Below are 144,179 nucleotides of genomic sequence, written 5' to 3'. Positions count from 1 at the left end.
TTGAAACAGGAGAGGAATTGTATTTGCTCTCTCTACTTTTGATTAATGGAAAAAGCTTTCCCAGAAAGTTGTGTTTTTGCCAATTTTAAAAAAATAAATTTGCATTCCTATAAGATAATAGCTGACAGACAATGCAATAAAACATTGAGGCACTTGTCTACAGCAATGCCCATTCTAACTCTTTCAAGCTTTTTTCAGGCACCATTTTCAGCTGTAGAAAAAATTAACTAAACATATGTATCTAAAGAATATGTACATTTGGATAAAAACAAAGATTCTTTCTAAAGAGCAAATATTTCTTTCTAGTCTGCTTTTTTTTAAAAAAAAGTGCAGATCTGGAAGTAATTTAGTAAATCTACTACATGTAAATTATAATTAACTTTGGACAGAAATCACTTGTTTTCTTGAAAAGAGGTAGATAAACTCAAGGACAAGGAGATCAGGTTCAAATCTTAATCCCAGAGTTAAGTGAGGCGGAAACAGACCCTCTAAGTGGTGCCAACTACAACTATGTGCTAAGTTGTTTAAATCGTTGTTAAATGTAGTCCACAGTGCTACACTGCTATTGTACAGTAACAAAATGTTGCACATTTATGGCTCTGACTACACAGAGATTTTCTGAATATGATCATTATAATTCAATCTATCCACCATGCAGAATTTAGGTGAATTAGAATTTATACACCACAAGCAACAAGCCTGGAAAAGCAATATCAAATTCAACTAAAGTTTGTTAATATGAGTGTTAAATTTCTTACATAAAAATAACATCCTTTATGGAGTGAAATGGGTGAATTGGGGCAGAAATAAAAATTCTGCTTCAAAAGCAAATGACAGAGTTTTGGAATGCCTACCCTAGTCATACTCCCTCCCGGGGATCTTCTGTCGCTCACGGCTTTAGCTGAGTGAACAATGGACCCCATGCTTCCACCTGTCTAGCCTACAGATGAGTGGAAGAAAGAGGTCAACAATTTTGGACCACGAGTAAGATAAGCAACCAAAGGAAAATTTTGAGAGGGAAGGAAAGAGAGAGAGAGAGAACAGAAGTATAGTGAAAAGCTTTGATGATTGAGCAGTATCTAAAATAGAGTAGTTGCACCTCTCTGCCCATCAAGTAGTCTGAGATCATTGACTTTTTCCTGAATATGTCCCTCAAGGATGGGGTTTTGACAATTATGCCTGTGTAGAAGCAGACCTCTGCTGGCCAGTGGATCACATTCAAGGCATTTGTCTCCACTGGGATGCAATGGCCACATCAGACTGGATGTCAATGCTGCAGCGAGGAAGCCACAGCTATCTGTCGGGCCATCATCCTGGCCAAGCTTTCCTTTATTCTCTTTTCTATCATATTTTCATAATCGTCAGCCTCAAGAATGGAACCTAGTCAGGAGGAGGGATTATGTCCAAAGTAACTCTTTTCTCCTGTTCTGGACCTCACTCCCCTTTGTCCCCTCAGACATCGCCTCATCAGACGTCCATCTCCTCTCACTCTTTTCACTCAACCTAAATATGTCATTAAATCCTCACCTTAACTCCCTCAGCACTGCATCTATCTGCAACTGAGACCTTGTCCTTTTCTTTGCCTTCTCAGTTAAGGATTTTGAAAGTCTACCAACTCATCTATACTTTCCCACTCTCATTTGCCCACCAGCCTAATGCCAGCTGCTTCTACTCTTGTTCCATGATGAATATTCTTATTCTTATTCTTATTCTTCTCACTACACCCTTGATCACCAAATTGCCAAGTACAGCAATGTTTTTTAAAACCTGAGCAGAATATTCCTCTTTTTTAAAAAAATTGACACATTGTTTTGTACATATTCATGGCATACACTCTGATGTTTCCAGAATATTCTCCACTTACTCTACCAGATCTAATCTCAACCCTTTCCCACTCTGCTCCTTGCTCAGAGAAGCTGACCTATATGAACTACATCCTTTTTCCTGTGGCATCCAGTTGGGTTATGTCACCATAGAAGACCAGAGTATGGAAGGCATTCCTCCTTCCTTTCCTGCCACGCCACGGTAACTGTATTTTTCTTCTCATGACCACATTATATGTCAAGAGGCCCTCTTCTACACCTTCCACATGCCTCTCTCTCTCTCTCTCTCTCTCTCTCTCTCTCTCTCTCTCTCTCATTCTCTTCTTGATTACCCCACTTGAGGGGCAGCTGTTTCCTGGCAGAACCCTCACTGACTCGAGTCCTTATCTTAATTGTCTTACAATGGGATTTGATATTGTTAAACATCTCCTCCTTCTTGACATTTTCTAATTTCTTAGATTCTAACTTTTTGACTGACCATTCTCAATCTACTTTGTCAGTTTCTCTTTCTCTGTTACTTTTTTATGTTAATGTTTTCCAGAGCTCGTGCTATATTTTTTTCATGTTTTCACTAGGATACCTCAATACAGTCCCCTAGCTTTAATTTAATGTCCACCAAAAGCACAGTGATTGTTATCTAAGAAGTACTCAATAAATGTTTGCTGTATAGGTAAGTTAATACGTATGCTGATGACTAGCAAATCTTAATCTCTATCCAATGTCTCTCCTGTGATCTACTCATAGTCTCTGCTAAACAACTCCACCTGGATGCCTAACAAGCATCTCACACTCAACATATTCAAAACTGTGTGAATTATCTTTATCCTCAAATCTTGATTCTTTTATCCCCATCTTATTTAATATCAACACTATCTACCTTATCACTCAACTCAGAAATCTAGGAGTCATTCTAAACAATACCCGATTCCACATATTGCTCACTAAATGTTGTCGACTTTACCATATTAACTTCTCCCTTTTCCATACCTTGTTCTTATCTGAAACTGTCTTCATTAAGGCCCTCATGGCTCTCTCATCTGGCTAGTGCAATGTTTTTGTTACCTGGATCTCCTTGGCTCCTGCTTTATTCCTTCCCAAGCTATCCTTGAAACAGCTTTCAGGGTGATCCTTATATGTCTTTTCTCTACTTAAAATAATTTAATGGTTCTCATTTGTATGAACTTCTTGATAGGTTCCTATCTAACTTTCAAGCTTTTCTTCTTTTACTTCCAACCTGCACTTCACACTGATAAACCTGACATTACTCAAAATAAATCTTACTTATTTCATGTTAGAACTTGCTTTCCAACTTTATTTTCCAAGCTTCATCACATCATCCTAAACTTAACCTAAAATTGATCGCCTCACTGATGACTTTCCTCATTTTTTACCTTTCTCTCCTTTCTTGTCTTAGATTAGTACGTTGTAAATATTTATAACTCTAAATACATTTTGTTGTAATTAGATGCTTATTCATCTGTCTCACCCAAGAGAGTGTAAGACCCTTGAAGATTAATCCTTACTTAGTTTGGTATCTTCAACACCTAGCACCATGTCTGGTGTGTAAGTGGAATTCAATAAGTAATTGTTAAATGAATTGATCTTTCAATTCCTGCTATTCTTATCCAGGATTACCATTATGTTACAGGTTGAATTGTGTCCCTACCTCCAAATTCATATATTGGAGTTCTGTTCTCCAGTACCTCAAAATGTGACCTTATTTGGAGATTGAGTCTTTATAGACATAATCAAGTTAAAATGAGGTAATTGGTGTAGGCCTTAATCCAATGTAACTGTTGTCTTCCTAAAAAAGGGAAACAGAAACAGGCATAGAGGGAAGACGATGTGAAAAAATGCAGATAAAACATCCATCTACAAGCTAAAGAGAGAGGCCTGAAATGAATCCTTCCCTCACAGACCTTGGAAAGAACAAAGCCCATTAACATCTTGACTTGGGACTTCTAGTGTCCAGAACTATGAGACAATAAATTTCTACTGTTTAAGCCACTCAGTCTGTGTAATTTGTTACGGCAGCCCTAGCAAACTAATACACATTGCAATTCAGCGATCTTTTTTCATGTTTTTTTTTTTAACTTTCCATATCCATTGAATCTTTACTTAAATCCCTCACCTGGACTCTAGGCAACTTGCAATGAAACTGGTGTTGGCAATCGCTCATCATTAAATCACTTTCTCCTAATAAATTGTATTTTCAATCTATTCAAATTTCTTTACAATCTAGTGAGTTAAAACACAACTACCAATGTACTGTTGTTATATTTCCCTTTAATACTTTCAGTGGATCTTGGAAGACCCTCATTAAATTTAAATTCACAATTATGCTATTTTAGGCCTATTTTGCACTTTCTCTGTCTCTACTAAATTTTTTTTTTTTTTACCATATATTACTTTCCTCTTAGATATTTTCTCTCCAGTCAAGTTAACCAATCAACGTACCCTATAATCTTCTCGCTGAACTTTCAAACCTTATCTTTCACTCGCTTCTTTAACACTCATTGAGAACCTATAGAGTTCAACAAATTGTCCCAAGAACTGAAGGTCGCAGAAGGAGGAGGCCATCAAATACAGTTCCTGGTTACAAGAAGTATGTAATCTAGTATAAGGGACAAAATGAGACTAGTGGATCTTGAAATTATGATCCATATGTCCAAATATGTTTGCAATCCCCAAATACTGGTATATAATTCCATCAGTGACCTCATAGCTAAAATGAGTGTAAGCATCATAGGATATCATGACAATTAATTAAAATAACATATAAGGGATTGTAGCACTGAGGTGTGTGGCTGTGTGTGTTTGTCTAGATTTTCCTTCCTGCTATATGACTCACTCCCACACACCAGCCTTGAAGTAGTCACAATTCAAAATGATACCTCAGCAAAATATTACATGCCATCATTCCTTCAGAATCCTTGGATGCCAGGGTTTACCATTATACAAATGGATACCATGTGAGCAGGAATCAGAGGAAGGGGAAATCACATCTGCTTGAGTTAGAAGTCCCTGGGTTAAAGGAAATTAAATAGCTTATTTACACAGGAATTTCAGAACTTTAAATATGCTAATGTGAATTGTGAATCTTTAAGAAGGGATATAGTAATACGGCATTTTCCTGATTTATATGATGGCAGAGACCTTTTTTCACAGAAGATAACTGATGGGATACTACTGCTCATAGAACTCAGCCTCGGAAATTCTGGCTTACAAAATAAATTCTAAAGTCCTCAGCACAAAAAACTTCACAGCATCTCTCAATTCTAGCTTTTTCTTATTCTATCTTATTACGCTCTCTTTTAATCATCCTCAGCCTAGGTTGTAACCTGCCCTGCAGTTTGCATAACCTCAGACTCTTGCTCATGATGAGCAACTGCTGGGCATAGCTTTCCTCCTCTCCCGGCCCCTCGGCCCCTCCCCTCATGCAATAACCCGTATCTCATCACTCAAAACACTGAAAAACCATCACCCCCCCCCCTTTTTTCCCTCTGAAGACCTCCTCTAATCTCCAGGCAGAATTATTTCTTGTTCTTTCCTCTGAAACTGAACTTTGAACTTATCTACATTCTAGCACAATTCACAGGTAGAAAATTATTTGTTTGTGGCACTTTTCCTTACTAGATTTGACCTCCTCAGAAGCAGGAACTGAATCTCATTCCTCCTTTGACATCTAGCACTCAGCACACTTGCTGGCACATATTCTGTCTTCTCAATCCATGCTAACCGAATAGAAGGATAGCAGAATTGAACTTAATGCAAATATGTAGAATTAATGTCTGGTTTTCACTACCTGTGATTGACATCTGCAGCATAGAAACTGAAAGAAGGAAAAAGTCTCTGGTGATCAAGTGGGCAAGGGATTTCAGAGAAGATAGTGTCTCACTGACATAGCTGGCCATGGGAAGCAGGCTGAAAAGAAGCAATTAAAGACATGAAGAAATGGGAGAATTAAGCAAAGTTAAAGGATCAGTGGATCAATGAATACTCAAAGCAGGTTCAGTAGGCCCCAAAATTAGAAAGATAAGATACTTTGGGTCAGAACCATTATTTTTAGAGTTTAAGATTTAGAAGTGAAGGTAAGAATACAACAGACCTGTGTAAAGATTTGCAGCAGCCACAGAGTTAGGACTAATCAGTGAGAATTACAGAAATTGCAAATTCCAGCCCAGACCAAAGAATTACTCATATTGTACGCAGCTGGATAGGAAAAATGGGTGGAACATGCTAAGTCCTTGGAGTTGGTAAGACTCCAGAGTAAGGAAAGACACATTTATGTTGCAGGGAATGGAGAAGAGAGGTAGATTGTGACCAGGTGCTTAAATCACTGTAGAAGAAAGAGGTGGTCTTAGAAATTAATAGATGGCGTTGCTGCTGATAACAGAAAGACAATAATAAAAGAAAGCTGTGTAAGTATAAAAAAGGAGAAGCGGTTTGATGGTGGCTGTTTTCTTCTTCAGGCCTGATGTATTAGATGGAAGAGAAAATGACTCAGTTTGGGGATTTTCCTAGTCAAGGGGGGAAAAAGGAAAGTGTGGTTTCTTTGAGGAGGCTGGAAGAGAAGCAGCAGAAAGAACACGTGCAGAGACACATTGAAACATCAGCAGGTTTGTGTGAGAGACAACAAAAGATTTACTTAGATGCAGTCGAGAGGGCTTCATCATTGCATATCAGAAGAAAGAACTCAGGGGTTCATTTTTTTGCCTGTAAGAGTAGAGTGCAGAGTATTGGAAAGAGTATTTGCTAGTTAATAATTTTTGTTTTTTAGTTATTTTAATTTTTATGTCATTTTAAAATGGAAGTACTTGGACCCCTTGAAATACCTGAGCTCATAAAAATAATCAGTTATGAAAACCATTTTTCATCAATTTAGGAGGAACATTGACAAATTAGGAAACGTTCATAAGTAAATGTGACTAAGATAGTGAGGGTCCAGGAATCCATGTTACATGACAAATGGTTTCAAAGTGCGTATGTAGAAGAGAAAAGTCTTAAGAGGGGGCATAATATATACCTTCATATATCTAAAGGACTTTTCTGAGAGAGAGACTAGACTTCTGCAGATTCCGAGAAGGTTGAACAACAATTGATCTGTGGAATCACTGACCTGTAGGCAGAATGTAGCTTAATATAAAGAAAACTTTTAATAAGTAGCACAGGATAACACATTGGTTTTCTTATGAGGTAGCTGGCTTCCTAAAGGGAGAGTTTTCTAACAAAAATGCCAAAATATGAAAGATTACACTATTATGTATGATTCTTACATTGGAAGATGGTTAGATTAGATGACTGCTAAAGTCTTTTCAATCTCAAGTTCTAGGTTTAGTAGTGTATTTTTAGAAATCTGTTTTATATTTTTGACAAAATTAACAAATCACGTTAAGAAGTTTAAAGAGTAAACTGCATATTTTATAAACTTCATTTTATTTTAGCGGTATGTTTAATCAGGTTGAAGTATAGATAAGTTTTTTTTAACAGATGCCTGGTTTTTAAAAGAATGTTTTTTTTTTTTCTTTCCAACCATTCCTGATTCTAAAAGAATGAAAAAAAAATAATGACAGATATTTGTTAAGTAGATTTGGAGGAAATTGACTCATGATTCATTTAAATGAATTTGGAGGTGGTTGACTAATATTTTCATACCTTCTGTCTAGACTAGAAGCTTAAAAAGCACACCTGACTCCCCAAGCCCCTGATAAATCATGTCTGGGGAGACAATCTTGAATGAAGAATAAAAAACTCATTAAACCCACAATATCCACAACTTTGAATGTGTAGACTGGGGAGGCTGAGTTGTCATTGTGTTAGGAGTCCAAACGCTATTTATGTACGATTCCAGCAGGTCTTCCAAAGAGCTTTTCTCCTTTGTGCTAGTACAGATATGTGTTCTAAGAGTAGCTCAAGGAGGGGTAATTGTGGGAATGAAAAAAAGTGTGGACCATCTGTTAGTTTCCACTCCATAAAATCTCACCACCCGTCTTCATAAATCAATTCCAGGGACCCTGATTCTTTTCTTCCTCCGCTGCCGCTCCCACCAATCTTTAAGGTTCTCTCACTCTCCCAGCTTAACACTTGAGAAACACTTAACACTTTAACTTAGTGTTAAAGACCAGTGAACAGTTTATTCACTGTGTTTTAAGCTAAAATACAATATAGCTTTTTAAAATTATCTCCCCTAGTAGATGTATCTATTTATTGGAAAACTCTTCATTCCAAGTTTGCTGCAATATAGAAATTCATAAAATAATCCTTCGAGTAATTAAAAATTGTGATAGTCATCTCTAAACTTTGGATTTTAGCCATTAAAAGACTTTATCAAAGAAATTGTAATCGTTCTCCCCAAAATATGACATAAAAACTGAGTGTTTTTGGTTAAAATAGCAATCAGGAGACAACCCCACCCACTCCACCTCCCCAGAGCGCTCCTTTTGAATCACCCATTAGTTCCATAGGCAGCTCTGTGACTTAATAGATGAAAGAGACATGTAAATAACTAATACGACACAAGGCAGAAGCTGGGAATATACACAAAGGAAAGATTCGATTCTTTTAGGCATAGTTGGATAGCCATCACAGAAGAATTGGCATTTGCATTGTACATTGAAAAATAAGCAAGGTTTTAACAGAAAATATGGGAGGAAAAAGAGGGCAGATTGTAAGAGAAAGAAAAGTTGGAGCAAAATTCACAGAAGCCTGAAAGCAGAAGTGTGTTTTCAGAACAAGTCACAAAAGGTGAACTCTTCATCCTTGTTTCCTAAAAAGCTTTTATTTCCCCCCCACTCTAGAATCATGGTTTGTCTGGGAATGATGTAGCACTGCACAGAGTAGGTCCACAGGTTGCAGAGAAGGCTTTATCGCTGCTCTACCTAAGCTGGCCATCCAAAGAGGAAGACGAGGCGGGTATATATGACATAGGCAATGTTTGTGTAAATATAAAGCCTTTACTACTGAATTGCAAGTCATTCAGAGGTAAAAGTTATACACCCCCCCCCCATTTGCTTTGATCATTTCTTCTTTTACCAGTTTTACTCTCAGTCACTGAAATATTCCCAAATTGATTAATCCAAGAGAATAAAAGATATAACAAAATCACAAACCACTTTGGAGCTTTTTGCTTTTACTACAAAATGAAGAGGTTTGATTAGAAGGTCATGCATATCCTTTTGAGTTCTAACATTGATTCTGTATGGATAGAATGTAGTCAGCACATGGTGTCTCTCTCTCTCTCTCTCTCTCTCTCATCCTCTCTCCTTTCCTCTTCTCGCTCTCTCTCTCTCTCTTATTCATACAAAATAAAAATGACATATGCATTTTTAACAAGAAGAAATTACTTAATCCTCAGGCTAGTCTGACATTTTTATCCAGAGGTATGTTGTCCCTAATCAACTATTCTTATAGTATATTTACATATATATATATATCTAATCTACTAACGAATGCAAAAATATATGTCACGTATATATATGTATGTGTATGGTTGTACATATGTGATGTGGTTATGAAGGGTTTATAATATTAATGGTTAATGGGGGTCAGCATCACTATCCAACCTGGAAGGAATATGAGATTGCCCAGAGAGAGTAAGATCTCATAGGTTATTAATTTCAGGAGCCTTTCTGAGGTTCATCAGGACTCTCTGCCTTCAGGGGTCAGTCTCAAAGCATGGTTAGATCAAATATAGGACTAAATTCTACTGGACATTGACCACCCCACAACATTTCCTTAGTCCTCACAGAAAAATGAGATAAATTCTCACCTCCTTTGAAGTTCATCTGTGGTGATCCTGAACCCACAGTCCTTGAGGGCCCTATGAGACGTCTAGGACTGGTTTCAGGGAGACTGGGGCCTTTTGGGAATAGTATTAATCCAAGCCCCAGACAGACCCTAAAGACTTCCACCTAGAGCTATATCATTTTTAACACTCTTTCTCCTGGTAGACTGGACCCCACACACTCACAAAAAGTTCTGTTACATGTTGTTTTTTAATGCTGAATACTTGAAAGCAAGGTGGGAGTTGAACTGTGCAGAAGTAAGTGGAAATGCTGACCTAGCCCAGAAATCAGAATATGGAAAGTCCTGGAAGGTTGGCAAAGCACAGTGAATAATCAGCTAAACAATTCATACAAATTGAATCTCAAATAATTTTGTATTTTATGCACGTGAGGACATTTATCTTCTTTCAAACGTGTTGAATGTTATTAATTCATTAAAACGATTTGAATAATATCATAATAGGAATAATAAATAAATAACTTGGTCTAAATTAATAGCCGTTGACTAGGCTATCATACAGAGAGTCCTTACAAAAAGACACAGGACAATCTGCAGAAAATTTCATAAACTTCAGAAAAGCCTTATTTTAACATCTGTAGCACTTCAGAAAAGAAGAACTTGTGTGGAAATCTTCACTCAGTAAATCTTAGTTGTTAAAGTACTTGCAGATATCTTAAATTTTCTGGCTCTCTGAGGGTTTTAATAAACTTTGCCTTATGTTCCGACATCTAGTACATTGGTAATAATATATATTCCCAGAGAGATATTTAAATTGCACTACAGCAAAGCAAAAAGAATCTTTCTAATCAAACAAACCACACTATAAACATACTCTTAAAATTAAGCTAAGTAAATTTAATAAAATTATTACATTAAACTAGCCTTTAATTATACCAGAACTGTTAGTTCTGAGATGATTATATTACGGGTTGTCAACATTTCCTTTTAACTCCTTACATTTAGTAATTAATAACTTGATCAGGAAATTTTACTTTCAGCTAAAGCTTGATATGGAATGGCTATAATTTAATCATAAAAGTAGCAATAACAACCTCAACTAAGAAATAGAGAGCCAAATAGAATTTTCCAGGAATTCAGCTTTTATAAAAGGTATACCTTTTTCAATGATATCTATTTCAGGATTTGTGTTCATTTATTTTAGGTTGTTAGTACATAATATAGGTTGTGCTTATGTGTTGTTCCTATAAAATAAAGTTTAAAATAACTTCAGAAGTAAGATTTTTATGTTTCCTTTAACGGTTTGCATGTAAAACTCATAGGCAACTCACAGAGGGAAAATGTATTACATGTACAGTGATTACAAAGAAAAACAGATTATCAATTTGTATTTCAAAGTCACAACTGGAGAACTATTGGATTTAACAAATTGGCTTTGAAGCTTTTGTTTAAAAAAACACTATCATTTAAAAAAGTCAACATGATATTTGGAAGAGATTACTATAATTTTTAAGACAGAACAAATTTAAACTTTAAGTTACAGAATTCTTTAAAAGTTTTGTGGCTTTCTAGAAAATATATATTTTTAAATTGCTTATGAATATGTGAATAAATTACATATTCTCCCAGAGAACAGCTACAGTGAAATATTAACCACATGTTTTAAACTGGCTTTAATAAGAATTTAGTTTAAATATTGAATAATGGGAGAATGGAACTATGCCCAAAGGCAAGGAAAATTATTTTTCAGATTCTCTCCTTTAATGCTATTGTGATAGAGAATCTCTTACAGTACTACTAAGTACAGCCTTACAGGAATATTAACTGTCTTATAGCAATATTTATACTGTCCTGCACTATCATTAAGATAGTGACTTAAGTATGTAAATTTTGTGCCTAAGTTTAAAACCTGGCAGTCCTAAGTTCTGAAACTATAGAGTTAATTCAGACAACTGAGTGAACTGCCCCAAATCATTCAGCATTGCTCCTTATAGATGGCAATGAGTTTGTGCTCTCTTCCCAAGTTTTCTCCAATGTTCCTTGATCGAGTAGTTCAAGTACTTAGCAATTTGGGGGATTAATTAAAGATGGTAACGAGAAAGCCCCAGGAAGATATTGTAAAATATCCCATACTAAAAAGATTATGTGGTTTTAAGCTTGACAAATGTGAAGTGACATCTACTGGGCCCTTTTGTAGAAATGGATAAAGGAATTGGTTCATCAAGGAAAAAGAAAAAAGAGAATCCTTACCAGGAACCAATGAGAGGAACACTACATCACCCAAAAAGGAGCAGGGCTAAGCAAATGATTCACAGGGCTAAGCTCACAGGAGATGAAAGGGAATGATTTTTAATTCATTTTATGTAGACCACAGATAAGGCATCCCCTAGATCAAAGCCTAGCAACATAATGGGAACTAGTAGAATACAACTAGATCTAAAAATGTCTGTCAAGGGTTTAATGTGAAAAAATGAAATACTTTGGCTATACTGGATGATCTTTAAAGATGTTTTCAGGTCTATTGTTGTATAGTATATTATGAAATAAGAACTAAAAAGACCTGTATACCTTCAAGTTGGGATTTTAGAATGGGGGGAAAAAAAGATTATGCCGCCTAGCAATGAAAAACTGAGCAATGGCAAATGACTAGAATGTAAGTACTTTAATTAATATGCGAATTTCCAATGCTATATCATTTTCAGGAAAGGTTCCATAAGTTTTATTTTATTTTATTTTTTTATTTTTTGGGCAGCTGGCTGGTACAGGGACTGAACCTGGACCTTGGTGTTATCAGCACCACACTCGAATCAACCGAGCTAACCAGCCAGCCCTATTTTCTCAATGTTTTCTGCCTTTTTCCCCCCCATAAATTTTAAGGCTTAAAGGTGATAGATTATTGAAGAAAATGTTCAATATTTTAATACTAATTGGGTCAATGAGTCCATTAAAGTTTATTAAGCAAATTTTAAATGCTAGGCTCATATCTTCTAATATTTTCCTCATTGAGTTGCAATTGTCTTTTTACTTTTGTAGCAAGGAATTAGTAGCATTACCCAGAAGAGAAAAGAGTTTGAATTTTGTTTTATAAAGACTCATTTGAGTGGTCTCCCATTAGGATGAAAGTGTAGGGCCCAAGGACCTTATTATTCTAGGCAAAGGATAAATAATCTTAAAGAGATAGGTCTTCCTTATTCTGTGGAGAATTGCTTATATCACCACCCTTAGGTATGTAAATGTTCAACTGGTAATGCCATTGTCTTGTCAGAAAGATATAATAAAAGACTTTTTTTTCTTTTTGGTTTTGAGGGATTTTTTGAATAACTGTCTCATTATAGAACAAGTCGGTTACCTGGAAAGATCTGGCTTTCAAGGAAGCCCCCTGAACAATTTTAAAACTAGAGGACCACTGTATGATACTAGGGAGGGACTAGAGCCTTGGAGATGAATAGAATGGACCTTCAGACTTCCTACATAAAAGGACTATTCTGGCTACCTAGGTAGTCCATGCTTACAAGTCTGGACATCAAGTGTTACTTGACCAGCTGGCCCACAATTAGGTAGAGAAAGAGAGGAAGGAAATGCCTGGCCAATATCTGCATGGAGTCTGTGAACATTCTCACTCACAAGCTGTCAAGCTTGCACAAGCCATGATTAGGAATCTTTTGTTTTCTGGCTCCCTGAGAATGGACACCATTGCTCAATATATAAGACTATTAATCAAATTCTCAAATACATTTTCCTGTTTAATAAGAAAGTAAGAATGTCTGTAAAGACCACTGCTCATTAAAAAAAATTGGTTGCACTGAGAGTTTCCTGTTAGAATAGGATATATTAAAACAAAAAGAAGAAATCCATTAACTTGAGGTATAATGACATCTTTTATTATCTCAGAAGTCTTTCCTTGGCCTGTTTGTTTTAACTACCACACTATGCATTCTCCCTAAGTAAAATTCTTCACTCCTCTTTTTCACTTTATTTTAATTAATTTATTTTTATTGTAACGTAGTTGATAGCACCTATTTGTGGGATAATTATTCTTCACTTCTATGGCTTCAATTACTATCTACATGCTCATGACAATCAAATATTTTAGCCTCTGTCTCACAGACCAAACCACCTGCTCAATCACTCCTGATCCATCACCTACAAACATGACTCATGTTTATTCATTCTTCAGATTGCAATTTAGTAGCACTTTCACTGAGCAGCCTTCCCTAACTTTCTAAGACCAGTTCTGATATCTTTCTTGTGTACTTCTGTTTTTCCCTTTTTTGTACTACCACAGAACTTATCCCATCCTGTGTTCAATCAATCGATAATTATTGAATGCTAGGTGCTTGGAACAGAAAGGTAAGTAAGTACAAGTAAATTCTGTTGTAAGAGACAATGTAGCATAGAAGAAAAACCACTAATATGCACCCCAAAATGTTAAATTACAACAGTGATAACCAGTACGAAAGAGAGACACATGGGGTGTTATAAGAGAATAACATATGGGACTTGAAACTAGTCAAGGAAATCAGAAAAGGGAGGATGATGAATAGGAGTTAACTGGGGGAAAAAAGAAAGAAACAGAAATTTTAGCAGGTGTATTCTAAGTGCCTGTTTACTTATTAGTCTCTCCTATTACATTGGAAACTACTTAGGTGCAGGGATTTCCTGCACATTTGTAAAAGGGCCTGGCATATAGTGGACGCTCAATAAATATTTGTTAATTTCAAGCCAACTTCAATATCCAAGTGGGCGCTGGATGATGAGTGAGTTCCACCATTAAATTCTTCCCCCCCCCCCACCAACATAATTCTATACTACTACTCTAGGCCATTGTTTATGGAAGTGCAATCTACAGACCACCTTCTAAGCTCCACCCCAGATCTACTGAATCAGAATTTCTGTGAGTGAAGTATGAAGATATGTATTTTTAGAAGCTCCTCCAAATGATGTTTAAGTACCATGATTTTTGAAAATTATTGGTCTAAGCCAAGAAAATATCAATGCCAGACATTTGATCTGAATTAGGACCTTAACCAGTCGCTGAGAATCCAGACAACAATTTCAGTTACCTCACAAAGGTTGGGAAGGATGTCAACAGAGTCCCAACTATGTGTGCTGTAGATTCATGGCAGAATTCAATATCAAGCAATGAAATGACAATCTGTGACTACATTCATTAATAGTGAATATGAATTGAGGACATACAATGTCCCAGGCTCTAGGGTGAATGAACTGTATGAGCTATATGCACTTAAACTTCACAACAACCCTATGACATAGCACTTCTATTATCCCCAAATAACAGATAAGTAAACTGGGGCACAGAATTATTCACTAAGTTGCCCAAGATCACACAATCAGTAAGGTAAAGTTTTATATAAAGCAAGGCAATATGCTACCAACTGTAGTTAGGGAGAACCATTCACCTATAGACACAGCTCTGCTTGGCAAAGTAGGAAACAACAAAATAGGAGACTACCCTGGATCAGTAGAATCTCCTGGTAATACTTGTATCACTACACAGGCACCCATTCTAGCTCAGCTTTCAAAACCAAGGAAGGCAAAGGAGCATGAAAAGTACCTGGCTTGTTGAAAACTTACATGACTGTGCATGGCACCCCCTCTTTGGAGATGTCACTCTTTCACTGCCCAACACTGACTGTCAATGACCTCAGTGTGTTAGGTCATTGACCAATGCTGGCTCCTCCAGGGTCTTTACCACTGAACAGTTTCCAGAAATAGGAAATTGGCTCTACCTTGTCCTCCTGTACTCCGCAGCCCTCACGAAAGGAAGACTGTGGTTGCATGTATGGATCTTGGCCTCAGCATAATGCTGCAACTCCCTATACCGTTTCTGCTCTCTCTTCTGACCCAGCATTAGATGTTCTTCTGGTTTTTCTCTCATCCATGTTCTTCTGGTTTTTCCACCAGTAAGTAATCCTCTAATGTATTTGATACATCTACATAATACCTTATTTTAAAAATCACACAAATAATATCATTAAAAAACCAGATTATGGAAATTGTACAGCATGCTATCATTAAAAAATCTAGTTGCTCCATTTTCCATAATTGTTTTTGAGTTTGTTTATATGTAAACCAAATATTTTTCAGAGCCTAAAACCAACTTTTAAAATTGCCATCTAATTTATAGTCTGAAATATTTTCTTAAATAATACGTTCTCAGAAATTTAAGCAAGAGAACCCATGAAACCTGTGAACTTTTTTAACTGGTCTCGACCCAGGTAGAGATAGACCCCAGGAACCCATGTGAGATATTTATTAGGGAATACTCTTGGGATCAACGCTGAGGAAGGGATGTGATGACAGCTTGGATTGGGCAGAGGGAGAAGTTGAATCATGATATGATCCCAAAAGTCTCAGCCAACTCTCGAGGAGCTTTGGATCTGGGATGGTCTTTCAAATTATCCTGAGTTACAGCCAGGGAGCTGAATGGATTAATTATTGGGACTGTGTGCAGCCTTTTGCTGCCAAGGTTCTTTATCCAGAGGAGATATCAGCAGCATGGGCCAAGAGCAGCTCTCCTCTGTGAGAAACTCATATGTGCTTGCTAGTCCAAAAACTGAGAGAGGGAGAGTCTCACACCTCCGTAAGCCTCAAATCTCTGTTTAATTATCCCTTCTCCGGCTCAGATAGTCCGAGTAAAATCAACAAAGCTGTTTATTAGCTGACTTCTAACTGGGGAACATGATTCTGGTCTCCCTTTCTTGCTACATCCTCAGTCTTTTTCAAGTGATGGTCTTAAAGGGCACCTCCCTGATACTGAGGACTGGAAACAGCCCTCTCTCTTCAGCTTCTCTTCATGGACACCACACCATCCCCAAAAGTCTGATGACTCTTGTCCTCTCTTGGATGTATTTTTATTTTGGCTTGAGGGAGGGAGAGTGAAGGAGGTTGTTGGTGATAGCGTTAGCTGTGTAATTAATTAATTAAGACCTACAGAAAGGTGGCTAGGCTGACTTCTGGAAGCTCCTTCTGTGTAAAATCTGGGGATTTTAGGAAATTTTCTTCTGAGCTTTTGACCTCAGCAGAAATTTCAAGAAAACTGGAAAAATATCACTTGACATTCTGTTACAAGGATTTATCTTGTGAAAAGCACCTCTTCATCTTATTCCATTCTTTATCGATCCATGGGAGTCTGGAGTTTCTTGGTGATAAAGTAAACTGTAGAAATCAACATTTTCTTCCTGTCTTTATTTTCCCTTATTTCCAGCTTTGATGATAGACATGTGTCGTATTGGAGGAGAGTTGCACCAAATCTGTTATTGCCAGAAAGTAGCTCCAATTCCAAGGTGCAGTGAGCTGAAGCAATAGGCCACTTGCTTGGATTATCTTCATTCACATTAAACTTCAGGGTGAAAAGAAGCTCAAATGAAATCAAGTTAGTCGTGTTTCCTTCCAAAGTCACGACTTTGGGGGAGGCAATTTTCTTTAGCCAAGACACTCCCCCTAAAAAGGGCTGATATTAAGGGTAGTTTTCAGGCCACTTTCCACTGGCTGGGGGAATAAACCCTTCCTCACTGAAGAGGGAGGTAAACATCCACAACAATCCATTTTTCTCATGAATAATATAAGACATTAATAATCCTTGAATGGTCTTCTGTACAGAGTTGTTCTGAAGATCAAATGAGATAGTATGTATGAAACTGAAATGTTAATCATTATAATCCTAATTTTTCGGATGAGGAGACTAAAGGCAAACAGTTGAATATAAACCGTTCAAAGTCCTATGACCAGCAAGCAGCAGAGTCAGAATTTGAAACCAAACCTTCAGTTCCTGAACCCAAGACTCATTTCATTGTATCACACAGCTGCTTCTCAAAGATTTTAAGAATTTCCTTTGTACAGGCCAGGATTAGTCCTAGAGCCTGGGACAGGATTAAGCCAAAAACAGAAGTGAAAGAACCTCAGCTGCTGGGGTGAAAAGTCACAGGAGTATAGAATTAGGGCAGCTAACATACCAGCAGTTCTGTTTCTAATAATAGGCCTCCCTGTCTACTGAATTCGATGTCCTGTAGTCAATCTTTGACTTTCCCTTCATCATCCATGGTTGTTATTTCAAATCCCACTGTTTCTTCCTTTAAAATGTTTCCATTATCCACATTTTGCTCCTCATTTCCACTGCTACCACTCCAGCATAGCCTTTATTGCTCTATGCCTGCTTACAGGTATCTCCTTATCTTCTGTCAAGTTATCCTCAGCAATACACGTATTACTAGATGATTCTTCCGAAGGTATCACTACTAATATTTATGAAGGCTGGAATTATCCACTGAGCCAGCTCACACCAGCTGGAGAAAGTGGACTGTATTCATCTCTTCTCAAACACAGCCTGCAGTGATATCATGTTGATAGCCTGAAATTGACCATTGTGGGTGTATTTATACCACAGAAATCAGCAAATACTATGAATCAGGGCTTATTTTTCCCCACGGAGCCAGTTGTTAAACATTTGTCGGTGGAGATTACATCTGACACAGTCACTCCCTGTAGGTACTACACACAGTGTCTGACACATAATAGTACTCTGTATACATTTGCTCAATAAATTACACTCACTGTCTGCCTCAACAATCTACACATCTCATTCACCACAATTTATAGCCCATTTCTGCTTCCTGGCTTTCTAGACCTCCCTAACTTGGCCCTTCCCAATGAAGTCAATATTGTTTTTATTCTTCTGTGAAACCGAGTTCCACTTAGCTGGTAGCAGCACCACTGGCACTGGGGTGGCCCGTGATTAGTCCCCTGCTCTGTGCTTCAGCTCCTATTCTTCCTTCCAGCTGGAAAGCTTCTCTCTCCTTCTACTTTTCCAAATCCTACTAGTTTTTTATGGCCCAGATCAAATTTCCCATCTTCCCTGAAGCTTCCTATCATTCTAAGAAAGTCTGGAGGCCTTCTGATTGCTATATGGTTAATCCATGTATTTAGCATTTAATTACTCTGTATTGTTTTATTCCTGTTAGTTTTATTTCTGTAGTTATACTACACACTCCTTAAAAGCAACATCTGCATTTTTTTTCTTATTTGTATTTTTATGAATCAGGCAATATACATTAGGACTGAACCAGTTCATCTAGCCCAGTGGTTTCCAAACACTTTCCCACTTTTCCAAAACATTCTTCTCAGATAAATTCTGGACTGCTCCATCTGAGGCAGTTGGTGCCCACATCCTTGCACACCCCCAAGTTCAAAGAGCTCAATGTGAGCAGAACCCATGAGTCTCCTCCTGCAGCCCTCACTGGCCAGACCCCCAAATTACAGCTGAAGGCATGGGGCAATTAGTTTTCCCAGAATATTCTAAATAAAATAAAATAGGTTTTTTCTATTTTTGATCAACACTTCAATGTGAAATAGTATTTTCTGTTAAACTGTGAAAAAATAATATAGTAGAGGAAAAAGCTGGATGAATAAGCTCTACTTTGTGGCATATAATCAAATACAGATTTCCAAATTGACAACTGTTAAGAAAATAATTAGAAGTATATATAAGAATGTCATAAAATGCTTTCAAATTATAGATTTATGCATTTTAATAATATTTTTACTGTGTATGCATGTGTGTGCATGTGTGTGTGTGAGTATCTTTTCTTTGTAAGGACATCCTCTACAATTGGATTCTTTCACCTTTTTGCTGGTAAAATACCCTTTATTTTATGAAACGAAAGTGGTAGTTGAATACAGTTGTTAATTTAATAGCTTTATTTGCAAAATTAAAGTTGGTAATTCAATGATTTTTCTCCTGTCCTATCCTCACTAAAATCTTAAATGTATATATCTATGTATATGTATATGTACGAGGGGGTCTTTAAAAAGTTCATGGAAAGATTCATATTTTCTTTTAGTTGTATTTTTACACAAATGTTTTAAAGTACCCTTGTATACATATACATATGGTATATATGTCTTAGATCATTTGGGCTGCTATAACAAAATTATTATCGATCAGGTCATTTTTAAACAAAAGAAATTCATTGTTTACAGTTCTAGAGGCTGGGAAGTCCAAGATTAAGGCATGAGAAGATTCAGTGTCTGATCAGGGTTCTCTGCATCAAAAATGGCACCTCTTGCTGCATCCTCACATGGTAGAATGAGAGAATGCTGTGATCACACATGGTAGAAAGGAGTGAGAAACTTCCTTCAAACTTTTTTATTAGGGCACTAATCCCATTCATAAGGGCTCTGCCCTCATGACTTAATCACTTCCCCAAAGTCCCCACCTCTTAATACCACCCCAATGGGGATTAGGTTTCAACATGAATTTTGGACCATAGCGATCTGTATATGTATATATGTGTGTGCAGTAAAGGGGTAACTCGGGCCTCGACTGTCCAGATCCTGTACATTCCAAAGGTCTTCAAGACTAGCCCTTTACTGGCTGCTGGGAAATACCTGTAAACCCTTGGCATATCCTGCCTAATAAAAGTATCTTTATAAACCTGGGCCTTGGGCCATGCCAGAAAGTTTCTGCTAACAATGTGATTTTTGGTGAATGCCTATTTTTGTTCACCTGGGACCCTGGGCCATGAGGCATCAGTTTGACCTCTGGGAGGGACTGGAGACTGAATAGCTAAGGACAGTCATGGAGGAACACCCTGCCTACATTACTGACCCCCAATACTAACCCTGGACCCCAAGGCTCCAGTGAGCTTTCCTGGTTGGACAAACATGTTTTCACAGATTGTTGCTGGGAGAATTAAGTGATATCTGCTGTTTGTGTGACTCCACTGGGAGAGTACACCTGAAAGCTTGTACCATATCTCTCCTAAATCTCACCCTATGTGCCTTTTTCCCTTGCTGGTTTTAATCTATATCCTTTTGCTGTAATAAACACAACCATGGAGATAACGACTTTACTGAGTTTTGTGAGTCCTTCTAATGAATCATCAAATCTAAAGATACTCTTGGGGGTCCCCAATTCAATATATGTATACACAACCAAACACATTTCACTGGCTGTGAAATTAAGAACCTTCGTAACCACTGATCTCAGTTTATCCTCCTCCATTCCAACCTCTAGCCCCCCTTGACTCTACTTACCTCCCTATCTCCTGCCTCCTTGTCTCCATTTATAAATGAAAAAACATAGGCCCAGGGAGGTTAATTTTCAATATAATATTTAACATTATGTAATATAATTGTTATGTTTATAATAATTGCATTAATAACTATATTATTAATTAATTACATTAATAATTATAGTAATAATTATAAATAAATTAATGATTAATTATATTTATTATTATTATTATTTATTATAACAATTTTATATATAGTTAACATTGGTTGTAACCATACTATGAGCTAAGCACTATTCTAAACATTTTTATTATTTTAACTCATTTAGTCATCCCCCAAATCCTAGGAGATAAGAACTAAAATCCCTATTGGTGAGAATTCTGAAGCCTTAAATAAGATACTTGTCAGAGGTCATCAGCGAGTAAGGTTTAGAGTTAGGACTTGAGTCTGACTCTAGACCCCAGCTCTTGACTACTGTATTATAGTGTATTATAGTGTCTCAGTGAGTGAGTAAATTACTTCCTGCAGTTAATTCCATTAAATGGTCTGTTCGCTTTTTTGAAATTTCTAGCATACATTGTGCACAACAAGGTGGTCATTCATCATTAATGACATAGATCAAAGAATTTTGGTGTATATATCAGGACCAATACACTTGGCCCTACAGGCTATGCCATTTGCCATGTGTGCTACGTGAGTGGCTCCTCCTGGAGGTGTTCAATGCAGTGGCTTTATACTGAGTCTAATTGCTTGGCAATTAGGCAATCTGAGAAGGTAAAGGCTTAATTCAGAGGCAATACACAGTTTATAACTGGGACTATTCATCTATCTGCAAATAAGATTCCATTTGAAGTGCACGTAGTTAAATGCTTATGTTGTAGTTTGTTAAGAAACTCAGAGGACATAAAAAAGAATCAGATAATGTTTCTGCTCTCATATTTGTTGCCATCTGATGAGGGAAACACTCACGTGCTATGCACTGATTATAATTCAAAGAACACACTGTAAAAACTGAAATCTACCAGGCTGTCATTTTTTACTTACCACAATGCAGTAAGCTCATCAACATTTACCAAGAGGCAGAACAACTAGGCAGTTAAGAATACAGTTTAGAGGGTGTGAACCCCACTCCGTTGCTATAGGTCTGGTGAAGTTGGCCATGTCGTTCAATCTCTCAATGCCTAAATTCCCTTATGTGTAAAGTGTGAATAATAATAATAGTATTTACCTCCTCAGGTGTTAGGAGGCTTAAAATGAGTTAACATTTGGAAATGTTTAGCACAAGGTCTGCAAATGGTAAATGCTAAGTAATCATCTATTAAGTAAGTATTGCGGCACTTAGAGATAATTTTAAATATCTTCTTTTTTTTTTCCATTCTGACTGGTTTATCATTTTTAACAGGTTTCATATGTTTATTTATGTTGTTTGGTCTCATTTGAGGATAGGATGAATGAAAGGTAGGGGAAATTATACTGATATCATTGCTTTCTCTCACCATCAATAGAATGAAAAAACCCTCAGAGGCAATTTCTGGTTCCAGGGATACAGTAAGCCACACTGGAGTTACTTCACTTCACAGAAACAACCACATGCAAACATTTCATTAACCAACAGTTGAGAAAGTTAAAGCCAAGTGTAAAGTCTAGGTGGGAAAACTCTTGAATTACCATCCAAATTTGCCTCGACAGAATTAGATGACTTCAACAAAAACCGGAAATGTCAGGGGCTCACAAACAGAATAAATTCAAAGTTTCAGTTTGCCTTATAATTTTCTTCTGAAGTCCAAGCAGACTGACAGAATTAATCAAAATTCTAATATTCAACAACATTTAGTTACCCTGCTTAGATAAGTACAAATATTTTTCAAAATTTGCCTGAAGTCTAATTGGAAAAAAGCATTGGAAAAAAAGAAAGACTTCTATATTTGTTGCATTGTCTTTATACTAACTTAATAGAGAAAATAAGAACCAAGATACAAAATAATTATATACACACTTCTGAAATATTTAAAGAAGCAATTGAAAGAATAGGACTTCCAATCAAGATGGCAGAATAGACAGTGCCCAGTGTCACCCTCTCCCACAATCAACCGATTTACAACTTTTAAAAAGCACCAACTGCCAAGCTGGGGCTTCTAGAGCTCAGGAGAAGAGGAGAGACCTACAGAGTTCATGAAGAGAGGAGAGAAAGAAAGAACTGCTCCTACTATTTCAAGCCGTAACCACTTCAAGGCTGGCCCAGGTGAGTGCACGGAGCAAGAGTTGGCAAAAGCTACTACTGTGCTCTTCGTATGAAGTCGCTTGGAGGGTGCAAGGAAAAAGAAGGCCTTGTTGGTCCCAGGCCAGCAAGACCACTAACGGGGTTCCCATTGACCCACATAGGACTGAGGAGCCACGGTCACAGAAAAAAGGAGCCACTCAGAGGCCAGTGAGTCATTGCAAGGGACCTTGCCCCATGGGAAGTGTTTGGAATGTGGGGGTAGGGGGTGACAGGCCCACTGGGGGAAAACAGAGACACAGCATGGACAGCTGACCTTCCCCTCCAATCAGCACAGGCCCATTCAGTGGAGACTGGTCAGGAGAGTAGAACTGCTGGGGGTGCAATTTGCTGAAAAGACTTAGGCTCAGGCCAGAGTTTCCACACAACCCCTGTGTACCAGACCTTGCAAGACCTGGAAGTGCTTACAAGGTCAACAATTAAAACTTGAGCTGCACAAAAAGCCTTCCCCAGGAATCAGCAGCAACGCAGCAATTTAGCTTAACCACAGTGCTCAAGTGCTGGTTCCCACAGAGAGTTCCCCCGTTTTAGAAATAAGCAAAAAACAACAAATTAGTTCCAGTGCAGAGTTTAAGTGGTGGGGGTAGCTAATAATCCAACACAGAACTGAAAGAAAACACAAAACACCCACAGTTCAGAGACAAAGTTCAGATACTAACCAGTAAAGGTCTAACACCACCAAAGAACATCTATAAAACCTAGAAGGACCAGAAGCCCCCAGGCTCTTAAACCAGGGTTGGAGGAGGGTCAAGGGCTTCAGCCGCACAGACCCCCCAACACCCACATCCAGCCCAGCAAAGACCACTGAGCTGCTGCCAGAAGCACCCTGCACTCCCCTGCTGGAATGAGGGGCATGCCATGGGCCTTGACCACACCTCCCTTCCTGCTCCTCCCACTCTATTCCCCTCCCCTCTCCCCTCTCTTCCCCAAATGTTCCACAACAACATCTTAGAATTGTAAAATAATAATAATAATAATAATAAATAAATAAATTTTTAAAAAGCAGTTGACCCTTTACATGTTGAAGTAGTTAATGCACATTATTCCATAATTATTTACTTCAGTAGTAACAGTAGCTATTTTAACTTCATTTTTCTTACCTTTTACCTTACTGATTTGAGGCAGACTTTTTAATAAAAGGAACTAGAATTTAACAATCTATTGGCAACAATCAAATTTCATCATAATCATCTCACCTACAGGAGGAATCAAAGATATACCATGCGAAGATTACCTATAAGAAAGCAAAGATAGCTATACTTACATTGCTATGTTAGAGTGAACTTTAAGTCAGAAACATTACTAAAGATAAAGAGAGACATTTCATTACGGTAGAAGTGTCAGTCCTCCAGGAAGATGTAAAATTTGTATCCACATGGTAATATAGCCTCAAAATATATAAAGCAACATTTGATAAAAACTGAAAGAAGAATCAGACAAATATGTAATCACAGTAGAAAAATTTAATACTTCTCAGTAATAGATGGTTCAGGGCACACACATACACACACAAAATGAGAATATAAACAATTTGAATAACACAATTATCAAAAGTGACCTAACTGACATATGTAGAACACTATACCTCAAACTTCAGAATATACATTATTTTTAGTGTACATAAAACATTTACTAAAATTGACAATATGCTAAGTAATAAAGTAAATCTCAACAAATTGGAAAATACTGAAGTCATAGAAAGAAGTTCTGTTCCCACAGTAGGATTAAGCTGAAAATCAATACCGAAAATACCATTTAAATATCCCCTAAGGTATATACTTAAAAAAAATTGCAACAAAAAGTCGTGTTTTAAAATTTGAAAATAGTAAGAAGCATTAGCTATTTTCCACTCCAACTAATTATTCAATTCAAAATCAATACAATTTAATTTATAACTTTCTTGTTTCTGTTCTGTTGTTAAGCTCAAACTCAATTTTACTTACATGTGAATATTCTTGTCGCTGAGGAGTGACAACTAAATATTCATTATAAGATAAGGTGGTGTATTAGTCCATTTCTGTTGCTTATAACAAAATGCCTGGAAATGGGTAATTTTTAATAAAACCAAAAGTACTGCCTACAGTTTCTGAGGCTGGGGAGTCCAAAGTCCAGGGAACACATCTGGTGAGGTGACCCTACAGCAAAGCAAGGTGTCCCAGGGCAGAACAGTGGAGCAGAGAGAGAGACTCTTAATGTACTTCCTTTTAAAAGCCCTCCAAACCATGCCCCTGACCACCATTATTAATCCATCCACTATGGCATGGTCTTACAATCTAATCACCTCTTCAAGGCCCCACCTTTCAATTATCATAGTAGGACTTCCCACCATCTTAACACTGTCACAGTGGGGACCAAGCCACAGACACATTAAACTTTTGGGGGGAAACAATTCATTTCATAATACTCTTCTCCTGGCCCCCAAAACTCACTCCCTTTTCTCATACAAATACATTCATTTTATCCCCAAAGTCTTAACTTGTTTCAACTCAAAGGTCCAAAGTCCAAAGTCCCATCTGTGAAATCAAAATAAGTTATCTATTTCCAAGATAAAATGGTGGGTCAAACATAGGGTACATATTCCCATTCGAAAAGAGAGAAATAGGCCAAAAAAAAGAAAGGTATAAGACGTCCCAAACAAGTCCAAAACCCAACAGAGCAAGCATTAAATCTCAAAGCTGGTTAATCATGCACCTTGATTCCAAGTTTGACATCATCTGCATGTTGGTGCAGGGGATGGGTTCGCAAGTCTTTGGGTAGCTCTGCTCCTATGGCTTTCCTGGTCTCAGACCACACTTCGCTCTCTCAGGCTGGTGTTCCACTCTGGTAGCTCAATATGTCTGGGGTCTCCATGGTGGTCCATGCCTATTGTTCCACTAGGCATAACTCTGGTGGGATTTCTCTGCTGCAACTCTGACACCCCCTCCCCCACTTCTGCTTGGCATTGCTATAGTGAAAGCTCTATGCAATAAATCAGTCCCTGTGACAGATCTCTTCCTAAGTCCCCAGACTTTTCCATACATCCTTTGAAATTGGGATGGAGGCTCCCAAGACTTCACAGTTCTAGCATTCTGTGAGCCTGCAGACCTAACACCATGTGGGTGTCACCAAGGCTTCTGGCTTGTGTTTTCCAAAGCTGCAGGTCCAGCCACACCTGGGATCAATTTAGCCATGGCTGGAGCAGCTGAAGCAGCAGGGGTGTTGGTGTGGGGAGCAGCATCCCAAGGTGGCTTTGGACAGTGAGCCTTTGGAGGGCACCTCAAGCCTGTTCCCCAGACCATTCTGTCTCTCCAGGCCTCTGGGTCTGTAATGAAAGATGCAGCTTCCAAGATCTCTGAAATGCCTTCAAGGTCTTTTCTCCCTTCTCTTGACAATCGCTTTCTTCTGCACTAATCTCCTTAGCCAACAGTAGTACACTATTGAATTGTTCTCCTGAAAATTCTCTCTGCTCCTCTACCACATGGCCAGGCTACACATTTTCAAATCTTCATGCTCTGCTTCCCTTTTAATTATACATTCTGGCTTTATGTCATGCCTTTTCTTCCATAATTCAGCACAAGCTGTTACAAGTAGCCATGCAGCTTCCTTAATGCTTTGCTGCTTAGAAATTTCTTCTGCCAAATACACTGGTTCAGCAACCTGAAGTTCCACATTCCATAAAGCTTTGGGGCATGAACAGAATATGGCCAAGTTCCTTGCCAGTTCATAGCAAGGGTGATCTTTGCCCCAGTTTCCAATAACCTACTTAGAATGGTTTTTATAGTCCATATTTCCACAAGCATTCTGGTCACCATCATTTAACCAGTCTCTAAAACGTTGCAAACTTTCCCTGGTTTTCTTGTCTTCTAAACTCTCACCAGCAGCTAGACTTTTTCTAACCAGCTCCTCCAAGTTCCTCCAGCCTCTCCTCAAAACCCAGTTCTAAAGCCACTTCCACATTTTCAAGTATTTGTTATAAGCAACACCCCACTTCTCCGGTAATTTTCTGTATTAATCCATGTTGCTTATAACAAAGCATCTGGAACTGGGTAATTTGTAAGAAAATGAAAATTACTGTCTACAATTTTTAAGGCTGTGGAGTCCTAAATCCAGGAAACACATCTGGTGAGGTGACCCTACAGCAAAGCAGGGTGTCATGTGGCAGAATGGTGGAGCAGAGAGAGAGAGACTCTTAATGTGTTCTCCTTTTAAAAGCCCTCCAAACCATGCCCCTGACCACCATTATTAATCCATTCACTATGGCATGGCCCTACAATCTAATCACCTCTTCAAGGCCCCACCTTTCAATGACCGTAACAGGACTTCCTACCCTCTCTTACCACTATCACAGTGGGGACCAAGCCTCCAACACATTAAACTTTTGTGGGAACACAATTCATTCCATAATAGGTGGTAACATCCTAGAGACAAAAGTTAATGACATCTTTCTATCAGCATGCAAACAATGAGAATAGAAGACAAAAATATTCTATCTGTCATGGTAGGAATAGCATTAAGTGATAACCAGTCTTCTGTTCTGTAGAGTCATAGTGATGATAGACCTTTATTAATGGTACAATACATAGCCCCTCCATACAGGCTGTAATATACAATGGTCCATCTCTACATTTGCTTCCCTGCTGTTTGGGAGAATTGCCACTTCTCAATACACACAGCAATCTCAGGAGCAAAGGAAGAATAGAACTTGGCCAGTACAACAAAAAGCACTATATAAGACAGGTAATTGCCCTATTTTGTGAAGGCCACACCGTGTGGGTCATAGTTGGTTGGGATAGACAGTAGGGGAAAGAGATGCAGGATGTAGGGTTATCTAAAAAAATTAATATAAAAATAGTGAAATGCCTCAAACATTTTGAAACTTAGCAAGACACATCTAAAAAACACATGGGTCAAAGGGGAAATTACACATTAAAAAATATTTTGAGCTGAATCATAATGGAAATATGACATATCAAAACTTGAGGCAAGTAGAGCTGTGCTTGAAGGAAAATTTATGTCTTTAAATGCTTGTATTAGAAAAGAATAAAGGTTGAAAATAGGTTATCTGAGTATCCATTTCAGGAAATTAGGAAAAGAATAGCATATTAAATCCAAAGAAAGTTGAAGAAAAGAATAATAAAAAGCAGAAATCAGTGAAATATAAAACAAACTTATTTTTAAAAAATCAACAAAGCCAAAAATTTATTCTTTGAAAAGACTAATAAAATTGATAAATCTCTGAAAAGATTGACTGAGAAAAAAGAGAGAGAAAATAGGAATGATCAATATCAAGACTGATTTAATAGTTCCTAACAGTATGCAAAGATAATACAAATTTTTGAAAATTTTATGCAAATTAATTTAAAATTTTAGATGAAGTAGACACATTTCTTGAAAAACACAGCTTACCAACACTACAGAGAAGAAATAAAACTTTGAATAATCCTATATTTGTTAAATACATATTTCTATATCTTAAATGAATTAAGTAGTAATAAAAATCCTCCCACAAAGAGAAATCTAACCACAGGTGGCAACCAGTGAATTCTACCAAATATTTAAGAAGTAATATTAATCTTACCCAAACTCTTCTGAAGAACAGGAAATGGGAAACAAACTGGATGAAATTTGATAAGGAGGAAAAATGATGGAAGTAGACTTGAAATAGTTTGGGGCAGTATGCATCACATAAACTTTAGAAACAAATACAATTTTGTAACTTTTAGAAATTCTTCTTACCTTGTTCTGATTTTGAATTTTAATCAGAGTTCAAAGAAGCAGCTGTTTCTAGGTGTAACAATTTTTACTAATAGAACAAAGGAATTCGTGTATACAGTGTTATTGATCACCTCTTCTCGATTCCTTCTAACTGGTCCCCTGACCATGGCTTTCCCCTCCGTGTATAAACATGCTCAATTGCCATCCTTCCTTGAAATTCTCCCTCGGTCCTGTAGTTTCCTCTGCCACCCTTCTCTCTCCCTTAACCATCAAAACTTGAAAAATTAACCTGATCTGTTGTCTCTAGTTTTTCATTTCCCATTCTCTCTTTCAGTCTCAGCAATCTGATTTCCAACTGAACCATTCCACTGATACTGCTTTCAGAAAGGTCACCAATGAACCCTACATTGCCAAATGCAATGTGAGCTTACTGGACCTTTCTGCTGCATTTAATCCTGCTAACATGATGGCTTCTTCAAACTCTACTCCCTTGACAACGCTGACAATAATGTCTTCTGGCTTTTTAATCATTATGTTTCTGCCCCTTTGGATCCTTCCTCCTCTGATTATTTCATATCTTTTCTTCATGGCCCTAGGGGTGTCCAGACTATATACGAGTACACTTTCAAAAAGTAAACAGCCTATCAGAAAAATGTAAAGAAATGCAAATTTCTGCTTATATGCATGAAGTAAAATTGCTAGAATATATGTCTATATAGACGCTCTGTTTCACTTCACACACGCAATGTTTTTATTTAGCAAAATAATTTGCATATTTGTAATTTCTGTGCTGTAGCTTTAAAGAAGCATTTTATTATTTAAGTTGGTTAAATATTGCCTCTCATTTTACCATGAATTTGCTTATTACCAAAAACTTAAATAGTCTACAGACAAAATTTAACATGCTAGTATGTTATCTGAAAATTCTGATTTGATAAATTTGCCTGAATCTGAATTAATTAGAATTTCTGCCAACCCCACCTTCCATTGATTGAAACATTTTAAATGATTTTAAATGCATCATGATAAGTTGTATTACTATCCTTAAATTAAATAAGAGGATTCAGAAGAGGAAATAGTTACAAATTTAACCTTCTGTCTTGCTCATCTTTTGAAAATTTAAGTATCACCTTTTTTGCTTTCAAGATAAATCAGAATTTTCAGAGTTCAGAAGATAAGTGACAAGGTTAATAAGATATCTATGACTCTCTCTCAAACTTTTCAAAGGCGAACCAGCTAACCACCAGGGCTCCAGCCTCACACACGACACTGGGACTGGGATAGATTCTTCCTAGAAGCACTTCACAATTGGCCCTTTCTACAAAGGAAATAAGAACATAAGTGTAATCTCCACCTAATAGCCTGAAGCCTTTCCCTGGTAGTCAAGGAAAAGTCATTTGAACTGAATTAAGCTACACATTAATATACAAGTCAACAATTAAAGAGAGACTACAGAATATGGGCCAAGAGAGTCCTGACTGAGATGCTAGAAAATTATAACTTTTCTAAGTACCAGAAAGTATTTAAATTAACTTGCTCTTTGGTTAAAAAAAAAAAAAAATAGTTGAGGAGAAGTTTTTGTATTTGTGAAACTCTTGTTTTAGATCAGAAGAGCGAGTGTTATTCACCTCACCATAAACTGCTAGTACATTTTGAAGTCTAAACGTGTCCTCAAATTAAGGAGCAAATGTTATATGCAAACGACCAGCTATAAACTTAATATATATGATTCTGGTAAATTCTCTGAAAGTAGTATTTACAATCAAGCTGGGCAAATTTACAAAATAGCAAAATAAATGTTGAATTCACCCAAACAAATCATTTCAGCTCTTTGTCTACAGGTTCTAATCTCACATAGGCAGTTGTTGACACATCTCATAAATTATAGCCTACTGAGAAATAATCTAGTCCCCCACAAAATCAGAGAAAAGCATATACCAAAATTCAGGAGGTTTATTTTACATTTTTATGTCTTTCTAAAGATAGTTTTACAACATGACCTAATAAAAATTATGTTCCCTATTCTTTAGTTTCACTTTACCTCTACTTCTTGTATCATCCTTCTGTTAGTAAGTGAATGTAAATCATTAAGGAATAAAGATTTTCTGAGTAGGAAAAAATTCAATGAATGAGGAGGAACTTGTGTGGAAACATTATTCCACTTGGAAAGGTACAGACCAGGTTTTTAAATAAACTTTCATGTTTTAAAGAATGTGAAGTTATTGAACAGAAACAATCTGTAACTCGTTCCTTGTATTCAAGTTATAGGTAAAATTTCTTCACCAAACATGAGGTCATTCTCATAAAGAAGTCCCTCTCCCTGTATAAAATGTCCAGCTGCCCTTTGGGTCACTGTGCAAAAAGGTCTGTGAAAAACAAACCTGGGCATTGGCATGTAACCTAACCCAAAGAAGGAGCTCGCTAATGTCAGTTCGGATGCTTTGTATAGTGAAGCGTGTTGTAAAAATGCTGGTGCCTTCTTTGAAAGGGTCTACATACTCATAGTATAAAGACAGAATAAAGGATACCGTAATAATTGTCTAACATATCTGATGGAGGCAAATTCGAGCATTTACAAGAGGTGTCTGTCTGTCTGTTTCCCATTACTGATACAACAAAGCACTGGAGGCAGCTACTCACTATGCTTCCCCACCCCTATCAGTCTCAACCACAACAGATTTTTCTCTTAACTGACATGAACAGAAGTGCTCCACCATATGGGTAACCCTAGCTTTCGACAAGGACTTTCTGAAAATCTAGCCAGGATAAGATGAGTGAGGCAGGAAAGAAAATTGAATCAGAGTATCGTTTTGCTAACCCTAGTCTTGACTTACTTCCATCCCAGGTTTCAGGTCTGGCCCTTCTCACAGTACAGAGTGGTATAAATTTGTCTAGGGTTCCTTTTCATACAATTTCAATGCCATATTCTCCTCTCTCCCTATCTCCCAGGTCACAGCGCCACAGCCCCCTTCAAGGCAAAATCCTGTTTCCAATTAAAATTGATTTTCTCAGTTCTCAACCTCCAAACAACCTCTAGTTCTTCCACAATGGCTAAAGTGAGGTAAGAACTGTAATAAATTAATTCATCCTTATGGAGACGGATAAAAAAGGCTGAAACCATCCTCCATTCCCCATGAAAATAAATGAACCTTAGCAATAATTTGGAATAGTGAAAGATAATATTTCTGGCCAAAAAAAAAAAAAAAAAAGGCATTTTGAGATTAGGTGAAACCTGAATACTTGCCCTCCCTTTTCTCCACTTGTAATATAACTTATATCTTCTCTGTTTACTCCTCAGATATTTATGCTGCTGTGGAAAAAGTCCGATGCCAGAGTTTGAGACCTTCTCTGCAACTCACTAGGTGTATTTCCTAGGAGAAGGACAAGTCATTTAATCTTCCTAAGCCTTAGGCCCATCAACTGTAAATGTGGTTTATAGAAATATCTAACTCATAAGTTTGTTGCATGGATCACACTGACTTTTTTGATAAACATGAAAAGCACCATAGAAATGAAAAAATCCCCTTTGTTATTTAATTAGTCCTACCACAAACCCCACCATTTCCATGATCTGACTCTTATCAATGATGATATCTTTTTCTAGTTTTAATCGGTGAGCAGATTCTTTACTGTCACATTTTAAAATTTATCACAGCTTTAATTCTATACAACTGATAACATTTTCCTAATGAACTACTTGTGATATATTCTTTATAATAAATAACCAGGCAGGAATAACTAAAAGTGAGATCTTGGCATGTGGCCAAGCTGTCATCATTTAAGCTAAGTTTGGCTTATGTAAAGAGAAGACGGCTGAATTTCCAGACAGTCCAAGAGCAGAAATATATTGTACATATGTCAAGCAGACAGCAAAGAAATGAAAGCAGAGTGATGGCTGCAATCTTTTGGCACAGCAATGGGAAACAAGGAAGTGGAGCAGATCCACCAATTCCCAGGAAAGCTATCACAAAAGAGGAGGTTAACATTAAAGTAAGGGTTGGAAAGTCATGAAGTAGAAAGGTAGAGTCACTAATAGTGACCAAATCTCTAAGCAGTCAGAATAGTGGCCCACGGTTAATGTTGACATTTAGCTGTTATGAAAAGACTGATCGCCACAAGCTGACCTCTATAGTAATATTTACTGGCAAAGAATAATTACACACTTTATTTTAAAATCTCCAAGAATCTTTTTCTCACTGCTTATTAATTTGAATGATAATTTATTTGGCAAAAAGAAAGTAAAATGGCTGGCTAGCTCAAAGCAACACACTCCTAGGAAAACTTAAAATAGATTTCTTATGATCATTTTTGATGTTGCCAAAAGAGAGAAAGATGACTTTATCTCTTCGGAATATCTCTCTCCTTTGGAACACATTCTTCACATTAATTTAAACATCTCTAATTATGCTATATGGTGGCTTCTGTCTTTTAAAAAAAAAATGTATCATTAGAAAACTGTTATTCTAACCAAATGTGAAAATAGATGAAAATTTACTTTTGAAACAGGATCTCCTTCATTATTCCTTATGTCCATGATAAAATCACTTACATTGAAGGGTCATGAACTTGTTTTTTCTTTTTTTAACTTATAAACAGCAGAATTTATTGCTCACAGTTCTGAATTTACTAAGTCCAAGATCAAGGCATCAGCAGAATCGGTGCCTGGCAAGGGCCCATTCCTCATAGACAGCACTTTCTATGTGTCTTCACGTGGCAGAAGGGGCAAACGAGCTCCCTCAGACCTCTGTTATCAGGGCACTAATCCCAATCATGAGGGTGGAGCCAAATCATCTCCTGACTGCCCAACCTCTTAATACCATCACCTTGCGGGTTAGGTTTCAACGTATGACTTTGCGGAGAGGGACACGAACATTCAGACCATAGCAAGCCTCACCAGCCATGAATAGTTGTTTTGTAAGTTTCATTTTATTTTTAATTGACAAACAATAATTGTATATACTTATGTGATGTTTCAGCACATGTATACATTGTGGAGTGATCAAACCAAGCCAATTAACATATCCATCACCTCAAATATTTATTATTTCTCTGTGGCAAGAACATTTAAAATCCTCTCTTACTTTAACTCTTTGCAGTAAGAAACTCATTCATAATGACTCATGTCATCATCTGTGACATTACCTTTCTGAAAACATTTTGTAAACAGGATAACACACTTGATAGCATTGCTTTGACTATAAAAGATCATTCGAATTATTTTTAAAAGGAGATAAAGTACAGGCTTGGATTAGTGAAAAGTCTGTGTGTGTATGAGAGAGTTTCTTGCAAACTTTTTATAAATATAAACTCATTGTTTAAATAATATAAACTTTATTTTTAAGACATATTTTATCCAACAATTTCAATGTTAAAAATCATTGATTTGATTTTCTTTTTATTTCAGACTACTGACGTAACTTTCTTTTAACAAAGGCCCAAGGACCTCTTCAGCTTTTATTTCTGCTCTCTGAGCTATGAACACTGTTATACTTATCATGGGAAACAGTCATGTTCCTTAACTGCAGAATTTCATATTAATGGTTCAGGATACCACTAACAAACAATTGATTTACCAGAAACAGTGATTTTTTTCCCAATAAGTAAGAATCTTTGATCTTGAAAATATATAATGAATTTGAAGATTTTTTAGAGAGAGGGGAGTGACTCAGGGGATAGGAAAAAGTAGAACATCTGTGAGGTTTTTGATATGATGATAGAGTTTAAAAAATTAGGGTTAGGAACCAAGAAAATCAATAATATTAATAATAATATTATTAATATATAGTTAATAATATTAATTAATAATAATAAATAATATTAATCTAGTGAATGTGTATTATTCAAGAATTCCCAGGATTTTAGAACAATCTATATGTGGACAGATTAAAAGTCTATTAGTAGGTAGAAAATCTCTCCTCTTTTTATGAGGAACAAATTTAAAATATATCTAAGGCCAAAAGAAAAGAAAAATTGCACATTACAGATACACTATGCATTGTTAAAGAAAATCTAGCATATTTGAGGTATGTCCCTATCTTTGCAATGTTGATGTAAACCACAACTACCAGTCTTCCCCAACAAAGACCATTATTTTGCTGTCAAGAAAATGTAGCAAAATAGAGCATTTACACAGTTTTACTTTGGAGCTGCATTTCTCAGACAGGGTGTTAAATTAGAAAATTGATTTAAAGATTATATACATTTCTAAAATGGATTAATGTCACAAAAGTAAATGACATTGCATTTAAATTAGTTTGGTTCACACAAAATTCTAAAGCCTCTAGTGTATTTTGAGGAAAATCTGGGTTCTCTGAAATACTGTTGGGATCTCTTGGTTGTTTCTAATTCTGTGGAATTAGCATTCCACAGAAAATGAACTCAGTTTGGCACAAGGAGTTCTATATCAAAGAAGATCCTTAGCCTCCAATGAAGAACCTAAGACTTGGGCAAGGCTAGTAGCCACAAAAGAGTGACCAATGACTGCCCATATTAGCAGTCTTCAAACTGGCTTCTGCTTATCCCTGGATATACATCCAGGTGGCAGAAAGACCAAGATGTTTTTCAAGAACAGTTATCAGTTTTCAGAAGGACCCTAAAATGTCCCAAGACTCTGAAAAAGTGCCTTTGCTAAAGAAGCAGATTTTCCTTTCCCATATCCACTTTCATGGTAGTTATTTCCACCCCCTTACATGGGAAGACATTATTCTTATCCATCCTGAATCTTACTGTGGTATATTGCCTCAGGACATATGCTAGCACTAACTAATACTCGTCCACAGATACCAACTAATTAGAGGAAATAGTTCTATAACCATCTAATTAAGTGTAATATTACCAATATAAGTTTATTTTTATATTTATCACTCCTTTATCAAAATGCATAATATGTCTGGGTTATCATTTGTGTATTTATAATAATTATAATAACATGTTTCAGAAATGTTTTATTCTTAGAGCTTTATGGTTTCAGCACATAAAAAGTTGAATCCCAATTTATATACATATTTTTATGGCAAATAGTTATGAAAGGGTTCTTATCTTAGTGTGGGTTCATAAACAAGGAGCCTGAAGTCAAAGATCTCACTTGAATGAGGGATGTAAACCCAGAGCCCAGAGACAGGAAAGGAGGACAAGATAATATAAAGGAGGACCAGATTTGTGTCCAATATCAAGGAGAAACAAAGTGGGAAGGGAAGTTATTTAAATAATCTTGACTATATCAAAGCAAAAAAGGAAAGGTGTACATGTACTGGCAAAGGATGAGATCTCCAGTGTTAAAAGGTATTAGACCTGAGATTTTTAGCCATTCACCTCAATTTTCTACTACTTAGAAGACAAAAACTCTCCACTCTTCTTTATTTGATGTGTTTGCTATTCTTAAAAAAAATCTTATTTGTGTAAATTTGCTTTAGTTGTCTGTGCCTTTGTAATCTCACTCAAAAAAGTGCCACCCACTTCTGTTTCACGTAGCATTTCCTCCTATGTTTTCTTCTAGTAGTTTTATAGTTTTAGGTCCTTAGTAGTTTTATGTTTTTAATCCATTTTGAGTTGATTTGTGTGTATGGTGCAATATAGGGGTCTAATTCAATCTTCTGCATGTGAATATCCAGTTTTCCCAGCACCATTTATTGAAAGAGAGTGTCCTTTCCCCGTTGTATATTCTTGGCACTGTTGTCAAAAATCAGTTGACTGTAAGTGGGTGGGTTTATTTCTGGGCTCTATTTTCTGTTCCATTGGTCTATTTGTCTATGTTTATGCTAGTACCATGCTGTTTTGTTTACTATCACTTTATAGTATATTTTGAAGACCAGAAGTGTTATGCCTCCAACTTTGTTCTTTTTGTTCAAGATTGCTCTAGCTATACAGGGTCTTTTGTGGTTCCATATAAATTTTAAGGTTGGTTTTTCTATTTCTGTGAAGAATGTCATTGGTATTTTGATAGGGATTGCATTCAATCTGTAGATTGCTTGGGTAATATGGGCATTTTGACCATGTTAACTCTTCCAACCCAAGAACATGATATATCTTTTCATTTATTTGTGTCCCATTCAATTTTTTTCACCAATGTTTTATAATCTTTATCGCAGAGGTCTTAAAGCTTCTGCACAGCAAGGGACACTATCAACAAAGTGAAGAGACAATCTACAGAATGGGAGAAAGTGTTTTCAAGCTATATATCAGACAAGGGGCTAATATCCAGAATACATAAGGAACTCAACTCAACAGCAAAAATAAATAAATAAATAACCCAATTTAAAAATGGGCAAAGGACTTGAACAAACATTTCCCAAAAGAAGACATATATATGTCCAATAAGCACAGGAAAAAATGCTCCACACCACTAATCATCAGGGAAATGTAAAGTAAAAGTACAATGAGATATCATCTCACTCCAGTTAGAATGGCTATTATCAACAAGACAGAAAATAAATTCTGGTGAGGATGTGGAGAAAAGCGAACCCTCCTACACTGATAGGGGGAATGTAAATTAGTACAGCTATTGTGGAAAACAGTATGAAGGCTCCTCAGAGAACTAAAAATACACCTACCTTATGACCCAGTTATCCCTCTACAGGGTATATACCAAAGGAAATAAAATCAATACATCAAAAACACACCTGCACAATGCCATTGCAATGGTATTCATGTTCATTGCAATGGTATTCACAATAGCCAACAAATGGAATCAACCTAGATGCCCATCAACAGATCAATGGATAATAAAAAACAAAACTGTGGTATCTATACACAATGGAATACTACTGTTCAACTATAACAATAAATGATATCCTATCATTTGCAGCAACATGGACGGAACTGGAGATCATCACATTAAGTGAAGTAAGTCAGGCACAGAAAGAAAAATATCTCATGATCTCATTCATATGAAGAATCTAAAAAAAAAAAAAAAAGTGGTAATAATTGTTACCAGAGCCCAGGAGGGGAGGGCTGTGCTGTGTACCCTAAGTGAATCATTGTGCAGTATATACATGTATTGAAACAACACACTGTACCCCACAAATATGTACAAGTAAATATTAAAATTTTAAAAATCAAAAATAGAAAAATCTAGGAAAGGAAATATAGATTCAGTTTTAGTTTTCTTTCAAAACTATTCATACTCCCTCTGATTTTACGTTTCGATACTACAACCAAATTTCTGTCTTTAAAAGAACAAACGAATCAAATTTATGGCCTTATAGATATTTAATTTAAGGATTTTGAATACTAACTGTTTCATTAATCCTAAACTCTCTATTCAAGTATCTGAACATCTTGAATTATGAAGGACGTTTTCAACAGGAAGACAAATAATTACATTACCTTTATTGTGGACAATTAATCAAGGGGTTTCCTGTCACCTTTAGGCAGAAATTTCTATTTAGATTACCAGGCAGAAATTTCTGCCCTGTCGTCTTTTTAATCAAGTGAACAACTCTTCAGCCAAGGTTATAATGTAATCAAAAGAAATACAGGAACATACATTTTACAGGTGGGAGACATACAGGTCATACCACAGTACAATTTAACCACACTAAAATTCATTTCAGGTGTATCTTTCAGGCCTACAGCAGTACAGTATCAGTTTATAATTTAATTCACAGCATATATTAGATTATAAAGTTCCTTAAATAGTCTTGTGTGTTTATTAAATGACCCCCCCACCGCCACACACACACATCATCCTTGGCTGCACTGTCTGTTCTGAAGTGCTACATCTAGGAAATTTTCTGTTCAAAATAAAATACGTGAATCGTGTCTTTCTAGCAGTTCCAAGTTAGAGTACAATTACTCCTTTAGCTCTTGCATTCCTAGACCAGGGCAGTAACTATAAGAAAGACTCCCTCCACTCTTGGACATTTTCCCTAGTCCCACAGATGCTGGACCCCAAATTTGAGGCATGAATGCATGGAGATGGAGAGAGAAAAGGACTGAAGCTGGTTTTGGTATTTGTCTTAAGTATTTCAAACTATAACATCAAAAGATAAGCCAAGAGTCTCTGTTTCCCTACCATTTAACCCTTCACTAATTCTTCCTGCCCCGGATCCTGTGGTCTTATTTTTATTGAAAATTTATTTAAAAATCCAAACACGAATTGTTTTCTTTTCCAGATGAAATGCTTTAAATCATTATTTAATAAGTATTGTTATTCTCCAAGTAAAATGAACATTCAGGTAATTCTTAGCTTTGAAAGAAATTTAATTATCAAGGACAAAAGCTCCCTCTTTTTGTTGAAAAGCTGAACAATTTTCTACTGTGTTTCCTTTTAAGTGGAGGCCTCTCAATAATGTTCAACCCTCAATAAGAAAACTCTGGGGTAGACCCATCAGCTCTGGGTACATCATTATTTTTCAGGATGATTGGTGATTAACAAATGCATTATATCATCCACTTGCATTTATTAAGTGCCCAAATGAACATAATGTTATGCTGCGTGCTGTATGAGGCAAGTTAAATAGACACAGTCCCTACCCTCTAGGAGGAAATTATTCATACTTATCAGATAGTAGCATGATGTAATCCACGTAACATTGAATGAAGCAGATTTTATTCATAAGAGTATCACTAACTCATATTTACATATCCTTTAAGTATTCTCTAGAAAAGCGCAATGAAGAAAGAACTGGAGGAATTATTCCTGTCTTGTTATAGGTGTTCTGATAGTTCTGATAATTTTCTGCTTCGTGTCATTAAAGAATAATCTGGCCACTGTAAAATAAATTTTAAGGAAATTTCCATTTCATCTAGTTAATTAAGCTTCTTATAGCAGAGTTTCCCAAAGGGTGTTAAACTTCTGATTACATAAAAATAATTTTAAGTGATACATGAATGACATTTTTAACTTTAATAGTTATATATTTATTATAATGCATAGTAGAATATATTAATATATGTATATTAGCCTGTTTCTGTTGCTTATAAAAGAATACCTGGAACTGGGTAATTTATAAGAAAATGAAAATTATTGCCTACAGTTTCAGAGGCTGGGAATTCCAAAGTCCAGGGAACACATCACGTGAGGGTTTTCTTTAGAGATGGCTTTACAGCAATGCAGGGGTCTCACACAGCAGAAAATGGCAGAGCAGAGAGAGAGAGACTCTTCATATTCTCTTTTAAAGCCCTCCAGACCATGCCCCTGACCACCATTATTAATCCATTCACCATGGCATGATTCCACAGTCTAATCACTTCTTCAACACCCTACCTTTCAATTACCATAATAGGACTTCCCACACTCTTAACACTGTCACAGTGGGGACAAAGCCTCCAACACATTAAACTTTTGGGGGGACACAATTCAGTTCATAAATTCCACACCTCATCCCCCCAAACTCGTGTCCTTTTCACATACAAATACATTCATTCCATTCCCAAAGTCTTAACTTGTTTCAACTCAAAAGTCCAAAGTTCAAAATCCCATCTGTGAAGTCAAAACAAGTTATCTACTTCCAAGACACAATGATGAGACAAGAATAGGGTACATATTCCAGTTCAAAAACGGAGAAATAGGCTGAAAGAAAGGGGTAACACATTCTAAGTAAGTCTGAAACCCAGCAGAGCAGACATCAAATCTCAAAGTTGGTCAATCATGTACCTTGACTCCATGTTCCACGTCCTCTGCATGCTGGTGTGGGGGTTGGGTTCCCAAGTCCTCAGTCAGCTCTGCTTCTATGGCTTTCCTGTTCTCAGGTGATGCTTTAGCTTTCACAGGCTGGCATTGCATGCTGGTAGTTCTACTGTTCTGGGGTCTCCACGCTGGTCCCACTCCCACAGCTCCACCAATCATGGCACCGATGGAGTTTCACTGCTGCAATTCTGACCCGACGTTTCTGCTCAGCATTGCTCTAGCAAAGGCTTTATGCAGTGACTCACTCCTGTGACAGATTTCTTCCTGGGTCACCAGGCTTTTCCATATATCCTTTGAAATCAGGGTGGAGGCTCTCAAACCTTCAGACTTAACACCCTGTGGATGCCAACAAGGCTTCTGGCTCGTAGCTTCCAAAGCTTCCAGTCACATCTGTGGCCAATTTAGCCATGTCTGGAGCAGCCAAAGCAGCTGCCGTGCTGGTGCTCGAAACAGCTTCTTAAGGTGGCCCTGGGCAGCGAGCCCATTGAGGGCACATCAGGCCTGTTCCCAAAGACCATTCTGTCTCTCTCGACCTCTGACCTGTAATAGAAAGGTTGGCCCCAGTGGCTTCTGCAATGCCTTCACGTCCTTTGCCCCTTTTCTTGGTAATACCTTTATTCTGTACTAATCTTCTTAGCACCACTGCATTTTTCTACTGAAAATGCTCTCTGCTTCTCTATCACATGGCCAGGCTGCAAATATTTCAAATCTTTAGTCTCTGCTTCCTTTTTAAATTCTGGCTTTATGTCATGCCTTTCCTGCCATAACTCAGTCTAGGCTGTTACAAGTAGCCATGCAGCTTCCTTAATGCTTAGAAATTTCTTCTGTCAAATTCACTGTGTCAGCAACTTGAAGTTCCACATTCCATAAAGCTTTTGGGCATGAACAGAATGCAGCCAAGTTCCTTGCCAGTTCATAGCATGGGTGATCTTTGCCCCAGTTTCCAAAAAAACTCCTTATTTCTAGCTGAGACCTCTTTAGAATGGTCTTTACAGTCAGTCCACATTTCCATAACCATTCTCTAAAACTTTACCTGGTTTTATTGTCTTCTAAATTTTCACCAGCATGTAGGCTTTTTCTAGCCTGTTCCTGCAAATTCCTCCAGCTTCTCCTCAACACCCAGCTCCAAAGCCACTTCCACCTTTTCAAGTATTTGTTATAACCAACTGCACACTTCTCTGGTACCAATTTTCTGTATTACTCTATTTCTGTTGCTTATAATGACATATCTGGAACTGGGTAATTTATAAGAAAATGAAAATTAGTGCTGACAGTTTCAGAGGCTGGGAAGTCCAAAGTCCAGTGAACACATTTGGTCAGGGTTTTCTTTAGTGATGGCTTTACAGCAATGCAGGGGTCTCACATGGCAGAAAATGGCAGAGCAGAGATAGAGACTCTTCATATTCTCTCCTTTTAAAGCTCTCCAAACCATGCCCCTGACCACCATTATTAATCCATTCACTATGGCATGGCCCTACAGTCTAATCACCTCTTCAAGCCCCACCTTTCAATTACCATAATAGGACTTCCCACCCTCTTAACATTGTCACAGTGGGGACCAAGCCTCCAACACATTAAACTTTTGAGGGGATATAATTCAATCCATAATAGTATAGTTCCTTAAACCAGTGACTTAAAATTTCCTTTTGGATAAATTTAAGTTTAAAAAGTTATTCAATTTTTAAAAATATATTAAATGCATGTAGATATGACAAGAGTCATAAAACTAGAAAGGAAGATAATAAAGTTTGGAAAATAAAGTTCAGTTAGAGCATGAACTTGGCATGTAAGTAGCAAGATAGTAATGCCAAAATAGACTGGTTAGATTTTTGCATAAAATTGTCTTGTATGAACTTGTGATGACATCTTTTTGCATAGAATCATAGCAGTTGAAATGTTAGGTAAGAAACTGAATAAATCAATAAAACCTATTAAAACTGCTCATTAAATAACTCAAAATGTATACACTAAAAAACCAAAAATCATTTCAATTACAATAGTATTAGAAAATGCTATATTATAAAAAAGAATAAAATACTTAGGAATAATTAAGTGAAAACCATGTATACTGAAAACACCACTGAGACAAATTGAAGACCTACATAAATGGCAGACATTCCGTGTTCGTGGATTGGAAAACTTAATGTTGTTAAGATAGAACACTCCCTAAATTGATCTACTGATTTAATAAAATCTGGAGATTTCAGCAAAATCTCTACTGACTCTTTTGAAGAAATGGACAAACTGATTCTAAAACTCATAGAGAAATGCAAGGTAAGCAGTATAGCCAAAACAATTTTGGAAAAGAAGAACAAAGTTGGAGAACTCTCACTTCTCGACTTTAAAACTTACTACAAATCTACAGTAATCAAAACAGTGTGGCACTGGCATAAGGATAGACATATAGATCAGTGGAATAGAAATGAAGTTCCAGAAATAAACCATTACATCAATGACTTTTGGCAAGGGTGTTGAGAAAACTCACTGGGAAAAGAATCATCTTTTCAAATAATCATGCTGAGACAACTGAATATCCACATGCAGAAGAGAGAAATTAGATCCTACTCTATGCTGTATTTTAACATTAACTAAAAATGCATCAAAAAACTAAACGTAGACACTAAAACTATAAAACTCTTACTTTGTGACCTTGGATTAGGCACTGGTTTCTTACGTATAACAGCAATAGCACAAACAACAAAAGAAAAAAATAGATAAATTGGACTACACCAAAAATTTAAACTTCCGTGCTTCAAAGGAGACTATCAAGAAGATGAAAAGACAACCCACAGAGTGAGAAAAAATATTTGTAAATCATATATCTGATAAGAGATTTGAATCTGAATATAAAGAACTCTTACAACTGAACAATAAAAAGACAAATCACCAACAAAAATGGGCAGAAGATTTGAATAGACATTTCACCAAAGGATATATACAAATAACTAACAAGCACATGAAAAGGCCAACATCACTAATCATGAGTGAAATGCAAATCAAAACCACAAGATGCCAGTGCATGCTCGTTAGGATGGCTACAACCAAAACGACAGACAATAACAAGTGTTGACAAGGATGTGAAGAAATTGAACACTCATACATTGATGGTGGGAATTTAAAATGGTGCAACCACTTCGGAAAAAACTTTGGCATTTCCTCAGAAAGCCAAGTACAAAAGGCCATATGTTGTATGATTCCAATTATATGAAATGTACAGAAAAGGTTCATTCATAGAGCAGAAAGTGAATTAGTTGCCAGGAGCTAAAACAAGGTTGGAATGGATAGTAACAGCCAATGGGTACAGGGTTTGGTAGTGATGAAGGGAAAGCAGCACATTTTTATTATCTTGCAAATGCAAGTGAAAAAAAGGAAGAAAATTGTGTAAAACAAGTGATACAAATAATGAATTAAGAGATCACCAAAGTTGGAATATTCTTGAATTGATATTCCTTTTTAAATGTTTCTTCCTCATTTTTAAAATTTATTTATTCGTAATATGAAAATACCAAAGTAATGAAAAAGCTATCCTTGCTACATTCAGTATTTATTGTAGAGTTTTTGTTCTGAAGCATGTGTATGTCTTCCTAATTCTCTGTTCAATGATGCTCATCAGGATTTCTAGTTCATCTCATTTGTTTCAACCAAGTACCCTGTTTTCTTCTTTTCTTCACACGTAAAGTAATGACATAGGAATACGAAATTACTGAAATGCTATTTTACTAAGGAGATTCATTTCCATTTCAGACAATTTTCAGCAATTCATGTTCTTTATACCTGACCAGGTTTGGTAAATAGGCAATTAGAATATATGGTTGTTTTATTTTTACTATTTACTTATTTTTCTATGCCTTATCTAAGTATATTCAATTTGCTAAGTTGACAAGATACATAGTAGGTTATAAGATGTAAACATATTGTGATTTTTACATTAAAAATTGCAATGGCTACTTTGAAGTATACTCCAATGACCAATTAAAGTATTTCAATTTGGGGCCGACCCCATGGCACACTCGGGAGAGTGCGGCACTGGGAGCGCGGCAGTACTCCCACTGCGGGTTCGGATCCTATATAGGGATGGCCGGTTCACTCGCTGGCTGAGCGCGGTGCGGCCGGTCACAAAAAGACAAAAAAAAAAAAAAAAAAAAAAAGTATTTCAATTTGTATTTTCAGAGCATCTTTAACCTAAAGTAACTCACATATGGTGGTAGAGACTCCTCATTGGCCCCAATGGTCCTTCTTCTCTTCTTCCATAATTAAAAAACTTCTGACTTATTACTCATGAATGCCCAGAATAATAACTCCATTCTCTAGCCTCCATTTTAGCTTCATGTGGCATATGAATTCCAGCAAGAACATGTAAAAATTATTTTTCTTTAAACATAGTTGACCCACACCTTTTGGTCCTTTCTTGATTAATTTTCCCTTCCTACCTGGTAGAATGTAGGTGGAACAATGAACTTGGACCATGAGTGTTTTCCTGAACCAAGAGGGCTTCCATCATCTGCCACCCTAATGACTAAGAAGTCTCTCACATCAAAGTTTGCAGTGATAAAGATCAGCATTTATTTGAATGAACAGTCAAAGAAGCATGAGGCAGCTAAAGGAGCTTAAAGACTCCATACTCCCTGGTAGCTTAAAATTACAAACATTTATAGAGCAGAATCATGAGTGGGGGTCCAAGGAGTCATGTGGAAAGCTGAGTGGTTTGGGATAAAGTCAGCACAACTATTCCTGGCATCTTGACTGATATTTTCCATGGTGCCTTAGGGTCCAGGGTGTGCGTGCTTCAGAGCAGGCTTATAGTTGCAGATGGTCTACAGAAACAACTCAAAATTGCCATTACAGATGTTATCTTAAGCTGTAAAGCATTCAGTTAAGGAACAAACATCCTGACCTTTGAATCAGCCTAAGGAAAGTATATGTTTAACTAACCTTATTCTTATCTTATTGTTAACCATGCTCTTATTGCTACTCCAAGGAATCTAGCCCATCCTGCTTGGTCAAGCAGTTTTCCTTTCGTTATTTCCCCCTTCCCCCAGTTGAGGCCTATTCTAATGGGGGTCAGGGAAACGGCTAGGGGAAATCAGGAGTCGGACCCCTGGTTTTAAGTGGACCTTGGGAATGGAAATCTATGCAATGCAGGACACCAACACAGGAGGAATCTGATTCCCAAGGACTTTGTGGAACAGATCTTCCCTACCAGCATTACACTACCCACTCTGGAATTTTTCTTGAAATGCGAATAAATTGTTCTTTCATTTAACCATTGTTATTTTGGATTTCTGTTACTGGCAACTAAACTTTGCCATATCTGATAAATGTTATTGTACCAGATAATTTCCTTGGACATGAGTGCCAAATACTAAAATCCCTCTCTAGCACATATGTCCTATTGAAAATTTCAGTATAGATAAACATTTTTGCACACTACTTACAAGCTTTATAATAGCAATGAATTGATATTTATATCTGATATTGAGTAATGCAGACCTGAAATTACCACTGCTAGATACAGAAAAAGCAGCAAACATAGTCAATGTAAAAACTCTCTTGGACCTGTTCTTGAAAGTTAAACTCTGCACATGACATTCTAATCAAGCACTTAAAACTGTTTTAAAATCACCTTGTTATCAGCTGGCCAATAATTTAGCTCCATCATAACTTTTGAGGAAAGAAACTAGGTATATGTGAATAAGTAAAATAATCGAATCTAAAAACATGTTAGGAAAAACAAATAATATGATTAGTTGCACTGTTCATTGATTTATTTAATAAACATTTATTAAATTTCTTTATGTTATTTCCTGTGCTGACTTCTTTACACACATGTAAATAAGACAAGTCCTTGCCAGGCTACTGCATTTTTATATTTAAAGAGAAAAAATTGCTTCATTATTGTACTGGAAATTAATATAGCTTGCATTTTGTAACTTATAACTAAAACCAAATCAGCCTCATCAAGAGCTGCTGAAAGCCTGATGTAATAGTATACTGACACTAAACTATTTTACTTTAACTGTTCATATAACTGATAGCTGACCTGAAACTATTCAGATTCATTGATTGAACAGAAATTTCAAGTTATGTTAGCATTTCATAACAGTAGATAATTTAATGTGTCAATGCATTTTACAAGTGTGTTGACATGTGAGCTTTCATCATTCTCTTGATTCATTACTCAGTGTTATATTTGATTAAATTATAAAGGTTGTGCATTGAGAAAGACGATATTCCCTCCCTTACGCATTATGTTTAAGTTCTAGAATGAGTGACCAGGGTGTTTCACTGGAATTTATTTAGATTGAAACAAAAAAGGATGAAGACCACAGAGGCAGATGAGAAATTTGGCTGCAAGAGAGTATATGTTAAGACTATGACTAGAAAATATCTATGTGGTCAAAGGTCTAAGTCAAAAAAATTAACAAAGGCAGGTTGGAGTTGCCAAGTACCTTGAACTCTGATTAGCAATTGGTAGATCAGTCATCCAGGAGGACTTGAAGCCTTGCTAGAAGACTGAGACCAAAGATTAGAGATTCTGGGCAACACAAGATCAGAAACTTAAGCCAAAGAGCCTAGCAGCAGGAGCTCAGGTTCCAAGTAGAAGGCTTTGAGTAGTAGACATGGGCAATCAGCCATAAAAATGGGTTTATTATTGATCTAAAGATTCAGTGAACCTAGGGTTCCCTATATGTTCAGCCCAGAGCTAGAATTTGTCTCATAGCAGGAGACTGGTATGAAATTTCATGTACACTTGGATGGCAAGAAGGAGTAAGAGAATGAAGAATAAGGCAATTATTCATATAGGAATCCAAACTTTAGGTATATTAGACTTCCTTGAGCTAATTGATGAGTATGATACAGTTTTATCAAATACATGACCACAAACAAAGTTGTCACATTTGGATCCCATAAAATAAAGAAGCGAGACAGTTTAATGGAGACTCTAATACAACATTCTTACTTCAATAGAATTAAATATTGATGAGTAGTCTTGTCCTTTCAAAAGGGTAATGCATAATCTAAATTATTCCTGGGAACCTGAAACATTTGGTTTCAAATGTGAGAAAACGAAGTTTTGCTCTTTAGGCTCTAGGTCTGAGAGGAAAATCCTTCAACCCAAGAGGCTGAGTTACTTTGGGTGGTAACAGCCATTGTGAATTCTCCTGTGAGAAAAAAGCAATCAGGATACAAGGATAGGCAGTATCATAAGCTTCCTACATTAACATACAGAGATACTCAAGTCTTTTACAAACCCTGAACCACTCATTTACACCAAAATCTGCTTATTTCAATGTAGGATTTAAGTCTAGCAGAGTTTCCATGGAAATTTTTATCTTACCCAAAGTTTACTTACTCCTGGGATTCCATTATCATAAAAAAATATGGAATTCTAGTTTTTAATTTAGATTGATAAAAAGAGGCAGATAGGTATTTTTCTATCCATATATAGTTATAGAGTGAACTCCGATACGTATGTGATTATTAACAGATAAAATTCACCTCATTCTGCTCTAGTCAGCATAGAAAAACTGTAAAGTTTAAACAAGCAATAGATAGAGATAATACTATAAGAAAATCAATAGATCAAGGTTCCTAAAAGGAAAAAAAAAAGAAGAAACCTAAAGTTCTAAAGTAAAAGGGTACAATTACAAATGGACTTTCAGACAAGCTGCAAGTACTTCAGGCAGTGAAGGATGATTGAAGACTTGAATTAAAAACAGATTCAACCAACACGAAACATATTTTGTGAGGAAGGACAGATGTAATGGCTTGAGGGGAAGAAAGGAAGTAAGCAATTGAGCAGTGAACAGGAGAGTGACTCCCCAACGCAGTCACAGCTAGGCGATCAAGAGAAGATGAGATTGGGAATTACAAAATGAACAGAGATTGACTTTGCACGTCAAGTAGGAAATTTCAAATTAGTTTCAGAGTTCGATTAGACATAGAAAAATGGTAGTTGATACACAATTCACCCTCCCACACCCTTAAAATTCTTGAGATGAGAAGAGGGGAGTTTGCAAGTAAATGAACAGGGGAGAAGCTCAAAGAAATTAACAGCTGTGTACACATAAGAAAGCCAAAGTAGGAAAAGATTTCAAGCAAGGGACAATTCATCAATCACCTAATTTAATCTCTGCAGTGTGCAAAGGACTGTGGTTTGGGTAAACGGTCTTAGGTTCATACCTTGGGTCCATCTCATGCAAGCTCTTGGCTTATTCGAGCAAAAGGGTCTTTATCTATAATGTGGGGATAATAACATATATTTAGTAAAATAGTATCTGGATTAAATTCAATAAATTCTGTTAATGTACTATGTAAATTATACTTACTATTGAGAAATAAGATTAGATACTTATTTTGGAGTATTTTTAAGCAAAATAAGAAACTACTTGGAGAAATTGAGTCATATGCCCACAGGGAAATGGTGACAGAGCAAACATTTGCCCAAGGCAACCCAGCTATGAAGTTGTCCATGATTCTAAAATTCTTGGCTATACTGCCTCAGTCCCTGATTTCAGGAAATTTATAATCTAGTTTAGGGGAGAATATGTGAAATGCTAAATAGTAACACAATAAAAACATACCACAAAGGAGCCCATCATTCCATGTTAGATGAGTGTTAGAGACAAGGAGGTTTATGCTGGAAGGTTCTTAGAAGATCTCCTGGAAGGGAAAAGACTTGAGTTATGCTTATGAGGATGATTGGAAATGGCTAATAAGAATGAGAAATAAGAATAGAAGAAAACAGCAAAATAATGAGACTAAAAATATGAAGCACAGAAATCTTCAAATAATGGCTCCATTCTAATATATAGAACACAGCTCTTAAAATAATTTATTATTTACTATTTGAAGGAACTTTTGAAATAAATGATTATGGGATATACCAACCAGAAGCCAAAAATCAAAAAAAAGAAAATATAAGTCAAAATAAACACAACTATAATCTTTTTAAATAAAGTATTTTATTTTTAAACAAAATAACACTATTAGGAAATGACCTTATTTAAAATTATTTCTTCCTGATTTTAATGCTTTCTTCTGATTTAAGGTTTAATAAAATTATATTCGGTTCCAAAAAAAAAACTTGTTTACAGTGGCCTTGAAAGAAGTTATGAAAAGACAAATTTAACCTTACGACTTCTTTATACTTAAAAAAACTGTTAAAACTTACTGTAACATGGTATTACAAAATATAAAAACTGCATTGTATACTCTATACTTATTTTGTAAGAATTTCGAAAACAGTAGATTAAAATTCAAACTAGAAACACAAATATAAGACATATAAGAAGAGAGAAATTTGTGTTTAAGTTAAAATTAAGTTTGCCAGAGCTTTAGGGTAATTTCAAGAAGCACAGATCTGGAACAAATTCCTAATCTCTTTATCTCTGTACATCCTTCTTTGCTCTGCTGGCTCCTGCTAAAAGTGTAAGCTGTAAATGCCCTGTCTGTTGTACTGTAAGAGTGAAAAATATTGTACAGGATGGTCTCTGGGCAACTTTTGGATAAGATCTTACCATATTATGACCAAAATTTTTCTTCCACTAAGGCATTTCTTATGAAAATTCAGACAGTATCTGGCAAGAATAATAAATTTCCACTATTTAAATCAGGATAACATTCGTTATCAGTTTAGGTATCTATTTTCTCGGCAGGGCTTGTTTCCCTAGAGGACTTATTTGTGGGAATGAGAAGTTAGGGAAGATTCTGGCATGACTTATATGTGTTATTATTTAGGAATGTTCAGTAACAAGCAACAGAAAGCAAACCTGGCTAACTTAAGTCAAAGAAAACATGATATGGGCAGCTCATAGGACTTAAGAGAGAACTAAAGAAAAATGATGGGAAAGATAGAACCAGGCAACCCATAAAGGTCTTCCCAATCCCACAGGACCACCGCTGCTCAGATACAAGCAACAGTTATTTCTCTCTTTGCATTACTTCATTCAAGAGTCAAGGTCCTGAGACCAATTGATTGGCCATATTTAAAATGATTCCCGTCCTCTTGACAGTACTGGAGAAGATCACAGAAAGGATTTGGCAGGAAGTTCCAAAGAACTTCTTTAGTTTCTGTAGGAGCAAACCAGGCACCTGGATTTTTACCATGTGAAGATAGCACACTATAAAGGAGAGTTAATATGAAAAGAAAAAAAATCAAGGTGCCATTTGGAAAGGGGAATAGAGTCTGGGCAGAAAAATAAAATAAAGTGACTACAATAGAGAGTTTTTATGGAGGGTTCTCAAGGCAAGCAGCTCTGGAAACCCAAAGGCATTGGCCCAGAGAGAAATAACAACTGCAAATGCATAGTCGTTCAACACACAGAACATAAGCAAGCTCTTAAAACAACTCATTAGTTACTATTTGAGCAAAGATGAAAATCACTGAAATAGAATATGCTAACCAGAAACCAAAATCTAATAAAAACTGTATGCCAAATAAAAACAACAGTTTTTTTAAAAAAAATAATTGTGGATAGACAGACACAAAAAATACTAGTGGATAAGAGCACCGACTCTGGTGCCAACTTAGTTTTGTAACCCTGAAATGAACTACTGAATGTCAAATAATTTGTGTAAATTTGTGTGCCACAGATATTGTTTTCAGCTCACAGACAAGCCAAAATTCTTGAGACCAGTGGCATATGTAACGCTTACAAATTGCTACACAAACTTGGGGTACACATATCATCCGTTAGGCCAGCAGGATCGGGGGATGGAAAGCAGCAACAAAGTAGGGATGGAGCCTCCATCTTGTTAACTCCACCTCCTTCCGTCTCCCCCCTCCCTCCCCCTGAAGGCCAACCGGAAACTGAACCCTGCTCAGTTCCTTACCATATATGGGCAAGAAACTCACCAACAGCCCTCCCCTATAATACCCGCCTGTATCCATCCTGGGCGTGACTTCCCTGGCCTCACTCCCTTGCAGGCAGCGGAACCTCACCTGAGAGCACTTCCATTAAAGCTTGCCTGGAACCCTTTGCCTGGCTCCTCTTATTACTCACCACCACTGATGCGAACCAGACATCTGGTGCCAAACCCAGAGGAGGTTGAGGCTCCGCTCTGGTGGGAGGCCTCCCTCCTTTCATTACCAGGACCTCATCTGAGCCTCATGCCTCCAGACTCCGGGTAAGTTCCCCCTTTTCGGTGCCCAGAAACTAGAGGTCCTGCCTAAAAACGTGGCTGTGTCAGGACTACTCTACCAAGTCACCAGGCGGCTCCCGCTGGGCACCTGAGGATCAGGCGACATCCCCCTCCTGAGGACAGCCACCTTCCCTCCGTCCGCAGCCTGGGATTCTAAACGGGGATGCCTGTTTTAATCCCTGGCCTGCCCAGCAGGAGTCATGGGAACTGCTCAGTCCAAATTTGACCCAAAAACCCCTTTGGGTTGCCTGCTGGCCAATCTCGAAACTCTGGGCCTCTCACAAGACTTGAGAAGGCGCCGCCTTATCCACTACTGTTTGGTGGCCTGGCCCCAATAGCAATTGGACAATCAGTCTTGATGGCCTCTCCAGGGCACCTTTGACTATTAGGTCCTCTCAGATTTGGACAACTTTTGCAGTTGCCAAGGCAAATGGTCCAAAGTTCCTTATGTACAGGCTTTTTGGGACCTATGCTCTCGCCCCTCCCTCTGCACCCACTGCTCCATTTCCCAAGTCTCCGTCTGCCCCTAAAACCCATGAATCCTTCCCCCCTTCTCCTCTGTCTGAACCCCCTGAAAACCTGGCCAGCCCGCCAGCGCAGGGGCCAGCAACTCTTTCTCCCCCCCATCCAGAGCCTCCTTCTCCCCCTTCCCTTACTCCTCTGGCACTGGCCCCGGTAACTTTGCCCCCCAACTCGCCTCCCATTTCCACCCGGACACGGTCCTGAGTAATCCCACCTACCCCTGACCTGGACCGCGCCCCCTAAGGGAAGTCGCTGGTGCCAAGGGAGTGGCTCGAGTTCATGCACCCTTCTCACTACAAGACCTCTCTCAAATTGAAAAGCAGCGGGGTTCCTACTCTGCTAACCTGGGAAACTATACCAAAGAGTTCTGATATTTAGCCCAAGCATATGACCTAACATGGCATGACTTACATGTTGTCCGGACAACAACCCTCACAGCAGAGGAAAGGGAACGCATCTAGGCTGCTGCCCGAGAACATGCAGATCAGGTGCATTTAACTGATCCAACTATGCCGGTGGGGGCTCAGGCAGTTCCCACCACAGACCCTGGGTGGGACTATCAGAATGGCCAAGATGGCTGCTGACGCCGTGACTGCATGATTCAGTGCCTCATCACCAGTATGCAGGAGGCTGCTAATAAGGCTGTCAATTATGACAAACTGTGGGAAATCACCCAAAGCCCAGATGAAAATCCTGCTGTTTTCCTTAACAGACTCACTGAGGTCCTACTTCAGTATACCCACCTAGACTCCTCCACCCCAGCAGGAGCTACTGTCCTAGCCACCCATTTTATGTCTTAGTCAGCCCTGATATATGCAAAAAATTTAAAAAGGCTGAGGAGGGCCCTCAAACTCTCATTCCCGACCTGGTGCGAATGGCATTTAAAGTTTTTAATGCCCAGGAGGAAACAGCTGAACTTAAAAGACAAGCCCAGGTCCAGCAGAAGGTCCAACTCCAAACCCAGGCCTTGGTGGCAGCCCTGCAGCCGGCTGGCTCTGGGAGCCAATGGAAAGGGTTAACCCAGCACACACATTCCCCCCCCCCCGTGGCTTGCTTCAAGTGTGGCGCTGACGGACACTGGGCCCTCCAATGCCCAAATCCCAGGGTACTGACATGCCCTTGTCCTCAATGCCAGAGGAGGGGCCACTGGAGATCTGACTGCCCTGGCATTGGAGGATACTTGGCACCTCCACACCGAGGAAACTTTGAGCTGGTAAATCCTGCCTTCCAGCTCCTTGGCCTGGATGACGACTGACGGGGCTCAGACTCAGAAACCCCTCTCACCCACGACGAGCCCAGGGTCATGCTCCAGGTAACGGGTAAGTCCATTTCCTTCCTGTTGGACACAGGGGCTACCTACTCTGTTCTGCCTTCCTACTCGGGCACCAGCTTCCCCTCCCCAGTGGCGGTCATGGGAATTGATGGCACCTCTTCTAATCCACGGACCACCCCACCCCTTTCCTGTAGCCTGGATGGGTTTCCCTTTTCTCATTCTTTTCTAATAATCCCCTTCTGCCCCGTCCCCCTCCTCAGCCGGGATATCCTTCACAAGCTCCAGGCCACCATTTGTCTTTCCCCCTCACCCATTGTTTCCACCCACCTTATTTTGGCCCTAGTTTCACCCAACTTTTTCCAACTGCCCCACTTCCCATTTTTGGTAGACTCCCCAGGTTTGGGATACTTCTAAGCCAATAGTAGCTTCTCGCCATTCCCCAGTAAAAATACAATTTAAAGATCAAACCACCTTTCCTTCCTGTCCTCAATTCCCCATTTCAGAAACCCACCAAAGAGGACTCAAACCCATCATAGATCGGCTTCACCAGCAGGGACTCCTTATACCCATTAGCTCCCCCTGCAACACCCCCATTCTCCCCGTAAAGAAGCCCACTGGAGCCTACCACCTAGTGCAGGATCTGAGACTTATTAATGATGCCGTAGTCCCACTCCATCCGGTTGTCTCCAACCCATATACCCTGCTCTCCAACATTCCCCCTACCACTTCCCACTTTTCTGTTTTGGATCTCAAAGATGTTTTCTTCTCTGTCTCCCTTCATCCAGACTCTTATTTCCTTTTTGCCTTCACTTGGGAGGACCCTGACACACATACTTCACAACAACTTACTTGGACTGTATTGCCACAAGGCTTTTGAGACAGTCCCCATCTTTTCAGCCAGGCTTTAGCCAAAGATCTCAATCTTTGCATGCTAAAGTACAGCACCCTCCTCCAATATGTGGATGACCTCCTTCTTTGCAGCACCTCATTATCCTCTTCCCAAGAGGATACTGCCACCCTCCTCAATTTCCTTGGGTCTAGGGATTATAGGGTCACTCCTTCCAAGGCTCAACTTTGCACCCTCACAGTTACTTACCTAGAAATATCCCTAACCCCCACTTCCAAGTCTCTTACAGGGGACCATATCCACCTCCTCTGGGATCTCCAACCTCCCCAGAGTGCTGACAACATCCTCTCCTTTCTGGGCCTTGTGGGTTTCTTCCAACAGTGGATCCAACTTTGCCCTTTTAGTGTGACCCTTGTACAAGGCAGCTAAGGACACCCCACAGGGACCATTAACTGACCCCACCACTATTAAACACCTTTTCTCTGGGCTATGGGATTGCCTTACTGCAAGACTCACTCTGGCTCTCCCGGATCCTTCAAAGCCCTTTCATCATGTACGGATGAGCATTCTGGCTTGGCTATCGGCCTCCTGGCTCAGCCTGCAGGACCAGCCCATCAGGCAGTGGCATACCTATCAAAACCAGGGATGGCAGCCATGTCTCAGGGTATTAGCAGCTGCTGCCTCCCTGACCAAAGAAGCTCTCAAGCTTACTTTGGGCCAACCCCTCACTGTCTTTTCCTCCCATCACTTGGGGGACCTGCTCAGCCACAAATCCTTTGCCCATTTGACCCCTTCCAGAATCCAACTGTACCACCTCCTTTTCATCGAAAAATCCCCAGATTTCTTTATCCACCTCTCCCCACTTAAACCCTGTGACCCTTCTGCCTACTCCCTCCACTACTCCCAACCCTTTACATTCCTGTCCTCAACTTTAGAGGACTTTATTCCCTTACATACAGGGCTCTCTGACCGCCCCTATCTAATCCTGACCGTGTGCTTTTCATAGATGGTCGTTCTTTCATTGCCTCAGATGGCCAAAGGCATGCAGCCTATGCTGTCGTTACTCTAGATGCCACTTTAGAGGCTGTACCCCTTCCCCTTGGAACAACCTCTCAAAAGGTGGAGCTGGTAGCCCTCACTCGAGCCCTCCACCTGTCCACAGGACAACGGGTGACTATGTACACAGATTCTAAATATGCTTTCCTTATCACCTATACTCTCACTCTGTCCTCTGGCAAGAATGAGGATTCCTCACTACTAAAGGGACCCCAATAATCAATGGGCCCCTCATCTCAAAGCTACCTGAAGCCCTTAGCCTCCCAGCCAAGGTGGCTATCACTCACTGCCATGGCCACCAGTCCTCTAAAGACCCTATATTTAAGGGCAACAACAAAGCTGATTCCACAGCCCTGGCAATGGCTCTAGGCTCCGTCCCAGCTCCTCTTCTTTTCCTCAACACACCCCATTCCCCCTCATATACCAAAGAAGAAACTCAGACCCTCAAGCAGTTGGGGGAAATTATCGGGGACAAGGGTTGGATTTTTATCCAAGATAAGGTCACCCTCCCGGGCCACCTAGCCCGCAGCATCATTACAGATGTCCACCAATCCCTCCACATTGTCCCAAAAGCTTTATATCAGTTCCTAGAACCCCTTTTCCATACCCCACACCTCTGAAAGCTCATTGAGAAGGTTCATCAGTCTTGCAATACCTGTTCTGCTGTTAACTCACAAGGGAGAATTCGCAGGGTAGGACCTAACCATCAACTCCGAGACCATCAACTGGGGGAGGACTGGCAGCTTAATTTCACCCACATGCCACATCTCAAAACCTATCTTTACTTACTAACTTTGGTGGACACCTTTACAGGATGGATTGAGGCTTACCCCACAACTTGAGAAACAGTGGACGTGGTAGCCGCTATACTCACTGAACATATCATCCCAAGGTTTGGCCTCCCATGGACCCTACAATCTGACAATGGCCCAACCTTCACCTCCAGTGCCACCCAGCAGGTCTCCGAAAGTCTGAACGTCACACATCCCTTACCATCCCCAATCCTTGGGTAAGGTTGGGCGATCCAATGGCCTCCTCAAGGAACATCTTACTAAACTTTCCCTCGAGACCCGCTTATCCTGGCCAACCCTCCTCCTGTTGGCACTTACAGGCTTAGGGCCACCCCTAGGGGACCATCAGGCCTCAGCCCTTTTGAACTCCTCTACGGACGGCCCTTCCTGCTGACCCACAACTTTCCAGCCTTACCCCCTCCCTTTTTATCCTACCCTTTTAAGGGCCCTTTTGCAGGCCTACACTGACTCAGTTACTCCCACCCCCGGGGACCCCACCGTGGATACTCCCCAGGCTTTAACCCCAGGGGATAGCATCTTACTGAAAGAACCACATCCAAAAACCCTACAGCTCAGGTGGGCTGGTCCCCACACAGTAGTTCTAACCACCCCCACAGCCGCAAAACTCCAGGGACACCTTCCCTGGGTACACCTTTCCAAACTTAAGAGTGCCCCCTCTGAGGCCCCCTCCCAAGATGTATGGACGGCACAGCCCTTGGGGGCCTACCCAGGTTCAGCTATCATGTCATTCTCCTCCTGACTCTGTCTCTTAGTCCCACTGCTACTGATTCAGGATACAGATGGAGATTTTAGTTAACAGAAACCTGGACGAAGTGTGTCTATCTGTGCAGAGTTCTGTAAGTGTTAAAAAGAAGCTTACTGGAAAAAAAAAAAGGGTAAAAAGGCTTTTCGAAAACCAGACTGCTATGAGGAATGTTATCAGAACTGTCAGCATACATTTTTCCCCTGGGTTTACTGGTCAAACAGGGTTGCATTTATCTCTGCTAGAAGGTTTTAAGGCCAAAGTTGTGAATGCAGCCAAAAACAGATCATTCTGTATGCAATTCTTAGGCAAATGAGGCTAATTTGGTATTGTTGCTAAAAAGGAAACAAGATTGTAGGAAAAGAGGAGAAACAGGAAAGCTATGGAGATGTCTTTGTGGTTAGGAAGGTTAAAAACAAAAAATACTTTTGTGTGGGAAAGCATCTTGTGTAGTGAATTTTGTCCTAGAATAGAATGGCTGGATTGCTCCAGAATGGAAAGAAGTATGGGGACAAAGAAGAAAAGTTTAAGCACGTTGCAGAAGGTCTGAGTAAGTCGTAATGGTGGTTTGTGAAGGGTGAATTTATAAAAGAATTTTGCAATTGCCAGGCCTCGGTTAATTTCTCTATCCCCGCCTTTTGCCCTGGACCTCCTCACTGCAGGTAGAGGGGGCACCCACATGTTCCTCAACGAAGAATGCTGTTACTACATCAATGAAACAGGAATGAATTCTAGAGGTGTCTAGGGTATCCGTCAACCAGCTCCTGCTCCACTGCTACTCCCACATGCCCAATCCCTACAACCCCTACGATGCCCCTTACTCAGCAGGAAGTAGCCAGATCTGCGTTGTTGCCCTATAACAACAAAAAAAGGTTGAAATGTTGGGCCTGCAGGATCGGGAGGACTGGAAAGTGGCAACAAAGTAGTGACAGAGCCTCCATCTTGTTAACTCCACCCCTCCCCTCCACCTTGTTAACTCCACCCCCCTTCTCTCTCCACCATCCCTCCCCAGAAGGCGGAACCAGAAACTGAACCCTGCTCAATTCCTTACCATATATGGGCAAAGAACTCATCAACAGCCGTCCCCTATAAATACCCACTTGTATCCACCCTGGGTGTGACTTCCCGGCCTCACTTCCTTGCAGGGAGTGGAACCTTGCCGGAGAGTGCTTCCATTAAAGCTTGCCTCGAAACCTTTGCCTGGCTCCTCTTGCTACTTGCCACTGCTGATTTGAACCAGACATGATCACTTCTCTTTCATTTCCCCAATTAATTTCTTAAGCTCATACCTACCATTTTAGTAGTAAGTTCAACATCTCCCTTTGGGCTCTACCTTTCTCCTTAAATCTCCAAAATCCCTGGCTTTACCCAGGACAAAAGAGATTCCTTCTGTCTTCTGCACTCAAACAGAGAGCGAGCTCGTTCCGCCACTGTTTCTTTTTGCTCTGTGGTGTTGCTGTTAAAAGTTAGTCCTATAGTTTGTCAGATAGTGCATGTCTACTGGGGACACACACCACTGCCTAGGCAGTGCAGGTCATAAAGGGAGGATGAGCTCACTCATCAAGACATAAACCCCACTGACATTGTCCCACACTTGGTTTCCAAGGTCATACAGGGCTGTTTTTATTCTTCACCACATTGAAGACTAAAGACCAAGGATCACTGCCTTTTTTCTCTCTCTAAAGATCTGGGAGTGTTTTGCTTTTAAATTCTCCAAACCCAGAAGTTTTCATTACATGATTTTCCCCCTGGCAAGGCCCCTTCTCAGAATTTTTCCTAAGGAATGATACCCTCCGTGTCTTCTGGGCACTACCAGCCCCTGCCTTCTGAAGGAGGCCACCTTCAGTTTCTCCAAAGTGATTCATTGCCCTAAAGGAACTCCCTAGCTGATTGTAAGGTAATCACTTTCAATTTCCTTATTGACTCTATGTTGTCTTTGATATCAAGTGTAAACGCAATTTGTTTATTTTATACAATTTGTTTGGAATGCCCAACAATTCTCACCTGTGAGTATTTATGCTAAGTAAGTTGTGTAAATTCTCCCTTAACACTCTTTGCATGCACAATAGAATCTATGGCCTATAAACCTCTACGTGATCTGGCTTTCTTAATCTTATCTCACACCATGGAACCCATTGCCCCAGTAACATCAGCCTTCTTTTTCTTCCTTGCACATGCCAAGCTCACATCCTGCTCACTGCCTTGGACTTGGTGCTCCTCTGCAGACTTTCCCATTACTCTCCAAATGGCTTCTAAGTTTTCACTTCTCAGTTTCAATGATACCACCTCAAGAGAGTCATTCCCTGAATTCCCCCTCTATAGTCACTCTCTAATTGCATCATGCTATTTTTTCTGTAAAACTTACCACTATTAAAATTTATCTTTTTTTGTTTATTTACTGTTTGCCACCTTCCACTAGAAAGATCCTTCTACATCTTGTTCTTTTCTGTGTCTCTAGCTCCTAGAAAAATTCATGGCACATAGTGGGCACCCAGTAAATATTTTTTTAAGTAAAATGAAATACAAAGCATAACATTTTTATATCTTTTTTTAATCTGTAAAATGGAGACAACATCTGTGCTGTAAGAATCAAATAAGAAAATGGCTTGTGAGATCTCTCTGATACAGCACTGTTACAAATGTATAATTACGGTTGTACATGGACTATTTTGAATAGGTAATTGCTAAGTTCTTAAGCAGTTACCTACCAGACTGTGAACTCCTTGAAGGCAGGAACTATGTTTATTCCCCTTAGCACTGTTTACTCTGTGCTTATCATAGTGTCTGTCATGTAAATAGATATTTGTTGAATGAATGAGTGAATCAATGAATGAACACAGCATCTCTCTGCATCCACAAAGACCTCCATCTAGAAGGAATAAATTTAATTGTAGTCCTTCCTAAGGAATTGCATCAATATTATGGTCTTCTATTCCTCATTTATTCATTCATAAGAATAAATGAGTACCTACTATGTGCCAGGCACTGTGCTAGATGCTGAAGATTCAATGATAAAAACCAATCAACAATGTCTCTGCCCTCATGGGATCTCACAGTATTGTGAGACAGACATTAATCAAATAATCACAGAAATAAATTTATATAGTTACAACTGAGATGAATGCTAGGGAAAGGATTTTAATTGCTTGGGAAATTACAATGCATAATATTTAAACCATATGTTGTAAATTTTCTCACACAGAACATATATTTTGGTCATTAAAATTTTCTAAAGCAATAGCTGGGTCTAGAAATAGACTAAATAAATTAGTATTTTTGGCTCATCCACATAGGCTTACTAAATTAAATTAACCACAGAACAATTCATATGTTCAAATATTTGTTTTCAGGGAAATTTTCTCTAACTCTCTTAATCCTTAAGATAGTCAGTTATCCTTAAAGTTACCTACAGTTAGAATGTCTCTCATGCTGTCAAAATAAATGTTTCTCTTCTGAATTATGTTTGTCTCACTGAATTTCTTTGATGTGAGAGGGATTGCGCAACAATTTAGGAATTTAAACCACCATCTTACAAGAAAAAAAAGGATAATGTTGTTTTTACGAAAATATTTTTCTTACCTCATACATTAGAGATGATCTCTAAAGTGTCCCAGGTGTCAGGTGTAATTTGGATATACTGATGGTTCTTCTGTGTTGACTTTCATCCCTATGGCTTGAATGTATATTCAATAATCTCAGCCAATTCTATAAAATTTCTAAGAAATTCTTAGCTCAGACTTTGAGAAAAATAATCCATGGTGGATATCCTTACTTGATAAACTTTTAGGTTGTATCCTTTCTGGTTCATATGAGAGCTTTAGTTTGTGTCTTTTTTCCACCTAAAAATTGTTCATCATATGAAAGGCCTAATACAAGAAGATATGCAAAATTTAAACTATTCAAGCATTATGTGTTCTTTGAATAAATATCTGAAAGTGAAAACTACAGAAAACTTGACTTTTACCCTGAGTTACAAGCAAATCATTAGGATATTTTATATAGCAAATAGCTTGCTACTACTATCAGTGTCTTACGTTATATTCCTAAGCAAGAAGTATAAATATACTCCTCCACTTGTGAAAATGTACTCAGTGTGTATGTATGTGTTAACTAGCATCTACAGTTTTATGATAGCACTTTCCAATCAATTCCTGATAAGTTTATCAAATCCATGAATACTGTGATAACATTACTAGCTCACTTACTCTCAATCTCTTTTCCTTTCATTTGTTTTCCTTCCTTCTAAAAATTTTTTCTATGGGTAGTACATTCACATACATATATTTATATATACATAAAATGCACAGAAAAAATTTTCCTCCCACTCTTGCCCCCTAACTCCCCAATTCCAATTCCCAATTTCATTCCACAGAAGTAATCACTCATTAATTTCTTTATATCCTTCTAGTTTTATCATACTCATGTGTGTATATGTGAAGTAAGTACAAATAAACTGTAAATTGTTACTATTTTCTTCTTTTAGAAAAAAACACATACAACTTTATACACACCATTCTGCACCTTATTTTTTTTTCACTTAATATACTGTGGATATTTTTCATATTGGTACATAGAGAACTTCTTTGTTTTTTATGTCTAACCATGTAATATTCTATTCTATGGAAATAATATTTTTAAACTATTCCATATACATGTTTTTCCCCATTTTTTTGCTATTGGTAGTATTTTTGCAATTAGTTACATATGTACATCGTTTCTCACATGTGCAAATATTTCTATAGGATAAATTCCCAGAAGTGAAATGTCTAGTTCAGAGGGTAAATGTATTTGTAATTTTACAGACCTTGACAAATTGCTTTCCACGGTTGTAGCAATTTATAATGTCACTAGCAATGCATGAGGGTGCCTGGCCCCCACAGACCCCCAAAAGAGTATAATCAAGCTTCTGGATTTTTGCCAATCTAATGAATGAAAATGGTGTCTTAGAGTTTTATTTAGCTCCTTTCTTAGTACATGTGATGTTGCGCATCTTTTCTTAAGCTTCTGAGCCACTTGTGTGTTCCTTCCTATAAAACTGTTCATTCATATTCTTCAACACTCTATTCATATTTTATGAACACTTTTCTGTTAGGTGGTTGATCTCTTTCTCACTGATTTCTAGAAGCTCTTTATATGTTAGGGAAATTAGACTTTTTTGGTCTGTAATATGACTTGCAAATATTCTTTCCCAATTTGTTGTTTACATTTTGACAGTCAGTTATAAATTTTCTTTTGTAATATGAAAGTTTTCATTTTTAATATACTTGAATTTATAAATCTTTGCTCAAGAGGATTCAAAATTCTAGATATTGGAGGACTTTTGCATTCCAATATTATACAGGAATTCACCCACCCATGCTTTCTTCTAGCACTTTATTAATTTTATGTCTTTACATTTAAATCTTTGTTCTATTTGTTATTTATCCTATACAATTATGTATCCTATATATCCTGCTGGATGACTATCCAATTATTTCAGTAGTACTTATTGAATACTCTGTCCCTATGATTTGAGATGATATCTTTATAATTTACTAAATTTCTATACATATTTGGGACTGGTTTTGGACCTCCTACTCTGTTGATATTTTTGACTATTCTCCATTAATTATTGAGGCTTTGTATTAGAGTTCTCCACAGGAACAGAACTACTAGGATAAATATATATCCTATTTGATTTCCTGTTAGAACTAATAGGATATATCTGTAGAAAGATATTTATTATGAGGTATTGGCTCATACAGTTATGGAGGTTGAGAAATCTCACCATCTGCCATCTGCTAGATGGAGACCCAGGAAAGCCAGTGATGTAGTTCAAAGGCCTGAGAGCTGGAGAGCCAATAGCATAGATTCCAGTCTGAATCTGAAGGCCTGAGCAGGAGCACCAGAGCAGGAAAAAAAACCCATGTTCCAGCTCAAGCAGTCAGGCAGAGAGGGCAAATTCTCCCTTCTTCCCCATTTTTGTTCTGTTTAAACATTTAAATGATGCCCACCCACATTGTGGAGGGCAATTGGATTTACTCAGTGTCCTGATTCAAATGTCAACCTCTTTCAGAAACACCCTCACAGACACACCCAGAAATAATTATTAACGGACATCTGGGTATTCCATAATCCAATCAAGGTGACAAATAAAATTAACCATCACAGGCTTTATACTGTCTTATCTCTACTCATGCTAGCTCCTGTCATTCTTCTTTTACAGAGTTTTATGACAATTCTTGTTTACATGTGTGATCTTTAGAATCAGACTGAATAGTTTAAAATAAAAAAGTAAAATATTTTAAATGTTTTTATTGAGATTCGATTGAAGTTATGCATTAAAGGAAAGTGAGCATATTGTATCTTATTGTTAAGGTTTTCTATTAAATCCTTCAATGGGTTGGGTTTAAACTTTCTTCAGTAAAGTCTAGAAATGTTTTTTCTAAGTTAATTTCTAATTTTTAAATTCTTTTTGTTGATATTATAAATAGGACCTTTTCTTCCATTATATTTTTCTAATTGGTTAAAATAATTGAGTCATGTATTAATTTTATACCCCACTATCCTGTTAAATGTGTAGCAGGTTTTCAGTTGATTCTGTTGGGTTTTCTGAGTATGTGATCATATCAGCCTCAAAGAGTGATAGTTTTATCTCTTCATTTTAATTTGCTTGATTATATTGGCTAATATCCCCAGTTCAATGTTGAATAATAGTGGTGATAGTGAGAACCTTTGTTTTGTTACTTTTTAGTGAGAATACCAGTTTCCCCACTGATTTTGATGCTGCCTTTTAGAATGAGACACGTTTTGTCGTGTTAAGGAAGTATCCATCTACTCCTAGATTTCTCTGTTAATTTCAAAATCAAGAATAGATGTTGAGTTTTGATAAGTTCCTTCTCAGTATCTGTGAATATACACATATTATTTTTCTCAATAGCCTGTTAATATGGTAACTTATGTTAATAGGTGTACATATATAAAACCATCTTTTCATTAGTGGAATAAAAAATTTAGTCATAATATTTTGTTGTTGTTGTTTTTTAATACACAATAGAGATTTATTTCTTACAGTTCTAGAGACTGGGAAGTCCAAAAACCAAAGCACCAACAGATTCAGTGTCTGGGGAGGACTGCTCTCTGCTTGCATGGTGGAGCCTTGTTGCTGGGTCCTAACATGGTGGAAGGGCAAAAAGGACCAAAGAAAAGGGCCTAGCTAGTTCCCTCAAGTCCTTTTATAAAGGTACTAATCCCATTCATGAGGACACAGGCTTCGTGACTTAATCACCTTCTAAAGGCCCCACCTCTTTTTTTATTTGCCACAAAACATGTCTTAATACATTTAAGAAGACTAAGATATCATAGAAAATATATTCTCTGACCAAAACAACAGAAGGAAGTTTAGAAAATTCACAAATGTATAGAAATTAAAAACTCTCCAAAATAAACAATGGGTAAAAAGAAAAATCACAGGAAAATTAGAGAGTACTTTGAGATAAAAATCAAAGCACAATAATAATGTTTTTTTTAATACACTGCTAAATTCTATTTGGTAGTATGCTGGTAGATAGACATATACATTTATATATTAATATTTTTGCATAATTATTCTTAGACTGATCTGTACTTTTTAAAAATTCAATCTATTTCAGTTTTTGGTACTGTTTTAGTTAGAGTGAAGGCAAAACTGCTGTAACAAGGAGGACTGAATATACAATAAGAAGTTTATGTGTCTCTTACATCACAATTCTCAGGCAGTGGTCCAAGTTTACAGGAAGCCTCTGTATCAGGTGGTTATTCATGGACATGGGTTCATTCCATTCTGTTTTTTCAACAACCTGTACAATGTTGCCATTGTCACTGTGATTGAATCTGTGTGAGATGCTGTGCTCCAGCATGTGGAAAGGGGAAAAAGTGTTGACAGGTACATATTCAATGTTTTAAAGCCCATACCTAGAAAGGCCATACATTCTCTTACTTTTCAATAGCAAGAGCCTACTCACGTGGTCAGATCTAACTACAAGGAATCTCTAAGCGGGTATATATGTGCCCAGGAACAAGTACATTACTGTGAAAGAAGGGAAGAGATTTTGGTGAGCAATTAGCACTCTTTATCACAGGTCTCATTGTTTTCTTTGCTTCATGGGAAGAACCTGAAAATGTTCTTTTTTTATATATTCTGAACTAAATTATATAGCATTAGAATTTTCTGCATTCTCAAGGTTAGAATTTCTTGTAAAACCATCTGATCCCAGTACTTCTGCAGATGTCTATAACTGCATATTTTTTTAATGGAAATCCTGATTAGATTTTCTCTTTCTTCTGGAGACAGTTTTGATAAATATTTTCATAGGAAATTGCACAATTCATCCAGGTTTTCAAATTGATATGCTTAAGATTGAGCAAAAGAGTAAATTATGATTCTTTCAATTTCTTCCCTTTTGGTGGTTGTTTCTCCCTTATGTCTTGTTGTGTGTTTTTGCTGAGCTTATTAATTTCTAGTTTTATGAATTGTTATTTTAAAATGTTTCTACTTTTTCAATGTTTTGGAATATATTGTTTTTTTTATGTTGCTTAATATATGGCTAGTTTCTATAGAATGCTACATCAGCAATGAAAAGAAAGTTTTATTCTCTATTATCTGTGTATATAGCTCATTTTATATTATATAAAATATTTAACTTCTTAATTAACGTAATTGTCTGACAGTGGGCTAAAGGCAAAATGCCCACCAAACTGAGATACTATCTTAAGACCAAAAAAAGGACACAGGCAGTTCGTGCAGCAAAGCAAAGAATTTTATTAAAAGGATAACTTACTTTCAGTATGATGGATCAGGTGGGTGACGACCAGAGGCATATGCAAAGTTTCTCTGTGCCACCTCCTGGTTGAGCCCAAGTTTATATAGGCAGTTCAACAAGGCAGTGGGAAAAGCCAAGAGGCACTAAGAAATGATCTCACGTCAGTAATTTCAAATGTTTTATGGCAATGATTTCTATCTTTGGTGGGCTTGTGATGCAGGTAGCCTGACCAGTTGTTGCCACACCATTATGTAATCATTAGTTCCTTCTCTGCAGTCAGTAAACTGTTTCAACCTATTGTTCTAACTGCCTTAACCCTAGTTACTGTTTCACTTTTGTGGGCAGGTTCACACAAAGGACACAGCAAGTGGTAAGGGCTTCAAGATGGAGTAAGTTATGTTCACAGTCTTACAATAATTCTTCTATGTCCAAACATACTTTTCCCACTTAATCTATCATGGATGGAGGGGTGTACAGTAAAGTAGTATATTTCCATTTCTCCTTCTGTCTATATAATATCTGCTTTTTAATTGATACAACTTCTTTATTCGAAGTATAACTATTCAACTGCATTGTAATGTTGTGATTTGGAAACTTAAGCATTATAAAGCATCCTTCTTTGTTTCAGTTAATGTGTTTTGGCTTGAATTCTTCCAAATCTGCTATTAAGATCATGACCTCTGCTTTCTGTTCACACCTTTATATTTCATCATTTTGAACCTGTGAGATTTCCTTTCTGAAAAAAATAAAAACTACTTGCTAATTAAGCCAATATAAATGTATTGATATAATGTATATTTGATCTCATTTCCATCACAGTTCTATTTTCAATTGACAGTTTGTATCAGAAGCCAAGAAGATGGAATTAGATATGCAAAAGATTTACTGGGGGTAATGCCTGTGACAGATAAAGAAAAGGAACAAGAGTAGGCCAAAAAAAAAAAAAAAAAAAAGCCTTCAGATCATGACATAGGTCTGAAACTTGAGAAAAGAGAGAAGAAAGAAAGGATGATTGGACAGAACGAGCCTCAGACTGCAATGTAGCTCTGAAAAAGTCATGGCCAACCCTACAGGAGCTCCAGAACAGAGATGGTGCATTAGAGAAGTCTCACATTGGACAGAAATGGCTGAGTTTTAACATTCCTGCCATACGAAGTCCCTGGCTGGAGTTGCAGGACAGGATGTGTCCTTGAGACTCCAATGCTGTGGTACATCTTGAAGGTGCTATAGCTTGAGGCTATAGCTAACCACGTGCCTCACAGAGGTTCACTTATGAAGGAGTATCTGAGTGAAAGATTTCCATGCCTTCCACACACACTTTAAATTATTTTTATTCAAGTATAATTTACATACAGAAATGAACAGATCTTAAGTGTATACAGTGTAACAAGTTTTGACAAACTTATAAATCCATTTACCCTATTCCAAAAAAGATATAAAATATTTCCTGCACACAAAAAGTTTCCTCAGGCCCTTGGATCCAATCAGCCCCCCTTTTTTGTCCCCCACTGCCACCCCAACACGTAAACACGGAGGTAACCACTGTTCTGATTATTATTACCATAGTTTATTTTACCTGCTTTGGACTTTATATAAATGTAATCATAGCACATGTTCTGTTTTGTTTCTGGTTTCTCTCATGCAGTACAATGTTTTCTATATTCATACATGTTATTGCATGTATCAGTAAAGTTTTTTTCTTCCATTGTATAAATATACCAGATTTATTTATCCATTTTTCTTTTGTGAACATTTGGGTTGTTTCCATTTGTTGACTATTGTAAATAAAGCTACTGTGAACATTATTTTGTACATTACTTTTTGTGGACATGGGTTTTCATTAATCTTTGATAAATACCTAGGAATGGAATTGCTGAATCATACAGTAAGTGTATATTAAGTTTATGAGAAACTGACAAACAGTTTTCCAAATCATTTATAGCATTTTTCCACACAAGCACCTGACTGTGTTTGGTTGGTATTTAATGGAATCTCTTTGCCAATTTTGAGTGAACTGACGTCTTAACAACTTTGGGTCCTCTAGTCAATGAACATCATCTCTCTCTCCATTGATGTAGGTCTTTTTAGTTTTCTCTCAGAAATGCTTTGTTAACAGTGTAGAGGACATGGAATCACTTGTTAGATACATTCCTAAATATTTCATGTTTTTATGATATTGTAAATAGTACTGTTTTAAAATATTTATTGTTCAATTACTGATTGCTATTATATAGAAATAAAGTTGACTTCCATACATTGACCTTGTAGTCTGTAAACTGCCTAAAATCATTGATTAGTTCTACCTGTTTGCTTTATTTGTAGATGCCTTTGTGTTTTCTATGTACATCATCATGTTGTCTTACATAGATGAAAATTTAATTTCTTCCTTTCCAAACTTTATACATTTAATTTCTTTACTGTGCTTTATCTCACTGGCCAGGACCTCTAGTACAATGGAAGTGTCAAAAGTAGGCATCATTGCCTTCTTTCTGATTTTTAGGAGAAATTATTCCATATTTCACCATTAAGTTTCTCTTCAATACGGATCATAATTTCTTGCTTCACTGAATGCTTTATTTTTAAAAATTCTGTTCCCAACATTAAGTGCAAAATATCAGTGTTGTTTTGTTTTATTTATTTCCCAAACAGTACAAGCTCTTTCCTTATTTAGCTGTTGGCAGAGGAAAGGCTGTTTATTGTGATTCTTTCCAGGGTTTGTGTTGAGCTGAGGCCAGTCCATGGCTTTTGTTAGGTTGAGTCACCTGTCCCCAGAATGGGAGCTAATACAGCTCTCTGCTGAGCTACAAAGAATTCATTTCACTTCAGTAGTCAGTCCATCAAGCCTTTCTTGCATCCAAGACTCTTCTTCAATTCCATAGAAAAGTATAATTTTTATTTTGTCCTAGACATTCTTGTTACCACAAACATGAAGGTCTTTTGCATCCTTTTACAACCTAACCATTAACATTTCATTTTACTGTTTTTCCGTGTGTGTGTGTGTGTGTGTGTGTGTGTGTGTGTGTGTGTGTGTGTGTGTGTGTGTGTGTGTGTGTGTTTTAAATCTTCAAATATTTGGGAGAGTCTGATTTTGCTCTAGTGGTAATCGTTGTTGTTGTTTACTGTGTTTTTCTCATTGTCTATTGTTACTTGTATTTCCATCCATTTATCTTTATTCCTCTGATGGTTTTCTTTTGTCTTTTGAATCTTTTCTGAGATATGCTATCTCAAGTTTTATCTCCTCTTCCTTTTGTCTTGTTATATTTTTTCTATGTTCTTGTTTCCTTTTGTTTTTGTAAAGGAAGACTACAAATTATTACTCATTATTGAATGAGTTTAGTTTCCTGCACGAGCTATTTGCAGGATGTTCTCTGTTAGGAGGGAGAGGCCAAAATAATCTTCCAAGCTTTATAACTCAACAATTCTTTCTTCTGCTTCCTACAGATACATCCATCGTTGTTTGTGATGCTTTGTTTAGCTCCATAGAAAGTTCAGCAGGGTTTCTGCCACTCGCCTTGCTTTTTTAATTTTTCGTACCCTTAAAAACAAGCAATTTAACTTCTCTCTAGTATTGTTGTTTTTGCTTCTTTAGAGATCTGTTGTTATTGAACACTCTTGTCACTTTTTCATTTCCTAACATGCAACTTTTTTTGTGGCTCTGCTGTTCTTGGTAGCTCTTACATGTACTTTAAATTTTCTTATTATATTGTTTGCAGTCTTTTTTTTAATTGTCATTTTCCTTATTGCTTCTGTATGATTTCCACAAGAAGGAAAATGCATACGTGCACTACCATGTTCATATCAAGTCACCTGAAGGTATTTTAGCAGAGACCTAGGTTCGAATTCATGTCTTGTAAGACATATTGTTTTATATACTATCTTGGATAACATGAGACACAATTATAAACACGGTAATCAAGGACTGAGAACATTAAGTTTCTGAATATGTCTTATAAAAGAACATATATGGAATATTTCCCAATAGATCCCACTAAGAGAAATTCTATTCAACTGCAGTTACTAGAGCCATTCAGTTACTTATCAAAATGCCTTACTTGGTTTGTCATCTATCAAGTGATTACATGATAAAATAAGCCTTCTAAAACTCTGGAAATGTGCAAAGAAAATTGTAGGGTAGCCCCCTGCTTTTCTTAGAGCACTGAAGCATGAAGAAGAATGCCTAGTAGAGTTAGATGAGCTATGAGGGGGGTTATAAGTGCAAGGATATATTTCACTGTGAAATTAAAGTAGTCATTGAAGTTGAAGTCTGGCTCCTAGTGAGTGTTCTTTGGGGAACACTAAGTAATCATCAGTACAAAGGTCACAGAAGTATCTTATGCAGCCAACCACTTATGACTTTTTGTGGCTATGGAACTGATCAAGTGAGTTGTCAAATGAAGACTGAATGCATGGGGGGGCTAAACCAAAAAAAAAAAAAGAGAAGTAAAGGAGAAACACACAAGAAAATAAATATGGATAGTTATAGTATAGCCTGAATATGCAGAATAATTAAGGATAATGAGTTTTGCTTTCATACTGTTTTCCTATTCTATTTGGCCCCATATAATGTAACCTCAGGGGTGGGAATTTCCGTGGATGCAGGCAACATTCTATCTTTTAGGCCTGTGGCCTCATGAAATAAGCCAGGACTGCTCCTTGTTTTTCTAATCTCTGGAAGAGTTTGTGTAGACTTGAATTAATACTTTTCTGAATGTCTAGTAGAAGCAGCGGTTGAAACCATGCAGGCTTGAACTTTTCTATATGTAAAAATTTTAGGCTACTGGTTCAATTCATTTAATGGTTACAAGATCATTTGGGTATAGCATTATGCAGGTGATATAATATTATTAATTTATATTGTTTCTAAGAATTTTCAATTTTATCTAAAATTTCAATTTTATCTAAAGTTTCAATTTTATTAGCATAAAAGTAGTCATAATATTCAATCATCTTTTTAATTTCTATAACATCTCTAGTGAATTTCCTTTCCAATTTATGATATTGGTTATTTGTTACTGTATTATTTCCATCAATCTCACCAAAAGGATGTTAGTTCTTTTAGTACTTTCAACAAACCAATTTTTAGATTTGTAGATCCTCTTTATTCTATTGTTTTTATTTAATTCATTTCTGTTTTAAGTTTTCCTTCCCTTGTTTCTTTTGATTTTTTTTTTTTATGTTATTTTGTTGTTCATTTTCTAATATCTTCAGATGGATGCATAGCTACTTAATGTACAGGCTTGCTTTTCTATTATAAGCATTTATGAGCATAATGTCCCTTTACATACTGCTTTAAGTGCATCCCAAAAGTTTAATGCATCCCAAAAGTTTTGATGTATAGTATTGCTTGATATTATTCAGTTAAAAATTATTTCTGATTTTATTATATTTTATTTATTTGATCTATGGTTTATTTTGAAGTGTACAAGGGATCTTCAAAAAATTCATGGGAAGATTGTATTCTCTTTTAATTCTGTTTTACCATGAACTTTTGAAGTACCCATGTTTCTTTTAATTTCCAATGACATAGAAATTTTCTAGTTATCTTTTTGTAGTTCCTTTCTAGCATAATTGTATTGTAGCAAGAGGATATACTCCATATAGTTTTAGTCATTCAAAAATGTATTGCATATGCTTATAGTCCAGTGTATGGTATGTATGGTCCATTTACATAAATGTTCCATGTATACTTTAAAAGAACCTGTGTTCTGTGGTTGTTGAGTGTACTGTTCTATACATGTCTATTCAGTCAATTTATTAATTCTGTGTTTAAATATTGTGGAACCTCACTGACTTTCTTCTCTCCTGTTATTAAGTGATCCATGTTTTTAAAAATCTATATTTCATATAGTTCTTCCAAATTTTGTTTTGTATATTTGAAGCAATGGTATGAGTTACATTAAAACACAAAGTTGTTATATTTCTCTAGTGAATGAAAACTTTAATCATTATGAAGTGCCTTTCTTAATTCCTAGTAATGTTTCCTTTCTTCTTTTTTTTTTTTCTAGATTTTCATAGTTATACCAGCATTTTTTCATTAGTATTTGCATGGTATATGCTCTTTCTTTTACTTTCAGTCTTTATGTTGTTTTATGTTTGAGATATGTCTGTTGTTAAAAACATATAAAGTAAAAATGAAAACAACAGTACTTATCCTATAAGTAAATACTTGTTAAGATACAAAATGCTTAGCCCACAGTGCTCAATGATTGACAGTTATTGTCATTACAGCACTTAAAAATGAGTCTTCCCCGAAATTGGCTTAATGTCAAAAATTAAAAACATACAGATAAATTCAGAGATAGACAGAAATTAAATAACCACTAGTTAAACAAAGTGGAGAATTGAGGCACTTTCCATTAGGAATCATCAGAGCAAAGTGGTTATCACCATGGCCTTAAAACCAAAAAGAGCTAGGTTAAATTCTCTCTTTATAACCTGTAGTAAGCCATTTAACCTCTTCAAGCCCAAGAATCCTCATTCGTAAAATGAGAATAATTACTCTACCTGAGTTTGTTCTAAGTTTTAAATGAAATTCTACAATGCATTTAATATTTAAATAAAGGGCAAAGATGAAACATTCAAATTATTTTGGCAATTCATGTTAAAGTGAAAGAGCCTTATGATGCCAAATTTTAATACTCAAAACTTTCTGAGGGGGGAAAGGACTATTTTAGAACTTCCTTAAGAAATACATTTACCAAATAAATTTGCTAATGTATGTTTATGACATTTACTCAGCATTTTTAAGGCTGCTACATGTCAGACACTGATATGCACCTGAGATACAAAGATGAGTGCCCTTGAATAGCCCATAGTACATGGTCCAAATATTTAATCAAATAAGTATAATAGAATGTGAGCAATGAGCAATCTCATAACAAAATGTTATGAGAACATAGATTTCACAGACAAGACATTTTATGTAAGCAGAGTAGATGTTCCCAGTGGGAATGGGAGGTTGAGGTGCATAACATGGGAAGATATGCTGTATTTGGGAAAGAACAAACAGAGCTAGAACAGAAGGTGTGTTCGTGGAGTAGTGGCAGATGACACTTGTAAGATAATTTGGGGCCATACTATGCAGGTCTATATGTGCTATGCTGAGGAGTTTGGACTTTGATTCTATAGATACTGAGAAGCCACTGAAATGTTACATGGCCTACAAACAATGACAGGATTGTTTCTACTTTTAGGAGAATAACTGACATTAGTATAAGAGATGGACTGGGTAGGGTGAAGAATGGAGACCACTCAGTTAGAAAATTATCACAATAATCAAAATGAGAGAAGATATAAACTTTAAAAAACAAAGACATTGAATGCTTTACTGTGAAGATAAAGTTTTCTCTTTCAATGCATTGTGAGAATGCTCTTTGAGCTTAAAATAAACTGCTTTCCAGATTTGCAATTGTCTCCTAAATATGAAAATTGCATTATTATTTAGACAGTATAAGAATTTATAAGAGTCCCTAATTTTACAGATTCCCTAAATTTTACAGAAAAATGCAATTAAAATTAATTTCCTTTTTAAAATCACATGCAAAACAATCAATGCAATGATAACCTAAGGGAATTATAAAGGTTATTTATAGAAAGAATCTTCATCTTACCTTTTTAGAAAAGAACCCCTGTCCTTTATGACTGGGGTGAGGGTGGAAACAATAATCAGCTAAGATTAAAACCCTATTATAGTGAAAAATTCAGAACCCTGACTTAACCAGTCTAAGAATATGCCAGTAAGGCTTATCGAGAAGGGGTGGCCTGGTATAAAAGCATAAAGAATTGAGTTCTTAGCCCGCTCCACTCTTCAACCCATCCTGCTGCCCAAACACCCTCAGTGAAGGAGCAACCAGCTCTTTGATCTCTTTCCTTTTAAAAGAACCAAATAGCTCTTGTTTTGATTCCATGGCTAAATTTCCTCCTTATAACAGGGATTTTATTTCTATGTTGGTAGTTGAGTATTTATTAAGGAAACTTATAACAAAAAAGAGAATTTAATATCTCTCACATTTTGTTTTATTTATGTTTATATTTCCAATGTCTAAATTTAAGTAATTTCATGACTTCTTCCCATAAGTAAAATTCTTCTTTAATAAGAGAGGGCCTATGTACAGTCAGAATAAATTAACTCCTGCCTCAAAGTTGCTGAGAAAATGAATTGCTTAAGAAGATTAGAGTCATTTTCTTTACTTAGAGGTATTCCTGACAAACCGCACTGAAATTACACAAGATTAACTCCATTAACACTATTTCCCATTCTTTAAACTAGTAGCTTTTTAGAAAGCAGCATTTAGATTGAGTAGTTCAAAGCATATTTTAAGAAGAGATCTCAGAGTGCTTAGAAATGCTAATATAAGTATCATTTAAGGATTTAGAATGGGGTGCTGAGAGGTCAAGTAACATATTATTGGTCATACAGTGAGCCATAAGTGAAATGCAAAGATGCGGCTTGTTTTACTCTTTGCCATTTTGTCCTCTATTCTGTTTGCAGGTGGCATTTCAAATCAAAAACTCAAAGGATATATAACAGTTAATCCCGCAAAGGGAGGGTATTATCTTATTTATTTTGTTTTCCCATAGCATCTTGTAGACTACCTTCAACTTAGGGTCTCTCAAATGTTTGTTGATTATTATGTCATATATATAACACTGCTTTGTGGCCTATCAAAAATACGTAAAGCAGAAGGCTTAGAAAAACAGATTAAACCAGTACCATAAGATATTAAGCTATCTCAAAGTCAGAATCTTTTTGAAATTTGAAAGCAAAATCTATGACACAGGCATTAAACTTCAAACTACTTATATTAGTTGTCATAGGTGCTATTAAAATGTATAACGCATAAATTTTTCTCTCTTGCAATATGTTGGCATGAGCCACCAGAACCATTCTGAACAAATGAAACCATAATCATCAATTCACTTACCTTCTCTCTCTGAACCTTAAGTAGTCTTCAAGGTTTTCAATCACAAAATTAACACACAAATATATTCTTATTTAAAAACTCAAACATTTCAGAAATAGAGGGAAAAAAGTCCTGTTTTCCTACTACTCCATATCTTCCTCCAATCTCTTTTCCTACACTAACATTAATGTAAGAAAACTTTGCAGTAAATTACACAGGGTTTCATTTTTCTTTCATTTTTTTTTTTTTTCTTTTCATCTCTTAGTGGTTGTTCCCAGGTAGAAAATGTTGAGGAACACTCACCTAGATAGCTCTTAAAGATCCTAATTTGAATAAATCACTGAATCTCCAGATTTAGAAAGTTATTTCCACTTTAAAAAAAAAAAAAAACCTCTCAAAGTGTGAATTATAATTACTTTATGTTAAGACAGAGTCAGATCAGACCTCAATGGAAAGTTATTAACCATTTTATCGTAAAACTTTCATTAGAAAGCATAGTAAAGTAATAGAATCTATAATAACACTAGCTGAAATTTACTGAAAATTTACTAGGTGTCAGACTCTGTTCTTAGTGTTTCAAATGATTTTCTAAAATCAAGTCCCTATCAGTAAATTTTTAGGATATGGCATGTGATCATCAGAACCTCTGTTCATCATGTTCTGAATTTGAATGTTTTTCATAATTTTGTTTGATGCAATACTATCCTGGGCTGAAAAATGATAATGAACATTATTTCAGATCTGAGAATACCACAACAGAGAAATTCAGTGGGTTACTAAAGTCACATGCTAAAGCAGTGGTAGAGCCCACGAGAGCTTAGGGATTCTCAAATATAATAGTACTTCCCAAACTTTAATCATTCATGTATTCCTGTCATAATTACTGCTGTATCTACGCTATTATTTAATACTTTTAAATTGATTCCCCCCTTTTAAAATTAAAGTTGGTTTTAAAGGAAATACAATACCATCACATAAATGGGAAACCAGAATTGTTTGCCAAAAATAGAAGATAACTGGAAAAAGAAATTCAATAAAACAATCTTATTAAATTCTAGTTACACGTTGTTGCCTGATATTCCTGAGCTTGAGATCTGCACTCACTTTGTTAAAAAAATAAATCAACAAGTATTAGCAATAGATGTAAATTAGTATCAATCAGCTTTCTCCTGTCTTAAACAGAATGATTAACAAGAGGGATGAAAGAGAATTGAAAAAGAACAACTTTCTCACTATGTTTTTTCAATGATATTTAGCATTGTGCCAGGTACCATCTAAAATAACCTGGTATAACCTATAACGATTTTACATATCACTGTGATACAAATCCCAAAGCATTTTGGGAAATGCCCCAAAATGATTTGAGAATTTCCTGAAGGATTTCCTTTACTTATATTTTGGTCTCAGGATTTTAAAAGAAATCTTGTTTCTCTCAAGACATGCCCCAGTATGACTATTAATGAATGTCAAGTAATATCAAGTTGGTAGAAATGGAAGTTCTTATAAAAAAAAAATTGCTTTCAGGAGGCAAATATCAGGTAGATGAAAATGGTAGTTGAATGTAGTGGTCTAACAAAAAAAAAAAGAAGAAAAACAAAACAATACTGATTTAGGAAACAATTCAACCACATACTATATTTTTTGACCTTGTACAGGTCAGTAAACCACTCAGATATGTTCCTAATATGCAAAAAAAGGGAAACTACTACAAGGTGGGTATATGGATTAAAATGAGAGACACTGGCATAACAGATACTCAATAAAAGTTAGATCAAAACTTACATATGACTTTTAGTTTATTACAACACACACGAAATCCAGATGCCTTTGTCTTAATAAAAACACTTCAATTTGCTTCACGTTACTGATCCTCAGGCACTATTGCTCAGTTTCAAGTGCAATCTTGACAATTGAAACTAATTCAAAAATCATGCTTATGAAGGTCTGAAATGTCCCAGAAAAACTGCAAAAACCTAGTTGATTGGTCATCAGTTGGTCCAAAGTAAATTGATACAGTCCTTAAACTGAAAAAAAAAAAAACTTAATATGGCAAATATTATTGGTATAAAAAATAATTTTCCATATGAACAATATATGAATACATTTTATGGTGACTTGAAATAAATTTAGTGATCCTTTATGCACGGCCAAAGTATTTACTAAATAAATATCTAAAATTATAGTGCCATCTACAGGCAAAGAAAATAATATAAATGATAGCATATTTAATGTTTTCAGATCTTCCAATTGCTACTCAACATTTACAAGAGAATTAGTATTTAATAATTTATATATTTTATTTTCTGATTACTTTTACAGGAAACAATTTATCAAGTGAAATAAAGTTAAAATATTTTTTCTAACTTTTTTATTACCTAATAGAGCATTACTTCATTCTCAATAAACATTAAAATTCCAAGGGTCATTTCTTAAAATCAGTGGTACTACAATATCCAACTTTTTGTGTGTTGAGATTTATTTATTGCTAAAATATATAATGACAAAAAAGGAACATTTCAATATTAAAAAGAAATCCAAACACCCCATCATTTTAACAGAACATATTCATTTTTTTCTTTTGTCTTCCAAACTTGAATCTGCAGACACTTTCTTAACAACACTTTTTAGAGCTGCTTTACATATATTAACTCAGAAAGTCCTCATAGAGAATATTAACATCTCCATTTTACAGATGTTGAAACTGAAGCACTTGAGCTTAAATAACTTGCTCAAGGACACATTGGTGTTAGTGGCAGAGCCAGGGTTCAAACAGGGAGTTTGTATCCAATATCTATGCTTTTAATCACTGTGCTAATATGCCTCTCATTTGTAAAAGCTGAATTCAGTGTATTACTGCAATTGTAATACATGTGTTCTGCTTTGGGAACAACATTTTTGCATGTAACTAAATAATTCATCACCATTTTTTTTTTCTCCTCTTTATTGGTTAGTTGGGACATTACCATTTTTAATAACTACATGTTTTGCCATCAAGTTGGCGTCTCATTTTACTTATTTTAATTATTTAATGCTGGACAATGAAACTATTTCTAATTTCTTTTATTATATGTAAAAATGCTACAATAAGGAAATTTTGCATTGCTTATAGCTTTTTTCTTCTTTTGTATTTTATTTCCTTATGCTAATATCCTACAAAATGGTTTGACTCACTTAAGTATATAAAGGGCCATGTTACTGATATATAATCTTCTATACTGCTTTTTAAATTTCATCGTTACATATTACCAGCAATGAAAGAATACTCAGATCTTCCCAATCAATGCATACCAGTCATTTCCCCCACAAATTGAACTGATATAAAATGGTTAAGGATGATTTATGATGTGGGATAGTTAAAAAACAAAATTCAAACTTTTCAAATATGCAAAATGTTTTCTTCTACTAGCAACGTAAAGGTAGAGAGAATCCTATTATTTGTCATTTATGAAGTTGGTATTGTCTTGATTCTTTAAGTGACCCTCAAAAAGAATCAATAACATACCCAAAGTTACCAGTAAGTGTTAAAGCTGGAGTCTAAGAATAGATCTGTCTGACTCTAAAATTTGTGTTTTAGATAATAGAAAAAAAATTACAAATAGTCGAGTGTCAATGTATGTCAAGATATAGAAACTGTATGAAAAATTTTATTTTAATCTTCATCAAAGATTATTTATCTCATAAAGGGGTAATAACTACCTTTGGGTAGCTATCATAAACAAAGGGATTCTTTTGTGCATTGTTCTGATCAATAATTTCAACACTAGGAAAGGATGACAATAATTAGCACAGTGCTTCATTTGTCTTTCCAACCATATGCTTTCATTGCAACCTATATTCATTTATGTTCTAAGCAAGGTGCTAGAGGATATAAACATTACTTCACAATTTTTTTTTCTTAAATGTTGTTTTACAGTATTATATGTTCCTAATCATTTAAAAAGATTGTAACTTTTATGACACAGAATAAAGGTCACTGAAGCATTGTATAATAGAAAGAAGCATAGGCTTTGGAGTCAGACAGATCTTAAATTTAGAACCTGACACTTACTAGCTATATGTCCTCTGGAACATTACAGCATCAAATTCCAACTTTTCAGGATGCCATGAAAATTAAAGGAGATAACAATTATGAAGTTCCTAGCACATGATAGGTGCTTCAGAAATTTTAGCTCCCTTTCCTTCAGAGTGACATACACACGATTATACCAAGGGTATCAGTTTAAACGTCATGCTTCATTATTTCTCTCAGACAAACTGTAGCATAACATGAAGCATCAAGATCAAAAGAGACCAAAAGAGACAAAGTTGCTTCTTTTGTGTGGGAATCTTCTGTTTGGACATCAATGTCATGATCTTCCATTAGTTGGTATGTGAGATTATGAGGATGTTTCAAAATATGTCTATAGCATCCTGGTATGTTCAGTTTCAGTGGAGGTACTTTAAACCTACACGTCTGTAGTCCATCTCTGCTAAGTACATCATGGTACCACTGCCCTACTTTGTTCTTCGGATACTGAATATTGTACCCAAGTACGGGAAGAACCACCTGTGAGAGGGAAGGAAAAAAAAGTACATGAAACAACCTTCAGAAGGATATATGATCATATTTCAAATTTACTCTTATGACTGGGACCTGGATCTGTATAACTAGTCTCAGGATATAAATATCACAATCAGCCTAACCATGCTTTGAATAATACTGCACTATGATATCTTTAATGCTACCACGTAAAGAAAATAACTAACTAACTAAAATTGAGGACTCACAATAACCAACTTAACCAACTCAAGTTAGATATTATTGGACAAACCACTATTCAAGAAGTTTAGGCACATTTAAGTAGCCAATAAAGACTTAATCTCTGAAATCATGCAACCCTAAAAGCATACTCTTTCTGTAACACAAAGAGTAACCTCTACTGCTCAATCATATGGCTGGTGTATTGGTTTACAATTTTAAACTCTTCTTACTTATTTTTTAAAAAGCAAGCAAACAAGCAGCAGCAAATATAATGTTTATTCTCTGAGCTGCTTGTGAGTAAACACTGCATTTTGTGTGGTTTTCCTCCTTTGCCGATGACTTCTGGACAATTTTCTTGAACAGTACCCAAAAGGTAGTCAGAAAAAGGAATAAAGTAAAAAAACTCAAACATACATGACATGATTGACTCTCAGATTCATTATGCAAAGTACAAGAAGTCAGACACAAAAGCCTATTTACTGTATGATTCCATTTATATGACATTCTTACAAATACGAAACCAAGGCGATAGAAAATAGATTTCCAGGACTGGGAATAGGGGTGAGGGTTAACTACAAAGGGGCACAGGAAAATCTGGGGGAGAGATAAAACTGTTCTTTATACTGATTTTTGTGGTGGTCATATGACTGTATACATTTATCAAAACTTGTAGAACTTTAAACTAAGAAGAATTAATTTTATTACATATATACTATACCCAAATTTAAGTTTTTAAAAAGGGGGGGTATTGGGCAACATTTTGTCTTTTGGGGACAATGTGTACACTTAGATCTAAGTGACAGTAATTGTTAAGCCAACTTACCTGATATATTGCATATGTATTAGCTGATTCCTCTTCTTCAGTTACCAGATGAACCTTTTTTTAAAAAACATGATGAATATATGGATGAGTCGCAAATGTTCCAAATTCCCTCAATTTTCCCTAACTCTGTTATATGATTCCTATACCAAATATACATGTACCCATACAAGATCTTTTCATAATTTGTTTCTGGAGGAGTAGACTACATATAACTTAGCATAATTCTTCCTGCTTCTGTAAAACCAACCCCCACACCTCCACCAACCTCTGTCTCCAAAAACTATCCTAATACTCTATGCAGGAGTGGTGTTTCTCAATCTTTGTTTCACAAAATAGTAATAGGTATCAGAGGAAAAGAAAAAAGATGTGTGATGAATTAAGTTAGAGAAATGTTGCCCTAGGACATCACAGAATAAATAATTCTGATTTATCTTGTACATGAAAGCTCAAGTATAAAGGCAGCTATAAGCATTCCCATATTCCTAAGGCATTCATCATATAATACAGTGTTTAGATCCCCGCTAAATTTGCTCGCTTTGCCCTCACTTCTTCCTACTCTTATCAATAATGTCTCTCTATTTTTGTTTTTCATTTTGAGTTTGTTGATTGGTAAATAATCCCTTTTAACTACTGCACTCAGAAATGAATATAAAGCTTCAGATGTGATCTGACCAGAGGATGTGAGACAGACAAAACTACATGGGACTATCATCTCTCTTGCATCATCATTTCCAGCTGTTTGTCTTGCACAGAGTCATAAGCATATCCACAATACTGTGATTTAAGGATTTTATGAAAATACTGAAAAACATGGTCAAGTACAGAACACCATTCTTTGTCTTTAGAGAGCTCCCTCCAGGCTGATATCAAGCAATTAATTAACAAAGATGGGAGTTTCAAGATGACGGCGGCTGCGGCGGCTGGCGCGGAGTAGCTGAGGTGGAAAAGGTGGCCACTGGGCCTCAGGCAGCCGGGAAACTTGTGGACCTTCCTCTGGCCATCTCTTAAGGGAGGACTGCTGCTGCTGGCCGGTCGTGGGGGCTCAACGCCACTTTGCCCCCGGCAGGAGAGGCTGCCTCATTTACAGGCAACAGCTTTGAAGTGTGGAGCAGGAAAAGAACTGATTCTTAGCTGCAAAAGTGAGTCTTGAAACAGGGAACACGGCGCCAGGGCTGCTGTGGATGCAGCCAGGATCCCGGAGGCTGGGGCCGCACTGAAGGCGGCCAGCTGCCCTATCCAGGATTCGAGGTTTCAGGCCTGCATTAAAGAAGATTCCTGGGAGCGCCCAGCGGCGCCGCGACTGAACAGCCCGAGGCGGCAGCGCCGAGAACACGGAAGGCGACAAACCAGAGACAGAGCGAGCGCCCGACCTGGCACAGCACTGTGAGTGATCCCTGGCACAGCTCTGTTCGGGGGGTGGATGCCCACGCGGCTCCCACCTGCACCACCAGGCCACTCACTGCCATGGTGCTGCCTCCATTTTCCCAGGTGCGGGCAGCTCCGCCCTGCTCGGCCATCACTGAGCCCATTTGCTTGGCCTGGCGCAGGGCTTTCCGGACCCTGCGGGCCGACCTCCTCTCCCACTCCCTCCGCGGTTCTCTGGCAGGGCTGGGGGTGTGGGGCGTCCCGACCAGTTTTGGGAGGGCTAGGAAGTACGGGCGGGCCGACTGTCACTCCACCACACCCTGGACTCCGGCCCCGGTAAACTTCCTGTTACTGGGAGGCAGATACCATCTCTGCGACCACCAGTTTGGAAAAAAGCCTAACGAATTTCTGGTTGGGAATAGTGTGGTAGGAGAGTTCCCAGGTCCGCTTGAACCTGCCGGAGAGCAGGCTGCAGGCGGGCACTAGACTCGGTTTATACCGGGGGGATACAAAGGTGAACAAGACCCGAGAAAGATCTACACAGTGCTACAAAGGCACCCAGAGAGACCGGTCGTCTGTGCCTAGCAGAAACCTGGTAGACTTCCTGGGCGAGGCGGTGCTGAGCAGGGTCTTGAAGGCCCAGCTGATAGACGAGGGGTGCAGAAGACACGCCCCAGCTCAGCACAGTGTGCACAGAGGGGGGAGACGTGCAGCCAGGGAGGCGGAGACTCGACAGAAACCACACACCCGGTGGGGTCGCCACTGCACGATCTAACAGCCTGGGCCAGAGCACACGGAACGGGGAGAAGTCCTGTACAGAAAGTGAAAGCTCAACAGAGATCACACACCCTGTGGTACGTGATCCACCAGCCCAGCAGAGTACAAGCTGACCAGAAAGGTGGATCCCCGGAGAAGCCCAAGACCCGAGGCAACCACACACACAAGACACTAGAGGCCAACTGAGCAGTCACGGCGGGAGCCATACCAAATTGGCAACCACAGCAACATCCTACTTAGTCATTAGTCTTAAACCGGTGGACTGTGAAACCCCCTGCCACAATGAATAAACACCAAAAAAAAGACACCAGAAATACAAAAAATCAAGAAAGTACACCACCAAAAGTTAATAAATCTCATACTCTAGATCCTATAGAACAAGAAGCCCTTGAAATAACTGACAAGGAATTTCGAGTGATAATTCTAAGGAAACTGAATGAGATACAAGAAAACTCAGCTAGACATCATGATGAAATGAGGAAAAGTATACAGGATCTGAAAGAGGAAATATACAAGGAAATCAATGTCCTGAAAAAAAATGTAGCAGAACTTGCTGAACTGAAGAAGTTATTCAGCGAAATAAAAAACACAACGGAGAGTTTAACCAGCAGGCTTGTCGAAGTTGAAGAGAGAACCTCTGAACTTGAAGATGGGCTGTTTGAAATAACACAAGCAGACAAAAAGAAAGAAAAAAGAATCAAGGACATGGAAGAAAATCTGAGAGAGATATCAGACAACCTCAAGCGCTCAAATATCCGAGTCATGGGTATTCCAGAAGGGGAGGAAAATGGAGATTCCATTGAAAACATATTCAACAAAATAGTGGCAGAAAACTTCCCAGGTATAGGAAAAATCACAGATCTTCAGATCCAGGAAGCTCAACGATCTCCAAACGTATTCAACCCAAAAAGGCCTTCTCCAAGACATGTCATAGTCAAATTGGCAAAACTCAGAGACAAAGAGAGAATCTTAAAAGCTGCAAGAGAGAAGCGTCAAATCACCTATAAGGGAGCCCCAATCAGGTTAACATCAGACTTTTCATCACAAACCCTAAAAGCTAGAAAGGAATGGGATGATATTTTCAAAATACTAAAAGACAAAGATTGCCAGCCAAGAATACTCTACCCTGCAAGGCTATCCTTCCGAAATGAGGGGCAAATAGTATATTTCTCAGACAAACAAAAACTGCGGGAGTTCACTACCACAAGACCACCCTTACAAGAAATCCTCAAGGGAGTACTGGGTTTGGTTCCTGAAAAATAACTACCACTGCCATAAAAACCTAAGAAAAATCTAAACCCGCTAGTACAATAAAAATGGCATTCATGAAGAGAAAACAAGCTAACAAAAACACTATCTACAACCTAAGGAACCAACAAACAAAGAAACCAAACAGTAAATCAGAAAGCAAGGAACAAAAGACACCTAAGACAACCAAACAACCAATAAAATGCTAGGAATAAATCAATACCTTTCAATAACAACTCTTAATGTTAAAGGCTTAAATTCCCCAATTAAAAGACACAGACTGGCTGACTGGATCAAAAAGCAGGACCCAACTATATGCTGCCTACAAGAGACCCACCTCACCCATAAAGATTCACACAGACTAAGAGTGAAAGGATGGAAAAAGATTTACCATGCAAACAGAAAAGAAAAACGAGCTGGAGTGGCTATTCTTATATCTGACAAAATAGACTTTAAACTAAAAATCATAAAAAGAGACAATGAGGGACACTACTTAATGATAAAAGGACTGATCCATCAAGAAGACATAACAATCATAAATATGTACGCACCCAATGTTGGAGCAGCCAGATTTATAAAACAAACTCTATTAGACCTAAAGAAGGAAATAGACACTAATACCATAATAGCAGGGGACCTGAACACTCCACTGTCAATATTAGACAGATCATCTAGGCAAAGAATCAGTAGAGAAACACAAGATCTAAACAAGACTCTAGACCAATTGGAATTGGCAGATATCTACAGAACATTCCACCCAACAACCTCAGAATATTCATTCTTCTCATCAGCACATGGATCATTCTCCAGGATAGATCACATATTAGGTCACAAATCAAGTCTCAATAAATTCAAAAAAATTGCAATTATCCCATGTATCTTCTCAGACCACAATGGATTAAAACTAGAAATTAATAACAAACAAAACTCTGGAAACTATACAAACACATGGAAATTAAACAGCATTCTACTTAATGACATATGGGTCCAAGAAGAAATCAAGCAGGAAATCAAAAAGTTTATTGAAACTAATGAAAACAATGATACATCATACCAAAACCTGTGGGATACTGCAAAAGCAGTATTGAGGGGAAAATTTATTGCATTAAATGCTCACTTCAGAAGAATGGAAAGATGGCAAGTGAACAACCTAACACTTCACCTTAAAGAACTAGAAAAACAAGAACAATCCAATCCTAAAGTTAGCAGACGGAAAGAAATCATTAAGATCAGAGCAGAACTGAATGAAATTGAAAACCAAAAAACAATTCAAAAGATCAACGAATCAAAAAGTTGGTTTTTTGAAAAGATAAATAAAATTGACAAACCATTAGCATGGCTAACCAAAAAAAGAAGAGAGAAGACTCAAATAACAAAAATTAGAAATGAAAAAGGCGATATTACAACTGATTCATCTGAAATACAAGGAATCATTCGAGACTACTATAAACAACTATACGCCAACAAATTTGAAAATCTGGAGGAAATGGATAAATTTCTGGACACACACAAGCTCCCAAAACTGAACCGTGAAGACGTAGAAAATTTGAACAGACCAATAACAATAAAGGAGATTGAAGCTGTTATCAGAAGGCTCCCAACAAAGAAAAGCCCAGGACCAGATGGATTCACAGCAGAATTTTACCAAACATTCAAAGAGGAATTGACACCGATTCTTTACAAACTCTTCCAAAAGATTGAAACGGACGCAAATCTCCCAAACTCATTCTATGAAGCAAACATCATCCTGATACCAAAACCAGGTAAAGATATAACCAAAAAAGAAAACTACAGGCCGATATCCTTGATGAATATAGATGCAAAAATCCTCACTAAAATACTAGCAAACAGAATACAGCAACACATACGAAAAATTATTCATCACGATCAAGTGGGATTCATCCCAGGGATGCAAGGTTGGTTCAACATACGCAAATCAATAAATGTGATACACCATATTAATAAACTCAAACACAAGGACCATATGATCATCTCTATAGATGCTGAAAAAGCATTTGATAAAGTTCAGCACTCATTCATGACAAAGACCCTCTATAAGTTAGGTATAGAGGGAAAGTATCTCAACATAATTAAAGCCATATATGCCAAACCCACTGCCAATATCATCCTGAATGGGGAAAAGCTGAAAGCTTTTCCTTTAAGAACAGGAACTAGACAAGGATGCCCACTCTCACCACTCCTATTCAACATAGTGTTGGAAGTACTAGCCAGAGCAATCAGAGAAGAGAAGGAAATAAAGGGCATCCAGATTGGAAAAGATGAAGTCAAACTGTCCCTGTTTGCAGATGACATGATCCTATATATCGAACAGCCTAAAACCTCTACAAAAAAACTGTTGGAATTGATAAATGATTTCAGCACAGTAGCAGGATACAAAATCAACACACAAAAATCAGTAGCATTTCCTTTCTTCAATAGTGAACATGCAGAACGAGAAATCAAGAAAGCCTGCCCATTTACAATAGCCACCAAAAAAATAAAATACTTAGGAATTGAGTTAACCAAGGATGTGAAAAATCTCTATAATGAGAACTACAAACCACTGCTGAGAGAAATTAGAGAGGATACAAGAAGATGGAAAGATATTCCATGCTCTTGGATTGGAAGAATCAACATAGTGAAAATGTCCATACTACCCAAAGTGATATACAAATTCAATGCAATCCCCATCAAAATTCCAAAGACATTTTTCTCAGAAATGGAAAAAACTATTCAGACATTTATATGGAACAATAAAAGACCACGAATAGCCAAAGCAATGCTGAGCAAAAAAAATAAAGCTGGAGGCATAACACTACCTGACTTTAAGCTATACTACAAAGCTATAATAACCAAAACAGTATGGTACTGGCATAAAAACAGACACACTGACCAATGGAATAGAATAGAGAATCCAGAAATCAACCCACACACTTACTGCCAGCTGATCTTTGACAAAGGCACCAAGCCTATTCACTGGGGAAGGGACTGCCTCTTCAGCAAGTGGTGCTGGGATAACTGGATATCGATATGCAGGAGAATGAAACTAGATCCATACCTCTCACCGTATACTAAAATCAACTCAAAATGGATTAAGGATTTAAATATACACCCTGAGACAATAAAACTTCTTAAAGAAAACATAGGGGAAACACTTCAGGAAATAGGACTGGGCACAGACTTCATGAATACGACCCCAAAAGCACGGGCAACCAAAGGAAAAATAAACAAATGGGATTATATCAAACTAAAAAGCTTCTGCACAGCAAAAGAAACAATTAAAAGAGTTAAAAGACAACCAACAGAGTGGGAGAAAATATTTGCAAAATATACATCTGACAAAGGATTAATATCCAGAATATATAAGGAACTCAAACAACTTTACAAGAAGAAAACAAGCAACCCAATTAAAAAATGGGCAAAAGAGCTAAGTAGGCATTTCTCTAAGGAAGATATCCAAATGGCCAACAGACATATGAAAAAATGCTCAACATCACTCAGCATCCGGGAAATGCAAATCAAAACCACATTGAGATACCATCTAACCCCAGTTAGGATGGCTAAAATCCAAAAGACTATGAACGATAAATGCTGGCGAGGCTGCGGAGAAAAAGGAACTCTCATACATTGTTGGTGGGACTGCAAAATGGTGCAGCCTCTATGGAAAATGGTATGGAGGTTCCTTAAACAATTGCAAATAGATCTACCATACGACCCAGCCATCCCACTGTTGGGAATATACCCAGAGGAATGGAAATCATCAAGTCGAAGGTATACCTGTTCCCCAATGTTCATCGCAGCACTCTTTACAATAGCCAAGAGTTGGAACCAGCCCAAATGCCCATCATCAGATGAGTGGATACGGAAAATGTGGTACATCTACACAATGGAATACTACTCAGCTATAAAAACGAATGAAATACTGCCATTTGCAACAACATGGATGGACCTCGAGAGAATTATATTAAGTGAAACAAGTCAGGCACAGAAAGAGAAATACCACATGTTCTCACTTATTGGAGGGAGCTAAAAATTAATATATAAATTCACACACACACATACACACATACACACACAAACGGGGGGGGGAAGAAGATATAACAACCACAATTATTTGAAGTTGATACGACAAGCAAACAGAAAGGACATTGTTGGGGGGGAGGGGGGAGGGAGAAGGGAGGGAGGTTTTGGTGATGGGGAGCATTAATCAGCTACAATGTATATCGACAAAATAAAATTTTTAAAAAAAAAAAATAAATAAATAAATAAAATACTGCAAAGGGAAAAAAAAAATAATAATAATAATTAACAAAGATGCTTTTGCTGTATGGCTGCTCCCCAACTATGAATTCGCCTAACCTTATAATTATCTAACTCACATTTTCACAAAAAAATTAAAAGAGAATCTACTGAGTGACTTGAAATAAAGAGATACCTGTTAGTCCAGTAGTCCTATCAAAGGAGGGAATCAGACTAGTTTCCTACAATTTTTAATTACAGATGCACAATATTGCATGTCCCATATACCATTTATTAGGAATCATATTCTTTTTCTTTTTCATATTTTACATTTTAGCCTCTAAGTCCTGCCTTTTCTTTCTTCAGTGCTAACCAATAAAATATAAATGACTGCCCTTGAAATAAAGACTTTTTTTTTTTGCTGCTAGTAAAAAGAAACTCTGCAAGATATAAACAAGAAATGTTCTCTTCTCCTACAGCTCCAAATAGAAAAGCAGTTACAATTCTGATCAGAAAACTGTCCTTGCAAATGTTATTTTGGACAAAGAAGTCTTATAAAACACATGCATTTCTGAGATTGTTGCTACACCTTGTGAAAGTAATCTTCTAATCATCTGAATTAGAAACTGCTGATACTACATAATGTGTTGCCCAGGTAATATTTAAATGGACGTGTTTTCTGGAAGGTGTTTCTTAAAACCCTGTGATTTTTCATTATTTATGAAAAGGGAATCACTGATATATCTCTTCTCCCCAACATAAGGTCAAATAAAACCTACAATGCTGCTAGATTTCTTTTCACACAGAGTTTGAGAGTCTATGCCTCAATTAAATGACCATTCTTAGTAATATATGCTGCCTCCTCGTCCTCACTTTATTTAAATATTCGTAAACCATCCAGGTAATAAAAAATTAAAGCAAACATCTGTTGTTCTGGCTTGCGGACCTTTACTGCCTTTTTTTCTGGTGGTAGCAAATCCGCCCAGTTCTCAGATGTGGATTAGATGGAGTGGTTCCAGGAAGTACGTGGTAGCCAATCACATACTCCAGCACATACTAATTGGCTTGGTTCTGGACATTTGGCCCAGGCCAGGCCACTCCTACTTTTCCACAGCTTTTGTTGACCCTATAGGGAAAGGAAAGCACTCTTTCCTACAGAGAAGTCAGTCTAGAGTTGTGAGAAATAAGCCTAGAGTTGCTAATAATCATCTTGCCTCCAAAGGTATAACCAGACTGGGAATGGATCTAACACAGAGAAAAGCAGAGAGCTGAAAGATTAAAAAAAAGAGATAGATTATTTAGGACACTGCTTAAGCCCCTGGATACAGCTGTGCCTGAATCAATCATGGACTTTGAGTTATGAGGGCCAATAAATTCCTGTTAGTTTTACCTTAAATTAGTTTGAGGTGGGTTTCTATTACTTAAAACCAAAAAAAAAAACCAAAAAAAACCCCTTAATTCATACACCTAAAAACTCTGTTATTAATTTAGATAAAGCTTTCTTTATGTAGAGTTGAGTATTTTTTCTCTATTTTTGAAAAACTGGGCTATGTTCTAGCTTTCAATGCTGATACTTTTGACATAATCCATGATTTCTCCAGTAAAGACCAATTTGTGCTAGGAGTCAGGGTTTTTTTAGTTCTGCTATCTGTGTGACTCTGAATCTGTCTCCTCTCCAATCTGGGTCTCAATGCTCATTTCTATGTAATGAGAGTTAGAAAAGAGGGTTTCTCTAATCCTTTTCTCCTCTAAAATTCAATGATTTTATGATATTACATATGCAAGCAAGCATTACTCAAATTCTTTTATCTAATTTTTAAAATTTATTTGTGAGACTAACTTATGATAATGCTGGAGAATAATAATTTTTTTTTTGCATTGCATTACAATATTACAATATATTTCCTTGCATGACTTACAGAACCCAGTTTCATTAGTACAAACCCAGAGATAACAATACTAGTTGGACAGGGAGGAAATGCAAGAATCAACTTTTATCATATAAATTATATTATTGTTTCATTAATATAAATGTCTCCAAGACATTGTTAAGAGGAAAAAACAAATTATAAAATCATATTTGTATAAAAGAAACACACACATCACATGCCCCATATACTATTATTATAAAAATCTTAACTGTTTTTCCTTTTCAATTTTAAGTTTTGAGCCTCTAAGTCCTGCCTTTTCTTTTCTCAGTGTTAATTTATGGAATAAAAATCTATTTTCTGAACATTTATATGAAAGCACAGAGAAAGATCTAGAAGGACACACACCGAACAACAGAGGTTGATTTTCTGGAGGCAGGGGAGGGAATCACATTAGAGTGGCAGCAGGGATAACGGTAATGTTTTGATTTTTATTTTTAAGAGGACTATTTTGTGCATTATATATGCAATTTTTTAAAAAAGTATTCTTTAAAGGAAACTTTACTACCTTTGTAACTTTCACATCATACAACTGACTATTTTTATTTTTCCATTTATCAACATGTCTTAAGCATTAACTGACAGCAGAGTAGAAGCAGATGAGTAAATATAAGTTTTAAAAAAAATGTATTTTCAGTTTGAAAGTCTTTCTAAAATCAGGGCTTCTGAAAATTAATGTTCCTGGTGTGGTAACTACTCTTGGAAAACTGACGAAATGATACTTACTTTACTATTTGGAAGGTGCTCATCACCAACATCTTCATCCAAACAGACCAAATCCCCCTCCACTACTCTCGATCCATAGGTTGCCAGCCTGTAAGATACCGCCTCATTCCAAACCTTGCTGCTGTATGCGTGAGCGTAGAATATGCGCATGGAATGGGGAAAAGAGAACCACGCCTGGATACAGCCCTCCTCAGTCATGCCAAAGCGATGCAGTGACTCCAACAAAGCCTTCTCTCGAACTCTGAACTCAGGCATCAATGAAAGCGTGCCTTTAGCATCCTCTGAAATGAAGAGAAAATCAGATGATCAGCCCCTTTCACGTAAAGGTCAGTTACAAGGGCCTTTGTTATGCTCTCTAAATGAAAGGTGATGAACATGAATACGAAGACGATGCTCAGCACTATCAGGTAATTACAGTTATGCTTGAAGAACTTTTCTTTTTTTTTTTTAAATAAAGGTCATTCATTGTATGGCCCTCCTTTTACTTTCCCTGCTTTAAAACACAGCAAAACAAAAGCACAAAAGCCCAACACTCCTAACGGCTTGCCAGAGTTCCTTACTTAAGAATACAGATAAACTAACCTGCAGTTATTTGGAGGATTGTCAAAACAACCCCCCCCAAGGATTAAATAGACCCTGAGCAGGCAGAGGCTAGAGAGTTTTAAAGAGCTATTATGAACATATGCACAAAATGTTTTGAACAAGAAATGGCTGCAATCTGGATCCTTCAAGTATACTATTAGGCTTCGCTAATGGGAAGCTTTTTAATATGTAGATTACTGGACTCCATCACAAAGATGCTTATTCAGGTAGGGCTTTGGAATCAATATTTTTAATAAATGTACCAGGTGTTTCTTAGCCACACTAAAGTTTAAAAATCATTTCCATGAGGAAATTATCTTCTCAGGATTCTACAACAGAGATACAACCCAATAAGTCACTTTGAACTTTCTTTTGTATTACTTAGGTGACTCATTACAGTTAAAAATGCCCACACTGTTCACACATTGTGATGTAGCACAAAAACATTACTCTCTTGTGAGTAATTACATATATGTACATAATTTAAAATAATGAATAGATATTTGAAAACTGATGTCCTTTATTTCAACGTAAGTAAAATTCAGTATGTCCATGCGCATAGATCAGATATTTGAATGAACCTGAAGTGGTATGGCTGTTGCTATTGTTTACATACAAGTAATATTTATCCAGTATGTAGTATGTGCCAGGCACTATTTTAAGAGTGCTAGATCTATTATATTATTTAAATCTCAGAACAGTCTTTTAGGTACCATTATCGGTTTTTATTTACAGATAAGGAAACTAAAACACCGGGGTTAAATCACTTGCATAAGACTGTACAGTTGGAAAGTATGAAAGCTGAGAATTAAACCCATGCAGTCTGACTCTAGCCACATGCACATCCACTTTCCTTCAGTGCTTCCCATCAAGCATTCCACATATACACCATCACGCTGATCTAAAGTTTTTAAAGTTGACAGTCAGGGCTAAATGGCAGCTAGATCAAACAAAGTGCATAAAGTATGGAATATCATAAATAAACTTTTAATTAATTTATGTTGTAATCTCCTCCAGTTGTAGTGAATTATATGAGTACTGCCATAAGTACCAATTTAGAATTTGGAACTCCTTTCTTCTCACAGGATTTCAGCCAAGAAAAACTAAAACTATATTTCCCCTTGCCCCTATCCATAAGCAAGAGTTAAACAGGCAAAAGTCCCAGAGATCTGGCCAAAAATGAAATTTCTAGGTTGTATAATAAAACGATACAATATATAACACATATATTGTATACAAGGGTACTTGATAAAGTTCTTGGAAAAATAGAATTAAAAGATAATATGAATCTTTCCATGAATTTTTTGAAGTACTCTCATATATACAATATATCATATCACAATCTATTGCTTATCACATTTATGCTGTAATGAACGCCCTCTTGCAAATATAACATATATATTGTGTATCTGCATGGCTATGTATTGGGTAAAGAAATTTAAATACCAGTTTGAAGAAAGTATTTCTTTGCTCTATTTACAGCATCATCCAAGTCTTCTGGTGTAAGAAATAGTTTTATGGCCTTCACCTTGAAAAATCAAGCAAGCAAACATACAACACACGTTAAATGAAAATTTCAAATTACGTTTTAGAAAAAGATGCAAATTCTCTGGCATCTCAAAAGAACAGGTATTTAATAAATGATATTTGATGCTGCAATTTTCTCTTCAGGCTTTCAAAATTTCAGGTCACTGTGAAATGTAGAAATGAACCTTCTGGACAAAGTAACTTTATACATACGTTTAAATTATGGACTGGAAAAAGGACCCGCCAAGTTGCTCCCCCCACCACTTCCATAGTTGTACTTCTGTCATTCTTTACCTCCACTTCTGTCACTGAGCTATGAAATGAGTGTGAAGTAATGACATAGATACTCAGACCTGACCAACACACACAACAAAAACAGGGGAGGAAGCAAGCACAGGAGAATGGCAAGCCATTCATTATATTTGTGTTCCCCATTCCCTGAATTCTTTGGACTTAAAAATAATTACCTAAATCTTTTTACTTTTATTTTTAATTGATACATAATAATTGTACATAATATGGGATACGTGATGTTTCTGATACCTTGTGTAATGATCAAGTCAGGGTAATTAGCATATCCATCACCTCAAATGCTTATCATTTCTTTGTGGTGAGAACATTCAAAATCCTCTCTTCTAGCTATTTTGAGATATACAATACCTTTATTTTTTTTTTATTTTATTTTTTATTTTTAAAAGGTGACCGGTAAGGGGATCTTAACCCTTGACTTGGTGTTGTCAGCACCACGCTCAGCCAGTGAGCGAACCGGCCATCCGTATATGGGATCCGAACCCGGGGCCTTGGTGTTATCAGCACCGCACTCTCCCGAGTGAGCCACGGGCCGGCCCTACAATACCTTTTTGATGACTACAGTTACCCTACTACACAAAAGAACACCAAAACTTTTATAACATTGTACCCATTGACCAACTTCTCTCCCATCCTTCTTCCCCATCCTATTGCCGAAATCTTAATGAAAAAAACTGCCAAATTTAATATTTAATTTTAAATTCTAAATAGATTGAAAGATGTTCCTTTAAAAAAAAAAATGGCATCTACTAGTTCCTGTATTTTATCACTGTCTCCAGCACTGGATTTATTTCTATATATGTGTCTGAGAGTAGAAAATAACCTTAAAGTATATCAAAATACGTCATTCAACCTAATCTCCCACTCCATTTTCTTTTTCTGGCCAACAGTGTGACTGCAACCTCATTAGAGACCATGGTCCAGAACCACCCAGTTAAGCTGCTCCCAGATTCCTGACTCTCAGAAATTATGAGATAATGCTTGTTGTCTTAAGCTACTAGGTTTTGGGGTAATTTGTTACACAGTGATCATTGATAACTAATACTCAAGCAAAATTTTTTTAAAATTCAGGAGCGTGTACTACGAAATATGAAAGAGGTGGGACAATAGCATCCAGCTTTTGCTTAAATGCTGTAAGAAACAGAAAATTCCAGTTCTTTGGGGGAAGAATACCATTCCTTTGAACAATTGTTAGAAAAGTCTTTCCTGCACTAGACTACAACTTGGCCCCTTGAATTTCTACCCTTGTAAAACCAGAGCATTACTAGTCCAATCATATTTGTCAACACTTGCCTACTGTGGGTCTAGCACTGCACTAGGTGCCCTCACAAAAGTTATTTCATTTACTTCTCACAAAAATATTGTTATTTATACGTTATCTCCTTTTACAGATAAGGAAATCGAGACTTGGAAAAGTCAGGTAACCTGCCTACAATAGCACATTTGGCAAATGGTGGAACTCAAGTAGAACATATGCTGCATCCCACAGACCTCAAACTACTAAATTCTTCCATATGACAAAATTTCAAACATTTTGTAAGTTAATTTCCTCTTCAGAGTTTTCTAAACTGAAGAACCACTGTTCAGTTAAACATTTCTCATCTCAATAAGTGGTGCTGGGAAAACTGGATATCTATATGCAGAAGAAAGAAACTGGATATGCACCTCTCACCATATACTAAAATCAACTCAAAATGGATTAAAGTCTTACGTATAAGACCTGAAACCGTAAAACTACTAAGGGAAAATATAGGAGAAACACTTCAGGAACTAGGTCTGGGCACATACTTTATAACATGAGCCCAAAAGCACAAGCAACAAAAGAAAAAAATAAACAAATGGGACTATATCAAACTAAAAATCTTCTGCACAGGAAAGGAAACAATAAAGAGTGAAACAAAAACCGACAGAGTGGGAGAAAATTTTTGCAAACTATACATCCAACAAAGGATTAATATCCAGAATATACAAGAAACTCAAGAAATTACACAGTAGAAAAACAAATAACCCAATTAAAAAATGGGCAAAGTAGCTGAATAGACATTTTTCAAAGGAAGACATACAAATGGCCAACAGGCACTTAAAAAAAATGCTGAACATCACTAAACATCAGGGAAATGCAAATTAAAACCACAATGAGATATCACCTCACCCCAGTTAGACTGGCTATTATCAAAAAGACAGAGAATAACAAATGCTAACAAGGATGTGAAGAGAAGGGAACGTTCCTACACTGTTGGTGGGACTGTAAATAAGTACAACCACTATGGAAAACATTATGGAGGTTTCTCAAATAACTACAGATAGATCTTCCATACAAGCCAGCAATCCCACTTCTTGGTATATATGCAAAGGAATGCAAATTATCATGTTGAAGGGATACCTACACTCCCATGTCCATCGCAGCTCTGTTTACAATAGCCAAGATATGGAACCAAGCTAAATGTCCACCAATGGATGACTGGGTAGGGAAAATGTGGTGTACACACACACACACACACACACACACACACACACACACACACACACACACACACACACACACACCATGGAATACTACTCTGCCATAAAAAAGAATGAAATTCTGCCATTCGCAACAACATGGATGAGCTTGGAGAAACTTATATTGAGTGAAATAAGCAAAGCACAGAGGTAAAAATACTACATGTCCTCACTCATAAGTGGGAGCTAAGAGAGAAAGAAGGAAGGAAAGAAAGACCACAGTGGTGTGTTGGACTTGCAGAGGGAGAGAACATACCTAGGGATAAAAAGGGGGGTGGGAAAAAGGGGAAAGGGGAGGGAAGTCAGGGATTAACTGGTTGAGGGACATGGGGTATAATCGCAATTTTGGTAATGGGCATGCTGCCAGTACTGATCTGCCTGTCACATTTTGAGCATGAGTGATGACAGTCAGCTTTGTACCCCATGAATATTCATAACAAATGAAAAAAAGAAAAAGAACAATAAAAAAAGAAAAAAAAAGAGAAAGCAATGTCTATACTTAAAAAAAAAAGCTCATTTCTCATCAACGTATTTCTAAACCCTTTACCATATCAGATATATCCCAGTGGCTAAAATCATTAATTCTTGAAATATGAAGCCTAAAACTGACTACAGATTTACAGATTTGGTCTAAATCATCAGCTCTCAACCTTATTTCCATATGTAAGATGATGTTCAATGCACAATGCTTCTCGCAAGTTCTATTACTGTTCCTTTCTCTTCCACCCAAGAAAACATAGTAGAACACAAATGAGTGAGCATGATACTATCATATGAATAATCTTGCATTTGTTCAAATATATAATTTTTATAGTTTTGTAGTTTTCCTCCAATATGTGTACTCAACTTCAGTGTAAAAACATATGTGTATCTATAAAATATAATTATGTAAGAATATATATAATATATATTTAAAGTCTATATACATACACACACTTATAATATTTGGGCAAATGCAGCTTCTTATCTGTCATATGTATTTTTAGTTTCATTTGAGACTAGTCAGATTTGCTGTTCTCCTTTTAGTCTCTGGACTTGGGTGAATTACAATCTTTTATATGAGCCGATACCTGATTTCTAGAATTGCAGGGTATAAGCTTCCTCTAAATCTGTTTACCAAGAATTTGAAGAGTGATAGTCAATTCTCTGTCAAGTCTCAAATAAGTATTAAACACAAAAACATTGTATATACAGTTTGCTTTCCTCTAATGTGATACCAAGAATACAGTAGTTGCTTAATAATTGTTCAATGATATAATATGCTGTCATATGCTAGGCTTAGGAAAGCAAGGGGCTGGCTTATGTAATAAGCATAACTAACAAAACAGATAAGATTATATTTTTAAAATCCATACCATATCACTCTTTAGCAACGCCAGTCCGATTTGGTCTGTGTGAACTTTCCTTCCCTTCCCAAACCTCTGTGGGCCGTAGTAATTCAGAAAGCCTTTATTCTATGGATACAAAATAATCAAGAAATTAAAAGTGTATCAATACAATGCCAAAGTATGTAATCAAATCATTCTCTTTATATTTATTTTAATAAAAGAATCCTGTAATCATCAGTATAAGCATAGGGACCAAATCATCTCAGAAATGCCGTACAGTTAAAGAACAGAAAGAAGAACACATAATTAAGAGAATGTAAGGCCAGTGAAGAATGCTTTAGAAATATGTCAGCTTTCCATTCACATTACTGAGGGGTTTCCTAGGACGTGGGACTTCCAGTGCTAAAACTAGGAAAGTTCTAGGCAAACTCAGTGAATTGGTTGCCTAGTACATGGATCTGATCCCTGCCCCAAAGTTCTTTCCTAATTTTGAGTCTCTTCTGCTGTCTGGAGATATTGGGCACAGCAAGAACAACAACAACAAAACAGATTTATTTTCAAACTCCACAAGGCCTGGCTCCCTTATATACATACATTTAAACAATTGCTTCTTTAGACCACCTCATTTTCTTTAAAGCCCGGGCCACAACAATGGTGTCACCTCAGCAGTTACTTGGTCAAGGTATTTCTGTACCTAGATTCCAGGTAAGTAACATAGACTTCATTTCTGGATGGAGGTGAATTTTGAGGCCATGCTTTAAAACTGCCACATTACTCAAAAGAAATAGAAAATTATAATTTACCACTGCAACCATTAAAGAAATTGGTCAGTGTTTAAATATGTTCTCTCAAAGAAAACAGTAGTCCCATATGGCTTCTAGAAAGATGAGTCTTCCATACTCATTTTATGAGGGGAGTATACATTTATTCAGTCAACAATTATTGAACACCAATTCAAGGACTGTTCAATAAAAGATGCTAAGACAATTTCTTACAAGTATGGTGCAAAAGGAACTGCTTCCTTACCTCATGTCATTTGCAAAAATCAACTGCAGATAAAATAAGTACTTCTTAAATTAAATCTCATAGTTAAATATTTTTTAATTCTTTCACATTTGGAAAAATAACATCATATAATATCCTAGAGTAGCCAAAAGAGTTTTAACTATCTCTTCAAATTACTTAGATTTCATAACAAGAGGTCTTGACTACCAGAGATAACCTTCAGAAACAAAACTTCAAAGGCTCCTTACTTTCAGGGTTTCTCAACTCCTTTCCCTTATAATGAGAACTAAATGAAAGTCGGCTAAATTTAAGATTATTTCTAAATAACTTTGTAATAGGCATCTGTCTATTCATAAAAACCAAATGAAAGGGAATACATGCTAACAGAGTTCAGAGAAAACCCCTCCTTTTTTTAAGAGGTAACGTTTTAGGGAACAGTTTTTGAGAGGGGAAAAAAGCAAAATTTTAAGTAAGTCTAGAAAAAAAGGTAAAAGTCATATAAAGAGTATACAATCAGAGAACTACTATGCACAGGTGAAACTGATGAGTTTAAAAGAGCATTAGTTGGAAGATATTTTCCTGACTGTAAGGCATATTAAAACCAATTTTTGTTTGTTTTCCTGCTAGAAAAATATAAAGTTGTATAAAAAGGTCTTTGTGGTCAGAAACTCTGATCAGTGTTTCTCAATGCTGGCTGTAGAGTAGAATCACTTAAGGAGTTGTTTAAAAATATTAATGACTAAGCTGTACCCTCAAATGGCTTTTACCTTTTTTTCTTGACCTACTTAGAATTCTGCTTTTTTCCTTCCTGATAAATTGTTCCTAAAATGTTAACTCTTAAGAGGGACTATGAAGATTATTTAGGTTGGTTTGGGAGTAGAGATTGACTGCTGAAATGTTTTAAAAGCTCCCCAGGGGCCAACCCCGTGGCGCACTCAGGAAAGTGCGGCGCTGGGAGCTCAGCGATGCTCCCGCCGTGGGTTGGGATCCTATATAGGAATGGCCAGTGCTCTCTCTGGCTGAGTACTGGTCACCAAAAAGACAAAAAAAAAAAAAAAAAAAAAATCTTCCCAGGTTGAGAATTTCCGATCTAGATCAGGGTTTGGCAAACAGCTTTAGCCCACAGGTCAAATCTGAGCCAACACTTGTTTTTGTAAATAAAGTTTTATTGGAACACAGCCATACTCCAATTTTTTTTATATTAAAAAAATCAAAATTAGATTAAAAGGAAAAAGAAGTGTATAATTCTGAAAAGTAATGTAACTACCAAAAATTTTTGAAAAGAATTACTGAACAATATTTCCAAAAAAATTAATTCTCATGACAAAAATATTACTCCACATAGCAGATGCTAAAAAAAACCCTCTCTTCTCCTGCACATAGATTATTCCCCCTCCTCTGGGGAACTCCATATGTCATATTTTTAAAATTATGATTATGTTTCATTTTAATATAAAAATGTATTAAGAAAATAAAAAATAAGGCAAATGGCCCTAATGATCATTTTAAAAAATTACACATGCACTAAAAAAGCACAAATGAAAAAGGATAGTTTCCCTTCTTGCCTCAACGTAGAAGGGACCATGAGGATTTTCCTGTAACATTCTATTTTAAAAGTGAGTTTTCTTACCTTAACATTTTCTATTGCCTCCAAAATTCTCTCTCTCAGGTTTGCAGAATCGTTTATTTGGTTTTTTAAATTTCTGATGACAACATCAAAGTGATTGCCTTTGAGCTGACCAAGTCTAAGGGAATCATCTACAGAGCGAATATTAAACACATTCATTCTTTTCTTTTCAATTTCTTTTTCAATATTTTTCAGCCTGAAAGTGATATATCATATAGACACAGTTAAATCTCACATTTAAAAATGATTTTAATATAAGGTTTTACATGACAGTTGCAGGCAACCCCTTATAACAGAATACTAATACAAAATGTTTTTGGAATATTCTACAAATGTGAACTACCCATAGTATAGAATTACAGTTAACGGAGTTACCTTAAGAACTTGAACATGTATTATTAATACTATCCCTCTATCTATGTAGGCCTTCTGACTTCTTAGGTCAAGTGACAAAACCTCCTACCAGTTCTCCTGTCTTATCCCCAGATTCTGCTCCTTTCATTCTGTCTTTCTTTCCCCAACATAAGCAAGAAAAACCATTAGCACCAGAGGATTTTTCTGAAATTCTGCTCTGAATACTTCTTTACTCTAACTTTCAATTTTCTCCCTATATTTAAAGAGTAGATTCCAATGTTCTTGGCATAACTTTTAAGATTCTGTAAGAGCTCATGCAAATTTTCCTTTACACCCATATTTTCTGTAGTCGTTATTCAAACTGTCTTATTAGTTTACTGCCCCTGCAAATAGACATCCAAATTTTTTGCATCTGCTAAAATCCTACTATTACTTGAAGGGTAATTAGGATCCTACACCATAAGCCAAATCAAAGTAATCTCTCCTCCTAGGAACTAATAACATTATCTTTGGTAGTTAAAAGCTAGCTTTTGTCTTACACATATTTTAACATCTACAGTCCTTCTCTCTTACACTTCTTCACCATAAAGACAAAATCATATATGTTTTTCTCCCTCATGTAGCAGCTTAGAAGCAATTAGAAGAGTCTACTTGCAAACAGTGGACACAAACATCTGGTAACTAAGGATTGATATATCAATATCACATTAAATTAGGCTGGATTTTGGCCCAATTTCTCAACTTTTTGAAATTTATCTTAAGGAAAGTATCTATGATTTAAATACAAGAATATTAATCACAGTATTATCTTTGTTTGTTTGGTTTTGGATTTTTTTTGGCAGCTGGCCGGTATGGAGAAATGAACCCTTGGTGTTTTAACACTGCACTCTAACCAGCTGAGCTAACCAGCCAGCCCTAATCACAGTGTTATTTACAGTGAAAAATTACAAAGAATTTCTGTTTTCAAACACAGGGGAATATTAAACAAATTAGTCTATATGATGAGCATGATTTTGAAATATTCCATGACATAAATTTTCATATAACAATATTATTTTATTTAAAAAAGTAAAATAAAACTGCATATGCAGTATGATTTTCATTATATACAATCAATGTCTGTGTGATATGTGTGGTGTAGTCTCTGAAAAAAGTCTGAAAAGAAATAGATCAAGATATTATTGTAGTAGAATATTAATGATTTAACTTTTTACTATTTTCTGAATCTACAATACATGTGTATTTCTAATTACAAAAAATATTTCAAAAATTTGATTAAGCTGATTAGGAGGCTAAATTTGAGTACACTGTATTAAATGAAGATTTACTTAATATGTAAGGATCCATGATAATAAAGGCATAAAAGTATCATAAGAATTAGGAAAAAATAATTTATAAAACAGTTTCCTGAATATAAATGCATGTTTGAATATAGTACAGGATGTTTAGAAACAATTTCGCTATTTTAAATCTGCTGCTTTTCAAAGTTCCTATCCTAAAAATCTGCTATATTTTCATTGAAAATTTAGAATATAACTCTATTTAGGAGATAATTATATTGTTAATGCACGATGTACTGCTTAGTAAACCTGTAATCAATTAATTAATACTGATAATGAGGTTAATATGCACCCAGTATTCTGTGCTTTTGATCTTATATTTATTTATGATGCAACATAGAAGTAAAATTCTATCTTACAAAGCAATATCTTATTACCTCTCTGGAGTCACTTTTCTAACAACCATTGCTTGATAGGTGATGGCTTTCTTGTCTTTAAGGCCTGCATAACTAAAATCCGAAGGAATCACACCAAGTTTGATAGCTAAAAAACCAATTGCTTCAAACATTTCCATATTTTCCTTCCGTAGGGTAAAAGCTGAAATAAAAATAATCCTAGATTACAGTAAAAGCAGCTACCATAAATCAATTAAACTTTAAGCGCACTAACAAGTTAATATAATAAACCAAATCATTAATTTAACAGTATTTTTTAATCAAAATATAAAATCAGCATCATAGATTTTAGCTGTTATTTTTAAAATGCTGGTTCGATCATTAAAGGGTTACAGAAAAAAAAAATCTAAATTTCTTAATTTGGCATTCATATTTGGCCCAAATTGACCTTTCTAGTCTCCAAATGTGCCACTTCCATTCGTATATCCTATAATCCTAACAGAGAGGACTTCTTGTAATACCTGGATGGACTATAGACTTCCACAGTTTCATACTTTTGCACATTTGAGTCCCTGTGTCTAAAACATGTGTTCTCTCCATTTACTATATGCCATGCTTCTATTCATTATTCACGCTCCAACAGCAGCAGCAATTCTCCATCAAATTCTTCTCAGGTTCCAAGGCTGAATACTCCCAAAGTAAGAATTATGTTTGTTTTATTACCATTATATCCTCACTTTAGAATATTTGAACAAGTATTCACTTATCTGTTGGCTGAAAGAATGAATAAATGAACTCGACAAGCAGTTGATTACTTAATCCTACATGTCTCCACAAGCTATCATGATCTATATCATGACACTTAACACTGAATATCATAATTTATCTCTTTATGTTTGTCACCCCATTGACTGGGAGTTCTGGGCCAGCAGTGTAGGTCATTAATAACTTGAGTTCAATGTGTTAAATCTGTCCCTGACAATCTTGGGCATGTCATTAGGGGAGCCTAGCTGCATAAGAAGGAAACCCCGACTTGTTTGAGACATCAGTTTCTGCTGATTATTCTGAGTGCATAAGCATTTTTTTTATCGTGAAGATTTAGAATTTAGTGTAGAAATATTTAAAAGAACAAAATCCATGACATTATTATGTTAATCTGCATAGAAGTTTATGTATTCGAATGCTTAAGAGAATGAGACCTGTAGTTCGAATTTAAAATATTTAATTGATTTAAATTAGTCTTTTCACATTTAATCTTATTTAAGTTAGTAAACAATACGGAAACATTTACAAAAACTTAAAGGTCATTAAATTTATGACTTTATAAGATTTATAACATTTTCTTAATTGCTTGGAACAAGTGAAGTATTAGAAAGAAAACCAACTATACTACATTTTAAAATTTAATTTTAGAGACCCACTTCAAGCCATGTTGGAATAATTGGTACCAGATGACCTCCCACTGTGAACAAATAGAAAACTGGACAAAACTTACGAAAACGGCAGTTTCTAAGAGACTGGGGAACGGGCACCACAGAACTGTGATCCAAAAGAAAAGGAAAACAATGAGATGAGTCCTAAAGTACCCTGGTTTTCTGTCTAGAAGTACTTTCTGGATCATAGCACAGGGAGGAAGAATCCAGGTAGAGCTGAGTTAAGAGGGTAGAGAGTGGAATTCAGGAATGCCGAGTGGGCTGGAATTCACAGGGCTGAGTACCAGAATAGAAGAAGAAATGCCGAAGAATTCCAGAATTCTGCAGAAATGGTACCTCAAGTTTGTTGCAGATTAGTAATTTGCCCATGTTGAGGACTAAATGCTATGTATTATTTATCTAATGTTGTGTAACAAATCATCTCAAAGCATAGTGGTTCGTGATATTCCTTTTGTCTCATGGTTTCTGTGGTCTGGAATTCAAGAGCACCTTGGTTTTGTGTTTCCTCTCTCATGAGGTTGCAATTAGATGAGGCAGCAGTTAATTAAAAGCCTGAAAGGAACTGGAAGAACCATGTCTAAAAATGCTCATTCACATGGCTGGCAAGGTGGTTCTGGCTGTTGGTGAGAGGCTGCAGTTCCTTTCCAAAAGGTTGCTTGAATGTCTTCACAGTATAGTAGCTGGCTTTCCCCAGAGTGAGCAATTTTTTAAAAAGTGGATGAAAAGTAGCCTCAGAAGTCACATCACACACCATCACTTCTGTCCCTATTCTACTGGTCACTCAGGCCAGCCTGTGTGAATTAGAGCAGAGGATCACTGGGAGCCATACTGAATGTTGAGAAATAATCCATCTTCTGCTCTAATACTTTATTCAAAATACACTTATTCTTTCCCAAGGCCCCAAAGACTCATCCCGTTAAGACAACAGCTCAGATTCTAGGATCTCTTCATCTAAATTAGGTCCACATACAAATAAGTCTCCTGGAATGCCATTCTCTTAAATTCAGATCCTCAATTACAATTTTTCTTGGTCTGAAGGTTAAGAAGGACTGTGAAATGAAGAGACAAATCTGATTTTTACACACCTTAAAATGTTGGGATATACCTGGGACAAGAACCATAGACTCCTTGTTCAAACTGAGGGAAAAACGGAAATATCTAGAAGTCACTGGTCCATAGCAATCCTAAATCTAGCCAGGTATATGTTGATATTTCCTTTATTAGAACAGCCTTACCAATATCTGGTAATGATTTGTTGTGACTACTTGTAATGATTTGTAATAATTTTTTGTTAGACAAAAGATACATTCAAGTTTTTTCAAGATAAATCCTTCTCTTCTCAAGACTGTAGTTGCAGACAAAAATCCCCCTAAAATTCTTAGTACTACTGTTTAACACAGGAGATCCATGAGTCATGCCCTTAAAGTCCTTAGAGGCCTTTTGTCTGTCTTAACCATTCTATGAGGCACTGTTATAGATCTTTCTGAAATGTTAACAAAGGATTTTACAATGACATCCTATATTTTATTGTCAGAGCACGTTGTCCTGATCAAGCCATAGATTTTCTCTTTGCCTGGAAGATATTTCTTAATTTAAACATCATGTGCTACCTGGAGAAGCTGGGAATTAAAAAAACAAAAAAACCAGCAATGCCAAACAACAAGAAAAAAACACATTTTGAGCACAGCAAGTACAGTGTTCAAAATTTTACTATAAGCAGTAAAAAGCAAGGTTGCACCTTCAATACGCTGCCTGGAAATCTCTTTAGTTAGAGCATCCCTTCATTAGATAGGTATTTTACTTTCCATTTTACTGCAAGCAAAAGTATTGCTAAGTTTTCTGGAGCTACATAACAAGAACACCTTTCTTCCAGGTTATGACAATATTTTCCTCACTTTTCTTTAAACTCTCATTGACAGCTTCCTTGAGGGACCTTCTAACTTCCAAAAGCCAATAGGTCCTGAAGGCATTGCTATCACATTTTAGGCTTTCATTACAGCAGCAACTCACTTCTAATACCAAAATCTCTATCAGTTACCAAATATTACAAAGAAATCACTCCATCTTAATGACATAAAACAATAATCATCTACTATTCGTTAGGGACTGAATGTTTTTGTCCCCTCCCCATCCTGCCCCAAATCCATATGTTGAAACCCTAACCCTCAGTGTGACTGCTTCGGAGGTGGGACCTCTAAGGAAGTAAGTAAGGTTAAATGAGGTCATAAGGGTGGAGCCTTGATCCAATACAATTAGTATCCTTATAAGAAGAGACACCAGAGAGCTCTCTCTCTGTGCACACAATGAAAAGGGCATGTGAGCAAGAAGGTGGCCATCTGCAACCCAAGACATTAACCCTGCTGGCAGCTTGATCTTAGACTTTCAATCTTCAGACTGTGAGAAAATGTGTTTAAGCCAGAAATTGTAAATACCATCCAGTCTATGGTATTTTGTGACAGCAACCCATGCAGAATGATACACTATCCCAAAGTTTCCATGGGTCAGGAATTCAGGAGTTAGGCAGTTCTGGCTTGAGGTCTGCTGTGAAGTTGCAGTCAAACATTGGCTGAAGCTGGAGGATATACTTCCAAGGTGATACACTCACATTGGTGGTTAAGTTGGCACTGACTATTGGTGGGAAGTCTCAGTTTTTCTCCACAGGGCTTCTTGAGTGTTTTCAAGGTGTTGTGCTGCCATCAGAGTAATGTGAAATAATGATTTGGCCTCAGAAGTCACTATCACTTCTGCCACATCTGCTGGCTACTACACTTCACCAGCTGGACAAAGAAGTATAAACCACTTGTAACCTGCCAGAGGCTATAAAAGGCTGCAGACCAGCCAGAGAGGAGCAATCTAATTAAATAGCAAGGACGTTCAGCAAAGTTAACAGAATGATCATGCTATAGTAGCAAAGCTACATGAGGGGGTCTTCAAAATGTTCATGGAAAGTGCGTATTATGAAAAAACTAAGCATGAATTTCAAAATTTTGCCCAAAATAAACTTGTACTAATTTGATATAACATGTCTGAACAGGATCTAGTTTGAGGCACTAAGAAGGATAAGACATCAGTTGAAAACAGCCCTATTAGAATAATATGAATTCTGTCAAAATTAAAGCAAGAACAAACATTAAATCATGGTGAAGTTTGGATGGAAGAATGATGAAATCATTAATACTTTATAAAAGTTTAAGGGGACAATGCCCCAAAGAAATTAGCAGTTTACAAATGCATAAATCAGTTTAAGAAGGAACAAGAAAATGTAGAAGATGAAGCCCACAGCAGTGGACCATCCACATCAGTTTGCGAGGAAAAAAATTAATCTTTGTTTGTGCCCTAATTGAAGAGGACTGACAAGTAACAGCAGAAACAATAGCCAACACCACAGACATCTCAACTGGCTCAGCTTATACAATTCTGACAAAAATTACAGTTGAGCAAACTTTCCACTCAATGGGTGCCAAAACTGTTGTGCCCAGATCAGCTGCAGACAAGAGCAGAGTTCTCAATGAAAATTTTAAACAAGTAGAATCAATATCTTAAAGCATCAAAGAATTGTAACAGGAGCTGAAACATGGCTTTACCAGTACAATCTTGAATACAAAGCACAGTCAAAGCAATGGTTAACAAGAGGTGAAAGTGGACCATCAAAGCAAAAGCAGTCTGGTCAAGAGCAAAGGTCATGGCAACAGTTTTGTGGAATACTCAAGACATTTTACTTGTTGACTTACTGGAGGGCCAAAGAATGATATGTGCTTATTATAAATGTTTTGCAAAAAGTTAGCCAAAGCTTTAGCAGAAAAATGCCCAGGAAAGCTTCACCAGAGAGTCCTTCTCCACCACAACAATGCTCCTGCTCCTTCTTCTCATCAAACAAGGGCAATTTTGTGAGAGTTTAGATGGGAAATCATTAGGCATCTACCTTACAGTTTTGATTTGGCTCCTACTGACTTTTGTTTCATAATTTAAAAAAATCTTTAAAGGGCATCTATTTTTCATCAGTTAAAAATTTTAAAAAGGCTTCATTGACACAGTTAAATTCCCAGGACCTTCAGTTCTTATTTATACTAAATACCTAGTATCATCACTTACTAAAGTGTCTTGAACTTGAGGGAGCTTACGTTGAGAAATAAAGCCTACATTTTTGTTTTTACCTTTTAGTTCCATTTTTCCATGAACTTTTTGAGGTCCCCTTATATAATGGCCCTAGAGTAAAACCTACTCTAGATCTCCTTTAATAAAACTTAAAATGAAGCCTCAAATGCATCTGCAAATTGCTTTCTACCTGCTAAAACAGAGTTCAACACTCTTTAAAAGAAGACAACATAATCCAGATACTGAACAAAGAAACATTCACAATGTTTGGTCTCCAAAAAAGATTACTAGACATACAAAGAAGCAGGAAAATGTGAACTATAACCCAAGTAAAGGTCAGTCAATAGACACAGACCCAGAAATGACAGAGAGGGAATTGGCACATAAATATTTGTAAATACCTATTAAAAAATAGGTTCAAAGATTAAAGGAAAATATGAACATAATAAGGACAGAAATTGAAGACCTAAGAAAGAGCCAAATGAAACTTCTAGAGCTGGGAAATGCAATATCTAAAATGAAAATTTCACTGGATGTTTAAGTCTTTCATAGAACTGCTTCTTCAAAAAGTGTTCTAGGAAAATAGTATGGCACTTCCTGAAAAAAATTAAATACAGAGTTACCATATGATTCAGCAATTCCACTTCTGGGTATATACCCAAAAGAACTGAAAGCAAGGACTTGAATAGAAACTTGTACAACAACATTCACAGCAGTATTATTCATAACACTTTAAAGGTGGAAGCAACCTGTGTCCATTGGCAGGTGGATGGATAAATAAAAAATGGTAAATGCATAAAACGAGATATTATTCAACCTTAAAAAGGAAGAAAATTCTAACACATGCTATAGCACAAATGAACCTTTTAGACATTATTCTAAGTGAAATAAGCCCATCACAAAAGGACAAATAATTGTATGATTCCACTTACATGATGTGTCTATAGTTGTCAAATTCATAGAAACAGAAAGCAAAATGGTGCTAGCCAGGAGCTGAGGGGAAGATGAGATTGTTTAATGGGGATGAAGTTTCAGTTTGGGAAGATGAAAAAATTCTGGAGATGAATGGTGATGATGGTTGTACAACAATGTGAATGTCCTTAATGCCACTGGACTCAACACTTAAACATGATTAAAATATTAAAATTTGTAATACATTTATTTTACCAGAATTAAAAAATAAACATAAAAATTTTTTTTAAATGTGTTCTATTTTTTAGATAGGTCTACTTGTTAAATATTTTTTAAATGAACTATTTTGATTGCTATAAAAGGTTGCCTAAACAAAGTGTAAGAGGGGCAAAATTTATGTTTGTCTTTTTCTTTTTTCTTGAATTTGTAGGTATCCCAATGTTTCCATACTGTCCTCTGGTGAACCATCAATTCCTCCTTTTTAAAATATCCTTCTAACTATTCACAGCTTTAGCAAAACTAATTTAAACTTATATATAAGAAGTTTCCACAATTTTTTGACTCATTACCCAAATTAATAGTTAGAATTCCCAGTAATATAAAATAAATAAGAATTTTTAGAGCTGATTAAATTCCTCTCCCTACATGTAAAGGTAGTATTGTTTTTCTTTCAAAATAGATTTATCTGTTAATATTTACTGCATGCTTAATGTATCAAGTCATGTACTAGCAGCTTTCTCATGGAAAAGGGAAGTCACACAACCAGACAGAAATTACCAGGAGGAAAAAAGATGCTAACATTTGAGGAACTATTACATACTACAATTGCATTAATTACAGTCATGTGCCACATAAGGATGTTTTGATCAACAAAGGACCACGTATGTGACAGTGGCTATACAATATAGCCAAGGTGTGTAGTAGGCAATACCATCTAGGTCTGTGTAAGTACACTCTATGTTTGCACAGCAACAAAATCACCTAACAATGCATTTCTCAGGATGTATTCCCATTAAGCACCACATGACTATATGTCATTAAATTTTTAGAGCATTTGTGAGTTAGGCTTTACTACTATCCCATTTTCAAAGTATAACCTAAAGTTATGAATTGTTAAGTAACTTGCCCATTGTATTATTTTTCTCATCTGTATATTTGTGGAAATTCAGTCTTAAAGATATTAAAAAATTTCATAAATCTTTTTGTGAACTAAAGTCATAATATAAATCAAACTCAGATAGCTGCAAAGTCCAAACTCTTTTCATTTAGACCTAGAGTCCCTACACAGTACAATCCTGTTTCTGTGCCAAACATCTGTGGAAATTTGGGTTGCTGGTTTTATCTTAAATGCTTTGTTAAATAAATGTACAAAACATGGCCATCTGAAACACCTCCCATCCTTTTAGTAGGATATAGGCCAATTGAACCTGGATAGCTAGACTTGTACAGTGAGAGTTCATCAGTTCCATCCATCCTAGGAATTAAACATATGCCCGTAAAACAGTGATTCTTAAAATGTAGTCCCAGACCAGCAGAAAAAGCATCACCTGGGAATTTGTGAAAGCCCCACCCCAAACCTTCTGAATCAGAAACTGGGATTGGGGCTTAGAAATCCATTTTAACAAGAACTTTTGGTGATTATGACAGATGCTAAAGTTTGAGTACATCTTCTCTAGAAGACTGACGTAGCAAGTTTTCAGGTTCCCTACCTTGGGTAGGGAAATTTGTTTTGGATTACAAGGTATTCTCTTCACTTTTCCAAACATATTCATTTTACCTCCAAATACAGATGGTTGCTGATTTATGATGGGTTGATTTAACAATTTCTCGGTTTTACAATGGTGTGAAAGCAGCATGCACTCAGCAGAAATTAGACTTGGAGTACCCACACAACTATTCTGTTTTTCACTTTTAGTACAGTATTCGATAAATTACATGAGATATTCAACACTTTATTATAAAACAGGCTTTGTGTTGGAACGATAAGCTAATGTAAGTTTTCTGAGCACATTTAAGGTAGGCTAGTTAAGCTATGATGTTTGGTAGGTTAGGTGTATTAAATGCATTCTCAACTTACAATATTCTAAATTTATGATAGAGTTATCTGGACATAACCCCATCATAAGTCTAGGAGCAGCTGTACTTAATTTTAAGTAAGATGACTTTCAAAATATGAAATCAGGGTTTACTTTAAATGAAACTTACTAAACACAAAATAATTGCTTCAACTTTATACATTTGAGACTATGTTAACTATAAATGTCTGTGTTAACTACACTAATCAATACTTTTTACATTCAGTGCAATTTGAAAGGCTCTATTTTCTGTTAAGTAACAGAATAAATGAGAATTCCTAACGCTGCTTAGATCACTTATCAGCAATTCCTCTTACTACATGTAAAGCATACATTCTTTCCAATATCTCTCTGACCAAGACTATTCAATTCATTTGAAATTATTCAACTTTCACACAAGTTTAAACTTAATTAAGCTTATCCAAGAAAATGATTATGATTATTATTAAATTACCTGTATATATAGCTTTTCTTTCCTCACGCTCAAGAAGAGAACTTTTCCTGTGCTTGTGTTTGTGTGCTTTTTCCCGAAATCTTACAGTTATTGCTACATTTGGATTAGCAGCACTGTAATTCAGTTCAGGAAATGATTTGGTTTCCACAAGGTTTCCAAACTTTTTGTTGACAAAATGGTGGACAGCTTTTCTGTGGTCTTTATTTGTATCAGGTTTAAAGGTAAATTTGGAATTTTCTTTCTTTGCATCCAAATACTTAAAAAAGTTAAATGCTTCTTCTTCAGATACCAAGTGACAGAGTTCTTTATACTCAAGATTTGGTTTTACAACAATTTCACTGTTTTTTCCTACAGTTACTAAAAAAGGAAATTTCTGCCTAATAGCACTATGCAAAATAGCCCTCCGGTTTTTGTCAAGGATTCTGCCTACTGAGAATTCAGGAGATGGTCCAATTGGCTCAGGTTTGGAAGTCCACTTCTCTTTTACATCAGAGGCAAACTGATTCAATAATTCATTAGTTCTTTCATCTAAAAAGGAGCTTAATACATCAGCCTTTTCTTCACATTCAGACGTTCCTCCATTGATACTATCTTCCTTTTCTGAACCAGACTGATGTTGGTCACCATCAGAGCCTCTAGCCAAAGTATTAACTTCCTGTTTTTTTCCATCTTCAAAGGATACATTTTGAAGATCTAGCTTTGGTTTTTTGGCAAAATTATTTGGCTCAGGTAATATTTTACTAATTTCGTAAACAGGTTCATTAGTGGCTGTATTAACTAAATGTCCCTGTTCATCAATCTCAACAACAATAAAGTCACTTGGTGATCTTTTTATCGTGCCATGAAATCCAACATGATCATTAATGAAACACAAAGAACTAAACCTGATTCTATAATCTGTATCCTCTTCCATTTTTAAATAAAACCTACAAAAGAAACAAAGAGGCAGTCAGTTACCAGAAAGAGAAATTGTGGACAACAAAAAATACGTTTGCGGGATTTATTTAACTGTCTCCCTTACAATTCTGACTCCTTTCATACATTAATTTATGACTATATGTCATATGTACTTTGACTCTCCTACACCAATAAGAATTAATAGGCAAACTATTTCTGGTACAACTAGTAATTTGTAACTTGAATCTTTACTCACTCCAGGTTTCCACCTATCATCCAGGATTAAAATGAGTCAACTTCAAGTTTACCTTAAAAATATCATTTGTAGGCTCAAAAAGAAGAGACAAGAACATAGGACTGTTTACCATGATTTGTCCAAATCCCATCCCGGGAGCCTAAAATTTCCAGCTAATTCCATAGAATTTGTGGCTAGATGTTTATATGTTAGGCGTTAGAGATAGGAGAGAGGACAAGATGAAAGAAATAGTCTAAACTGATAGGTAAATGAATTTCTAATTATTAATTTGCAATTTGATTATATTTCAAGGTAGGCTTAAGTTAGTACTGGACCTTTATGCCTTCTCTAAATCCCACATGAGGACAGATACAAAATTTTGAGGTTGATCCAGAGGAAAATTCGAACTATGTCACTGGCATCCGAGAGAAGAAGCCCTTATAGCACTTTCTTGGAGAGTAGACAAGAGAACAGTACTATGAGGAAGCCTTCACTTACTTCTCATACAACCCATGGCTACCATACCTCATGGAGCCGCAGGAAACATAAATTACCCAGGGGCTGCATACTACTCAGTTCTTTGTATTATCTACACTCTCCAGGTAAATTATCATCTGGACCTTCATCCTATTTTCTACAATGTATTCTACTAGTTCTGAATCAATTTAGCAAACCACCCCCCTTCTCAATCCTTTCCATTGTGCCATGTAGAAGTCACAGCAAATTCTTTATACCCTAATATCCTAGAGAATATATAAGGATCTATTTATTTTCCCTAATTCTTTAATTTTCTGCCCAGTCCCCTTGGTATCTTGCCCTACTTGAAACTTGGCCGTGTCCCCAAGATGCTTCTTCTGTAGTCCTCTCACGCAAAGGCTATTTTTCCTTTCACACACATCTACCTTAGACTTGGAAGTTGTAAATATTTTGTTTTCCACTGCTCCTTCCAAACTTTTTTCCCTTCTAGCTCCAAAAACCCCAATTCCTTTGAAGATCATGTCATCAGGCTCTACCATCTGCTGCCATCCTTTCTCTGATCCCCTGACAACTCCTTCATTCACTGATGACTTCTGGCTCACTATCTTCTTATCCAGCATGACTTTCCTGATTGTCCATATGAATCATCCATTTAGCAGCTTGGTCCCTCAGTTTCTCAGTCTCAGCCTTAACCTCCCACCTCTGCTTCATGTTGGTCACTCATTTCCATGATGATAATGTTTACTTTCTCATTACCAAAAACTGCATCAACTTTAAGCATCCAATTCTCTGATCACTTCCACCATCTTTTCATCACCACTACTTTAATATTTCTATTCCCCAAATTCTTAGACATTGTACAGGTCTCTAATCCCTGTTTTTAGTATTAGCCCTCTATAGTCCATTCTCCACATAGCAGCCAGACGGTGTTTTAAAAGGTAAATTAAATCCCATTGCAACCCTGTCTAAAGCCCTCTAATCACATTTATAATAAAATCCAAATTACTTACCCTGGCTTCCAAAGACATTTAAGATTCTGGACCCTGTATTCCAATCCTATTTAGCTTTCTGCAAAGTATTTCTAGTTGTTTTTTCTTTATTATTTATTGTTTATTTCCCCCAACTAGAATGTTAGCTCCATGTGAGCAGGAAATTTGTCTGCCTTATTCACTACTAAGTATCCCACATTTAGAACAGTGCCATGCACACAGGTCTACGATCAATACTGATTGTTGAATAAATGAAACAACTCGTACAAAATCAGAGCTGTAAGAGTGAAGAGGAAGAAAGAAGGATCACTTTTGCCTATGACACTCAGGAGAGGCAAAATGCAAGAAATGACCTCCTTGAAATGGTTCAAGAGATAGAAATGAGGCAGAGACATCGTAAGTAACATGCAAACAAAATATGCAGTGTGTTACAGAAAAGTAAACAGCCCAGATACAGAGCAGTAAGGGGGTGGGGAGGGGCGTTTCTAGTACAGTTCTGGAAAATACAGCTGGATTAGTGCCAGACTGTGGAAGACACTGAATGCCCCGTCAAGGACTTCGAATCTATTGGGTGGTCAATGGATGGCTACTAGAAATGTTTGAGTAGAAAAGTGACACAGTCCAAAAAAATGCTTTAGTAAGATGACTCTAGCAACTGAGCAGGATGCATTTGATGGAGTAAGAGAGGAAATGAGAAACAATGTGATCAAGGGCACAGCTGTAGGGATTGGCCTTGAAAGAATAACGATCTTTTCTTCCCCCAGAAAAAAGGGAGGAAGATACGAAGACATTCTAAGTTAGTGAAACAGGTAGAAAAAATTGGGGAAAATGTAACGACGAGTGAATTCCAGCCAAGCATCTGAGCAAAAGAGTGGAACCGAGCTGGAGGACAGCCAAGGAGCCCACATGGAGTTAAGCACGAAGGTGCAGAATCTGCTGGTGAGAGTGCGGGGCGGAGGGTGGTTTGACCGGCCCGTGTTTGAGGAATTGTTGGTTGAAAAGGGATCCTGGGTAGGTGTTAGAAATGGAGAAAGGTAGCTCGTTTTCCTTCATGCTCTTCCTTCACCAATCGCCCAAGTTCTGTCGAACTCAGTCCTACGGACGCTACCACTCCGCAGACCTAAAGCCTCCAGCGGCGCTGCCTTCCAGCACGTCCAAAGGTATCCCCGACACTGCCAGCCGCTCTACGCGTTTCTCTTCCCTCCCTCTCCCCAGCCCCAGCTCGTCCCGAGGCGCGACACTGGCCCACGTCGCCCTTCTCTTGGGACAAAGGGTCGGGATCCTCCATGCCGACACTGTCACCACCCCAGACAGAATCCCCACATCGCGTAAGCTGCTCAACCCGGTCTACCTGGAGTCCAGGTGAAGGCACTCCTCGGCACAACGCAGTGCGCATGCCCGGAAGCCCAACCTTTTTCAGCCTCCGACAAGGACGTATTTAAAGGGCAGGCTCCCACGTAAAGAAGCGCCCTACGGGAGACGTGGAGTTTCTCACATTGTGGAGCCCCCTGGAGGCGCCAAGAGGAATCGGGAACGGGGAGGGGCGTGTTCTGGGGCGTGGCCTGCCGAGTAGGGCCCGCCCCGCCCGCCCTGGCTCTTCCTGGAGCGCTAGTTCTGTGGGCGCGCGCTCGGCCGCGCGGCACCCATCTCACGCCCCACGGCCCCGCCCTGGCAGGTAAGAGATTCCTGGCCTGCGCGCCTCCTTCATCTGAGTTCGGCCGAGGTCTGCCCCGCGGCTTCTGTCCCTCTGCTTCAAGGTTGTCGAGGGGACCGCTGCGGCACGGAAATCGCCTTGTTATCAAAGTGAGAACAGCTAGAGAGGAAGTAGGTTGCGAGGACAGAGCTCGTTCCAGGATATGGATTTGGGTGGGTCCCTGGCGTGGGAGGGCGTCCCCCAGCCGTTTGGTGGCTCAGTCGGACCTCGCCTCAAGTTTCTCAACTCCCAGGCTGTGTGCTCCGTGAGCCCTTTTACGAAATGAAACGTTTTTCCTGAGAACCAGGAAGTAAAGCTTCACCCTGCAGAGAGCCTTATCCATCGGAGAATTAGAGTATTTCTCCGGGTTCCAAGCAAGCTTCCAGGGAATTAGAAAGTGGGGAGTGGGTGTAGGCCAGATAAGTACATGAGCAGATGGGAAGAAAGTTCCTGACAGCTTGGAAGCAAGAGAGGGAACAAAGGGATAAAAAGCAAGCCTTGAGAAAGTAAGAAAGCACTTCTAGCCATTTAGAATGGGAACAAATCGCGCTATTTCGTGCCTCCAAAACGTCAGCCCAAGGATCCCTAACAGCAGAGGATATTTAAATCTACTTTTTCCTTTTCTGAGGATAATCAATCCTTGAAAAGGTCTCTCAGAAAGTTTAGAATTCTTTCATTCTCTTTTCTTGCAAAGCATTCTACTTGAAGTTTCCTTTCTACCTGTCCAAACCCAGCTTCTAATCTTTCGGGCCATACTTGCTCCTTGCAGTTTTCTCCTTCTCAATAAGTCAGGAAACTTGTTCACTCTCCACATCAGCACAAAGAATTCTATTGGCTCCACTTCAGAATACATTCAGGATCCTAGGACTTCTGCAGCTTCTCTGTCCTTAGGACAACATCCTTTATTCTCAGCAGCAGCTCAAGTGTCCTATTAAGACGTGAGTATAGAGCACGTCTCCTCTTCTCAAAACTTCCAGTCTCCTCATCTCCCTCAGAGAATAAACGAAGTCAATACAGAAGCTGTGGGCCCTGACAGACCTGGCTCCTTTACTTCTCTGACCTCATTTGCTACTTGCCTGTTCCCTCTTCTCCAGTGTCACCATCTCCGTGCTGTTTCTCAATAGGTCCACTTCCAGCCTTTGCGTTTACTATTCCTTTTGCCCAGAAACTTTTCCTGCAGACACCCCACCAGCTGGCTTTCTCATTTCTTCAAATTTTTAATCAAATGGCACCTTCTTATTAAGGGTCACTCTGACTATCCTGTAGAAAATTGCAACCCCCTTCTTTGTGGTGGTGGTTTTTTTTTTCATTCCACTTGGCACTAGGTCTTTGTTTTGTTTTGTTTTTTCCTTCTAATTTTCCTAATGCTTCATTTCCAGGGGCCTAGATCAATATCCAGCACAAAGTAGGTACACAATAAATATTTGGTGAATGAATCATATATTGTTTTAAAAAATATATCCAAAACATTTTAATTTACTTAGCATTGAGTTAAATCAATGTTTGAGAAAGATGTTTATGTTTAATTTTTGTGACACCAATTAGAGAAAGGCAGCCCTATATAATAAGTATGGAAGGTATCACTGGCTTGTGTACATAATGCTGATGGTGAGGTGTCCAAAATAAAGAATAATGGTAATCTAGCAAATTTCTCTAAGAATGTGTGGAAGTGAATAACGTATTTTAGAAAATTTATAGAGTACTGTGCTTGATAAAGTAAGACTGCCACCATCTGAAAAGCTTAGCTATAACCTCAGATCTTTTATTTGTACTGTCAGTAGGACCTCACCACTGTTTTGAAAATGGAGCTTAAGTACAACTCTGCACACTTCTTTTTAAAAAGTACATGATATAAAAATACATTTCTCCAGAAAGTAATAATTGCTACTTTTGTTTTCACCACCTATTATGTGACAAGATTAGGCCCTTTGTGTTTGTTGATTTTAATTTCTACAGCAATTTTTAGGTATTATTATCTGTTTTTCAGATGAAGAAACTAAGGTCCAGAGAAATTGACTTACTAGCCCTTGTCACAGTTGGCTGTGATTAAGACGCAGGCTCATGCAACCTCAAAGTCCATCTTCCCTCCACCACTCTGCAATCTCTTTCTGCGATCACAGTGCTAATGGAAACAGTCTTAAAACTTTATTAATTCATTTGACCAGAATTTTTTCAATTCCTATTTGGGGCATAGTACTTGGTCTGTTTAAGAGTGTGTGTATGAGGGGAAAGGCATTGGTTTTCACAAGCAGACACTGATTTTAGTATATTTTTCAATTGCCACCTCACCTTGTGTACTTGTCTGAGTTGTCTTATTTGGAAATATGAATGGTTTCACTTTATTATGAGAATTAATGGTATAGGAGAACAGTCATAGAGATATTTATTTATTTATTTGTAAGCCATATATCATGTTCCACCTCTATGAATCCTAAGTGTACTAAATCTTGAATAGTTTTAAAGAGATGGCACTTTTAAATTTTTTCTGCATGAATAGTCTATTTTCATTGCTGAAAATGCAGAAAGGCAAAATGAAAACAAAACTACTATAAAAATCATCATCAAGAGATAACCACTGTTAATATTTTGGCTTATGTTCTTCCAAGTATGTGGTTGGGAGTGGTATATGAATGTATGTTTAAAGTAAGATTTTAAATTCTGGGATTTAGAACTTTTTAGCATCTATGTGTGGAGGAGTTGTCAGAAGGCCTTCCTGTTCCTCACCTCTGCTAGAAATCTGGGTGCAGGAGACCTACAGAATTTATCCCTGGCCTTAAACAGGGATATCGCCTGTTTTTATTCTTAATTCCCTGTACTTTAACTATAGTTTTTAGGATTATTAAGCAGCTCTACCTTTACCAGCTTTGTCACTCACAGTACTTTTTACAGTGGAGAGAATTTGGATAAATAAGGAAAAATAACTTGAAAGGGGCAACTGCAAAGTCTATAGGCAGATACGATTTCTAAATAATAATAAAAAAAATAATCAGTGTTTCATTCCACACAAATATTTTAAGTACCTGCTAAACTGAATTTGGCTGGGCCCCTTCCTGGGAGAGCACACGTCTAGCAGAGTAGGCAGATACGTAAATAATAAAACATAATAATTTTTATAATAGAAGAATGACTGGGTGACATTTTGGAGCAAAAGAGATGACTATCAGGGAAAGCCAATGATGCCCTTTGAGTTGGGCTTGGAAGAATAGTAGGCATTTGCCAGGTGGTCCTTAAGGTACTTGGGGAATTCTTTTAGATGACCTCACTTCCTACTTCACAGACAAAATAACATTGTGTGGAAATTCTCCCTCTCCCTTCAAACGCACTGTATTCAAAAGTCCGCTGACCTCTTTCTAGATTCAGAAGAGGTTTCCTTTTATTCAAGGCTGACCTGTCACTTATACTCTATTCACTATCCCATTTATATCATCAACCAGGTGAGTCTTAAACCCATATACCAGCAATTCTCAAAGTATGGTTGGGGTCCCTGAGACTCTTTCAGAGGTTGGTATGGTTAAAATCACGTATGGGTAAACGACTTATTCAGAATGCAATGGATTTTAATGTGCAAAGTTCACTGATGCAGCTTCAGATTCCACATTGCAGCTTACCTTTGGGAAGTCATTATTTGTCAAGTTTTAGTGTAGGATCAAAGTACTTTGTAGAAGTCTATTAACATACTCCTTTCTTTTCCAACTATATGTCTATGTGAAGCTGGATTTTCTTCATATACATCATCCAAAACAACATATTGCAGCACATTGAATGCAGAAGCAGATATGAGAAATCAGTTATCTTCTATTAAGTTAAACATTAAAGAGATTTGCAAAACTATAAAACAAAGTCACTCTTCTATTTTAATAACATGGTTTTTTTATTAAAATATATTACGTATGCTAACATGTAGCACATTTATTATTGCTATTTTTAAATGCATTAATAAATAACTAAAAAATGTCTCAGTTTCAATGTCTAATACAGTAAATATCAGTTGATATGTATAACCAACATAAACAAAGGCCCTTTGGAGCCCACAGTAATTTTTAAAAGTGTGAAGGGTCTTGAGACCAAGTTTGAGGATTGCTGCCTTCTCAGTTTTCTTTCTCGCTCCTTCACTTTATACGCAGACTTCTGGGAAAAGACACTTTTACTATTCACTCACTGTTCCACTTACAACTGTTCTTAAGTCACCAGTGGCCTTCTGGTTTACAAATCTAACATACCCATCAATGTTTATTTGATGTCTCTGAGTCTTTTATACCAACCTGTCCGCCACTCTAGAAATCTCAAGTATGTTACTGTCCTGGTTTTCTTCTGACCTTCATGACTTATCAATACTTTTTAAAGTTATTCTTTCACTTCATTTCTTCCCATTCTATACATTCCTAATAGGCAACCTCATTTTTACTTGTTGCTTCAACCATATTTGCATCTATGCCCTCAATTCATATGTGAGAATACTTACATAGTAAGCATTCTTTGCTGAAACCTCTTTTCTAAACTCCAGACCATAGTTGGTGCCTGTTCCCCTAGATGGTGCTGGAGGTAGGTAGGTAGGTATTTCACATTTAACATGAGCCAAAACACCCACGAATTATCTACTTTGTTCTCCCACTCTCCTCTATCTCTGATCTCATGAAACTGTTTTGATCTGTCCTAAACCTTTGAGTCTTTTTCTTCTCCATCCCCTGACCTTATACTTTTTTCATGCTCTTATTTCTGCTCACCTAGGTTATTGTAAAAGTTTTTAAACTGGTCTCCTTGCCTCAATATACATCCCTTAAATTTTTTATCCAGAGGAATCCACTTAACCAAATAAGATCATATAACATCACTCCTTAAAATCCTGAAGTGGCTCCCGGCAACTTTTAGTATACGTTTAAACTCCTTGTCTTAGCACGAGGCACATGATGATTTGGCCCTGCCACCTCTCAATGTGCATCCTATGGTCCATGCATAGCAAACTTGCCTGAACCTAACCCATGCTCTTCCGCCTTTTCCTATGCTATTCCCTCTGCCTGGAACTTCCTTTTGGGTTTATCTTCATTCCCTTTCACTCATCCTTCTAATCTTCCACTCCAACCAAATCTGTCGTGATATTCCTACTTCAGACTGCCTCTGCTTGACACTCTTCTCTGGGCTCCATATCAGTGAATATACCTCCTGTAACATTTATCATTCCTTGTAATTGTTTGTATCCCCTAATCGGCTGAGCAGCTTGAGAACAAAGATTTTCTTTTTTCTTTGCTCCCATCACTTAGTATAAAGTCTGATATGATTGCTGAGTGTGTGCATAAATGAAAGGGAAGGAATGGTCTTTCTGGAAAAAAGAATGGCACGAACAGTGCATTGAGTTATAGAAGCAAGGTCATGTGGCATGAATTTTGGAGTCTGATCTTTTACTTACTATCCTTGTGAAATAGAGATGTTAAAATTGCCTTAGTCACTGAAAGGATTGTGTGAAATATATAAATCAGCTAGTATAGGACTGGACAATAATTTATTCATCCCTAAAATGAGCATGGTTCCTAAACTCATGGAACTTTATTGTATAAGGGGCCTGCCGGCCAGCCGCAAAAAAAAATGAAATTAAAATTTTAAAAATGTATATATATATATATGGTTACAAATACATTGTGCAATGATAAAAAATAATCAGGTAGACTGCAGGTAGACCTACATAGATGTGCTGGCCAAGGAAGACCAAAGAGAACAAGTGAATATTAACATAGGAGCCTAGGATACAGAGATACATTTTGCTTTTTAGTCTTATGTTTTTGAATTTTGAACCATATGAATGTTTTATTTACTCCAAAAACTAATTGTATTGTATTTTAAAAATAAAAATATATAGGGAAGCAGAAATAACTGACAGAAGAATATCTGAGTCTATTTGTGTTGATTAATTGAAAGGAAACATCATTACCTACTGAGAATGAGGGATATGGAGAAAAATAAAAACCACATGGAGAGAAGTAAAAGTATGAAATAGTCACTCAGAACACAAGTGGAAGGATTAGCAGCAATGTTGAAGGCCCCGTGGAAAGGGGGTTACCATAAATTTGTATTCACTCCAGTCTGTTCAGTTATCTTGTTTTATAGCTAAATTCAGCAGCTCTGATGTACAAATAAAATTGTGAGATTTATTCCTGGCTGCAGCTCTCCAGGGTGGAGTAGCAGAAGAAAAGGGGGATTAAGGAAATAAAGGTTCTGTCTACACAGAAGTTAAAGTGGTGAATCACAGGGTTTGGCTTAGTAGTGAATGAGCTGTGGTCAGGCAGATCTCGATCACTCCAAAAATGTGGAGGGGTCAAGGAAGAGCATGCTATGTGAAAAGTACATGGATGGACCATATCTTTTAATGCTATGCAAATTAATTCAGAGTGTTGCATAATCTTTAATAGTAAATAAGTACTGATTGAGAAAAATATTTTATATTGAAAAGTAAATCTTTTTTAATTAGTAGACTTCGTTTTTCAATATGCTCACAGGAAATTTTCTAATAAAGTAAAATTTTTGCTCCTTTGTGTAAATTTCTCTTAGAAAATATCAGTGTTGGAAAAAAGTTCTCCAATTTTTATTGATATTTATAGGTGGAAAAGAAAGCAAACCCAGGGGACAATTAGACAAATAAATTATAATTTTAATTTCTTCTTAGGATATCACTACTTGACTTTGGAGTGTTCTTTTATTATGGCACAATCAGTTACCAACATTTCATATGATATAACAAAGCATGATGTATAAGCTTACAGATAACATTTCTAAAATTACTGTAAAATTTTAATGAGAATTTTCCATATTTTAGAAGTAGAAGATGAGCAAACCTGTAACACCATCAACATATGTGCGCTGCCTCAATGTTGGACTAATTAGGAAGCTGTCAGATTTTATTGATCCTCAAGAAGGATGGAAGAAGTTAGCCATAGCTATTAAAAAACCATCTGGTGATGATAGATACAATCAGTTTCACATAAGGTAACTAAAATTCTTTTTCTTTTTAAATTCTTACATCACAATCTAGAATGATTAATAAGTATAAATATGTCTAGCGTTGCAGTTTAGAACATGAACCTCTCTACTGCAGAAAAGATCATGGTAATAAGTATCTTTTTTTTTTTTTTTTTTTTTTCCAATTTTTGCTTTATTCTCTAGTATGTCAGCTGGGCTAATATTGTGATCCCTGCAAATAGGTTTTTGGGTTAGACTCAAGATTCCCACCTTTACTCTGGTTCTGTTTTTGGCAAGCCAAGTACAGTTCACTCTACCTCATATCCAGATTGAAGGAATATAAGAATGATTTAAGAATCTCTAGTAAAATTCTGGAGCCTAAATTTCTAAGTGTGTCAATTTCTAATACACTGTAACAATGTTTGGGGAGTTCTTCAAATTGACATTTTAAAGTTCCTGCTTGTAAGTGTACACATCTATGAACAGAATTCTTAGAGTTTAGCCAGGAATTTTTCAATGCTATCTTCAGATAATTTCCATTCTTCCTCTTACTCATGTCTCTTTGATATAGTGTGAAATATAAGTGCAGATTTTATTTTTGTCAGTCATTGCAGTTAAAACCTATGTCAAAATCTGTCTTTGGTAGCAAGAGGAAAAGAAATTTTGATTTTCAACATTAACCTGGTAAAGAACCTAAAGCTTTGGATTCCATGTTAGTCCTTCCAGGAAATGTCTTCTCATGTGAAGGGCAACGTCTTAAAGTACTTGGAAGAAGCTCAAGTTTAAGCCTTGAAAACTAATTTTTAAAGATCGTTTGATGATATTACTGTTAAGAACTTATGGAGGACAGTAGGGACAGTAGTGGTAGGAAGAAAAAGCTCTTCTTCACAGAATAATGCCAACAAATAATTATTAAAAGAATGATAAAGTTACCAATTTACAGCCACCATTAGATAGTTGATTCACAAAAGGCTAATCAGTAAGACTAAAAGCATAAGGTGAAAAGTTGTTGATAAACTGGGTAAACTCAAGATTTCAAAGTACTACCAACAAATAACTTATGAATTTTGAAGTGGAAAGATACTTTTATAATGAAGAAAACTGAAGTATACCTCCTACACCAGGTCATCAAACTTAGTGTCACAAGTAACAGTACAAAATGCCATTATGTGCCTCTGGATGTGATAGGGCAGGAAGGACACATTATTGGCAATGTAGTGTGCTTACCAAAAATTTTATACTGAATTTAATGATAAAAAAAATAGTCTGATAGATCTAGACTGTGGGACATTCTTCGAGACATCTGGCCTACACTCTGAAACACACACACAGACCCAGATTGACACAGAGCACGGGCAAGAGTGCAAATGTGGCAAAATGAAATCAACTGGTCAGCTGGTGAATCTAGGTGAAGGGTAAATGGTTGTTCCATGTGTAAATCTTTCAACTTTTCTGTAAGTTTGAAAATTTTCAAAATTAAAAATTTGGAGGAAAAAAAGAAAAAGCTATATGGGTTAAGTTTTTAAATGCTACTTTTCAAAACAAATTTTTAATTTTAAAGAAATGGAATGAAAAACATCTGTGTTTTTCCTTCAATTTAATTGAAATACAGTTAAGATGAAAGGAATGATTTTCTAAGTTTGTGTATATTCTATTTACCTACTTAAGCAGACTGATGTATTAAAAGTTATATAGCTAGCAGAGTTAATAAGTTTGTGGGAAGTAATATGTCAAGTGAGATCTGAATTTAGATCTCAGCTCGGATACATCATATGGCTGTGTGGCTATGGGCTGGTTGCTGTAGCTCTCCAAGCCTGGCCTTCTCATTAGTAAAATTAGTATGATAATCATAGTATCTTTTAACGAGTTCACATGTGTACATCCTGTAGTCCACTGAGTAAATATTCAGTAAGTACTCAGTAAATGTTAACTTTTATCATCATCATCTTGGCATCTTTTTTCCTTCTGTCTATCTTTCCTGTCTATTTATAATTCTTACTGATTCTCTTGCTGTTCTTTTCCTTTAATATTATAGGAGGTGCTATGAGTGAGACAGGGATGGGGGGATTAATTCCTATTTTCACATGTACTCAATTTATATACTAATTTTGTTTCTTTGTTACTTGCTTTAAAGGAGATTTGAAGCATTACTTCAAACTGGAAAAAGTCCCACTTGTGAATTGCTATTTGACTGGGGTACGACAAATTGCACAGTTGGTGATCTTGTGGATCTCTTGGTCCAAAATGAGTTTTTTGCTCCTGCGAGTCTTTTGCTACCAGGTAAACTGCAGGGTGTCAACAATTAGGGTGAAAGGACAAATGACAGAGATAGAAACATTTCTTCTTACTCTTTCATTTTTCTCATAGTAGAGGAACCTTACATTTGGAAGTTCCTTTTGTTCTTTCAGCTCTCCCCAACTCTTTAACAAGTGCCCCCGACATAGGAGACTGTGGGCTCTGCTGCTAAGGTAGTAGAAGCTTCATGTTGAGTCTGATCTCATTAAAGTCAGGTAGTTTGGGAACTACAGGAAGTTTAGGAGGATATAGACTTCAGGCATCTAGTTTAGGCTGTAAAAATATTACTCATCCTTCTGAACTCTTGCTTTTTTTTGCTTTCAACTTCCACCTGCTGGGACTCTATGATCATGATTGCCTTACATTGTATTTTGGTGTGTTAGTGTCTAATTACCTTCCTTGTAACCTTACTTTCTTTCCTTTGATGCCATTCACACCAGTGATTCTCAGCCTTTATCGTGCATAAGAATCACTTGTATTTCTTGTTAAACATGTAGATTCCTGGGCTCTCTTCCAGACCTACTTAATCGGAATTCTGGAATTGGGCTCAAGGTCTATGTTCTTAAACAAGTACTACTTCATACCTCTGATGCAGGTTGCTCGTGGACCACTTCTTGATAATGCTGCCTGACCCTCTCCACCCATCCTTATCACAATTTTCAAATTCTTTCTAGGTAGCTTCTTGTGTGTACTATGAGAATATAGGGCCAACCTGTGGAAACTGGAATGATATTAAACAAACCAAGTTCCTAGTTTAAATTTTTTACAAATTCTTTCTTATGGAAGGACAATTTGTATCTTATTTCATTTGGCAGATGCTGTTCCAAAAACTATTAATACATTACCTTCTAAAGAAGCTGTAACAGTTCAGCAGAAACAGATGCCTTTCTGTGGAAAAGACAGGACATCTGTGATACCTGTGCAGAATCTTGAACAAAACTGTATACCACCTGACTCCTCAAGTCCAGAAAATAAAAGTTTAGAAGTTAGTGATACACGTAAGTAACATTTTCAGTGTTTTCCACTAGTGGATGTGTTGTTAAGACTATCACTGCTGTATTAATCCATTTCTGTTGTTTATAACAGAATACCTGGAACTGGGTAATTTATAAAGAAAATGAAATTTATTGCTTACAATTTCGGAGCCTGGGAAGTCTAAAGGCCAGGGAACATCTGGTGAGGGCCTTGTCCTACTGGTAACTATAGCAGCTCAGAGTATCATGTGGCAAATATTGTAGAACAGAGAGAGAGAGAGAGAGACTCTAATGTGCTCTCCTTTTAAAGTCCTCAGAGCCACACCACTGATGATCATTATTAATCCATTCACTACTGCACGGTCCTACAGTCTAATCACCTCTTCAACTCCCCACTTTCAATTACCATAATGGGATTTTCCACCCTCTTTTGCACTGTCACAGTGGGGACTAAGTTTTGGGGTGGCATCAATCCACAACAACTACTTTAAAATCTCTTTTTCTTTTTTTGTGCAGCAATCTGAGGCACACCGACAATAGCTCTTTTGTGGGTTTCTTCCCTCTTGATTTATTAAGTACCCCCTTCATTTTATTAATCAATGTATTATCAGTGATTAGAGGCAATAGGACACGGAAATAGCCACAGAATCTACGAAAAAAATAAGCAAATATTTATATAACTTGAAAGGGTCATTTTTTAAAGAAAATATGTGACTAGAATTTTGGGTGGGTGGCTAGAATATTTGGTGAGAAAGACTGCCAAACGGAATTGTGAAGATATAAAGCTTACAATTTGTATTTTAAAAATGGTTTTACTCTCTCCCATCTTGCCTTATCCAAAGATATAAATATTTGCATTTGTATGAAATCTTCTAGTTGAGAAAATATTGTAATTATTAAAACCAATTTCTTTTTTATTTAAGCACTTTTTTCTTATTTTATTGACAATATAGGTTTTCACAGTTTTTCATTTTATGAATTGAAGAGTGTCACAAATAACTTTGATGAACGGCCTGTTTCTGTCGGTGGTAATAAAATGGGAGAGGGCGGATTTGGAGTTGTGTACAAAGGCTATGTGCACAACACAATGGTGGCAGTGAAGAAGCTTGCAGCAGTAAGTCATATTTTCAGGAATAGAAAGAATAAAAGGAAGAGTTCTTTCCGAGTGTGCTGTACAATAGCTTTTAAGTTAACCTTTAGGAAATACATTATTTCAGTTTGTATTTTCTTTAAATAAGCACCATTCAAAGCTCATAGATATTAACATTTAAAAATCTGTAGAAAGCTATTGACCCTATCCTTAGAAAAATGCAATTATGCACATATACATACAATCATATGATAATACATTTGAGGGCACTTCAAAAAGTTTGTGGAAATTTTGAGTTAAAAGGTAATATGGATCTTTCCATGAACTTTTTGAAGTACCCTCCTATAACTTTAAGAGATTCAAAAAATAATGTTGAGAAGTCCTGCTGTACACAGTGCATCATGCGTAATCAAGATTAAAATGGTAAGATACTAAGATCATTTTATGAAAATAACTTTGTTCCCATTTCTATTGGAGTGTTCACCTTTTATTGATTCCTCATATTTTAAATCTGTTGTTATATCCTAAAAATGTCAATGGAATACATATGTATCTTATAAAGACAGTCACTCTTTGTCATATATGCTGAAAATACTTTTGCAGGTTTTGATTTTCTTTTTGCATTCAAATTTGCTTACATTATTGGTTATACATAATTTTTAAAAAAAATTTTATGCGATAAAGTCTCATATGAATATTATTTCATTTTGTTCCTGCAACAACTCAGTGAGGCTTATGTATTTTTTTCCCTTCACTAATCAGCCATGAGACCTTGAGCAAATCACTAATATTTCTAGATTTCAGTTTTCTGTAAAGTGGGGAGAATAACACCTTATTATTTTAAAGAAAGGGAGATCAGCCCCCTTTCAGCGTTAGGAGCCATGGGATTATATTGTGTTGTGTTATAGTGAATAATAATATTTTTTATTTTTTCAGATGGTTGACATTAGTACTGAAGAACTAAAACAACAGTTTGATCAAGAAATAAAAGTAATGGCAAAGTAAGTGTTAATTTGGCTGTGTAGAATAATGCAAAAGAACAAGACAAGGTGTAAGGAACCTGGTTTCTTACCCAGAGTATGCCATAAACTACTGATATTTGCAAATATATAAAATTTAAATAAAGGGTTTAGATTAGAGGAATTTAAAGTACTTTGCCTCTACCATTCTGTGACTACATATACTCATATACTTGTAGATTGAACAGCCATCAGTATTTTAAATTGCAACAGAGTTTCATGGAATTTCAACCATCTTCTATTATCATGTTTTCTGCTCCCAGAATCCATAAGGGATTAATTGTAGAGATACTTAAAAAAAACCAAAACTATTTATAAGGGTCAGGCAGGATGGCTGCTGCAAAGAGGGGTGGTGAGAAGAAGAAAGGCCATTCTGCCACTCACAAGGTGGTGACCCGCGAATACACCATCAACATTCACAAGTGTATCAATGGAGTGGGTTTCAAGAAGCATGCCCCTCGGGCACTCAGAGAGATCCAGAAATTTGCCGTGAAGGAGATGGGGTCTCCAGATGTGTGCATTGATACCAGGCTCAACAAAGCTGTCTGGGCCAAAGGAACAACGAATGTCCTATAATGTATCCGTGTGCAGTTGTCCAGAAAGCATAACGAGGATGAAGATTCACTAAACAAACTCTATACTTTGGTTACCTATGTACCTGTTATCACTTTCAAAAATCTGCAGTTAGTCAGTCTGGATGAGAACTAACTACTGATTGTCAAATAAAGTTATAAAACCAAAAAAAAATTATAGAATAATAGAATGTAGAAAAATAGGCCCTTAAATATAAGTTAACAACCATAAAGGAACTAGGGAAGTGTTGTATACAAGGACACTTGGAAGATATTGACCCTCTATGCTGGGAAACTATTACGGATCATCAGGAAAGGTAGAAGGAACAAATCAGGAGATGTATTCTAATAATTATACACAGTGTGTTTGATATGCCAGGCACTGTGCTATGTACTTTATGCACATTGTCTCATTTAATCCTCACAACAATGGTTGCAACCTCTCTTTTATTTTTTTGACTGAGATTTAGAAATGTTAAATAACTTGCCCAAGTTCATAGAACCAGTATGTGTTAGAGATGGGGTTCAAATCCAGATCTGTCTGATTCCAGAGCCTGAATTTTTGATCTGAATTCTAATGAGATTTAACAAATTATGCCCATTAGACCCATCGCTGTAAATCACCAATTCTAGTTACTTAACCTCAAGAAAGAATTAATAGACTGGAATTGATTCATGCATAGTAAAAAATTATGCACACTGAAAAAAAGATCAAAACTCTTTTTTCCCACCGTTTATTCTCCTCACTTCCACTCCCACTTTCCAATCCTAAAAGTAACTTGTTCAAAATAGATAATCTGAGAAATACAGGAAAAAAATTTTAAATAATGAAAACTGTCCCTTTAACACATCACTCAGAGATAACCATTGCTAATATTTTGATGTACTTGCTTCATAATGTGTGTTGCAGTTTTCCCATGTCTTTAGAAATAATTGGAAAACATTTAAAATTATTCAGCATTCTAGCATAATACGAGGATCATATTTTATTTAATAATTTCTCTAGTAGGTTTGTTTCTAATTTTTGATATTACAAATTAAAGCTCCTTTAAAGTTCTTTGTACATAAATCTTCAAATACAGTTCTACTTATTTCATCAGGATATAGTCCTAGAAGAAAAATTACTAGCTGAGAATGCATGAATTTTTTTTAAAAACTTTCCAAATACAAGTGTACTTCAAAAAGTTTGTGGAAAAATAGAATTAAAAAATAATATGAATCTTTCATGAAATTTTTGAAGTATGCTTATGTATGTCCAAATGGCTTTATAGATAAATTATGATGATTTATATTCCTACCAGCAGTATATTACAATTTCAAACTTTACTGCTACTTTACCAGCATTGAATATTATTACTATTTTTAAATAAGTGCCAATATGTAGACCTTACTAGCAGAATGACGTTGGCCAAGTTTCTTAACTCTCTATTCATTGGTTTTCTAATCTGTAAAATGGCATAATAATAGTACTTACTACATTAAGTTATTGTGAGGATCACATGAAACAAAGCAAGTAAATTACTTGCCATAGTGCCTTGTATATAGTATAAACTCTGCAAATGTTAACTACTTGTATTAATCTGTTTCTGTTGCTTATCACAGAATATCCAAAATTGGGTAATTTATAAATAGATTAAATTTATTTCTTATACTTTGGAGGCTAGGAAGTCACTGTCCAGGGAACACATCCGATGAGGGCCTTCTTTCTGGTGGTGACTACAGCAATGCAGGGTGTCACATGGTTGAGAATGGGCTGAGCAATAGTGAGTAACTTTTTCACTCTCTCCTTACAAAGCCATGGCAACCAGGCTCGTTACTCCATGAGTGGATCAATCCATTTATGAGAACAGTCCTCACAATCTAATCATCTCTTAAAGGCCCCACCTTCCACCACCACATTGGGGGTTAAATTCCAACATAAGCTTAGGGATTCAAACCTTACAACTACTCATAATTACCATGTGTCAATTTGGTGGAAAATGGAGCATTTATTGCTTTAATTTGTACTTCTTAAAATATTTATGAGGGTAGAGCAAATCTGATTAGATATAATGAAATGCCAGAATTGTAGATCATTTTGAATGAGCAAAATGAATAAGCACTGAATGGAACACTTACCATGTGCCAAGTACGTTTCTAGGCTCTCGTATGTATTTATTCATTTAATTTTCACAGCATCCATATTACATGATAAGTATTATTTTCTGCATTTAGCAGGTAAAGGAGCTGAGGCTTAGCGAGGTTGTTAACTTGCCATAGTCACATATCCAGGAGGTTGCAGAGCTGCACTTTAAACTTAGGACTTTGAACTCTGAGCCCTGTTTTCTTTCTTCTGTACCACAGCTGCCTGCAGTTTTCTTGTACTTCAGCTCTCTTTGGTTTTATTATTCTCAAGTACATAAAGAAACTTAAATTAGGTTATAAATAATCAGATGTGATTAAAGATCACACATATACAAATTAGATATGATTAAAGTTCATGGATCGTGTCTGCAAATCATTGCTTTGGTTGTGTTAGAGAATCCTTGAAAGTGTTATCATAAAAGTTTCAAAAGACTTCTTGAAATCTTGTTTGTGCTATTGTTAAAAATTGTGCTAAACAAAGGTAAGCATCAGCCTGGTCTTTAACAAAACTAACACAAGTTTCGGTGATCTGAGTTATTGAGCTTTTACTATAAAATAGAAAGAGGTTTTGCTTCTAATGTTGATCAGTATTGATTGAAAAGAGAACTATTTATAGAAAATTAGAAAAAGTTACAATAAACATAAACATATGTCATTATAAGTGATAGAGAACATACTGTTTTCTTGCATTTTTCTGTTAAAACTGTAAATTGAATAACTTTCAACCTACAGCTGGATTTATATGTGTTTATTATAATAATTTTGCGTGGAAAATTCTTTGTCACAGGTGTCAACATGAAAACTTAGTAGAACTACTTGGCTTCTCAAGTGATGGAGATGACCTCTGTTTAGTGTATGTTTACATGCCCAACGGTTCATTGCTAGACAGACTGTCTTGCTTGGTAAGGTATTTGTTCATCAGGTTGTTTGGCTTTCTGTTTCTATGTTGGAATACTAATATTTACTTTGTGATGGGATCATGTAAACCACATTACAATTTATATTTTTCCTGCTCTATGAAAATCGTACAGTCGATATGTAAACAACTGGGATTGCCATTCTCTTAGGTGATAATCTAAAATGTAAATTATCAGTCAAGGCTAGACTTTGAAGATTCTCTTATATATTTTTATCTTCAAATAAGAAATGATAATCCCTGTTTGATCTTTTAGATATTATTTTTAGCAACTTAAAAAAAATTGTAGTTCTAAATTCTGAGTGATATGATATTGTTTTCAACTGTTACCTGGAAAAATATACTGTTATACATCTTCTGTAGATTTTTTATCCTTCTCTCTTTTTGTTCATAAGGATGGTACTCCACCACTTTCTTGGCACATGAGATGCCAGATTGCCCAGGGTACAGCTAATGGCATCAGTTTTTTACATGAAAACCATCATATTCATAGAGATATTAAAAGGTAAATGCTACTGTTAAAAAGCTTTCGGAAAGCCATCCCTAAAGAATAATTTGCTCTCACTCTTTCTATTCACTTTTCGAATGCATATCTTAACCTAGTGTGGACTTTTTTTCCCCGTCACTCCGTGAAGGCTCTTCTTACTGAGGACATCTGTAACCTCCTGTATTCCAAACCCAGTGATCTATTTCCAGTACTCATCCTACTTGATATTTTGCGTTTTTTAAATAGCATGTTATTCTGTTATTTTTGAACGCTTTTGCCTTGTGGAAATTGTTTTCTTTCTTAGTTTCTGGATCACCACTCTTTCTGAATCACATCCATCCTCCATGAGTACTTTTCAGTTCTCTGTCTTCTAATGTAATTATCTAGTTAAATATTTACCTAATGTTAGCTAAGCACGTAGATGACCTAGTTAGCAAAGTAGCATAGGTATAGTTTGACATCAATCAAATAATCCCAAAATAATAATAGAATTTTCGTATATAGTGTTAGTATAAAGAAGGGTTCCCGAGGAAATGATATTTAAGCTGAGATCCAAAAAATGAGCAGGAAATGTGTCACAATTTGAGGGCAGCTAAAGGAGATGAGGAAAAGAGTATCTGAGGCAGAAGGAACCACATTTGCAAGACCAGTGTTGACAGGAAGTATGGCAGCTTGATGAGTTACAAGAAGTGAAATAAATAGAGGATGACTGACGTGTATAAAGTGAAAGGGTGGTGATGTGAGATAAAACTATAGAGTTAGGCAGGGAGCTAAGGCCTGTAGAACCAAGGTAAGGATTTTAGTTTTATCATAAGTGTAATGAAATGCCATTGAAAATTATAAGTAAGAATGTGGAATCATGTTTAAGTTTTGTGAAGATCACTTTAACTCCAGTTTAGAGAACAGTTTGTGAGAAGGGCTAGTTAGTAGGTTATCACAGAAGTCTTGATGGTGGCAGTTCACATGAAGAGAACTGTGTAGATGTGAGAGATTAAGACAGCAGGACCTGCTGCTATCTTGGCTGTGGAGGGGTCAGGGAAAGGGAAGTATCAGGAATAGTTCCTGGAATTATGGCATCCAGAATTGCATTCTGGAATGATTGTGGTATGATTCATTTATACAGAAAAGACTGAAAGAGGACCGGGTTGGGGTGGGGTTGGGGAGCTGGGTGAAAAATGTGAGATCTCTTTTGTACGTGTCGTATTTGAAGTTCATTTAAGATATAGACACAGAGACGTTAAACACAGAGTGTGATATACAGATTTGGAGCTGAATGAAGTCTAAGCTGAAGATATAAATGTGTGTATTACTTGTATTCAGATGAAAATTGAAGAGTTATCATATGATTGTATTCACTTACGGAGAGATATAGATAAAGAAAAGTTCCCAAAATTAAGTTCTGAGGAACCTTAAAACTTAATGACCAAGCATAAGAAAATGATCCCAAAAAGGAATCTGAGAAAGTACACATACACAGACAGGTAAGATGCAAACCAAGAGAGTGTGGTGTCACTGAAAACAAAGAAAGAAAGTGTTTCCCAAGATAAGAGGGAGTCTTCAAAAGAGTCAAGTGCTTTAGCGATTGGATTAACATCATGAAAGTCCTTAGTGACTCCACAGAGACCCATTTCCATGTAGTAATTGGGTTGGGAAGTCAGGTTGTAGTTGAGGAGAGAGTGGGAGCTAGAGAACCAAGATGTGAGTGTAGACAAGTCTTTTAAGACGTTTTGCTAGTGACGGGCGATAGTTGGAAATAGATGTGTCATTCAGGGAACATTTTAAGATGGCAGAGACTAAAGCATGCTTATCTGCCTATGGGAAGCATCGAGATAAGAGGGAGAGGATACAACAGAAGGGAGAAGTGAGATAATTTATAGAGGAACGTTGCTGAGAGTGTAGGAGGGAGCACAAGCGGAAGCAGAAAGCCTGGCCTTAGATAGGAAGAAAAATACTATCTCCCATCCTTTGTGTATTGGTATTCTATCAAGTTCTTACCTCATTCTTTCTTTTGTTTTTCCCTACATGGTTCTTGCTGAGTGATAGTATGTTGACTTAAACTGCTTTCTATGTGTGGGTAGCTTTCAAAGCTGTACCATCAGCTTCCAATCCTGTATTTTCAGTATCCCCATACCAAAAACGCCTGAATGTCCCATAGAAGCCTGTAGTGAACATGTCAGAAATCAAACTCATCATCTCTTCCACCCCAAAGTTTTCTTCCTGTATTTCCTTTCTGGTCAAATGAAGTCACTCTTTATCCTGTCTCCCACACTAAAGACTTTCTCATTCCCTGTATTATAGTAATTACAAAGTACTGTTGCATGTGCCTCAAAATTTGCACTTATCCCCAGTGCTCTGCCTCTGTTTGTCACTCATTATCTCTCATTCGCTTTATTATAAACCTTGCTAGTCAACCTAAAACCAGTCTGTACCAGTTCTCTTCTGTTCACTACAACACTGCCAGGTTATGGTCCTAAAAGTCAAGTCTTGTAGCATCAGTTCCCTACTATGAAAACTTCAGCTGGTGTCCTGTTACTCACAGAATAAAGTTCATATTCTCTCGTGTTCCACTACACTAGTTTCTTGAAATGGATCACATACACCATGCCTTCATGTTTTCATCACTTCGTACATGTTACTCCATTCACCTGAAATTCTTTTCTCTCCCTCATGTAACTATTCCTTAAAACAATCCTTCAAGACTAAGCACAGTTTTCACCTTCTCTTTGAAATTTTCTCCAGTTCTTCCAGGCACATGGTTGTTCAGCTTGTTGTACCTAATTGCCATTATGTAAACTTACTTGTTTTTTAAAAATTGTATTCATATGCCTTTGTCACAGACAGGATTCTGAGATTCCTTCCATGCCCAGCACTTAGCTTAAATACTGTAAAACACAGGGAGTTCTCAATAAGGTATTGTTGAATGAAAGTATGAATGTATAAATGAATGCATGTAATTAATGAATAAAGATCTTTAGGCCATATTCTTCTTCATAAGACTTTAGATAGTACCAAAAAAAGAATAGTTTAAAGAAATGAATAATTGAGATGCTTTGGTTGGAAATTTATTTTTAAATGAATTGAGAAATATTAAAAAAAGGAACTAAGAATGGTATTTTGGAAGACTTTGTGGGAAGTTACACTGTAATAAATTATTTATGGAATAATGAAAATATCTCTCACTAACATGGACAGTTTTATTTTATTTTTATTCTCCTAAAATTTTTTCTCAAGAAACAAAAAGGAAAAGAAGACAATCATTTCTCTTTCACTGTAGTCTGAATACTACATCTATTTACAAAAATTTCAGGCTTTTATGATGTATACTATAAAATGGCATACTCTATAAATATATACATACACACACACACACACACACACACACACACACACACACGTACATCTATCTAAGGAACTATTTGACTTCCTTGGAAAGAAAAACATTTTTTTTTCCAAACTTTAAATTTTTTCAGTGCAAATATCTTACTAGATGAAACCTTTACCGCCAAAATATCTGACTTTGGGCTTGCAAGGGCTTCTGAGAAGTTTGTGCAGACAGTCATGACTAGCAGAATTGTGGGAACAACAGCTTATATGGCACCTGAAGCTTTGCGAGGGGAAATAACACCCAAATCTGACATCTACAGCTTTGGTGTGGTAAGTTCCATGTATGTAACAATAGTCATTCTGCTATAACTGTGAAATTGAAGTCAAGTATTTTTAATCCACCTGTCTTGCTTAGCTCTCTTATGTAGAGATATAAATTGTTCACATTAAACTTTAGTTACACCAGAAAGTTTATAAAAACTTCTCCCAACACGTAAAACTTTTGACTTGATTTTTGAAATTACTGCTAGAAATGATTTTCTTGCCATGTATTCTCATGAATTAATATAAAGATTAAATTAAATCAGTACATTAAATAAATCATGTCATACAGTGTGTACTTCAGTCTCACTTTCTTTTGGCACTTTCTGATCTACCATTCTGTTCCTAATAACTTTTAAGGTACAGTAAGGCGTAGTTGTGGGTAGTTTGAGAAATTGGGGAGCTTTTTTTATCTTATTTTTTCATCTGTGTTTCATATATGGAAATTTAACCTCATAGCACTGTGAAGTTAAGGAACGGGGTTGTAGAATACACCTGATGTTTAGAAAATAATATTCTAAGAGCCAAGGAAAAGTGTTCTTGTGAGGATTCCCCTGTGAGACAGAAGGCGGATTGGGAATTCTTAGAACACATGTTGAGTGGAGCTGATTCTTTAGTAAGTTACCAGGAGAAAAGAACTGTTTATGGGCATGGCGGGATGCAAGGACCATGAGAGAAGGGTGGTGAGCCCGCAGCTCATTTTCTTTCTGCTTTAATACTAAAAGACCTATGCTTTGTATGGAAATGATTAATCAGTTTTCATAATCGAGATACTTTTTCCTTCTAGTTTCAGTATGTTTTCTAGAGAGTTATATTAATGGATTTTTTTTTTTTTGTCTTCATAGGTTTTATTAGAAATAATAACTGGACTTCCAGCTGTAGATGAACATCGTGAACCTCAGTTATTGGTAATTGAATGACTAATTTTTTCAAACATGTTGCTTTTTTTGTTTGTAGTCTAAATTTATATGGGTAAATTTGGCATGTAGAAATGGCATTTTCTATTGGCAATCTTACCATTAGCAATTGCATGGTGGCATACAGAAAGAGCATTAAATATTTCTAATCTCAGCTCTGCCGTGAAGTATTGTGAAGCCTATAAAAGTCACATATATTCTTTGTGGGTAAAATGAGAATATGTCTAAATGATTTCCAAGGTCCTCTCTAGTTTATTTCTATTTCATTACTTTCAGGGTGGTTACTAGCAGAGTTTTCAATTTAGAAAAATATGGCTTCTGTTCAAATTTGTATCAGAATAGAATTGCAAGTAAAAATTGTCTATCCATTTCTATTATGGAACATTTTATTTGTAAAGTTATCACAGAAAACATCTAACTTGTCATGTTAGACATTCATTGACAGTTATATAAGGTAGATTAACTGAATGCTAAATAACTATAGGAAAATTATACCATGCCCTTTTTTTCCTATATAGTAAATTTTAAGAACTTGGAGGATCTTTTTATAAAATTAACAATTTATGGAATCACCTGCTATCATGTCTGTTTTTATTAAAATTAGTTAAATAACTACACTGACTTTATTCTAACTTATGTGTTCTAATGGGACAAACAAGTATGACAAATTAAGACAATATACATATACCAGATGATATCCCTCGAATGGGGATTAGAAAGTCAAATGATGTAATTTATTTGCTTGAGGATCTGGTGCTATCCTCTTTTGAGAAAAGCCTTAAGTACGATATCTATATGTTATAATATCATTACTGGTGTCCATTATAAAACTGCATTTTAAAACTGTTCATGGTATACTGGAATGTAATAATGCAATATTGCATGCAATGTAACATTTCACATGACAGTATATTTATAAAAGATAATACTGTGAAAAGTTATTATTTTAATAATATTTAGATTTTTACAGTAGCACATAAAAGTAAAATTTTGTCTTAATCAGAGAAAATTCTCTGTCCCATGGGTTGTTGGAGGTCAGGAGAGGAGCCTGGGCTAGAGATACAGTTTTTGAACCATTAGTGTACAGCTGTAGACAAAGCTTTTGGTGTGGATTGGATTTACAGAGAAAGCATATTGATTTAAACTTCAGGAGGACAAGGAGAAAAAGGTATGGAGGGCTAAAGTGGAACCAGATGTTTCACTAACTTGCAGCTTATGCTTTTTAGTTAAGGCCTACCTGCCTACAGGACTAAATATTCCATCCTTTGCCTCACACTTTTCCCCTTCAGCATATATAAAAGCCTCAAAACTTTGGCTTGAGTAAGGATGAAATACAGAAAAACACAGGATCTATTTCAGTCACAAATTTTGCACTTCATCATGTCATAATGAAAATCGTGAAACTTCAGAGAAGTTGTTCACCCATTTATGAGGTTTGAATGTAGTATGACTATGGTATGACCATAAAGTATGAAGATTTTAATACAAGTACAGCTAAAAGAGAGTGATCTTTTCAAGAGCCTTTATACCACTAGATTCTGCCATTGCTGTTTTCTAAATTCATCTTTTGGAAGGGTTTTTGTAGTTTTCATTTTACTTCTCAAAGTCTTTTCCGTCTGTATTAGTTTCCTAGGGCTACCATAAAAAATTACCAAAACTGGGTGGCTTAAAGTGACAGAAATTTGTTTTCTCACAGTTCTAGAGGCCAGAAATCTGAAATCAAGGTGTTGGTAAGGCCATGCTCCCTTTGGAGGCTCCAGAGGAGAATCTTTCCTTGCCTTTTCCAGTTTCTGGTGGCTTCTGGTGGCATTCCTTGACTTATGGCTGTCTCTCTCCAATCTCTGCCTCCATGGTCACACTGTCTTCTCCTCTGTGTCTCTTCTTTCTCTTGGTATCTCTCATACAGATGCTTATCATTAAATTTAAGGCCTAGCTGGATAATTCCAGATGATCTCATATCAAGATACTTAATTATGTCTACAAAGACCCTTTTTTCTAGATAAGGTAACACTCACAGGTTCCAGGAATTAGGACATAGACATATGCTTCAGGGTGCAACCATTGAACCAATAACACCATCCTAGTCCTACACCTCTCTTCTCATTTATTATTTTTTCATTGTGGTCCTCTCCCTTTTTGCCCATCCCTTTTTCTTTTTGATTCAACAATCTGAGTACCCACAGAGAAGTTTGTTAGGGGAAGGGAGGGAGTGTCTGGGTCCAGAAGTTGGAATTGCATTATCAGAAGCACATCAAGTGGCAGCCCTGTGCTGCTAGCCTAGTAAGCACTGCTAGTGGTAATGTAAGAGCAATGAGCTTATAACATAAATATGAAAATTAGAAGGCATGAATTTTCACCCATAGAATGGGTGAAAGTGTCTAGGAGGTATAAATAAGTAAGTATGTATATATACACACACATATGTTTAAATGGTTTGTCCTGTATGTCTTCAGTTCTTAATAAGTTTAAAAAGAACAGAGCAAAATGAGAGTTCATGTTATTACAAAGTAGATTGATTTAAATAATTAAAATTTATATTGTTAATTTCTTTCACTTTTATTTGATGCTCTTAACAAAGTTTTAACATTCATTTTAAAGCTAGATATTAAAGAAGAAATTGAAGATGAAGAAAAGACCATTGAAGATTATATTGATGTGAAGATGAATGATGCTGATCCCACTTCAGTTGAAGCTGTGTACTCTGTGGCTAGTCAGTGTCTGCATGAAAAGAAAAATAAGAGACCAGACATTCAGAAGGTACTAATTTTTACACTTATTTAAAAAGTGAAGGGGGTAGAATTCATCATTTTTTTCCTAAGTGTGCATTTCAAGCAAACTGTGTAATGTAGTTCTTTTTTTTGTATCTTTTTTCTTCTTAAAAGGTTCAACAGCTCCTGCAAGAGATGACAACGACAACTTCTTAAAATTTTATTGGAATAGACTCTTGATTTTTTGTATACACCTATCTAAAGCATCTTTTAAACTGATTTTTTTCTCAGTGTTGTTCTTTACCTTTAACAAGTCAGTATGATACAGTGCAGTGGTTATTAAAGCATGGGATGAACCTCGAACATCTACGACAAATGAAAGTAGAGTCACCGTATCAACAGTTAGCTCTACCTACTTGTAACAGTCCCTGAGATGTCTTCTTTAAGCATCATCAACACAGTTTGAAAACTACAGGATTAGCAAAAAGAACACTGGGCTATAGGGTGAAAAGACCCTGTTCTGAAGCCCAACTGACTCCACTACTAATTTGCTGTAAAGCTTTCGGCAAACTCTTAGCTGCTTTGAGCCTTGGTTTTTTTCACCTGTAACATTGGATTAGTATCTGCTGTGCCTGTCTGACAGGTAGTCATGAAAATCAAATGATGCAGAATTTATACAAGCACTTTTTAAACTATAAGGTGATATAAAATGTAAAGTTTATAGAAGCAACTATAAAATCCTATTTCAGTTGTGTATTTATAGGATCATGTTCACAGTATGTTATTTTAAACAGTCATTCACCGCAAACCAAATGTAGAGATATTCCCATGATGATATGGCCATTATTAGATTACGTTACATGGAAAAGCTGAAGGAATTTTGCAAATGCAATTAAGGTCTCTAATCAGCTGACTGAGTATCAGAAGGGAGACTGTGTTGAATGGGCCTGACTTTATCAAGTGAACTCTTACAAGAAGTCAGAGAGATTATCCTGTGGGCCTTGAAGAAGTAAGTACCATGCTGTGAGAGGGCCACATTGTCTAAAGCCTAAGGGTGGCCTCTAGGAGATGAGAGCTACCTTCAAACTGTCACCTGGCAGGGAAAAAATGGGACCTCAGTTGTACAACCACAAGGAACTGATTTCTGCCAACAACCTGAGTGAACTTAGGAGAGTGCTCCAAGCTTCAAATGATACTATAGCTTGAGCTGACACCTAGATTTCGGCTTAGTGAAACCCTCAGTATGAGCATCTATCTGAGCTGTGTCTGGACTTCTGAGATACAGAACTATGAGATAATAAATGGGTTGCATTAAAGCACTAAATTTATGGTAATTTATCATGCAGCAACAGAAAGTGCGTACCAATACTGCCACGATGATTCTCCCATGATGATTTCCTATCATACTTATAGGTTCTGCCCACACTCAAGGGGTGTGTGGAAATTTTAAAGAGTATATATACCAGGGGGTTGTAGTGTACTGATTTTCACTGGATTTCTCTTTTTATCAGTCCCTAGTTTTGTAGTTTGCTTGTTTTACCATAGAGAATGAGAGATCTCTGGATAGCAGTGGCAAATTGATTTTTTAAAATGATTTTTACCTATTTCTTTTAAGTTTAAAATTCATAGTTTGTTTATATTATTTACAAACTTATTTTACAGCTTTGCATGAGCAAAAGGAAGGGATTTTCTTAAGTATCAAAACTGGTTGGTAGAAAAACGATTATGTGTAGAAGGAATACCTAGTGTGTATTATTATTCATTCATTAAATAACCTCTATGTCATAAGTTCTTTCATTAACACACCCAGAACAAGAGTATGTAAAGAGAGCTGTAGCAAAAAGTGATCATCCTCTATAATGTACTGTTTAGACCTTCCTAAATGCTTTCCTGGGAAACAAAGATTGTACACCTTTCAAATCACCTTTATAAATTAAATATTTAAACACAAAGAAGCATTTGCTAATTGAAAAGGAAAAAAGGAAAATAAATAAAATGACTTAGTCCAAATTAATCTCAACAGGAACCCACATAATTTGAGACAGTATGATGTTATAAACCATGGTGTTATAAAGGATAATTATAAACCATGGTGTTATAGATGATAATTATATTATTTTAAAATGTAATGATAATTTAACTATTTCTTGAAATTAAAGCATATATGTAAAGTAGTATGTATGTAGCTGTGATTATGGATTATGACCAAACCTTATTAAAGTTTAAGTAAGTAAACCATTTCATGGCTTTTGAAAATTTCACAATATAATTTGATAGATGTTTCCATTTTATCAAATGGAGTTATTATCAGTCTTACCAAAATTAGCCCTTGCTTCCCTGTCAGGAAGATTGAACCTTAACTCTTTTGAAGGCAGAAGAAATACAAGTACATTCAAGATACCAGAGCAAGTATTAACCATGCTGTTTCTTCCCTTTGCCTGATGGTGTGTGATCCATCATGGGCCCCTGAGCTTGTGTGACTCACTTAACTATGGGAATAAACAGCGATTGCCCTCAGCTTGCACTGAACATGACTTTGTGCAAAAGTTCTAAGGAGAATAATGTACAGGCCCTTTTTACTGTTTCCCTCAAGGCTGAAATTGAGGGCCTATGGTGACATCTAGTTGAAACTTTGTTTTTTAAACTTCATTTGAAATATGCTTTCCACTAATCTTATACAGAAACAGAAAAAAAAATTAAACAGGAGTTTTGAAAAAAACTTTTGACAGAGGCTTTGCAAACTTTGATACTTTAATGTTGCCTCCAACAACTGATTGTGCTAACCACTGAGTAATGGCAGTATGGTTGAGAACCACTTGTCTACCCCATTTCCATAAAGAACAATCATCTTTCTTCCTACATTTCTGACCGATTGATTGGCTTGCTAGCTGGCTAACTAAAATTCTTTCATTCTAATTTATCCCAACTGAACATGTTCTTTGAGGAACAAGAAAGTGTTAGGAATACTTAGTCAGTATTTTGCTTTTCTGACATAATGATTAAGGAAAATTTAAGACTTTCTAAAGAATTTATTGCTCTGATGAAATTAGGAGAAATCACTATATTAAATACTTCTAAGACAAAAATTAGTAAATTAATTCAACATACATTTATTGATCATTTTCTATGGTCTAGGCACTTACAAAAACAATGGACATATAATTATGACCAGTACAAAGTCCTTTTTCTCTAGTAGCTTGTTCTCAGCAGAAAGTCTATTCAAATGGAGATAATACACAAGTAAATAAGTAAGACAATATCAGGTAGTCATAAGTACTATGAAAACATTAAAATTATGTTTACGAATAAAGAGAGATTCACTTGGCAAAGAAGCTTTGGCAATACCCAAACTCAAAAACAGGCAACAAGTGTATAGTCTCAGAGAGGAGTGACTAGAATGTACCGTAACTTAGAAAAAAAATAAAAAACATAAACTGAATTAAGTTTTATGTTTAAGGCCTGCTATCAGAAAGAAGGCTTTTTGGTCAGGAATGAGCTAAGAATAAGACTTCATCCCTAAGTTTCTACTACTATTCTGAGAAAGAGAATTATGTTCCAGGATATGTGACATATTTGCCTCTACTGGCTATCTATGCCTCAGGGCATCAGGGCAGTTTGGTGAAGATAGTTGTTAAGGTTATCTAACCTGTTCACCTTGCATTAACTCACTGCTTATCTAGCAGCCTTCTCTTTTCATTTAATTTCTTGCCTGGATTTGCCTTTTAGAAAATAATGCATAGTGACAAAGACCATTACAACTTATGTAACTTGTTTCTATTGCAGCATCTCTCGTAAAGACTAGTAAATCACATTCTGATTTATATCTGTCTCCTAAAAGTTAAGTAGCATGAATTAATTCTTTGAAGATTGATCATCTCAGGCTGCCTGCAGTGCTGAGATCCAAACCCTAGATTGTGAATGACCCTTTCTCCTGATATAGCCATTCTAATATCCAGATTGTGTCTCCCTAGAGAGTGTCTTCTCTTTTAAGAATTAAAAATGTAAACAAAGTACTACCTCCTATTTCTCCTCCCCTTTATAAAATGTCAATGTAATGACGGAGTTTTTATTATAAAGAAATGCATACTCCTACCTATACTTAAGAGGAAGACTAGCATCCTTCTTTTTAGTGATAACAGAGTTTACTATTATGTTAGTGAATGGCCTTAAAGATATGTTGGAATACTGACCAATTGCTGTTAAACAAACAAACAAACAAACAAAGAAAAAACCCACCTCATTATCACTTCCATTGATGTCTTTCTTTGAACAGATATTCCTAAATCAATTTAATCAATTTGAGTTAGTGGCAGGAACATGCTATCGCCTACTTACTCTGCTACGCAGATTAGGAAGCACTGCCACATCAAGTTTCTTTCTTGGCCAAGGAAGCTCAGTGAATAACATTTGCCCTTAGATATGTGGAAAATGACAAAGGATCTCTGAAAATTTGCCCCTCCATGAAAGAAATGAAAAAACTGTCAATTGACTTTTTCAGAACTAGAAACTAAACAAAGGTGTGCAGCAACCCAGGGAGACTTTATTAAAGAAAAATGGCTGAATCTCAGTAGGAACAAGCTTTGTGGCATTTTTAACTTATCCAAGTCCCATCCCGTGCTCCCCTGCTCAGCATTAGCCTTGAAAAATAATAGCCCACATCCCAGGTACTGGAGAAAGTAAAATAGAGCTGAAGCTCTTTCAAGGCCTCATTCTGAAAGAATTATAATTTCACCTGTCTGGTGGTTCAGTGTAAGGCCCAACTCAAAGGCTTGTCTTTATTTGAACTGACTAAAGCTCACCCAATGCTAAAAGCCTCTCCATGAAGGATGTTTGTCAAAAATATTTACTGAAATGTGTTTTAATCACAGCTACTTGAAGTGATGTGTAATAGTTGGCACAAACAATAGGCTAACCAAAAAGCTTAAAAGAAACAACTGAGGAATAGGATGTCCAATGTGGCTCGGAAAAACTCCAACACATTCCCAGGAACCTAGAAAGCCACACATATATAAGGCCGTTCACATGCCAAGGAAAAAACTGAGAATCCCCTAAGTTCTGAGCTCTGGCTGACCTGGGGCCTCTGTGCAAGCAGGAAGTGAAGGCTAAGGCAGCGTGTAAACTGTCTGGCTGACTGTGGAAGGTGTGTCTTGATATGCACACAGAGTCCCTGGTGAAGATGAGGAGATTTATTAGTTGTAGATGTTTGAGGAAATCTCGGTCCATTTATTAGCTGATGACTACTCTAACTGAATAGAGACTTCAGGCTCCATAACAAAGAATATGGACTTTACGGAATTAGTTCACGAAGGCCACTAAACAAAAAACAACTAAAACAGTCAGCAACAGGAAACCCTGGAGAGGGGAGAGAATTTAATTCTCAGAGTTGCCACATTATTTTATTTAAAATGCCCAGTTTTCAGCAAAACTAGACTAGATATGCAATGAAACTAGAAAGTATGGCCTATACCTGGAGATGGGGGTACAGTCAATAGAAACTGTATCTGAAGAAACCCAGATGTTAGACTTATTACCCAAAGTCTTTAAATAAGATATCTTAAATATGTTCAAAGAACTAAAGGAAATCATAACTAAAGAAGTAAAGGAGAGTGCAAGAATGATGTCTTACCAAATAGAGGATATCAATAAAGATAGAAATTATAAAAAGGAACTAAACAGAAATCCAGAAGTTGAAAGGTACAGTAAGTGGAATATAAAATTCACTAGAGGGTCTTACCAACAGATTTGAGCAGGCAGAAAAAAAGAATCAACAAATTTGAAAATAAATCAATTGAGGAGCAGAAAGAAGAAAGAATGAAGAAAGTTGAACTAAACCTCAGAGACCTGTGGGACACCATCAAGCTTACTAAAATACATATAATGAAAATTGTGAACAGAGAGGTGAGAAATGAAAGAACTTTTGAAGAAATAGTGGCCAAAAATTTCCCCAATTTAATGAAAAACATTAATCGACACAGTCAAGAAGCTAACTGCAAGTAAGATAAACTCAGAGATTTATAACTTGACACATAATCAAAGAGAAAGAATCTTAAAAGCAGCAAGAAAGAAGCGACTCAACAGGTATAGTGATTCCAAAAAGAATAATAGCTGATTTCTCATCAGAAAATATTGAAAACAGAAGACAATGGAATAGCATGCTTAAAGTGCCAAAAGTGTCAACTACTAATTC

General features: G+C 36.6%; 2 protein-coding genes and 1 pseudogene across 5 annotated transcripts; 2 read left to right on the top strand and 1 right to left on the bottom strand.

Moving 5' to 3' along the window:
* Positions 1-77,957: 77,957 nt before the first annotated feature.
* Positions 77,958-114,041, bottom strand: PUS7L (pseudouridine synthase 7 like). Its single transcript, XM_063075859.1, has 9 exons — positions 113,956-114,041; positions 110,007-110,932; positions 101,080-101,239; positions 99,012-99,204; positions 96,404-96,502; positions 92,157-92,238; positions 90,129-90,409; positions 79,846-79,899; positions 77,958-78,827 (listed from the first exon to the last, which is right to left on the bottom strand). Exons 2-9 carry the CDS (start codon positions 110,917-110,919, stop codon positions 78,501-78,503), a joined length of 2,109 nt encoding a protein of 702 aa, XP_062931929.1. The 5' UTR covers positions 110,920-110,932; positions 113,956-114,041; the 3' UTR covers positions 77,958-78,500.
* Positions 114,042-114,195: 154 nt separating this feature from the next.
* Positions 114,196-138,608, top strand: IRAK4 (interleukin 1 receptor associated kinase 4). Of its 4 annotated transcripts, none has more exons than XM_063075654.1 (12): positions 114,196-114,279; positions 121,103-121,272; positions 123,380-123,525; positions 124,356-124,538; positions 125,468-125,628; positions 126,541-126,605; positions 130,107-130,221; positions 130,631-130,740; positions 134,193-134,376; positions 135,213-135,275; positions 137,883-138,041; positions 138,167-138,608. In XM_063075654.1, the coding sequence occupies exons 2-12, from the start codon at positions 121,112-121,114 to the stop codon at positions 138,206-138,208; spliced, it is 1,389 nt and encodes a 462-aa protein (XP_062931724.1). In that variant the 5' UTR covers positions 114,196-114,279; positions 121,103-121,111; the 3' UTR covers positions 138,209-138,608. The 4 variants fall into 4 exon arrangements, with proteins under 4 accessions (XP_062931724.1, XP_062931726.1, XP_062931725.1 ...); XM_063075655.1 differs by having other exon boundaries at positions 114,215-114,279; positions 121,106-121,272; XM_063075656.1 differs by lacking the exons at positions 121,103-121,272; positions 123,380-123,525 and having other exon boundaries at positions 114,200-114,279.
* LOC134361332 (large ribosomal subunit protein eL31-like) lies at positions 126,954-127,331 on the top strand (annotated as a pseudogene).
* Positions 138,609-144,179: the final 5,571 nt, after the last annotated feature.

This window comes from Cynocephalus volans, chromosome 12, assembly GCF_027409185.1.
Source record: "Cynocephalus volans isolate mCynVol1 chromosome 12, mCynVol1.pri, whole genome shotgun sequence".
In the NCBI taxonomy this organism is placed as follows: Eukaryota; Metazoa; Chordata; class Mammalia; order Dermoptera; family Cynocephalidae; genus Cynocephalus; species Cynocephalus volans.
This window is presented reverse-complemented; position numbering and strand designations above follow the sequence as displayed.

Bases quoted from the DNA above. Each gene is read 5' to 3' on its own strand.
- PUS7L (XM_063075859.1), bottom strand. From the start codon at position 110,919: ATGGAAGAGGATACAGATTATAGAATCAGGTTTAGTTCTTTGTGTTTC. The intron at 96,503-99,011 runs GTAAGAAAACTC...TTGTATCCATAG, and splicing joins AGGCAATAGAAAATGTTAAG to AATAAAGGCTTTCTGAATTA. The intron at 79,900-90,128 runs GTAAGTATCATT...TTTTAAAAAAAG, and splicing joins AGCACCTTCCAAATAGTAAA to GTTCATCTGGTAACTGAAGA.
- IRAK4 (XM_063075654.1), top strand. From the start codon at position 121,112: ATGAGCAAACCTGTAACACCATCAACATATGTGCGCTGCCTCAATGTT. The intron at 126,606-130,106 runs GTAAGTGTTAAT...TCTTTGTCACAG, and splicing joins GAAATAAAAGTAATGGCAAA to GTGTCAACATGAAAACTTAG. The intron at 134,377-135,212 runs GTAAGTTCCATG...TTGTCTTCATAG, and splicing joins ACATCTACAGCTTTGGTGTG to GTTTTATTAGAAATAATAAC.